At 40.3% G+C, this 127,478-nt stretch overlaps 1 protein-coding gene across 4 annotated transcripts; it reads left to right on the forward strand.

The window, feature by feature from the left end:
- Positions 1-23,747: 23,747 nt before the first annotated feature.
- esrrb (estrogen-related receptor beta) lies at positions 23,748-77,173 on the forward strand. Of its 4 annotated transcripts, XM_053632969.1 has the most exons (8): positions 23,748-24,053; positions 28,861-28,911; positions 40,347-40,768; positions 47,310-47,426; positions 58,896-59,006; positions 59,734-59,895; positions 73,014-73,283; positions 75,872-77,173. In XM_053632969.1, the coding sequence occupies exons 1-8, from the start codon at positions 24,004-24,006 to the stop codon at positions 76,114-76,116; spliced, it is 1,428 nt and encodes a 475-aa protein (XP_053488944.1). In that variant the 5' UTR covers positions 23,748-24,003; the 3' UTR covers positions 76,117-77,173. The 4 variants fall into 4 exon arrangements, with proteins under 4 accessions (XP_053488944.1, XP_053488946.1, XP_053488945.1 ...); XM_053632971.1 differs by lacking the exons at positions 23,748-24,053; positions 28,861-28,911 and having other exon boundaries at positions 39,963-40,768; positions 58,896-59,053; positions 59,742-59,895; XM_053632970.1 differs by lacking the exons at positions 23,748-24,053; positions 28,861-28,911 and having other exon boundaries at positions 39,963-40,768; positions 59,689-59,895.
- Positions 77,174-127,478: the final 50,305 nt, after the last annotated feature.

The following is a 127,478-nucleotide window of genomic DNA, read 5'->3' on the forward strand; positions in this document are numbered from 1 at the left end:
AAGAGATAATTGTGTGTGATGGAGGGCAGTGAAATTTCCACACTTCCAGCTGGGAGGCATGGATCTGTGAAGGCGTAGGTTGAATTTTAAATACATGGAACGATAATCAATCAGAATTCAACGAAGTTTTACAACGTAGTTGCATTTAGCACTGTTTTTACAAGAAGTTTAACCTCTTTTAGGAACAGAGATACATCTACTATACTGTCAGTTACAAAAGAGAAATGCTGTGCTGTTGTTGGAATAAACTCAGTGTGCTCTGGATTCTCCTCACAGAAGGAGTTCACCTTGTGTTTGTATTGAGTGTGTGTGTGAGTGTGAGTGTGTGTGTGCGTGTGTGTGTGTGTGTGTGTGTGTGTGTGTGTGTGTGAGAGAGAGAGAGAGAGCCTTCAGGGCACTGACTGATGCCTACTCCACTCTTCTATAGCCTCAGGGCATCATATGCTGCCCGCTATGGCTCTTGACCTGAATTGTGTATGAGTGTGTGCGAGTGTGTGTGTGTGTGTGTCGCAGCATGTTTATCTTCCTTTGCATCAAGTGCAACTCGTCTTCCTTATGACACAGATTTGTCAGTTCCCCAATGCACCTCCTGAGAGACAACTTACTGCAGGTTCTCTGAGTATACACTCACGCCAACACAATCATGCTGCACTAGTAAACGTTGTTTATGCTGTGCTTCCTGCTGGAGAATCACACACACGCGTAGTGTGAATACGGTTTGCTGGAGGGTCGAGGATGTTGTTGTGTTTCATGCAAGAATATGACCTAAAATTCCTGGAATTGTTTTGCGTCAACTCATACTCTGAATTGTTTGACAACTGGATGTTTTCTCTTGAATTAAATTAAAGACATGCCAATTGGCCGTCTCAGGCGATATATAGAAGACATATTTTTACATTTACGCAAAATACATCTGTATATAGGAGTTTATAGATGTAGACAAGCATGTTTTGTTTTGTCCATCATCCTCAGTCCTGACATATTCAGTAATGCCCTGATGTCAAAGTGTCAACACATGCACATAAACAGTAGCGCAACTAGTAAATAAAGAGTAGTTCCTAACTGATTAGTTACTAACTGACTACTGTAACTACTCACTAGATTTTACAACTAGTTGTAAAGTAATAAATTAAAAGAAAATTTTCCATAAATCATATCTTAATGCCAGGGGAGCACAGTGGCTTAGTGGTTGGCATATTTACCTCGCACCTCCAGGGTTGGGGGTTTGAATCCCACCTCTGCCCTGTGTGCACAGAGTTTGCATGTTCTCCCTGTGCTCCCCAGGGGTTTCCTCTGGGTACTCCGGTTTCCTCCCCCAGTCCAAAGACATGCATTGTAGGCTGATTGGCATCTCTAAATTGTCCATAGTGTGTGAATGTGTGCGATTGTGCCCTGCGAGGGGTTGGCACCCCGTCCAGGGTGACCCCACCTTGTGCCCAGAGTTCCCTGAGATAGGCTCCAGGCTCCCTGTGATCCTACAGAAAATGGATGGATGGATGGATCCTAATACCATGACTTTTAATCTGACACAGAAGTGTGTAGAATGTAGCAAAAATCAACACAAATGCAGTGATGCTGATTCATCCTCATGATCTACATCTGCTTGGACTTTACGTTTACGTTTACGTTTACATTTATGGCATTGATGCCCTTATCCAGAGCGACTTACAGAAGTGCTTTAAAGTCTCTATCAATAAATACATCCTGATACTGGTTCACTAGGTCACAGAGTAAGAGTATCAGTCTAAAAACGCTATTAGATAGGTAATATAGTATTTAAAAACACACACAGAGACAATGCAACAATTTGATTCATTTGTTTATTTATTTAATATTGTTCTAATTTAAGTACTCCATGAAGAACTTCTGCATTTGTGACTCACCTTGCTGTGCAAGGTATCATATGGACACCCTAAAGATTTGCACTTCCCCAAAACAGTTAATACTCATGACTCACGCTTTTTTCAGTGGATAATCTCATGTGGATACTATAAATTTGCATGTAAGAACTGCTTCTGTAGTCTTAAAGACTGTAATGTGCTCATTCCAGGACACTTACAGTATACACACTATGCTTATTCTGAACATCCTTTCAACACAATTAGAACGGCTTCTATAGTGTCTGTACAGTGTACCGTTGTAGAAGTGTGATGATTTATAATCCAGTGTCACCCACAAGAGGATGGGTTCTCTTTTGAGTCTGGTTCCTTGGGTCATCATGTGATTTCAGGGAGTTGTTCCTTGACACCGTCACCTCTGGTTTGCTCATTAGGGATCTAAAGCTGCATACGGATTTCTGTGAAGCTGCTTTGTGACAGTGTCTAGTGTTAAATGCGCTATGCAAGTAACATTGAAATGAAATGAAAACATTACATTTAAGACTAGGGTGTGTTTTTTGTTTTGTCTGTTTATTATTTTTTTGTTTGTTTAAGCCTTGAATACTTATTTGCTCGTGTAATAATCAATTTAGGCCAAACTTTTTTTTTTCTTCACATTCTGCTGCATTTTTGGGGAAACCATTTAAAACAGTGTAGCTCAGTGTTGTAAATACATGTAAGTACACGTTCTAGCTGGGACAAAATCTCATAAATAGGTTATTTACATAAAGTGAAGATACTCTTACAACAAAATATTAATCAAAAATATAAAATATATATTTAAAAAATTATATATATATATATATATATGTGTGTGTGTGTGTGTGTGTGTGTGTTGATAAGCTGCATCTGCTTTGACGTTAATGAGAGTTAAAAATGATTTTATGGCTCAATATCTTAAAATCACTGAATTGTCATAACCTTTGAATTCCAAAATTCAATGGTTATTTGTACATTTAGTACATTGTAAATACAATTCATGCATTCCTTGGTATATCTTTGAATGGTTTATAACACAAGGTGAAGTGTGACCAGAAAGATTGTAAAGCACATAATAACATGTCCTAATTATGTAACTACAGTATATGCTGGCTTATATATGTATATGTTGGCTTATATGTATCTTGGCTTATTGGTTCAAACTAAGCCATATGCTCTAAGCCAAATTGGAGGACATCCTTTAGACCAAAATGGCAAGATGAGTAGATTTTAGACCTCTTAGACCCCTGGTGACCTTTTGGCAAGACTGCTGGAGTTGGCCTGCATGGCACAGATGTGATTAGCTGACACGGCGTGTGGGTTTTGCAAGCTGTCCTATTCTGGGACAGGACAGACAGGCTGAAATGGGAATGAAGGTATTGATCCTTTGGCCTGGAGGAAAATGATGCACCACAAGCTATTTTGGTAGTAGAGGAGAATTCGTTGTCTTTGAGTGCATTATGCACTATGACGTAGGTAAGCTCTTGAATACAGCTTTATGATATTGGCACTGAAACAACATGGCTGCCTTTTCACATGACCTCTGTACATGCTGATCCAAAATAACTGTTCCCTTTGCCCTGGTGTTGTGAATGAGAGGTAGCTATATTCTTTATCTATTTATACAAACCTTAGCCAGCAAAGTAAGCAGTACCTGTAGACAGCCATTGCTATATATGGCATTTTCTTATATGCATGACATTAACTATGAGCTGTACTACATCTCATCAACCATCAGCCATAGTGAGTACGTATGCATTTTCTGAATTTGCATTATATTCTGCTTACTTGTTCCATGTCCTGTTGACTCAAAAATTGGCAATTTTAAAGTATTGATGTTAAATAAAGAGTAAAACATTACAGGACAATAAGCAATGACAGGGTAATGGTATGCCATTATCACCCCAAAGTCGATTTTTTTCCAATAACAGCACATCCTGAAGTAGTTTATTCTTCTTTCACCACAGCGGTTTGCCAACAATTACAAGCTTTAATTTATTAAAGAATGACATCTTACTTTTTTTTTAAATTTATTATTTTTTTTTACCATTTATAGTTATGTTTAATGTTATGATACTTCCTTGAGACAAGATAGTTCCTGTTATCACTTGTGTTATAGCAGTTATAACACGACATTCCCTCACCAACCTCTCTTTCTTCCCTCTCTTGAAGTTAATAAGACATAAACGCTGCTTGTCGTGTTACTGAGAAACCAGAAAATGCTAAGTGTTCTGCCCGAAGACTCTCTTGTGGTGGGAAACTTATTGACTGTTACGAAGCACTGACACCTAAGATTCCTTCCATAAACGTCTCCTAACAGAAACCTTCACGGTAGCAATGATGATATGTTTTTCTTTGTTATATTGCATGTTTTTCTCAATCTGTTTATAATTAAACTTAGATTACATTGCATGTCTGCCATACAAGTAAGTATGAGTATGTACGTATGAGCTGTTACTATTAGAACAAGCGCATTGATATAAACCTATCATTTAAATTACAACCTCAGAGCCATACTATTACAGAAAATTCATCAACACCTTCTGACCAATCAGATTTGAGAATTCAACAATGCTGTGGTATAAGGAGATAATAATTGATTGCTTTTTTTCTAAATATGGAAACAACCTTGTAGGCTTAAAACTACAAATCTCAATATATTTGTCCTCGCACTATGCCTGGTGGTTGACAATGATGAATATTTAGCCAAAAGTTTGTGCTCCATGTAATGATTTTCCTTAATGAAAATGGATTAAGGCAAGAGGGTGTGGTTAATGTGTGTGGAATTGTGGGTTGTCGGCTTGATAGGGTTTACAACACTCTAAAAAAGCCATGCATGGATCAGTGCACCATTCAGACAAAAAAAAAAAAACATCTATTTTCCCTATTTATAAATGGCGGTGTGTTACAACAGCTACTTTAGACAGTTAAAAGAATATTGCATTACATTTCACAATATCATACTGAAAAATCTGTACATTTTACCAGTGACCTAAGATTATGCACGTGATTAGTCGGTAGTGCGACAGTTCTAGCCAATAGCAGTCGTGTCAACAAGCCGCAGTAATAGCAGATGGCATCATGTGGATTTGAAAAACGATGGCCTCCAACGTGCCTCAGGCTATCCCAGAGGTCTGTGCACCAACCCCCACCCCACCCCCCCTCCACATGTGGCTGCCCACCACAGACATTATCTAGTTAATGGTGTACTAGCTTATTGATATCACACGTGGAGTTTTATGGAGCACATCCACTTTTTTTCACGTGAATGCCTGAACCTCCACATTCGCATTTAAGCCAATGTAAACACATTCATACACTTTTTAAGGCTTGACCAAACATTGAGTAATGAGTCATGAGAATAACCTGGGCCTGTATGAGCTCATTAGGAAAAAACTTTCCACATTAACACTAGTGTAGCATTTATTTCTCTGTTAAATATCATGTGTTCCCAGGTTATTTATTTAACTTTATACACTATTTCAACCCTTGGGCCTTCATCAAATATTCAGTTCATGAACAGCAGTGAGGTACTAACATTACTTCCTTAAACATATTTTAAATAGAATTATAGTAGTTATACCTTTATCATCGGGTTCATGAAGCCACAATGCCTTATACACTTTAGCTGTCACAGTCTCTACATACTTTTCCTTATTCATTTGTCTATTTGTGGTTTCCTCTAACTGAATTGCTGACTCCGCAAAGAGGGACTGTATTCAAATGAAGCAGAATGCTCATAAAAATAAAAAAAAAACCTGACCTTAAGCAGAAAAAGAAATACTGACAATCCCTTTAATAGTTATCTGCTAATGCGTTATAGTTATGATTAATACATCAAATATGGATTACACTGACAGCAGAATAAGTATTGTGAGCAACTTTTTTGTGTGTGTTAACTATGATAAAAAGAGAATGAATTCAGTATTGTTTCATTTTCATCAGGTTTTAAGTATATTTGTGTACTCATAACAACGATAATACAGTGGATATCCAGATGTTACTCAGTACTGGGTTAACCAGATGCTTTCTGCCTGTAATCTTTCATCATTTCATTTTATCTGAGACTCTTTAATCCCAGATTGAAGGCCCAGCACTGGCCATACCAGTCAGAGTGGAACTCAGATAGAGAGATAGAGCAGCTTTAATATCCAGCTTGCTCTGTCTCTAATACGCAAGCTGGCAGAATGCTGAATGATGACAGCAAGACCGCTGAGCCTACTGAGGAGAACATGACCCTGAGCCCTGGGCACGGCGCACTCCGCCTGTCTCGCTCCATTCACCATGCTGAACACTCACACAGCTCACTCATAACTACTGCATTCAAAAAAAATAAAATGCAATGAAGAGAAGCGACGTTCAGACTGAGGCCTGCTTTGTGTCAGTTATAACATTAAGATCTATGTGAAATTGCTTGTACAGTGAATATGCGTTAGCCATATAGTAGTTCTATACCAAAAGTTTTACTACAGTCAGGCTACTGTACATACCATAAATACTCATTTTATATAAATATAATGTGGCTTTTGCATAGATTAGACAATAATATCTGTTAGGTTCTTGCACTATGTTCAAAAAATATTGCAAATATTAATGTCCATTACCCATTTCGTTTGAGCATTTACGCACCTTACAATAGAAATAATGTATCTGCAGCTACACTGAAAGCCATTTAACCACTTTAGAGCTGGCTCTGTAATTGGATTTTAACTGCAGAACCTATGAAATGCCCACAGTGACCATCATCTCCACTACTGGATTCTTCCAATACTTTTATGCATCAGGTCCTCGTCTGTATTCCTCTCCCTGTTCAAATGACATGCTTTTTAATCAGGGGCTGTGTAAAATGTCCATATGAATTGCACTCATCAAACCTGGACACACACGCTGAGCAGTCCATTAGCAGGCCAGACAGAAGATTGTCTCTAAAATGAAGTCATTAGTTACGCAAAGCCCACGACCAAGTGCTTGTTTGGATAAATCGGATTGATCTGTCTCTCACGCTGGATGGATATTTTAGCCAAAATGAAATTTAAACGCATGGAGAGAAAAAAAAAAAACACGCCAGCAAAACAAACAACGGTGAGGACAAGCAGGGGTAATGTGGGTGGGTGGGCGTTTGGATTAGAAGGAGGACGGTGGGTGCAGGCAGGGAGGTGGAGGCGCATCGGTCCCCGTCTCAGAGCTGCAGGAGGAGGATTACTCCAGGTTGAGTCGGCAGGGCTGATGATGAGCCACTGACGGAGGCTGCGGTCTGAATGCTCCCAGTTAAAGGAGAAATTACGGGCCGCGGAGAGGGGCTAATAACTGTTATTAACCCCGCGCGGGCGTCGCCGTGGAGAGAGAGCACCACGGTAACGAGAGCCCGCTGTCAGGGCCGTGAGGCGCGTCGTCGAGCCGCTCGCCCCCTAGGAGACGCTAACTTATTAAAATAATGAATTAGCCCAGCAGATTACTGCAGCCTGCGGCAAAGGCAATTATCCCTCTCCAAATCCCTGGACGGGGCTCCCCGGCACAGCCATAAAACAAGCGCTTGCACAGAGCAGCAGTAGAAAGCCACACTCCAATGAAAAAGGCTGTTAATTAGGATCTCTCCCACTGCGGGCAGCCCTTTACTTCAGCCATAACACAGGCCCGCAACAGAACAGTGAAACAGAAGCATTGAGAGAAAGCAGAGGAGTGTGAGATACAACAGTAGGACAAGAGAAAGGGGGAGTTATTGCATGAAGCAGAGGGAGAACACTGTCCCTGGAGACTCTTACAAAGTGCTTCTTCAGCTTGTTCTCACAGAGGAACGGTTCTGGGGTGTCGAGTAGAACCTTGTCTCACCATGAGCTGACACTAAGCGAGTCCCTAAACACAATCCATGGCCTAAATGTTATGAATTTTGTCATATTATATTTTGATGAAACCCAGGAATGCCTTGTACATAAGCATTGATGAAAGATTGACATATCAAAACCTGCAACTGGAAGGAAATGAAAAAGGGATAGATGTGTGTGTGTGTGGCGGGGGGGAGGGGGGGGGGCATTGAATAATGTCACTCTCTTGACATAACCAGGGGAAAAAATGCTATAAGTGAACACACAGTATTTGTGGCTAAGTGCATGTTTGAGCATAAATGGCCGTATGAACACACCTATGTGTGTGTGAGTAGCCTACAGCCTCCATTCTCAAAATGTCACAAAGTGGTTAAATCTCCCTTGTGTATCGTATGTGCTTTATCATGGTAGTAACTTCTATGCTGTGACTGAAATAAGTCCTTAAGGACTCCACCGCAGTTCTCTGATGGGCTCAAGTCAATTCAATTCAACTCGATTGTATTTGTACAATGCTTCATGGAATGTCCTTCCAAAGGGTGGTTCATGAAATGCTGTGTTAAAGCTAGGCTTGCTGTCTGCACCTGAGCGAAGGCCTCAGTACTGAATGTTTTGTCTTCCTAGCCCTTGAAGGTGAGAGGGATATCGGTCTAAGAAAGTCAGGCAAGACTAAGTGACGAGTGAAGTAGGCCAGTAGCAACACTGATAAAAGGGTTATGCTGCACACTATGACATATATACACCTATTAATGGTTACAAATACAAAACGTATCACATGTTTGACAGTGAATGAACAAACCAGAGTTCTCATTCTCTATCGTCAACACAAGCAGAAGTTTTGAAGGCTGTGTTCACCTTGTCCTGTATGGAAGTGGAGAATCATGAAGTGTTGCATTACTTGGTGCTTTGTAAAGACAATGCAAACGAGATCCAACCAGTAATATATAGTAAATGTACCAGAATGTGCTATTGTATTTATGGGCATATACATTCATGCAGTTATCTAAGCAGCCAATCATGTGGCAGCAGCACAATGTAAAAGAATCCTGCAGATACAAGTGAAGAGCTTCAGTTAATATTCACATCAAATATCAGAATGGGGGAAAAGTGTGATCTCTGTGACTTTAATCATGGAATGGTTGTTGGTTCTAGAGAGGCTGGTTTGAGTATGTCATAAACTGCTGATCTCCTGGGATTTTCACACACAGCTAAGTCTCTAGAGTTAATCAGAATGGTGCAAAAAAAAAAACAAACATCAAATGAGCAACGGTTCTGTGATTAGAACCTTATTGATAAGAAAGGTCAGATGAAAACAGCCAGATTGGTTTGAGCTGCCAGGAAGGATATATAGTAGTAACTCAAATAATCACCTGTTATAACCACTGTGAGCAGAAAAGCATCTCAGCATGCACAAAACATCGGATTTTCATGCATGAGCTACAACAGCAGAAGACCACATTGGGTTCCACTCCTGTCAGCCAAGCCAAGAACAGGAATCTGAGGCTATCATGTGCACAGACTCAACTAAACTGGACAGTGGAAGATATTTGAAGATCACCAGGGTTTTTTTTCCAGTCTTCAACTGTCCAGTTTGGGTCAGTCGATGCCCATGATAGCCTCAAGTTCTGGTTTTTGGCTGACAGGAGTGTAAGTTGATGTTGTCTACTGTTGTTGTATTGTAGCTCATTCACCTCATTCAAGGTTTGATGTGATGTGCGTTCTGAGATGCTTTTCTGCTCACCATTGTTATACTCTAAAGAGTGCTTATTTGAGATACTACAGACTTCCTGTCAGCTCAGACCAGTCTGGTCATTCTCCTCTGATCTCTCTCATCAACAAGGTGTTTCAGCCTGCAGACTCTCCGTGCACAGGATGTTTTTTGTTTTTCCACACCATTGTGTGTAAACTTTAGAGTCTGTTGTGTGTGAAAATGCCAGGAGATCTGCAGTTTCTGAATTACTCTAACCAGCCCGTGTTGTAACATCAATCATTCCATCAACATCACTGAGTCACTTTAAAGTCACTTTTCCCCCATTCTGATATTTGACATGAACATTAACTGAAGCTCTTGAATTGTAACTGCATGATTTTTTTGCATTGTGCTATTGCCACATGATTGGCTGATTAGATAACTGCATAAATGTGCAGTTGTATTGGTGTTCCTAATAAAGTGGATGGCGAGTGTAAATAAGCATTCATTCATTCATCTTCATAACTGCTTTATCCTGGTCTGGGTCATGGTCTATCCAGAGTCTGTCCCAGGAACCCTGTGACACCAGTTCATCACAGTATACATAAAAACATGGTATTTTAAATTGAATTGAATGTCAGTAAGTGAATTGGAAGGAAGGAACAATATAAATGTGATTGGAATTACCGCACTGCTGTCAGTGTTATAGAAGATCAACTAACGCCTTCTGACCAGATTTGAGAATTCAACAGTACTGTGATATAATGAAATATACTCCACAATGCTGCTACATCAAATTTGCTGTCTGTCTGCTGGTATTGAAAAATAATCAACTTCGGGGTGGTGAAAGTAACTCTGCTTTGCGTTGGGCTGCATTACACAACCCTGTCATTGATTATTTTCCTAAAACACACACTGCTCAATGTGTTTTACTGAATGAGATTTCTTTATCTAAAGCAGACAGACAGAACAAATTTGATGTAAATGACAAGTTGCATTTTTTTGTCTTAAGATCAGGAAGTTTATCACAACAGAACATGCCACAGGGTTCTGGGTTACTGATCGGAAGGTTGGGAGTTCAAGCCCCAGTACTGCCAAGCTGCCACTGTTGGGCCCTTGAACAAGGCCCTTAATACTCTCTGCTCCAGGGGAGCTGTGTCATGACTGACCCTGCACTCTGACCCCAGCTTCCTGACATGCTGGGGTATGTGAAGAAAAAAATTTCACTGTGCTATAATGTATATGTGACAAATAAAGACTCATTATTGAAAAATAATCAACTTTCGATTGTTAAGAGTAACTCCACTTCACGCCAGGCTGCATCACATGACCTGTCCTTGATTATTTTCCTAAAACAACACACCCCATTGTGTTTTATTCCTTATAACACATACGATTTCCTCTATATGAGTCGCAAGATCATAAAAAAAGACCTCCTAATACTGTTCAAAGTTCAATCACTTGAAATTAATGATGAGACAAATTATTCAGTTCACTCAATGCTTTCACAGCTCAATTTCCATCCAACACTGTCAGCATTTACATATTATGAATGCAGGTCCGGATTTGCTTATGCATGAACGGCTTGTTTGCACGACCTACAGCTAGGTGAGATTTTGACATGGACATGGCATCAAGATGCATAGCGTAGTGCTTATATGAATCACTATGCTAGCGAACAGAAACAGTAGGCTCATTTCTAGAACTCCTGTAACATGACTGACATTTTCCTACATCTACAATGTACATGTCCATATACAATGACCCTATTAATGTTTCATCCACAATGCTCAAGCACTCAGAGAAAATCTGTGCGATTCCAGTCGCTCCATGCTCTGTGACACACAGACTGCCTGTGAAGAACAATCAAACAGCCCCCTACCCCCCGCTATTTATCACTTTAAGACATTAGCAAGACATGGGGGGGAATATTAACGAGTTCCTTTACCGCCAAGTCCCACACCAGAGGCTCTGCATGGTAACATCCATTTTTAATCAGCGGGGAGATTTAATTCCGTGTGTTTAACACTCCTTTGAGTCCACCGCTGATGCTTCTGAATACCTCAAAGACTAGTACGCTGATTGTGTGTGCATTCTCTTGAAGAATTTTGCATTGGAAGATCAGTCAAGCACAACCTGTGTAACTTCAAGAGGTTAGTCAGAGGTAGAATTGGTACTGTCATCTAGTATAGAGATGTCAAACTCCGTCCTAAAGGGCCACAGCACTCTAGAGTTTAGCAATCTACTTAATATAAAACACCACGAAAGCTTAATTAATCAGATTTGGTGTGTTAGAAGAAGGACGATTGTGGCCCTTCATGACCAGAATTTGACCAGTGGAATTTTCTTGTGGTCTATATTTCTCTATATAAACAAATTAAGTTGGACTCTTGCAAACAACAGAAGACAGAATGAAAACAAATTCAAAAGCTTGTTACTGAAGACATCCAAACATCAAGAAATTATGACGTGTATATTGTTGAGACCGGAAAGCTACAGGATCTCTGAATCGATCCTGAGATCGGGTTACTTTGTGTGTAGAGTTTTGCAAGTTCTTCCTATGCCATTGTGGATGCCATTGTCATTAGCTCTAGTTCTGAATGTGTGTATGGATAGTGCTCTGTGATGGACTGGCATCCCATGCAGAGTGTATTCCCGCCTTATGCTCAATATTCCAGGATAGGCCCTGGATCCACTGTGACCCTGACCAGGATACAGTGGTTACTTCAGATAAATGAATAAATGAAACAATGTTTGAGATACTAGCATCAGTGGAGAGACAAAATTGTTGGATTTTCATCATACCAACTGGCACTGATGAATAATAAATGTTTAAATGTGTCAATCACAGGAATCAGCTTCATTTTTGTTCATATTTACAGTGAGCTTGTCGAAGGACAATGTAGATTCAGTGCAAAATTCAGCTTTCACGTCAGATTAAGTCTAAAGGACCACATTGTTTGGAGGGGAAATGATGCAAATCGGTTAAATTAGGTAAATTCTAAAGGAAGGGATGCTTGAGAAGCTTCTGTAAGCACGTATCAATCTCAATCCATCTCAAAGCCACACAAATTAAAACTAAGAAAGGCATTTTGTGCCCAATGGAAGTTTTCCTTTGGAAACTTTGCATTCCATTAAGAAGCAAATTAAGTACTGGGCCACTGCTCCAACTTCTATTAACCCCCCTTCCAGGACCTCCTCTCATTCTCTCTCACACACACACATGATTAATTTGTGATTTATTAAGTTCCAGTAACAACAGGATTGGCATGATGGAAAGAGTGAGTGAGAGAGAGAGAGAGAGAGAGAGAGAGAGAGAGAGAGAGAGAGAGAGAGAGAGAGAGAGATCTCAAGTCCTTTGTGGGAACCAAATGTCCAAATGATATGAATACAGTTTTGACGTTGTGTTATTCACATATAGTAATATACAAGTCAATGGAAACACAAGACTTAATGTGTGTGTATGCAAACATTTGCAGAACTTAAGAGTTCAAATACGGAAAAAAAAAAAGAGCAGAGCCATCGTTCATGTTGATAGCTCAACGCTGCATGTGACATGTTCAGTGACCAGAAGCAGACAGCAAAGGTCAGAGACCAGCAGTCCCTCTGTCCATTCAGTTTTCTACCCTCATCTCTCTCTAACTATTAAGAGAGGACTATATATACAGTATTTCAACCTGAACTCTCACTCATTCGTATTGACATGGTTGGACTTTGCTTATACACGTCTACAAATTTAGTCGTGCAAACTGTTATGACCTGAAAGACCATGCTATAATATTTTCATTCCTAGCAGTGAAAATGCAAGTCTAGATTATATGAATACAGTTGGAATAATATGCTTAATTCACTGTAGTTTACCTAAGGAATAAAACATGACAGGGTGTATCGATATAGACAAATAATCAACAAAGGAGTGGCATCACACACACCATCTAGAAATGCTTAATTTCTCTTACACCACTGCAATTTGCTGAAAAGAATTATTTATTTATTTGTTAAAGAACTTCACGTCACATATTTAAAATCCATTTATATCTATGTTTATATATGTTTAATATAGTTTAATATAATATATGTTTATAGTATCTTTTTTTTTAAAGGTAAGACAAAAATGCAGCTTGTCATGTTACCAAGAACCTGCAGAGCTCTCTGTCCTGAAGACTGTCATGTGTCACGTGAAAACTTAAAGCAATAACTATACCTCCTGAATATTACAATGCACTGACACTAGAGACTCCTTCCGAAAATAAACATCCCCTCAGAGAAAACTTCACCATATAAACAATGACATGGTTTTTGACCTGACGTCTTGTCCCCTTGTGAATCGTTACTATAGAAAAATATCTTATTAGGACGAGCGCAATAATATAATAATATGAACCTTGCAGTTAACCTAGTGACAGAGAAGCTGTTATAGGATTAATCAACATTATTCATTCTGTCAATTAATCAAAACCATCTGACCAATCCGATTTGAGTTCAACAGGGCTATGGTAGAAATACTTTTAACAATTCATTCATTCTTTTTCAGTGAATGGTCTACATACTTCTCAGAAATCGTGTTACGTGAGTTATTCTGAGTTTAGCTGGCTCCTCTGCATGTGTGCATTTTCAGGCCTCTGAGCTGACACTGGAGCAGATGAAGGTGTGTTGCTTTGTTTTCATCCTCTCTCTCTCTCTGTGCCCTCAGGGCTGTCTTCTCTCTGCCTGCGTGAAACCTACTGAAACGTCCCCTAATTAGTTTTGCCACTGTTTCATCCCTGTGTTTGAGAGTTGATCTGAGGATTTCTCTCTCTGTTTTCCCCTTTTTTCTCCATCTCTCTACACACGGACCCATTCAAAGTGAAATTTACAACTTAATCAATACTATAAATGTGTTTTATAGAGGCATGGTTTTTAACTCCCACGATCTTACTGGCGATAAAGGAGCTATCAACTACCAATAGTAGGCAATAATTGCAAAATCACAGTCAAAAGGAGCTGGAAGAATTTGATTGACCATTGCTATTATGCTGAACTGAATCACCTGCATTTCTCTGGCACATTGGGAGTGGATAAAGGTCCCCTCGAGCTACAACGGCAAATGAACCCTTTGTTCAGGACTCTCTGCAGGAAGAAAAAAAAAAAGCAACTGATTGGAAAGCAGATAGCTCTGATCAATAAGAGGTGCACTTTCCCACTTTTCTCCCTGGCCCTCTTTCATATCTCCATGCTTTCTTCCGCCCATAAGGGGTCAGGTTGGGGGTATATGTGTCTGTTAGGGCACTGTTGAGTGGAGGGGAAGGGGGTAACTATGTGGTGGGTGTAGGCGGTCTCGAGCCCCTTTATCAATCAGGATTTTAATTATACACATCCCAGCCGACAGCTAGATTAGAAACCAATCGACACTATCGGCCACAAAATCTAATTACTGTTTATTGACAGATAAGGCCAGGCCCCCTTCACTTTCCCAAATAAGATAAACCTTCTATTTTGCCTCTCTTCCACGCTCAGAGGCCACCATGCTTACTGTCCATGAAAGACTTCATAATGAGTAGCTTGTTAGTGCTGAATAAATAGTTTTAACACCAGGCGCTACTTATAGATCAAACACAGCTTGGATACAGCATTAATGGCATCTTAAACAAACAGTCGGTAATTACTCAGTCAAGCTTTTTAGCACAACATTAAAGAAACCAACTTGGGATACATGCCAGTACATCACAGGGCATCATATGCACACACATATTCACACTTACAGTAGGGGCAATTTAAAGTCACCAATCCACCTACCAGCGTGTTTTTTGGGAGGTGGGAGGAAACCGGTGAACCCAGAGGAAACCAAGGCATTGAAAAACATGTAAAAGAGCAAAAGACAGCAAAAGCAATCAGACTTTTCCCTAATGATAGCTATACGATATCCTAAATGAGTCCCGTCCTACACATTAGCAGAACTATTTTCTCTTCTTTATTTTCTAAGTTGATTAGAGCATGTTACCTGTGACCACACATGCAAGCAAACACATTAATTGTGCCTAACACATGACATACTGATGTATACTGAGGGAGGCCCATGCACCACAGTGTGTCATTAATGTGTCATACATCAATGAGACTTGAGTGTATTGAAACTCTTATGAAGTTATGGGGATTTTAATCAGATTGTTTGAAAACTCCAGCCTCTGGTGAACATCAATGTCATTACGCCGTCATTACAATCATTCAAAAATAGAGTGTATAGCAGAATAATATTGCCCATATTGCCAGTTTAATTGCAGTTGAGTTGAAAACTCCTTTTTTTTGTTTGTTTGTTTTAGAGTATTTATGAACAGTTGGCCTGTGGATGCTTCATGGTGTCCTAACACTCGGTGTCTCCAAGTGCCAAGACTCTCTACAGACTTCTGTAATTAACTTACACTCTGTTTACTTCAGTGTATTACTTGACGCTTCACTGGTTTTTTTTTTTGTTTGTTTGTTTGTTTGTTTTGTTTTTTTTAAAGCTGCGAATGCTCCTCAGGTAAATCTGCCTTAAATAATTGGATTATTGTCCTTTCATTTGGCTGCATGGTAATGGCTCAATGATAAACATTGCAGTGTATGGATTTCCTGTCAGATCCCATGAAGTAGACGTCCTCATTTCGCCTTGGAACCCCACCTCTTGTGTGAAACAGCCTCATTTCAGAATAGAGACAGAGAATGATAGACAGTGAGGGAGAGAAAATGAAATAAGAAAAAGAGAGGATCAAGGATGTATAAAGGAGGAGGAGGTTATGTGCCATAGCTGCACTGCATATCTACTCCAAAGTCCATTCAAAGATTTCAAAAACCACTTAGAGTCTGCTGTCCATTTTTGTTAACCAAGTAACTCTACGGGATGAGGTGAAGTGAAGCTAGATACCACCATGAAGCAAGCCCGGTGAGCTTGAGCGTCTTCCAAATGAAATTTGGAGATGGGTTGAGAGGAGTGGACAGAGGAATGATTTTAGAGGAGAGCCTGGTTCTGATTCAGTTTGAGCACTGCAGAGAAAAATGCTTGGGTTTTGAATTATGCAATGTTCAAAGGGGCAAGTTTAGATGAATGCCTGAGTCCTTTTGATCTGAGAACATATTTTACCTGTCTATCCACTCCAAATGTGAGTGACTTTAACTCGGTTTGCCATGATGCCGTAATTCATTTAGGGAGCAGCTTACAACCGCAGAGGGAAAAAAAAATAGCTAGATACTCCTTTATAAATAAGTCCCATACAAAACCTCTCCAAATGTTGTGTGTGTAGTCTTCAGTCAAAAATGAGTCAGTGAGAATAATGTTATTATTAATGATGTTATTAATAATGTTATAAAAACAAGATGTCCTTAACTGAGAGAGCAAATTTTTGCTGTTATTAATATTACAATCCATCTAACAATTGCTTGTATTTTCTCATTTGTAAATCGCTTTGGATAACAGCATCTGCTAAATGAATAAATTACTAGGATCGCACTTCATAACCTATCAGTATTGATATACACCTAGTAATTATAAATAATTTTCTATAAAGATGTGTCGTTTAAGGGCAGCACAGTTTGATCCTGAGCTTGGGATTCTGTCTGTGTGGAGTTTCAGTGCATGTTCTCCTTCGTGTCTGTGTAGGTTTCCTCTGGGTTCTCCAGTTTCCTCCCCTGTCCGAAAACATATCAGAAGGTGGGTTGGTTATGCTAAAATTGTCCCTAGGTGTGAAGGAATGTGTGAATGTGTTTGTGCCCTGAAATGGACTGGTGTCATATTCAGGGTGTGTTCCCACTTCACATCCAGTGTTCCTGGGATAGGCTCTGGATCCATAGCAATCCTGACCAGGATAAAGCGGTTATTGAAGATGATGATGTGCAGTTTACATGGAGGCTAAATACACTCTGAGAACTAAAGGTAGGGGAGGGTCACTGGGGTCATTTGGGATCTTTGATACCTTCAGTATGTATATTATACCTGGGAATGTCAGTGAGAAGAAAAATTATATCTTATATCTGAGTGTGTACTACTACTACTACTACTACTAACAACAGTAATAACAATTATTATTATTAACATTATCATTTCAACATGAACATGAAAATCAAATAAAAATGTAAATGCCTGTTAAATCACTGCTTTATTTCTTAGTACAATCACAAATCCTCGCTTTATGTAAATCCAAACACTGGGTTTGGGGCGTTTTAATTAGAAAGCTACAAATATAAGAGATTGCATTCATAAATAAACAAACTCCTTCTTGATTCTTGTGAAATAGTGCTCCCTCTAGTGGAGCTAAACAAATGATTCACTTGGATTCTGGGACGCTTTTTAATCAGTTTATAATTTGTTTTATCCACATGGTGGCTTTTAATGAAATCATTTGTAATGATAATAATAATAACAATATTTCTTCTTTGGGTCAGTCTGCTAAGTGAGCTGAGTCTAATTCATACGACTGCACTTGGAGAAGAAGAAACAAGTGCATTCTAAAATAACGATAATAAATATATTAGGTAAAACAAACAAACAAACAAACAAAAAAACCAGCTCCTTGGGTAAATGTAAAAGTAGAATAAGAAACACACACACACACACACACACACAAAATATATATTATTATTATTTACTCCCGATGATATAAATACAGATCATTCAGGAGCTCGCGCACTGTGGAATTGAAACCTGTGCGCGCGCGCACTTTACCTCCGAAGTGTTTTCTGTCACCAACTGGTAACTTTCTACACGGAGAACTGAGCCTCCTGACATTTTAAACGAAATGAATTTTTATTCCACTTCGTAGTGAAGAAGTCCCTAAGTTTAGACCAATGATACACGACACCGTTGCCAAACTCTTAGCTCACCTGGCCTCAGACGCGACGCTAACAGTTATCTCGTAATTTATTCATCGACGGCGGTGTCAAAGCCCGCTCTCCCCCCCCCAGAACTACGACATGGTTTAAGATTGGCACAGCCTGTCATTCTGTCTACTCTAATTTCCTTTTCCTCTTGGTAAAACTACACGAAGGACGAACGAATCTATTAGTAAAAAAAAAAAAAAAGAAGGGAAACGGATTTTTGTACGAGAAAGTAGCGGCACGCGCTCGAACTTGAAGTAAATACTGAAGGTTAGTGTTTAGTTTCAACTACTGGAGCAATTAAGGTGTGAGAAAAGTGTGTGTGTGTGCGTGCGCGCGCTGGGATGCAGTGAGTCGGAGCTGGAGGAGGGGTACACGTACACACACACACACACACACACACTTGTACAGCACGAGGAGTCAGTTTGAAAAGGTAAGAGCAGCCTTGGACAGGACGAAGACATCTCTCTTTCACTCACACCTGAATGGGGAGCTCGAAAATGGCCTATATGTGGGAGAAGGTAGAGTAATTTCCCTCCACCTTTCTCTTCTTTTCTCTCGGTGTATTTTGTTAAGTCGTTTATCAAACTGGTTTATTAGTATTATTTTTTTAAGGTGCGTTTTTTTTTTGTTGTCGTTGTTTGAATTGAATTAGATTAGCCTGGCAGTTCGTGCGCGCGCGGTGACGCGCAGCGAAAAGTTTTGTAGTTGTGCAGATCTCAGAAAACACAACTTATTCTCTTTAGAGTGCACTGTAGAGGCTTCTGCACACGTTACACCTCTTCTTAAACTGTACTGGCTTAATGTCCAAACGAGTAAGTCTAGGAGGTGATGAGGAGTCATAATGCACTTAATACACCAATTATCACTCATAATGCAGTTCATTCACTCATAATGCAGTTCATACTCTCATAATGCAGTTAATATTCTCATAATGCAGTTAATACTCTCACAATGCACTGTACCGGGGTTTCCTAAGAGAATAGGAGGTAGGGTACAATTTCGGACACGAGGCTTGTAATTAAGTGTCTAATTTAATTCACAGAAACAGTCTTAATGCTTATTTATTTTTTAATTCAATAATTCTTGAAGGGTTTTTAAATATGCGCGTCACGTGCGTATGACGTAAAAATGTAAACGTGAAAGGAACGGAAATGACGCTATCTATATCTAAATATCTGTTTAGAAATAAAATAAGGCGCTTTAATGATCAGTGTCATGTCACATCAAGCAGGGCAATGATCTCTCTCTCTCCCACTCTCCCTCTCTCTCTCTCTCTCTCTCCCCCTCTCTCACTCACTCACTCACTCTCCCCCTCTCTTTCTCTCTCCCACTCTCTCTCTCTCTCTCTCTCACTCACTCACTCACTCTCCCCCTCTCTTTCTCTCTCCCACTCTCTCTCTCCCACACTCTCTCTCTCTCCCTCTCTCTCCCTCTCTCTCTCTCTCTCCCTCTCTCACTCACTCACTCTCCTCTCTCTCTCTCTCTCTCTCTCTCCGACTCTCTCCCTCTCTCTCTCTCCCCCTCTCTCACTCACTCACTCTCCCCCTCTCTCTCTCTCCCACTCTCTCTCTCTCTCTCTCTCTCACTCACTCACTCTCCTCTCTCTCTCTCCCCCTCTCTCTCTCTCCCACTCTCTCCCTCTCTCTCTCTCTCACTCACTCACTCTCCTCTCTCTCTCTCTCTCTCTCTCCCACTCTCTCTCCCTCTCTCTCTCCCCCTCTCTCACTCACTCACTCTCCCCCTCTCTCTCTCTCCCTCTCTCTCACTCACACTCTCTCTCCCACACTCTCTCCCACACTGTCTCCCTCTCTCCCTCTCCCACTCTCTCACTCTCTCTCTCTCTCTCTCTCTCCCACACTCTCACTCTCTCTCTCCCACTCTCTCTCACTCTCTCTCTCCCTCTCTCTCCTACTCTCTCACTCACTCTCTCTCCCACACACTCTCCCTCTCCCACACTCTCTCTCTCCCTCTCTCTCTCTCACTCTCTCTCCCACACTCTCTTCTCTCCCATACACTCTCTCTCCCTCTCTCTCCCTCTCCCCCCCTCTCTCTCCCACACTCTCTCTCTCTCCCTCTCTCTCGCACTCACTCACTCACTCTCTCTCCCTCTCTCACTCACTCTCTCTCTCCCACACACACTCTCTCTCTCTCCCTCTCTCACTCACTCTCTCCCACTCTCTCTCTCTCCCACACTCTCTCTCTCTCCCTCTCTCTCCCTCTCTCACTCACTCTCTCTCTCCCACACACACTCTCTCTCTCTCCCTCTCTCACTCACTCTCTCTCTCTCCCTCTCTCTCCCACTCTCTCACTCACTCTCTCTCTCCCTCCGTCTCTCTTTCTCTCTCTCTCTCACTCACTCACTAGTAGTAGTCTACATAAGTTACCTTACTTGCATGGGACCTCAGGTATAGTTGTGATGTAGCATTTGTCCATGATCATTTAAGAGCACAAAGGAAGAGGAATCGATTTGAGCCTGAATGTGACTGTACACTGACCCCTGTCTGCTCCCTCCTCCGCGTTCTGTCTCCTCACCTCACCAGGAAGCTCCAGTGCACTCCATGGCTAAATGTCTCTGTTTAGTGGCTTGGCCTGTGTAGCTTTACACAATTGACCTGATTTTATATTGTACAGACCAACACAGTAAACACTTTGCTGTGACATCTCTTACACCGAAACAGTTCGTCATCCAATTTCTAGAACTGGACATTCTTGATTTTCAGTTTATTGTTTTATATTCATTACATTACATAATGTTTTCTTAAAATTCAGGATTAAGTCTTGACTAAATTTGTATAGTGTTCCAACAAATAAGAACAGCTCAATCACAGTACAATGCAGCAAAAAGCTGATTAAATACACAAAGTTGCAGTTAGTTTAATCTTCTCTATGAAAATAAACTTTTCCTTTTTTTTTTTTTCTCGCCAATTCTGTAATTTTCCACACATTATACAGTATGCACTGGGCATGTCATGAAATTTTCCTGCATTTGGATTTCTGTCAGATTTCACCAAAATCATACATCTTCTCACTAAATCAGGGATCAGTCAATACAAAACGATCTGTAATGCTGTCGAAATGCAATTTATCTCTTTATTTAAGACTGACAAAATTAGTGAGTAGTCTCGAGGACATGTGTAAGGCAGACTGTATAAACAAAATGCATGAGACAGCGCCTTTTTTTTTTTTTTTGTTTTTTTTTTTTGTTCAGGATCCCAAACGCCTGCCACTTAATAAGCATTCCAGAGGGATTCTTCCCTCCCCTTTAACCAAATCAGGTGGATTAAAATCTCGGATGAATGACCTTTAATCCCATGTTTTGCAATTAAATGACAGAATTTCTGAAACATCAGTCACCTACTCCATATGACCCACAGTGTTGATGGATTTAAAAATAGCACAAATTTCAGGGGTTTTATTAGCAATTTGACATGCATGTTGGAACACACGCACACACACATAGAAAATAAGAAGACATGTGAGAGTACTGCACTGTAGATGTGTTAGTATTCTGTGCAGATTTGCGAATGTTTACAGGAAATGTCTGCTCCAATAATTTTCTCTGGTTACATGTAATCCTTTGAATTCGAATGTTTCATTTGGGTGCTGTTTCATATTCTCAGACGATGTTAAAGACTTTGAGTTACACTTTGTTCCTATTTTTGATTCCAAACTATCGTACGCTTCAAACTAGCTGTGATGTCCACCCAAATAAGTGGTGTTTTTTTTAATGCAAAGTACATTCGAAGGCCTGCAGTAGAGCATTAATGGGGCCTGTGATGATCAATAGGGATTGCATGATGCTTTAGTATTGATTATGGAAACGTGAGCAGTTGAATAGGAGTGGACTGGTTTCTCTTAAGGTTATGCTGAACCGTCTAATAACATGACAGCGACCCCCAACCCCTACCCCCCCTCTCCAGAGCTATCTGGTATATTCCAGTAGAAAGCGAGCAGAGAGAAATAGAAAGCATGTAGCACTTTAGTCGTTAGGACGATCGTGAAATAGACAGACGAACAGTTTCTGAACTTGTCTAGCATGCCTTGGTCACGACAAATGCTTTATAGGATTTATTCGGTTTGGTTTTGTGGGACGCAGACAGTTACATCTGTTCATATTACCCACTGGCTTTGCCAAAGCTCCTTTTTGGATGATACGGTGTGCCCGTTGCTTTTATAAAATGGGATACAGTAACATGGAGACGCTCATCAACTGTGAAATGGTATCTGCATTCCCTGCATAGTTCCAAGGCTTGATCAACAGTGAGACACTGGTGTTTTTGAAGCCGCGGGACACTGAAGACAGGCGAGGATTTTCTGCCGCCTTAGAAGCTGATGGGTGTCCAGTTTGAATTATTACTCGAAACATTTCTCACACTCGCTCTGAAACTTCCACAAGATAGTCACTGTATCATGGTGTGCATGAAAAACTTCACACACGCTCTGATTTATGGCCAGAGCGTGTGTGATTATCGATTTGGTAGTTGTTGTTTTTTTTTTTGTGTGTGTGTGTGTGTGTGTTCCACCAACCAGTGTGTGGATTTTTATTTTTATTTTTATTTTTACATGACCAGTTTTCTACTTTACTTATTTTGGTCAAATTCAGAAATGAATATTGAAATAAGTAGAAAGAAATGACGTTACAGGCAAATCCACACTACACTATAAATGACATTTAAACACCAGTAACAAAATATAACAGTCAGTACAAAAATAGATAGAATATACAGAGTTGCTTTTCAGTTATAAACTATAAATCTTTGGTTAAATGTGCGGCGAAATAAACAACAACAACAACAACAACGGCAATATTTATATTTAATATTTACTATGCAAGTAAACAGTACGTGTTTTTTCTTATTACAGGGAACAGCGGTGCTTTTGTTCAGTCTGGCCATTCGTGATCGTATTAAAACTAGCCTTAATTGTATTTCAACAAAAATGAACTTTATAGTGCTAAACAAAATATGTATAGAAATGTGAAAATTATTATTATTATTATTGGAATTTCAAAAGTTCAAAAAATGTGTGTATTTGACCGAGCTAACGCTTAAGAAATGTTATTTGTGTTTGGGGTTAAGTTTAGCATTCATTTGTAATCATACATTAGCTTATCATACATTAGCTTATGACTTGATGCAAGTGTGTAGCAGGCTATGTGATTGTCTGTGTGGGCATTTAAGACACCCCGTCCCCCCTCCCCTCCCCTCCCGGCTCTTCTCCCCACCCCCTCCCATGTGTTCCACCAGCACTCTCTGTCGCTTTAAGTCCTGCCCCCCCGGAGCCAGCCAACAGCAGCTGTTCCATATTCATCAAGCCCTTCAGTCTTAAAGAGCCCTATCCCGAGCATGGAAAGAGTCATTTCTCTCTCTCGCTCTCTCACAGCCACTCCATCTTACTGCTCTCTCCCACCTCTGCTGCTGCCTCTCTCACTCCCTCACTCACTCTCTCTCTCTCTCTCTCTCTCTCTCTCTCTCTCTCGCCCCCACCTTTAGCTCCCCCCCATCCCCCCCCTTCCACTCTCTCACATCCTCATCCACACACAGACACATACACACGTGCACACACACTACTAACTAACACACACACGTGCCCTCACCCACAGGCACACACACTTGTACCTGTGCAGACTGGGGGGTGCCGTGCTGCTGGGCGCTTCTTCTTCTTCTTCTTCTTCTTCTTCTTTTTTTTGCCTTTTTTTCTGAAGGTGTCCGTCTCTCCTGTTTTTTTTCGGGGGGGGGGAGGGAGAAGTAGGTGTCACTTGTTTCCTCTTTCCTCCTTTTCTGCTTCCTGGAATGCTAAAACTGGACTGATGGACGTTTCAGAACTTTGCATCCCTGATCCTCTCAGCTATCATAACCAGTAGGTGCATCTTTCCTCTCTTTCATTTCTGCTCTGTGTTAACCCACCTCACTCACTGCATTTCCTTTACCTCTCGTTTTATTTCTCAGCTTTTCGTCAACTTTGTAGAAGTATTTGTTTGGGAACAACTTTTTACTGTTCATGTAGAGGCTTTATACTTTTATCACACACACACAAACACACACGTATTCTCAGTCCTTCTGTTTTGGGGTAAATGAGGCTTGAAGACATTATTAACTACAGGAGAGCAGGTGCTCTGAGCTTGTTCTGTGTAGGACGCAAAGAAATCCGTCTCCTGAAAGCCGGGTTGTTAGCTGTGTGTGTGTGTGTGTGTGTGTGTGTGTGTGTGTGTGTGTGTGTGTGTGTGTGGGGCACTCTTTGCACATTGCATTAAGTGCGTAGCCAATCAATTAGAGGCTCCTTAATGTGATTTCCTTTTATTTGTGTGTAAGTGTGTGAATGTGTAAGTGTATGTGTATCAAAAAGAAAAAGGAAGAAAACAATTCTGAAGGTACTTGTTCATGCAGGACAAAAGGAGTGAGTAAAGAAGCCGGGAAGCGGCGCTTCGATTCGTGCCTGCTGTTAAAGACATGGGAATTAAAGGAAAGAGGCGAGGTTAAACAGATCCCATGGAGATAGGCTCGGCTGGGATTATTTGTTGGTGGAGAGGGAGAGAGGAAAGGATGATAGCGGGGAGATGGGCTCGCTGCGGTGCTGCTCAGGACACGCTCTCGCACTCACACACTCTCACACGCTCACGTCTGTCCCGCTACGCGCTCCTTAAACTTCTGCTTTTAAACCCCCAGTGCATTCTCAGTTCTCATTCCCATCCACTTTTAATATCATTTAAGCATTTAATAATTTGTTTGTAGTTTTTCTTCTGCACATGTTTGTTCATTTATTTATTTTAAGGGGGGAGGTCTTATTTTGAAAGTATTCGCTTGACCTTTTCTGTTAAAACACTCAATACCGAATCAATTTAATCAGACTTATATAAATACCTACATATAAATATTAACTAGCATTTTCTTACCTCCTCTCCTCGTGCGATATTTCTCGCCACTTACAGCCGTCAGAAGTGAATTTATTTCTTTATTTCTGTGCTCACCAAGTAATCTCTACATGTACAGATATATATCATGTTGAAAGAACAATCATAAGCCATATTGGAAGCGCACATAATTTAAGACGATAACTCTTTTCATGCTAAAAATCCAATCAGCCAAATGTGTGTGTTGTTGTGGCCGGATTATCATAAAATGATACACACCGTGGCAGCTTGAAAGATTGATATGATCGAAAAGAATAATGGCAAGTAGCGCAGCTGAATGAATCATTTTTTTTTTTGTTGCTTTCTGCGACGTGTAGGATTACAGAGACACGGACGGAATGGAATGAAACAGGGTTAAATTGACAGTGCTGTGCTGCAGGATGGTGTGTGTGTGTGTGTGTGTGCGTGTGTGTGTTTTTGGGGAAGTGTGTTTGCCTGGCCGCTGACCACGCTGTGCCCCGGCCGAGCTCGTTAACTCCTTAGCCACGCATATTTTAATCTGCTTTGTAGCACTAAGCAGGATTAGAAAGGTTCAATAGAGCTCTTTTCTAGGTACACACAGGACAGCCTCGACTCAAACCTACACATTCACACACTTCATAAAATGACTCATGAAACTGAGAGTGTTCTGCATGTTAAAATGATAGAAAATATGTCCGAATGTGCATGTAGGTATAGTTTGGTATTGTGTCCCCCCCCATATGCCAGTGGAATACAGCATTATTATTATTTTTCGTATATATATATATATATATATATATATATATATATATATATATATATATACATATTTATATTGCATTAGTAAATATGTTTATTTTAATACAAATTAATGTTAGTATTTAATGAATTTGTTATTTTAATATTTAATTCATATAATTTGGCATCTACGTTTTTCAGAAGTGATGAGAGGAAAATGGTTCATTTGTATTTTTTTTTGCGGAAAAGTTGCATTGATTTTGCAAAAAAAAAAAAAAAAATTAAATTAAATACACTGCATTTAAATGTAAATAAATATTTTTTCTTACTCCAGCATTCTATTTCTGCTATAATGTATATACAACCTATATACACTTTATACTCTTTTACAATCTTATGTTGTCTGTCAGCTTTTTAAAAATTATATTATATTGTTAATGTTAATTTGCTCCATGCATTTATTTTTAATGATGTCAATCATATTTTAATTGTATAACATGCTCACTAATACAGAGGGAAGAATTTATTTGAATTGTTAAATACACATTTGTAGCTGTCGTTTTTGCTACACGAAAGTGACTGGTAGAAGCTTCTTTCACATGCTGATCATACACACACACACACACACACACACACACACACACACACACACACGTACGTGTGTATACACTGAAACTGTTACAGATAAAGCCGAACCATGGTCCATAATTTCGCGTCCCATTTGATAAAAATCGTGGCGTCGTAATATCGGCTTAGACGCACTCCAGTAAAGCGTTTAGTAATGCAGGATCGAGGTAGTGTGTAATCATTGGCTCATATGGACATTATTAAAACATTCGTTATTAAAAAATCACATGCAAAAGTTAAGGGAAATAGTGAAGGGAATTTTTTGTACAAGAAGAGGAGAACATTTTAACTAATTATAAATATTACATTTAGGTTTCTGTTCTGTGCTAAATCAGTGAGGTAGCTCAACATCAAGCTTGTGTTTGGTGTGTGTGTGTGTGTGTGTGTGTGTGTGTGTGTGTGAAGCCTGTGAGTTCTTTTAGGGGTAAAATTAATTCATTTAAACACTTTTGTTTGGTAATAATATGCCTTTTGTGTGTAGATAAGGTTTTTAGATGCCCATGTCTGACATTGTTCCAAAGTACACCTCAAAGTGATTTATTTCTATATTCAGTGTTGTTCAATTTATATTATACACCTCAAAGTGATTTATTTCTATATTCAGTGTTGTTCAATTTATATTATACACCTCAAAGTGATTTATTCCTATATTCAGTGTTGTGATATTTATATTATACACCTCAAAGTGATTTATTCCTATATTCAGTGTTGTTATATTTATATTATACACCTCAAAACGGTTTATTTCTATATTCAGTGTTGTTATATTTATATTATACACCTCAAAACGATTTATTTCTATATTCAGTGTTGTTCAATTTATATTATACACCTCAAAGTGATTTATTCCTATATTCAGTGTTGTTATATTTATATTATACACCTCCAAACGGTTTATTTCTGTATTCAGTGTTGTTATATTTATATCATGTCCTACTGCTATAATAGAAAAAGTAAAAACTAGAAAAACTGAAAAATACTAACTAATTGTAAAATTGGGGGGAAAAAATGAATCATTTACTTTGTAGGAGATTACGATTAGGAATAATAGAGTAATTGTTTCAGTTTAGGTTTTGAAATATATAATCATCTTTAAATTGTCTAATAAATCGTGTTTAACTGCAGAGATTGATCTCCACTGAAACGCTGTTGTTCAGCGTGAGTGTGTTGAGTTGGCTATTAGTGTGATCCTGGTGAATTCAGTATAGATCTTATACTGTACAGTGAGCCAGCAGTTTATTCACATGGATAACGTAAATAATACATTCATTAGTATCAGATGTAGAGATATCACTGAGGATTACGCGTGACATTGTTTAGAGCGGCGACGCCAACGAGCGTGAAATGTTTGCGGATCTGGTTTTCTGCTGAACGTAACAGTTGTGTTTGGCCCATGTGGGAATGGTGTTTGTCTGTTACGCTTATTTTTATAGGCTCTTCTTTGTTAAGTTTGCATGCCCGAGTGCAGGCAGCAGCTGGAGGGGACATGTCTCTGTTTATTGCCCCTCTCGAGTTGTTGTGGCGCTTCTTTACCACTCCAAAATCTGGCAATATTGTGCCTTGTCACTTTGAGTTTTTCTTCGCTCTTAGCATTCACAATGAGCAAGAATGAAAAGAGACAAGACTTTTCTTGTGTGTTCCTCACTTACTGACAAGCCTATCCTGTTTTCTCACTCACACCAGTCCCCCCCCCCCCGCCCCACACACACACACACACATACACACACACACACACACACACACAGACCCGTGTTAGTCTATAGCCGAATGACAGTCCGATTATGTATTTCTGTGGCGAACCTCCATAAGCACTCAATGATGAATTACACTTAAATTTGTTTGACTTCATTCCCGAGTTGGCGCATTGAATGCTTAAAATGCAAGATCCCTTCCACTGCTTTTGCTCTCTATTTTTTTTTTTCCCACCCTTCGGCTCCTTTTTTATCGTATTAGCTGTAGAGAAAACAAGGCAACGGAATTGTATTAGTGTATCTTAAGTTAAAAGCTCCTTGCTCTTTGACCAAGTGTTTCACTGCTATTGAGTTAATCAGATTTTTGCTGTCTGCGTGGAGATGCTATCGTGGCTAAGCAGAGCAGCCCCCCACTCCGACACTATCCAGATGGGATCGGCTTACGGTAATTTGGTTTCAGAATACATTACCCACACAGGCCTGTGGCTGCGCTCGACCTACCTTTCCTCTAAACCGAGGGGCTTGACGGGTCCAGGCCGCGTGTGTACGAGCCCAAAGCCTTCTGACTGACCTATGGCACAAATCTCTTTCTCACACACTGTACACTTTACACCCTCAGTGGAGTGCTGCTATGAAAGGACATCACAGACAAAATGACAATTGTTTGTTTTTTTTGTTTTGTTTTTTTTAAAATGCATTGCTGTCACTCTGTTTCTAAACACATCTCCTTTACCAACAGGGCCTCCTTGTCCCATTCTCTGGCCACTCAGAAGGAGCCCTCTCGCTTCTGGTAAGCCGTGCACAGCACGCTCATTCCTTGCACTGTAAATGAATTGACTTAGTGGTTGTGCACCCGTGTGGCCCACACGAGAGCTTCGCCTCCCCCCGAGGTGATTTGGGATGCGCTCTGTTTTGACCGTTGCACGCTTGCATTTTGTGTTGCGCATGCGAGTTTTTGTCTCTTACTCTCTCTCTCTCTCTCTCTCTCTGTCACACACACACACACACACGCACACGAGCGTTTTTATAGTACTATGAAATTTATTTGTGAATTGATACAGCCAGTATTCATTTTCTCTCTTATCCATGGGCATCTCACGTCTGCGTGTATGCACGAAGGGTCAGTCGGTTATAACGTGACCTTGTTGAGCTTCTTCTGATCGAGAGCTCTGCAGTCTCACTCCCTCATTCAGCACTCTCACACCTTGCGGCAGCAACCAAAGAAGCCCTCGTCACCGTCCCCTCTCATTCTCTCGAAGGTTACCTTGGCATCCGAGCCTCGCTGTGACAGTGTGTTTAAAAATAAAGTGGGGTCCATTAGCGCGCTGAGGATAATGTCTGCCTGAGCTGGGGCCAGATCACAGCGCAGTCTGGGGGCCTCGCATCCGCCTGCCTCCACCCGCCCGCAAGCAACCGCTATCACTGACACCGTGCGTCAGCACATCTTCCTGTTGCTCCAACGCCAAGAGGGCAGTCACGATTCACACACACATACTCACACACAGGGGGGAAAAAAAAAACAACTGTGTGAATGAGTTTATAATAATGATGAGTTGAAAGGAGATTTAGAAATACTTTCTTTTCAAATGAATGGAATGGAAAATAAATTCCACGGCCTCCAAGATGAAATCTAATCAAATCTGACAACAGTCAGCGCCGCACGTACCGTATGTACCATTCAAAGTAAATACGAGTTTCACAGCAACAGTGCGGATCTGTGCAAACCCCTCTGCCTCTGTTTGCATAAGTGACACTGTCAATCCCACAGACATCATGAAAACGATCCTCACCCTGCTTTCTGATTCGCTCCCTAATTAAATGTTTATGGAGGGGAAAATGCTAAGTCCGCCAATTTACACTTTGTGAGGACGAGGGGGACGAACCACAACGTGCGTTGGGTGGCTATGCGAGCATTTATCAGAGAACGTTATTGGTATCGAACGCTCAGCCGTTTGAAGGTTATGTTTCTGAGCAGTAATTGAAATGCAAAATAACATTAGGATCGATGGTTAGCTCTGTTTATTTATGAAATCAATATTGAAACGGTCCGTCACAATACAGGCTCTGATTCTTCCTGACAGCCAAACTGAGCGCACATTGCACCCGGCTCCTGCGGCACAGCACGTTCAGCCCCAGCAACACGGCCTGTGAAGCCCACACTATCCTGTCTCTTCACACACACGCACGCATAGAGACAGAGCGACGACAACAGGAGGAAAACTTTGCAGTGAAAGTTCACAGTGGTGTCAGTAGTGTAGTTTGTGATAGCGTGTCGGAAATGACTGAGAATGAGTAGACTGAAATCTCTTTTTTTTTTGTGGTAGCTGTTACTTATCCATGAACTCCATTAATGTAATTACTACTGTACTGTACAAATGAATGCATACAGTGATGAATATGTATGCAACAGTGATGATGTACTGAGTCAGGATGTGTGGAAAGTTTTCTTTAGCCTTCATTTCATGATTGTAATTATTTTAGACATTTCTGCTTTGCTCCAAAGCCAGTTAAACCGGCTACTAGTCAAATGAATTGGGTTTTCATTGTCCATATTGTCAATTTCCGATAGACAGTTCCTCCATATATCTCGTATTGCGTTATTTCTCCAGGACTGGGGTGCACCATATAACATGGTAGCACGGTACACTGGACTACTGGATGTAAAGTGCGAGACATGTGCAGAAAAATACACAGGAAAATACTTACACAGAATAGTGCATGATAACTACGTTGCAGCAGGACAGGAATAATCATATGAAAAATTAAGGGCTTAAGGAGATTTCCCACTAAGAATCTCACTCTTCTAACTTTTCAGACGTCTAGAAAAGTTAACAAGTGTGTTTGCTTTAGTTCAATGTCAGCGTGTTATCTCAACCATGTAAATCTTAGTCCATTATGCAGGTGCTTTTGTTCTTCTGGTGCTGATCTGCGAATGGCAAACAGTAAAGCAGAGTGTATTATAATATAAATCTTATCCTACACCAGCTGTACTGCTCCTGTATCTGACGCACGTCAGAGAGTGGAGTCACGCTGGGCACAGCACTGGAAACGTTTTGGCAAAGGCACTTGGGTGAAACTGCCAGCCAGCCTGAGCAAGCGAGTGAAGGAGTGAGCGAGTGAGTGAAGGAGTGAGCGAGTGAGTGAAGGAGTGAGCGAGTGAGTAAGTGAAGGAGTGAGTGAGTGAGTGAAAGATTGAGTGAGTGAAGGAGTGAGTGAGTGAGAGTGAAGGTGTGAGTAAGCAAGTGAGTGAAGGAGTGAGCGAGTGAATGAGTGAGTGAAGTAGTGAGTGAGGGACTGAAGGAGTGAGCGAGTGAGTAAGTGAAGGGGTGGGTGAGTGAGTGAAGGAGTGAGTGAGCAAGGGAGTGAGCGAGAGAGTGAGTGAGTGAAGGATTGAGTGATCGGGTGAGTGAAGGCATGAGTGAGTGGAGGAGTGAGCGAGTGAGTGGAGGAGTGAGCGAGGGAGTGAGCGAGTGAGTGAGTGAAGGAGTGAGTGATTGAGGGAGTGAGTGAGTGAAGGAGTGAGTGAGCAAGCAAGGGTGTGAGTGAGTGAAATAGGGAGTGAGTGAGGGAGTGAGCGAGGGAGGATGTGAGCGAGTGAGGGAATAAGTGAGGAAGGGAGTGAGTGAAGGAGTGAGCGAGTGGGTGAGTGAGGGGGTGAGTGATGGAGGGAGTGAGCTATTGAGGGAGTGAGGGAGGGAGTTTTCGAGCGAGTGAGGGAGTGAGTGAGGAGGTGAGTGAGGGAGTGAGTGAGCGAGCGAGTGAGGGAGCGAATGAGTGAGCATGCGAGTGAGTGAGTGAGTGAGTGATCGTGTGAGTGAGGGTGTGAGTGAGTGAGTGAAGCATTGAGTGAGTGAGTGATCGTGTGAGTGAGTGAAGGAATGAGTGAGGGAGTGAGTGAGTGAGTGATTGTGTGAATGAGTGAAGGAGGGAGTGAGGGAGTTATCGTGTGAGTGAGTGAGGTAGTGAGTGAGGGAGTGAGTGAAGGAGTGAGTGAAGTAGTGAGTGAAGGAATGAGCGAGGGATTGAGAGAGTGAGTGAAGGAGTGAGCAAGTGAGTGCGGGAGTGAAGGAGAGAGTGAGCAAGCAAGGGAGTGAGTGAGGGAGTGAAGGAGTGAGTGACTGAGGGAGGGAGGGAGCGATCAAGTGAATGAGTGAGGGGGTGAGTGAAGGAGTGAGTGAGCGAGTGAGAGAGGGAGGGAGCGAGTGAGTGAGTGACGGAGTGAGTGAGTCAGGGAGTGAGTGAGCGAGTGAGGGGGGGAGTGAGTGAGGGAGCGAGTGAATGAGTGAGGGAGGGAGGGAGTGAGTGAGTGAATGAGTGAGTGAGTGAGAGAGGGAGGGAGCGAGTGAGTGAGTGACGGAGTGAGTGAGGGAGGGAGTGAGTGAGATAGTGAGTGAATGAGGGAGTGAGTGAGCGAGTGAGGGAGTGAGTGAGTGAGATAGTGAGTGAATGAGGGAGTGAGTGAGTGAGGGAGCGAGTGAGGACGTGAATGAGTGAGGGGGTGAGTGAGGGAGTGAATGAGCGAGTGAGGGAGTGAGTGAGGGAGGGAGTGAGTGAGATAGTGAGTGAATGAGGGAGTGACTGAGGGAGGGAGTGAGCGAGGGAGTGAGTGAGTGAGGGAGGGAGTGAGTGAGTGAGGGAGTGAGTGAGCGAGGGAGTGAGTGAGTGAGTGAGTGAGGGAGGGAGTGAGTGAGGGAGGGAGGGAGTGAGCGAGGGAGTGAGCGAGGGAGTGAGCGAGTGAGTGAGGGAGTGAGTGAGGGAGTGAGCGAGGGAGTGAGTGAGCGAGGGAGTGAGGGAGTGAGTGAGTGAGTGAGTGAGCGAGGGAGTGAGTGAGCGAGGTAGCGAGTGAGGGAGTGAGTGAGGGAGTGAGTGAGGGAGGGAGGGAGTGAGCGAGGGAGTGAGTGAGCGAGGGAGCGAGTGAGTGAGTGAGGGAGGGAGTGAGTGAGTGAGGGAGGGAGTGAGTGAGTGAGTGAGTGAGGGAGTGAGTGAGTGAGTGAGCGAGGGAGTGAGTGAGTGAGTGAGGGAATGAGCGAGGGAGTGAGTGAGTGAGGGAGTGAGCGAGCGACTGGACGAGAGCTCTGGTTTACAGCAGCCCCAGCTGTAGCGGTCGTGTGTATTTGAGGTTCAGTAGGTACATTTCTGTACCAGTGCTATAAGGAGATTTTTTGTTAAGGTTCAGATATCAGTGTGTCAGGACAGAGTGGAATTATGGGTATTGTCTGTCAACGAACTCTGTTGAGTTTATGTTTAAGTGTTTCGTTTGTTTAAGGCACAACTTTTATTGCAGTTAAAAGCATGAGAATTGAATATGTTGAGGACCGGGAGATATGAGAGTGTGATACGGAGATATAGTTGAGTATAATAGTTGTAGTTGTGGAGGTTGGTGTAAAATGTATATTTGTTGAGTAAATGTTGAGTAAAAATCCTCTTCTTATTTTCGAGCATATAGCTAAATGAAATCGATCAGACAGGTTGATACACTTCAGGTCTTGCATTATGATCTTTTTGCCATATTGTTCACTCCTACAGTGAGGTAAGAAGGTTCAGCGTGATGTTTTTCCTCGCTGCGTAAACTGACGGAGACGTACGCCTGACATTTCTCTTAAATCGCTTCAGTTAAAACTTAAAATAAAAAAGCTTCAGACTAATTAAGTTTGGCTGGAGTTTAGTTTTTGTGACAAGTATACAGTGTACACGTCAGTATTTATAGGGACGTAAACGTGTGGATTATGTAGAACAGTCGAGAGAATCTTCCAGAAGTGTTTATGCTGTGAGTAAGAAGCACTTCATTTAGGGGCTAAATGATGGTGCAGCATTGCTTAGGAAACAGACTGCTAAACACACAGTATCACGATACCTGAGTACACCTTTACACAATATCCATGTGATATCCATGTGTACCACCACAAACTCTCCTTCAATACGATCTAAAAACGATTTAATATAATTAAATGTTAGAAAATGCTGCTCTATTTACAGTTTCAGGATCTAATTGAAAGCTTTTTTTTTTTCTTTTTTTTTAAAAAATTGTCCAGAATCTGTGTAACTATTTGACATTAGTGTCAGCGTGTAACGAGCAGCTTCTTCTCATGCAGTCATTATTGTGTTTTCCTTCAGCTGTGTTTCTTCATGACTGAGCATGACTGAGGGAAGGTGCAAATATTCCTGCAGTTGATTGTTCAGTAATTGTCAGTCGCACTGGGGGCGAGTCATGCGGACGCGCTCGTCTCTCCCGCAGTATACGTATGTGTGTTGCATTTTCCATCGGGCATTCCCTGTGATGAAGAGAGTAATTGATGACTACGGAGCGATGGGCTCTTTGTTCATAGCAGGCAGAGTTCCCCTCTAAACAAGGACAGCCTACAAGAGGAAGATTAATGAACTAATTTCATGCATCGTTCCTTGCTTCTATCTTCGTCTATTTCCAGCTTATGCACTCAGATCTGTAATATACACATAATGGTGTGCCTTTATAATAATAATTCCATCTGTTGGGATCGGAAATGGATGGGCTCAGTGTTATGTACACATGCATTAACTCTCAAAGCGCCTCGTGTTCATTTAACGCGTGTTTAGTTTGATTAGGACATGAGGTTTCCTCGGTGTCCGATGTGACAGAATTGGTTTTTTTTTGTGTAGCTGGACGAGTTATTTTGGAATGTCCAGCGTGCTTTTGTGCTTCTGTATCATCAGTCTGACGACGTCTGTCACAGCGTTCAGGAGTCAGATCAGATCAGAAATCAGGTTGGCATATTTCCGAAGTCCGACATCGCCATCATGAACAGGGATACTGAGTCAAATGGAAATGAAGAACAACTTCATATCAGAGCCTCATGCACCACCTGAGATTCTGATGTCCGTATGGTGAGCGATGTCGAAGCTGTTCGTAATGATTTCTATCGAACAGACTTGTCTTTTTAATTTTATTATTATTATTATTATAATTTTTTTTTTTTCTTTAGTAAACTAAAGACACCCTGAACGATTTCTACAAAGGGACACCCACGTACTCATTTCACTCCATTTCAGAGGCCCGGAATATATTTGATGTCAGCTAATTATTTAGCAGGAAAAGCACCATTATACATAATTTATAGTATAAAACGAAGAAGAAAAAAAAAAAAGGGAGCGATTTAAAAAACCCTCCCTAGTGTGTGCCAGGCGAGGACTGAACTACTTTTTCCATATGATGAGCTGTTCAATTCAATAGGGAGCTTTACCACTGGGCTTGCACAGTTTCAGGTTAACCCATTCACTGCCACAGAACGAACAGAGCTGTATATCCCGCACACACACTTTAGAAGATGCAGGTGCTCTGCATTGCACGTATGCACCATTAACAGTCTAAGGGTAAACAATTTGAGTCCTAATTGAAATAAACCCTGTACGTAGAAAACTCACAGTCACAAACAGTGCAGTAAGAGTCACTTATTAGACCCGATTCGTTTATAGCTAATAACCCTGCGTATACTGTAAATAGTGAATAAAGCAAGGATTTGGCAACACGGACTGCTTAATAGAGCTTTATCTAGTGTTCTCATATTCTTGCTTTGGTTTGGTGTTACCTTTCTTTGCTTTAATAACTAGTGTTTCTCTAAATGTGCAGCAATAAATGATTTGTCCAATCATTGATCAGAACATTAGAGTTGTGCTCTCGGTCTCCGTAAAAGAGAGGTGTCCAGTATGTGTCCAGTACAAAGCACTATTTTATTTACAGTGTAAACACCAGAGTACTCGACAGAACTGGGTTGCTCATTAAAAGATCATTAAAAGCATCAAATTATATGTAAATGGGACATCAAATAGACTTCAACTTCATCTAAGTATTCAGACATACATTTGTTACATACCTCACTAAAAACGTATTAAGGAGAAACTGGAAAGAATCTATAAGGTGTAAAGAAAAATAAATTGGGTATCTTAAATAAAGCACTGTTAAGCTGTTAATGTTACCATGTTATATACACACTACTTATATACACACACTTATTAGATATAAACTAACGTCGAATAGGTGACACGGATACTAAAGTGTTAGCATTTCCCGCCATGTGTGCAATTGATGCAAGTCTCCCAGCTGATCAGCGACTTCAGCTATCTGTGGAATTGTCTACATGTCTCTCTTCTCATATGTGAAAAGGCTTACGTCAGTATACGGAGTGTTCCTGTGTGAAGACGACCCCCTCGCACCGACCCCCTCCGCTCATAACAGGAAGGAAGGAAAAGATCAATAAATGTGATCTGCGTCTGGGCCGGGGCTATCAGACCAGGCAGGGGCAGCGAGCACGGCTAGGGCTCATGTTGTTGTCGTGAGTGAGCTCATAGTTTTATAAAGACTGCAGTGGAGAAGCCGGGCAGAGGGGCTAAATTTAATCCTGAGCTGCAGACGTGCGAGTTTAATTGCCGGGCTGCTGGGCCGGGCCAGTCCCCCTTGTGGTAACCCAGCACCAGCCGCCACTGCGAGCAGCCCACACGGACTATTGATCCACTGCCCTATCTCTCGTTCTTTTTTCTCTCATTCTCTCATTTGGCCTGCTCTGCCCCTCTGCCCCATCATCCAGATTATTCTCCACTTCTGCGGTGCGGCGTCTGCTCTTCCTATTTCAGTTTCTCTTTCAGTGTGTTCACTACTCACTCTCTCTGTCTCACTTATTCACTCTTCCTTTTTTTTTTTTACATTTTATATATTTTATTGGCACCGTAAATCTTTGTCTGGCTGCTGTGTTTTAGGCTTTATAACAAAGAATTTTCTTTTCTCAATTTCTGTGTCTTGCTGTTTAGAAAATAATCATATGAACGAGCATTGATTTCATAGTGATGCTTTCAGTTTACACTTGCTTTTCTCTCACTCTCTCTCTCTCTCTCTCTCTCTCTCTCTCTCTGTCTCAAACACACACACACACACACAATTTTAAAAATTGCCCCCTAGGTCTGGGCCCCAATACTCCCTTGGTAGCTGTTAACCCAAAGCATTTATGTGACTAGGCAGAGGCATTCTCCATATTTCTTAGCGGTCCTCACTGGGCCAGTCTGGCTCGTACCTCAGCTTCCCCCCTCCTCCCCCCCCCCCCCCCCCCCCCCCTCCCCAAGAGAATGCATTTCATCTAAAAAAAGCCCCATTTCATTTGCATGGTCTTGTGCTGAAACCAAATATTGTCTACACGCGCAGACACAATGACTAAATCACAAAACACACTTTGTTGTATTTGTCAAATACATTTCACTGTGAAAACCGAGATTCAGTCTCTTTACACTGTTTAGTAAATTTGCCCCTGCTGTAAATGTTGCCTCGCGTCAGTGTGAGCTCTCTGCGCCACTCACCGCCTCCAGAGAAAAAAGGGCAACGTGGCAATGTGGCAGCTGCCCGCGAGGCTTGACTGTTGCCTGCGAGCCCAGAGGAGTGTGAGTGCCTGTCAGGAGTTAATTGAGTTCCTCCTCCAGTGGCTGCTCCCAGGCCAGACCCTTATCAGGCACATCGCCTGGGGTCCTCTGACTGATCCCCCTGCCTCCTCAGAGGGCCATCTGATAGCGCCCTGTCTGCAAAGGACTTCCCGCTCTAACTCTGTGTGTGTGTATGTGTGTGTGTGTGTGTGTGTGTGTGTGTGTGTGAGAGAGAGAGACAGAGAGAGAAAGGAAGACAGAAAGAGCTCGCACTCTGGACTGCATTCTGCTCAGTTGATTGTGAAGGAATTGTGTACAGAAAGCGCATAAAGAAATTCAGAATTCATTCGTGAATGTTTATATGCAGTGCATCAATTGTACCGAGGTGGATCTAGAGGCCATGCGTGGGCACTTTTTTCTGTAAGAGGTGTAAAGTTTGCCATGGCACAGTGAGGTTAGAGAAACAAGATGCCACTGAGGGTGAGAGACTCAGCATTCGTCCGTGGCCTACTGGAACACAGAGGGCACGGGATCATTAGAGCAGCTAATCTCCAGCGCCGCCGCCGTGGCACAATGACATTACAGCAGCTAAAATTCTGTTAGGACCGCCGCAAGGAATCAGATTAGCTTCAAACCGAACATTATGCTTTTGTGGCCACCACTCAGCATGAATTTTGATTGTGGGGGTACAGCGGATCAAAAGGGGGGGAGGTGGAGAAAAAAAGGTCTTCGATGTGGCACTCAGAGCATGGTACGGTAAAGCACAGGGAAGACTGAACTTTAAACATAAATGCTGGAATTCCTTTAAGGTGGATTTAATCTTTCGCGAAGCATTTTTGATTTTTTTTTTTTTTCTGCTTAAAACATGAATTAAGTTGAAAAGATTTGGCTTATTTAAGAAGGTGTGATATCAGTGGTGTGAGAATGGCACGTTGATCTAGAGCAATATTTTCTTTATGAACCCAGTGCTGGGAGTTAAAACATTTGCAATATCATGCAATTATGTTAAGTGTCACCTCCGCACTAACCCTTGACCTTTGAACCAAGCCCCCCTGAATTTGAGAAATAAAAACTAAATGGAAATGTCATGTATTCTGACATTTTTTAAAAAATATATAGCTTTTAATAGTGAACGTGTGAAAAGGTGCTCTCTCTCTCTCTCTCTCTCTCTCACACACACACACACACACACACAACTGTATTCAGAAACTGCTAAGTCAATGACGGATGAGATTTTTTGTATTATCGTTGAGAATTCTAAAAATGTGTGAAGCGTTTATATTTTTGAGTATATTTTTATATATATATTTTTGTCTTAAAAATTGCAGAATTAATTCTTTTTTTATTTCTTGTTTTAGTTTGAAACATTTTTTTGAATCTCACTATATGGAATCTCACTATATTGGCCCGAAAAACTCTTTTGAGTGCTCAGACAAAGGCCTTATTCTGCAAGGTCAACGGTTTTAACAGGAGGCAGTTTTTTTTTTTATTATTTATTTCAGCAGTTAACCTTTTTGCGAATTTCCAGAGGTGGCGGCAGCTGTGTCTGCGATGAATATACATGGTGGGCGAGAGAGAGAGAGAGAAAAGACTTGCAATGATTTAATTTGACACAATGACCCTGTATTCGCAGACACGGGAAGCCGGGATGAGAAAGTAAGGGTGACCCCGTGACCGCAGGCCTTGAACCCTACAGTCACCCACACTTACAATTAAATCAGCCAGGGAGCGAGAGACTGACAGCCAAGGGACAGAAAAGGGATATAGGTTTCTTTTCTATCCAACAGCACATTCATTTCCTTTTCTCTTTCATGTCTTCAAAGCGCTGTGGTTTCTTTGCGTTTTCTTTGTTTATATATTGCCTGAGAGAAACACTTTTTGTTTTGCTGATGCTGGGGAATCCTGACAGTGACATGTAAGCTCCTGTGTGTCAATATTTGCCATTAGTTAGCAGTATGCTAATTATGCTAATACACTAAAACAAAATGCTTGGGGTGTGGGCCTGCCACTCAAAAACTAACCCCAGCAACTTGATTTGCATAAAGCTAAGTGAAGCTCAATTTCGATAATGTGAGCAAACACTGACCTTTCACCCCGCTGTCTGCACCTAATACTATCCTACAAATAGCGTATGAGTAATCCAATGCAAATCTACCCGTTTCTTATTATGACAAGAATGAACATTTTTACCTCTGTGTGGCGTACATCTTTTTATTTTCATCAGTTAATCGGTAAACATGCAGCATTCGCTTGTGTTTAAACAACGCGCCACTTCTGTTAACCCAGGAAACACGTCGAATCTTTCACATCTCTGTGTTTCTGTTTTCTTCCTCCTCGGCTTGAATTGTCCATTCCTCAGCCCGTGTAGTTCTTTGGCATGCTTACACTAAGGGTGGATTTTTTTTTCCTCTTCTCTTCTATTTTTTTCTTTTCTTTAAAAAAAAAACCCAAAAAAACATTTAATCTATAAGCATGCTGTCATTTGTCCCAGAATCCGAGCTCGATGATTAGATTACCGTGACAGGAAGTCTCTTAGAAAGGGAAATGTCTGGACAAGCTTGCACACACAAACACTGATGTTCTTCATAATATTCATAATATATATGTCCATTTCAAAGCTGCATGAAAGCATCTCTTTCTGTTGCAATTTCACTGTAGTGCATTTCTTTTTAGGCTTGAGTAATATAAAATGAAATACGCCTCCTTATCACTTTCTAGCGATGCCTGTGACAGTAAAGTCTCGTGTACATTTTTATTAATATGTAGATCTGGACAATTCATTTGGAATATTGGAATTATGGATATTGAATTTTCTCTTTTAAAAAAAAAATGTTCTTCTTCTCTCAGGCTGTTGAACAGGATGGCCGCTGAGGAGCGGCACCTGCCCTCCAGCTGTGGCTCATACATAAAGACAGAGCCGTCTAGTCCGTCTTCACTGGTGGACACGGCCAGCCACCCGAGTCCCGGGGCGCACTCAGACGCCAGCGGCGGCTACGGCAGTGCCATCCACAGCCACTCCAACGGCCTCGACTCTCCGCCCATGTTCACGCCGGCAGGTCCCCTTGGCGCAGCGGGCAGCGGCTGCCGCAAGCGCTATGACGACTGCTCCAGCACGTTGCTCGACGACTCGGGCCCAATCAAATGCGAGTACATGCTCAACTCCATCCCCAAACGGCTGTGTCTGGTATGCGGAGACATCGCTTCTGGCTATCACTATGGTGTGGCCTCCTGCGAGGCCTGCAAAGCCTTCTTCAAAAGGACCATACAAGGTACTGATATATCTATCTATCTATCTATCTATATATATATATATATATATATAAAACATGCTATAGGCAGTACAGCCTTAAAATGAAATTGTTATTATTTAAAATAATAAGCAGATTTCAGATCTCTGAATGATGCGACTCCATTCAGTCAATGATACACACACACACACACACACACACACACACACACACACACACACACAGTGGATAGTGGATAGTGTCCCATTTGGCAACACTGGTGACATCATCAACATAATCAATTCAGCTGCTTGTCTGCAAGGCGTGTATTATTACACTGACACATGATCAGATGACCACACTGACCGGACATGAATAGAAATCAAAGACAGTACATTTTTCACTGGTTTATAGCCTTCGTTGCTTCAAATAGCATACAGTCTAAATGCTAAATATATAATGCACAATATATACACCACAGGTCAAAATTTTGGAGACACTTGACTGAAATGTCTCTCATGATTTTAAAAACCTTTTGATCTGAAGGTGTGTGATTAAATGTTTGAAATCGTTGTTGTAGACAAAAAATATAATCGTGACAACATTTTCATGTCCTTCATTAGAAAACTAACATTTTATTTACAAAACAATATTTTTTTAAACGGACGTCTTGGAGCGAAATATTCCGAAAAGCAACCAATGAGAGTTGGAAAAAAAAAGAGTCCAACTTTTTCTCACAAATTATAATACTGATATTACAGAAGACTGAAGTTTCCAAATAAGCACTCTAAAAAACACATTATTTTATATAAAAAAAAAAAAGTATTCAGATAAACTTTAATAAATTGTGTCATTTTATAGTGATTGAAAAAAAAAATTACACAGGGAACAGCAGTTTGTTTTTATGTATTGCAAAGCATATCAGAATCTCAAGGTGCAGCAATATGCTATTTTTAATCCTGTCCAATCCAGTTTAATCATTTTTGCAGATTTGATTATTCTGCATAAGTCAGAGTCACGTTTTCCACCTGTTTCGAAGCGCATTGTTTATCCGTGATACTTTTTTTGTAACTGAGGTTTAATTTGTGCGTGTGTTGTCCATCATTTGCACACGTTGAGCTATACGATCTGTGCGCTGCCTGATGCATACACTGTAGGTACTAGCAGCCAGCAGTGGGGTCACATTGGTTTGGCACAGGCAGTACAGTCAGTGTGTTGTGACCCAGATATTAATCAGATGACGTCCCAATGTAGTGTGAGAATGTAGTGTGTGTGTGTGTGTGTGTGTGTGTGTGTGTGTGCATAAGGAAAAGAGAGAGAGTAAGAATAAAGCACGACTGCCCATAATTACAGCCTGATCTCATTGCTATGCCATTGTAAACTTTTAACAGCATGGTAACACTAATGCATATCTCAAGGACTGAGTGGCCTTATTACACAGGCAGATATTGGCTGTGTTTTACTGTACTAAATATCACTGTTAGATAGTGGTCAGAGATTCAGTGTGCATTTACAAATGGGAAAAGTTGCAGTTTCTATTCAGGTGTTTGATTTCTGTTCTGTCCGCCATGTTGAAATTGGCCCAGCGATCCTATCAGCTTTAAACAGTCTATGTACCTTTTTTGCAGACAAACAGCTGCCTTCGTCCAAATCCTTCTATTTGCACTCACTTCCACAGCAATCTCCTCTATTGACAAAAGATGAGTATTTCCCCTCAAGTCACATATTTAGAAACAGGCTTTTTAGCCTGCTACAGTGAGGTACACAAAAGCTATTACACTGGAGAGACAAAAAAACCCTTGAAAGAACGAGCCATTTTAAGTGGAGTGATGGCCTAAACAATTAAGAAGAGGAGCGTTCCATGAAAGAAAAGAAAGAAAATGTCAAAGACCTTTCTGCTTATTCCTCTTCTCGATGTCAAGTTGAAATTTTCTTCTCTATCTCTCCCTCTCTTTTGCTCCTTTCTTCCTCTTGGAGGGCTGCCTGTAATGGACCTAATCTTGTGCCGTTTGTCCGAGCCACAGGAGTTTTGTCAATAACAATCAGCGTTCAGAAGGAGTAATTAAGGCCGAGGCTTTTCATTAGGCCAAAGGGAGGGGGCTGTCTCCGGGGACGACCGCCGCAATTAGAAACGCAGGCACGCGTCGCTGGGTAATTTCAGTGAAGGGGAAGGAAGAAGGGATGGAAAAAAGAGGAAAGGGGGGGAAAAAACCTGCGGACTTTCTTTAGATTGGAGAGGGACACTGCTGCTCTTTTGAAAGAGCGGGAGAGAGGCGGGCTAATGGCATAATAAGCAGACATGGTCCCAGACTGAACACAGGAGGATTTTTTGGGGAAAAGAAAGTAAAAAAGAAAAGAGCGGACAGAGGGCGGCTGAAAGGATGAGTGGGAAAGAGAATGGGCAGACAAAGAGCACTTAAAGGAAAAAAACAGTGTAAGTGATGTGAATTAGACGTGATTAATTAAGTAAATAATGAGGCTGACGAGGGTTGTAAGTGTGAGCCGGCGTCCCTTTAATGAGGACAAAGCAGGAGAGGTGGCGTTTAATTTGCCTTGTCATTTTAATCAATTTCATTCAGCCTTAACGCCACTGCAAAATGGCTTTTTTACTGCCAAACATGTAATACCTTCTTCACATTCACGAGTCTTATTGAAAAATGAGTTGTCACAGCTGCACATGCTGCTTTTGCCTCTTTATCACCAAGACGGTATTGTTAAAAGCGCGTGATCTAAAGCCTCAGAGTGAATAGCAGCTGAACTGCAGGCATTTAAACTCTCCAGAAGTCATACCTGAGCATATTCAATATACTATAGAATACGATGTGCGCTTTTATACCCAAACATCACTCTGCCTGCGAGTAAAGGCATGATACATGTTGTATATCCAAACCTAGAATAAACTTTTTATTGTTCCATATTTCATGTGCTTTATCTCGTTCTACACCTTCCTGAACTGAGCCACCACGTTTCTATAAACCAGTAAAGTTTAATACCGAGCTGAAAAAAAAGGTCAAAGGAAATATAATCTGGCAATAAGTCGCAGTGTTTTTGCCTAATTATTGATGTAGGATGGTGTCTCCTAGCATGTGTTATCGCATTAAGCGAAGAATACCTTGTCATGAAGTTCAACAGAAATTTCTTCTCATTCTTTATTTCCCCCGCTCTCCCTCTTTCCTAGCTTCATTTAGCTTTCTTTTTCGGTTCACTTCATCCCAACCCTCCACCTCCCTACAGACAAAGACTCCACTGGCCTTACCTTTTCAACACAAAGGTGGACGGCCAATCCATCTCCTGTCACCTATTCATCCACTGTAAAGCCCTTCTGAACCTGCATGTTGAGATAGTTACATCAGTCAAAGCAAAGCCCCAAATTAACGTCATCTCTGATCGCCATCCATCCACGACCTCCACCATCTTGATCACCCCCTCCCCATTGTCCCAAACACCTTGTACAGACCACCAATCAAACACCGTACGTCTTCTACTTCTAATTTCCTACTCACTTGAACACAAGTATAGGATGAAAACTAAACCATATCAACTGGCTCACTCTTTCTAGTCTGCAGTAATAGAGCTTGACAGTAAGCCTGTAAAAGTCAGTTTAGATTTTGATGAGAAATACCTGCCATTTTACTGTAATTTACTTACTCGACCCAAGTCTGCCCCACACCATGCCCTGGCACAGGTCCTGAAAAGCCATAAAAGAAATTGAGACAGATAAATATTGAGAAGATAAAACTCTTTGCTTTAAATCTTTTTTTTCACCCCAGTTATTTTTATGGTTAATAAAATAACACTTAATATGAAACCAGATCAACTGAAAATGCTGGAGATTAAAAAAAAAAGCTCCTGTGTATTTACCTTTTTTCCTCTTTTTTCTTTTTTTTTTTTGACTGGATATTAAACATGGCTTCAATGTTTCCTTCATTCTTATGTAGGTCCCCCTGTATCTCTAGCTATACACAAGTGTTTGGGAACAAAACAGCTTTACCCTGTAAAAAAAAAAACCTTTTAATATTGAGCTCAAATCTTGAGCTCTGTTGTTTTATTGAACATGCATCGAGTACACTTTGGGTGTTCATGCATAGCCAGTGGATTTGAAAGGATTCATGTATTTTAGCAGAGCTGCAGTTGGTGAGTCCACGGGTGTAACAGGTAAACTGGAGCAAGCTGGGCATCCTAAGGGACTCGCAGGACTTCCTGCTGTGCTGATAAATTGTGCCAGTCTGGCAGCCAGGACACAGGCTCCATTTACCAACAGTGAAACACAAGATGCATTCAACAATAAAGAGCAGATGCAAAACAATAGAAAATGCAATTTTTCATGCAACATTTCAGTCCGGTGTTGCAGAAAGAATCCTTGAAGGCCACAAAGATGTGAAGTGACTTTGAACGTTCCACTTCACTTAACTCATGTTACAATTAGATTTTTTTTACAGTTACATTTATATGGCACTTTTCTAGACACTCAAAGCTCTTTACATAGTAAGGGGGGAGGGAGGGAATCTCCTCAACCACCACTAGTGTGTAGCATCCACCTGGATGATGCGCCGGCACCCATAGCGCACCAGAACCCCCACCACACACCAGCTATTAGTAGAGAGGAGAGGGGAGAATGATGTAGCCAATTCAGAGCTGGGGATTATTGGGGAGCCATGATAGAGAAGGGCCAATGGGGGAATTTCGCCAGGACACCAGGGTTATACCCCTGTCATCCAGGTAGACAAATCCAAGGCAGTGCTGAAGACTATGCCATTTTTGTAGATATCTCACAGAATATTAGGTAGAGTACACTGGATTAAGCCAGTCTCTGAAAACTGGAAATGAACAAACTAATCTGGGCTCAGATGCGTTGAAAGCACCTACCAATCCTCGCAAGCGAAGAAGCACATCGGAAACATATTTGATTATAACCGTTTTGTTTTTCACATCAACGAAAGGGAAAACAGGAAGAGGAGCAGTCCGACTTCATCACACTAATATTCACACCTTTATTTACTCCAAACCCAAAGAGATCTGTGGAATTTGCATACTGATTTGTATAACCCAGATAAGAGGTGGAATTTCTAATTATTTAATATATCTAGGGACCTTCCACTTGATCTGCGCAATAATGTTAACATAATTGCCCGAGTTGGGAATGGGAAATGGAGGGAAGCAGAGGAAACGATGGTAGTGTATAGCGATGCTATTTCTACTTGGAGAAATAGAGCCAAAGCTGAAGGAATGAAATGTAAACGTGGTGCTATCAACTGAATAGGATCATCTTACACCTTAGGTTAAAAATTCTGGAATCCAAATAGTAAATTCAGTAAGTTTAGAGTATGATCATGTGTGAAACTTGTATTCATTTATATTTTAAGCTTCTTTCTTTTTTTTTTTTTTTTGCAGGTTTTGAATATAACATGCAGGCTTAACTGTGTAAAAACTCAAGATTTACATGGTGACCACATTCAGTTCATATACAGGTTTTTAGGAAGATATTCAAAGCACGCCCAGGCTAAACCGGTGTGGTATTGTAGGTGTGCTTTCGTATCATTCCCCCATTTATAGCGGACTGTTATTCTGCATTCAGAGTTCTCCCTCGCCATTACCCATACACATCCTAATTGAAATGCCTCCCTCTAGTTAAATGTACCTACATGGACACACGTAGAATGGGATCGTATATCAAGCACTCTAGCTATTGTTAGTCATACAATACAGCAGAAACAGCTCTTTTATTGTGTACCAATGAAACCCCTATTCATTTGTATCAAGCGCTGAAGTGCTTGACTTGAATAATGTATCAGTGCAGTAGACACACTATATGTAAATAGTGGGGGGGGGGGGGGTTGGGTTGCCACAATGGGAGCAGGTTGAGATTTGGTGGAACATAATGTAAAGTGCTTAAGGTGGTGCATGCAAGTCAGGGTCTGGTTACTGTTGGGTGGAGGGGTTTGGAGAGCGCAAAGGGATTTCAGGACACTTTTGCTACGTATTCTGCTCTCTTCTGCACACAAAGATATTTAAATGACATGAAAAACTTTCATCGTATTTTCTGATGTTAATGCAGTGTCTAGATCCTGTTCAGAGTGAATGTCTTTTTGAAGATGAAGTACAAACAATTCTCGTATTTGTACACAAGCTGTTAAACTTAAGATGTACGTTTAGCGGACAAATCAGAGCGGACCGGGATTAAACAAATGCAGATCAATGACAGTGTGCTTTTGATTCGTGTCAAATCATTCTTGTCCAGTAAAGGACATCTGTGGTAGGTCAGTGGATTTGTTCTAGTGTGTCGTTTGATTTGGCCTTTCTGCTTACCCCCATGTTCTTCTGCCATCTCTTATGACCGAATCAATTTAGTGAAGAAAATAAGAGATCATTCTACAGATTTATGTATGAATTATGAATGATGAACAATACCTGACTTGATGAATATATTGATGTAATGTCTGAATAGATACATCCCAGCGCCATAATACACACAATACATTTCCCCAGAACTGTTCTACATTAAGCTTGTATTTATGGGATCTTCAAGAAAGGCAGGTATAAAAGGAGACAGAACTGATATTTCTTTATGTCGTCTTCTGCTCAGGTAACATCGAGTACAGCTGCCCGGCCACCAACGAGTGTGAGATCACGAAGCGAAGACGCAAGTCCTGTCAAGCCTGCCGCTTCATGAAGTGTCTGAAAGTCGGCATGCTGAAGGAAGGTAATGAGCTTCTTAGACATTTCTACGTGGAAATCATGTTCTAGTTTTTTTTTTTTTTTTTTTAATTCTTTTTTTTACTGTCCATCTGACAGACTTTTTCCTGATTAACTCGTGTGCAGTCATCTTGAATCGAATGTTTTAGTCCAGCACAATTTCATATCAACATGATACAGTAAGTGTATTATATGACTGTGGTCCGAACATACTCTTAGAACATTTTGGAATCCCGAATCAGAGTAAACAATGATACCAGGGACGCTATTTTTGTTGTCCGTCTGACATTAAATGAAGCTTAAAGTTATCCCTTTCACAGCTTTACCAACTCTCTAGTAGCAAAGTCTTAGTATCTAATTTTCCCTTAATAATACAACATGCTGGCATTTAACACAGCTGTTGTGAGAGTTATTTTGCCGACACAGAACAAGACAGATCTGATTCTGGTGTAAAAAAAAAAAAAAAAAAAAAAGGTAGTTGGCTGATTTGCCAATGGGTTAATGCCAGGCCAGAACGGAGTTTAAGAGCCCTGTTGGCATGGCCCAGCTGTCCGCCCCCTATGTCCCTGCCACAGAGCAGTAAATAATGCGCCTGTTGGACACAGAGACAGAAATATGCTGAATAGGTCGATCCCTGCATCTGACTAATAGAAGTGTAACAGTATTCCGACTGGAAGGGCTTCGGCGCGGTCCCTGAGCACACACTCCAGCCGCTCTCAGCTCTCCCCGGCATATTGATCCGCTAAATGTTTTCCGAACATCTCAGCTCCCTTCCTGTGGATGCTTTTTTAAAGTCATGCCACTTGGGAATTCAGTGACAATTAAACATGCTGGTCATGGATTTTTTTTTTTTTTTTAAATCTTGGACAGTTTTCTCTCTTCCTCCAGTTCATCTCTCTGGAGGGCCTGTGTTAGCTAGTTCTGCCTGAACGGCAACGTGTATTTAAAAAAAAAAAGAAAAAGAAAAAAGTAGAATTTCTTTTGAATGGAAAACAGAAGTGAATATTAATGCAGATATTATACACAGGTTCAGGACTATATTTTGCATATTTATGTATTAAGTCTTGGCATTAATGGAATGCAAGAGGAATGTTATATAATGTGCTTTACAACACAGTCACATATATGTAGGCAATATTCCACGCATACAGTGAGAACAGGTGAATAGAAAATCCGTTGTGGTGGTGTAATACACCCAATCCATCCATTTAGTGTCTGTAAATGGCTCTTCCTCAAAGCAGCAGAGAGCAATCTATATGGACCTAAGTGAGGTAACGAAATCTCTCAACTGCATGTTGCGATAGAGGGAGGGAGAGCGAGAGAGAGAGCGAGAGAGAGCGAATGAGGGAGTAATCGCATTACTAGCTGATGAAAAATTAATGGAAATATATTATCTAGAGGAATAAGAGACTAGAAAATAGGGAGAGATGGTCATAAATGAATCACCAGTGTCAGTGCAAAAAATGAAGCTTAGCTTAAACAAGAGCCAGTCAACTACACGGCCATAGTCATGTACCACACATGACAGCAGGCGGCCGGTGGAAATGGAACGACGAGCAGACATTTCTCTCAGCGGACGCGCTGGCAGTGGATAATGCACTGAGAGAAAATCATAAAGAATTCACATAATTCTTAGACTATGAAATTACGATTGTAGAAGTGATTGAAATTGTATTCTTCCCCTTGCACATTTCATTCTCTCTTTCTCGTATATTTAACAGCTGTTATAATTTAGAATTGGTGGTGCTCCTTTGCATATGAATGAACAAGTGAACAAACATATGACATCAACCTGAATCATCTCTGTTGTTTAGACTATTTTTGCCACTGGGGTATTTCTCAATAAGAGTAGTCTATAAATGCACCCCAAACAGTACTCAGGACAGAGTTTACTGCTTGCAGGACCTAGATGTCTAAAAGTGTCAGACGTTACCACATGAGCTAATAGAAGCTTGTTTAGGTGGGTGATTTATACAGGATAGACGCTGTGCCAGAGAACAGTGCCGTATGGAGAACACAGCACACCTTCTCTAATTCACAGCACACCTTCTCTGATTCTCAAATCTTCCTCTAGTCCTCCATTATTTCGAAAAGGTCACATCTCCTGTCCTTATTCATTCTGCTTGCAGATACCTACATCCTTCTTCAATGTGACTCCAATACTGTCCTCAGCATACCCCTTATTACTTATGAACGAGTAACTTGTAGCACTTAACACGAAGCTCTTAAGCTCCATCCATGCCAGTGCCAAGTCAGCCGGCGCGTACCCACACTCTCACCTTCACCTATAATTTCCAAACACTATCAAAATAAGTAAATACAATTTGCAAATGAATATGAAGACGTGAAAGGCATCTTACTGTGCATTTGGTATCTCTCCTCGATGCAAGGTCGTGCGTCTGTCTTCCTGCCTACGCTACGTGAGCGCGAAATCAATCAGGCATTTCAAGGAGACAAGAACAAAACAGAGACCTGTGTCCATCTCTCTGAAACACTTCCTGTCGCTTGGTAACTGCTGAGGAGAAGGCTGCGTCCAGTCTGGGCTCTTTTAGTAGGTTAGAAGTGGAAAGGTCATGCAGTGAATGGATACCATCAAGCCTAATTATAACTATACAGCTTGTAGAAAGTGCAGCATAGACCATAAACTTCCAATGGTACTTAATTGTTCTTGCACTGTCTATAAGCTTCTGAGATTCCAGGGAGTGTCCTGTAAATTTATGAGAGATTTCAATTTACATGCACTGCTTGATCTTCTGTTTGCATTCAATCATTAAAGTTTTTTGTTTTTTTTTACGTTATCGTCATGTAATCGTATGATGTAACGATAATTGGTTGTGTGTCGGTGCGTGGTCAGACAGCGTAACGCCGTGCCTGTTCTTAGAGATATGCAACAGAAGTCGGCTTGAAACTCCTGTGAAATTGCTTCATTTCCTCCCGTCTGTATAAAAGAGGAAGTGATCAATAGATCTACTCAAATGTCAAGGACTACAGTTTTTTTCCCCCCCTTCTGATCAATGGAAGAGGATCAGAGCTGAGATGATAGGAAAAGATACTATTGAGAGATTACACTGATGTAATCCAATGGCTACAGTCCTTTAACTGACTAGCAGATCCATACATGTCTCTTATCCATACATGCAGTTTGATATTTGAAGTAGAAAATGCTGTAAATGCTTAAAAAAAAAAATAAAATAAGGCAAAAGGAATGTACATGTAGGTAGAATTTTAGTTAAACATGTGCAGGCAAATAAATCCTATAAATAAATCCAAACTAGTGATTTTTGGCCGAAACCAGAAATTCTGGATGCACTCAATTTCGAAAACCAATAATTGCCTAAAAGAAAAACAAACAAACAAAAACTTGTTTTAAAAGAGCTGCCTTTTTATATAGTTGTATAATTATTATGCTTTTTAATAATTTTCATGTATTTGAATGAATATCAATGAATATCAGTTGAAAAATAAAAAAAGTACGAGGCAATGAAATTACAAGCACTTTTATTAAAAGTCAAAATTAACAATAACAAAATGACAATAAAACAATTTAAATAAATGGTTTTATTGGTCTACGAAATCCAGTATTCTCCACAACAGAGAATGGCTGGTCATCTAAGGCGATTATTTTATTATTTTATTTTCCATTATCTTCTCAATTCTGCCATGTGCTTTGGCACTGTTTGCAAATTTCTTTGCCTTTTCATATACCGTGGCAGCAGATGGTGTCGGCATGCTAGTTTGGGTAATTTTAAGCTTTTTTTGCTCTTCTGTACTCTGCATATTGAATTGGATGTTGTGCTTTCAGGTGGTGTATCAGACCTGTCGTCGAAAAGTGCTTCGGCGATGTACCCCCTCTTGAAACCTCAGCTGAACAAAGACTACAAATTGCTATTGTGACGTCCTTAACTTGAAACTTTAAAATAGTTCCACATCGCTGACACGATCGCTCTTTGCTTGGTAGCGCAGTGATGACATTAGCTCACGCGTTGATTTAAGTGATTTGAGATGGGGCACGGGGCAACATGAAAACGTTTTATTTTCAGCTGAAAATGTTCGACGGACGAAATTTCTGCTCGGCAATAATCCAAACTGTTAACAAAAAGGATACATACACAGGATAACAGCTAATGCTAAGTGATGCACATACAGAGTTTAAGGAAACCAAGCACTTATGTGGGGATAGTCTTCCCCAGCCACATGGTGACCCATGGCTGAGAAATGGGCAGGTCTGTTTGATCTCAGAGATACACTGACACCAGAGCAGCATCCTGAATGTCTGTGGCTAGTGCTTAAGATGACTCCCCAATACCGCAAATCTCCCAGGACACAGATACTGGACTCAACAGCTATTCTAAGAGTTAAAGAAAATGTATGCTGGAGAATCCTCAGTGTCCAGCATACTTGGGAGATCTGCAAAGAGGGCTCGCCTCATCCAGTGGACCAGGACCTAAAAGGACTCATGAGAACTGCATAGTATATAGTAGCATTAATGCTCTAACCAGTCCTCCTGAGGATTAAGAAGAGCACTCGGTTCATCATAAACTCAATCTATGGTAAGGCAGGCATGGGTGGCTAATTTGCAGTTTCCGGTGGTGATTGGCCCGGACCTGCACATGGCAAACTGCCAGCAGATGTAATCACTCGTCCATCACGGGAGCACTGATCTGACAAGGGTCAGTAAGCACGGAAAATATAAGCATTTTGCTGGACTTAACTGACCTCCATTTTAGAGGTATCTGCTTTGGGGGCTGAAGGAAACCTTCTCTTGTGTGTGTTTGGCTGTGGCAGCAATTTAAGTACAGCGGAGCTTGCATACTATTCTGAGGGGTACAAACGGAAGCTTCCACCATACTGACGCCCATAATAAAGACTAGGAGGTGTTGTTCCTTTACCGACTTTTTTTAACATTGTGGGTGTTGTCCAGGACTGGACTGCCTTAACTTTCTGTTCATTCATAACTACCTCCTTGCGGCTGTGTTATAGTGTGAAGGTTATGGATAGGGACCTTGAGCCACGCTGAGTAGGCATTAGTAGTTGAAATAGGAATAGTAATTGTCTGATGTTTGGATGGATCTCCTATCATAGCCGAACGGCTGGTATCCATTTATAAGTTTACAAACTCATTCCTGAGTGAAAGTGAAAAAAATATCCCGCTCCCATGACATTTTTGTTGTGTCCTTCACGTCACATGCACACCTTCAGTCCCAACCTAATGCCTTGCGCACCTATTAGGCTTTCTTAATAATGCACCTCCTATTCATACCTGTATTTGCATTAGTTTAGAAAACATTACCTATTCGTTCCGAATAACGTATACGTATTCTGTTACATCCCTAGATCAGACAGAAATTGCATTTCCTAACTGCTTAAATTGTGCCAGTATGTAGTCTGAATGAAATGGGGCGATCTATTTGCAGAAGATTTCCAGTACCCTCAGTAGTTCCTTCCCCCCAGTGTAAAGAGGTGTAGGAGTCTGTCAACTGTCTGGCTGCCAGTTCCTCTGAAGTTGGCCTGTTCCTCAGCCTAACAGGTGAGAGGATTACAGCAGGCGATAACACATGTTTTCCAGCAGAGAGGGTTGGGAGGGAGCCGGCAGGGCGGCCCACTTCTTCATGAGGCCTTAAACATTGTATATCATCTCTACTGGAAGACAGACAAATGAATGACTGCCCAACCACATGTGAAAGCATCTCTGCATGATTCACATACGCTCGTCCATGCCCTGGAGAGATGAAATACAGGCACTCTTAACTTCAGTAGAGAATAATCAAGAAATACATGCAGGAATTCAGAGAGCAGCAAAATTGTGCTGTGTGGTGTGATAGCCACTGTTCCAAATGGTTCAGTTGTGGTTTTGTGGTTCTTATTTGCGCATGCCTGTGAGTGCTGCTAAGCCACAGGGTGTCAGTTTTCTCATTTCGGGATTCAAATGGGTGCTCAAGAGTGGCTAATAGTCTTCAATGGGTACTTCAGGTCACCGGTAGGCCATGACCTCATTCACCCAGCTGGTGGATGGTACATCATCTGTATTTGCCGGTGTGGCCTTTTTCCGTTTTAAAATGCTTGTTTCATTCCAAGCTAATGGAAAAAAAAGTAAAAATTTAAATTCCAGTCATCACATGCATTGGCATAAGCATTTGAATGAATTTGTGATGCATTTGTGCATCACAGTTTGTGATTCTGAAAGATTCCAGGCTGGCAGGTTGTTAACTTGTTAACCAGACCTGTTAGATGTAAATGTGATCAGTCATCCCAGATGGAAATGTTTTCAAACATCTGAAGCACTGGCAGAAGAACACACCTCCAGTATGGTGAAAAGCCACCCTAGTGCCACCTAACCAACTCGAGTATGGGGATCCTGCTGCATCTTACATCTTTCAGGATTCAGTGGTTATTCTTTCAGCCTGTCAGCCTGTCCGTTACCTCCAGTTCCTTCTCATCATCACTCATGAGAATGAATGCCACGACATGCTTGCAGGCATCAGGAGCTGCCAGTCAGGGGCCATGTGAAATAGTGCTGACGAGGGGGTTAGTGGCGGCAACCATGAAAGGCAGGGTTTGTTTGGCCCTGGGACACGGCCCTGTGCTTTTCCCAGCTAAAAACAAGTCCGCCTAAGCTCCTCTTGGCACTGCCAACCATCCCAGCCATGCTGACACTTTCCCCTCTCCCAAGGGACAGGCACCCAGAACAGGTGATAGACCCAAAAATAAGGTTCCCCACCAACCCTCACTGGCCTTCTCGGTCCGGCCCACACAAAGTGAGTGGGGACAGGCCCTTTTGTAGGGGCCGTACTTGGAGAGGGATTATTATTGTTTTTGTAAGAAAGAGGAGCCTGGGGTCAGCTGGCCCTTGTCCGGCCCCAAGCACGGGGATAATCCCCATGCAAATGCCAAACGCTTTGGCCCTGAGCCCTTCTTCTCTCCACTGGCACCCCGCTTGCTTTGAAGAACTGACACCCAAGAGCCAAGCACTATCTGCTCTGCACCAGCAGCAGCGGTCAGAGCTGTACAACACACACACACACACACACACACACACACACAGACACACACACGTATACACGCACGTGTTTGTTGATTAAGCTTACAGCTGCTGTGTCTGTAGTCTCATCTGAGCGAAGCAATGCTTGAAGAACAAGAAAAGAGTGTGACATGCTCAATTCCTCATTTGCATTTCAGCATGTCATCAATGACCTGGCTGTCTGCACTGTTTTTAGGTAGTGATAACTACTGGGAATTGGCTAAAGACACATTGTGGCATTGCAGTGGTAATCTTTGGTGTCAAGAGTGTTTACCTCATCACTTCCTCTATTGCATTACTCTTGAATGATGACTTTCCAAATTAGTTTTCTGCCACAGATTTTTTCCCCCACTACACTTATAGTGGACTTTATAAACTTTGTAAGATTCGGTCCTGAGATATAAGCAATTAAACCTGGTGTTCAGTATTAACCAGTTGTATTAATCGTATTAATTATAGTCACTTATTGATACACTATGAAGTTGTTAAGTTTTAGTCAGTTATATTTACAATACTGTGCAAAAGTTTTAGGGACCCTGTTTTATTTTTTTTAGTACAAACTTTGGTATACATTTTTATTTTATGACTTCTACATTCAAATCAAATGCAAAAAACATTTTAGATTCCCAAACATTAGTTGTCTAGCACAAAATTAAATGTTACAGAAAAATGTTTGTATGTCATTAAAGAAAGCAGCGTATTAAGTGATATGAGACACTTTTCAGATAAAAAACACAATGAAGGCTGCTGGATTTTTCTGCAGAAATAAGAAGCAAGTGCAACAGTCAAAGTCTCCAGAAGAACCGTGGCTGGTTCTGCAAGATGCTCGATAAAACTTACAGCTCATTTCCTTATAAAACTGCACTAATTCTACCTGAGACTACTATTTTTATTTTTATTTTAATTTTTTTGTCCCACCAAATATTAATTTTTATTTCATTTTTTTTACTCTTTTTATGGTATATATATTTTTTAAATGTATAAACATTTAATTTCATTATTTTGAAGGCATCTTTGCTCTACAGCATTTATTTGCATGTGTCTAAAACTTTTGCACAGTACTGTATACATTTTTCTGTTTTTTATTTTTTTATTTTGCCAAACTCAAAATGGAGTATTGATAGTCAAGTGCCCAGTTGCCTTTACCTTCTATCACATCAAAGAAGTATCAGTGAGATCATGATAGTCCTATGATAAGCCACTAATTTTCCATTATAGAACTCTCTCTCTCTCTCTCTCTCTCTCTCTCTATCTCTCTCTCTCTGTGCGTGTATTGCTCTCTTTCACTCACTCTCTCACCCTGACCCTCTCTGAGTGTAAGAGAGACTGGCTAGTGCCAAGCTTTAATTCCTGTCAGCATCTGTTAATTATGGCAGGCACTGTTCTAATTAAAACAGGCACCCATGTACCTCGGAATCTTCACACCAGCTTCGACATGGCCGACACTAACATGTGACATAGAGATGAACGTGGAATGTTTCAGAGTGCTGGACTCACATTGGGCCACATGCTCAACAAGACGTTCCAGGGAACATGAAGATAAAGCGCAAAAAAGATGTTACTTCAGTGCTTTGACAGATGCATCGTGTATGTAGGTTAGGTATAAAAAGCTTACAAATCGGATTTACTCTAGCACGAGCGCAGTGTGTTAGATGGTGATGTCATGAATAGTGTAATCATCTACTTTGTAAATTGTCATTTACTCTCTGCTGCATTGCTCATCTTCACGATTATTATAGTGAAATTAAAGTTTGAGTTAGGAGAAATGAGATTTTTTTTTTTTTTTTTTTTTTTTTTTTTTAACTGCGATTTAGCAACCGTCAAATGATTTCCCAGTGTTTGCTATGAAGGGAGGGACCATAGGGACCAGTGGGTAATTAGGTTAGTGGGTTGTCAGTGTCAGGAAATTGAAAGACAATCCTAATCAGATTTCTGTTTCTAGGGAATCAAATCATTTATATAAGTAGCAGAAATCAGCTCGTTCCTGTGGTAAAACAATAATACAGTTTGTTTCAGCTGTCCTTTGTTGTGTATGTGATTATTTTAAGTGAAATTGGCCCTCAAAGGGAAATTAAACGATTGCTGAATATCAGGCCACATTGGAAAACGTCTAGGATGCAATTTTACAGCGACTCTAGAGGTTAACTGTACATTTGCTGTGGATTTCACTGGTAGTGTAATAGAGTCAAACATTTTATCTTCTCTCTCTCTCTCTCTCTCTCTCGCTCTCTCTGTCTCTCTCTCTCTCTCCTCCAGCTCTATTTCTCCCACCCGTCCTCATCCGAGGTCGTTCTCTGAAATGTTCCTGCTTATTGTGTTGATTTTTTTTTTTTTCAAGGCAATAGCGGGATGACATTAGCATAATTTTCAGTAGTAACACTCCAGTCTCATTTCCCATAGCTCTGCGATTCTAATACGATGAAATCATTTAGCAAGTGCTCCCCCCCTTCGACACCTCAAGTAGTTGGACATGCTTCAAACCAGTGAGCTTGCTTTAATCGGGCTTTAAACTCATTTAAACATTACTGCTTTTATTTCCATTCGAAGCATTTGTAATTTTTGACTTTCGGATTATTAATTCATCTGAAATAAATAGAGCTGATTTTTTTATATATACATACATATATATATATATATATATATATATATATGTGTGTGTGTGTATATATATATATATATATATATATATATATATATATATATATATATATATAAATATATAACATTATGCATTTACACAAACGACAGAGATATGGTTTTGCATGGTGTGAAATATAAAACTGTATTAACATTCTTATCAAATAATTGACTAATAAATAACAGATGTTGTGATGAGCATTGTGGCATTTACTGCACTACATTAGCTCTGAAGTGACTCCAGTAGGGAAGCAGGGGAAATGCACTGATAAGCTTCTACACTCATCCTGCTAGAGTTAGTTAAATAAAAACCAGGCTGATTTATTAGACCGTTTGTGTGTGTGTGTGTGTGTGTGTGTGTGTGTGTGTGTGTATCCAGCACAGCATAGTAATGTGTGCTCGGGTGTATAGGTGCTAGCCGAGCTGTATGTATATGAAATGAGTAAGTGTCTCAGCTCCGTGGTTAGCATGCTCAGCGGCTCTGCAGAAAAGCTAAATAATTAGAAGGCCGGTCTGTGAGATCATTGACCTTCGTTTAAATATTCATGTGTTTGTTGTGCAGTGGACAGTGGAGCAGAAGCAGCAGACTGCTCTCACATATGGAGCACTGCCACTCCTGTGACACAATCTACCAAAACAAGCACCAGCCTGCCTCTGCACACTGCCTCTGCCTTTCTCCGTCTCTCCCTCTCTCTCTCTCTCTCTCACCCTGTCACACACACACGGGTCAGGGTTGTTTGCGTGTGTTTCTTGTACTTCTGCTTTCTCTGTCTTTCTTTGGTTTTAAATGACCGTTAAGGAGATGAAATGATTTATTTACACTCTGATCGTGTTACCTAAGAGCATTTTAAGTGTGTGTGTGCGCAGAGAGCATTCTGGATTCACAAACTGTTGCATCACGTAAATTGTCTCTAGATTTCTTGCAAAAAGGTTAAAAAAAGTTATTTTCAATTAAATTGTCAGTCTTTTATTCATACATTTATTCATGAATTTAGACTGGTAATGTAACATTTTATTGTTGCAATCATCATGCATACAGTTTTGTGCTTTGTAGACGTTCTGAGTGAATTCGTTTGTGGGTAGGAAAGACGGAGTGTGTCGTGTGTGTGTGTGTGTGTGTGCACCGATCAGCCATAATATTGTGCGAGTCCAAAACCGTTCTGACTCATCGAGGCACGGACTCCACAAGACCTCTGAAGGTGTGCTGTGGTATCTGGTACCAAGACAGCAGCAGATCCTTTAAGTCCTGTAGGTTGCGAGGTGGGGCCTGCATGGATCCCACATCCCAGAGATGCTCGATCACTTTGAAGTCTGGGGATTTTAAGAGGCCGCTGCCATTATGGGCAGTAGCCCTTTGCCATGAAGGGGTGTACTTGGTCTGTAACAATGTTTAGATAGGTGGTACATGCCAAAGTAACACCCACATGAATGCTAGGACCCAAGCTTTCGCTTCGGACTCACATCAATGAGCCTTGGGTTCACCGGTTGTCCTTCCTTGGTCCACTTTTAGAAGGCATTAACCACTGCATACTGGGAATACCCCACAAGACCTGCTGTTTTGGAGATGCTCTAACCCAGTCGTCTAGTCGTCTAGCCGTCACAATTTGACCCCTGTCAAAGTCGCTCAGATCTTTACACTGCCCATTTTTTCTGCTTCCAACACATCAACTTTGAGAACTGACTGTTCACTTGCTGCCTAAAATATCCTACCCCTTGACAGGTGCCATTGTACTGAGATAATCAATGTTATTCACTTCACCTGTCAGTGGTTTTAATGTTATGGCAGATCGGTGTATAACCCGCTGTTCTGTGATTATCCAGGTGTTCGTCTTGATCGTGTCCGAGGAGGCAGGCAAAAGTATAAGAGGAGGATTGACACAGAGAACAGCGCCTACCTGGGCCTCACCCTACCACCTCCAGCAAAGAAACCATGTAGGATTTCTCTCTCACACACACACACATGTTTTGGTCCTTATAAAGTGCTAAATATGTGTACACACACACACACACACACACACCAGATTTTCACCTGAATAAAGAATAAATGTAAATGTCTCATATATACACACAGTTCACACTCCATTACACAGACCTGGTAATACTGAAAAATGCACTTTTTTTTTCTTCACAAAAGCACAACGCAGCCATGGAAGTAGGTGTTATTTTTCTGTTTGACTGCCTCTTTTCTCATCAGGGAAAGCTCACAAGCTCAAACATTGTTCCATATTTACAAGTCTCCTGAATCAATACTCAGTTGTTGTTGCTGGGGTTTTTTTTTTTTTTTTTTTTGTGCTTGTTTTTTTTTTTTCATTCTCTTTGTGCTGCCTGGATTGGATTTAAACTAATGACCTGTTGAGACTTCTGCAGCGCAATATAGAAATCTTCACACTAATATACTATTAAAGCAATATTTTCATTTTAAATCAATAACTTCATTTCCATTTATTGACCTGACATGAATATTTACAATTCAGCTTGTGGCATAATTACCACGAACACACACGATGGCAGTATAGTTCATAAAATGTCCAGGTACATGGTCATGTGTTGAAGTGCTCTTTCACATGAGGTGATTATGTATCCTGACTTTTTTAAGGATTAGTTGGATCAATAGCTAATCAGAATATCCATCTGTGCCTTTGCTACTCTTCTTCCTCAGTGACAAAGATTGTGTCCCACCTGCTGGTAGCAGAGCCAGAGAAGATCTATGCCATGCCAGATCCCACCATGCCCGAGAGTGACATCAAGGCACTGACCACGCTGTGTGATCTCGCCGACCGCGAGCTGGTCGTCATCATCGGCTGGGCCAAGCATATCCCAGGTGAGTTCACATTAGCTGTGTTCACACGCTGACAAATAAGTCTGCTAAGAGTTTGACTGATAGTTGAATCAGAATTTTAAAACCGTAGTCAGAGGTCAATTCAAATAAACTGTCTGTTCAATTAAAAGAGACGGATCAGCAGTTTAAATAGAAGAACTATCGCCATGTAACCTTCTACTTCTTCACCTTTGTATATAATCTGTATATAATTCTAGAGCATTCATCACGTTCATGTTACGGATGTGGCTGCGTATGCAGCTGATATTTTGATGCACAGTGCAGCACGATACTTACACTCCTCCTCAGCATCTCTTCAGTTAGACGTGTGATTTGACATGTGTTTTTGCTGACATTATTAAAAACCTTTAAACTTCAAAATCCAAGCAACTTGACGTTATCTCTGGCAATCAAGCTTCTTGTTGTTACATTGGTTCAGAAGATTACTGTGTTTCGATTTTAGAGAGTTTAGTTCAGAGACTTTTCATTGGCATTCTAGTCATATACAAGTATACAGTAGAACAAAATAGCATTCTCCATGGCCTCAGTACGACGTTACAGAGGGCACCGACAGCAGTGTGCACAATCGACAATATATAGTGCAAAACTTGAGGAAAGCAAAGTAGCAGTACAATAGACAAAACGATAAATACAATAAATACAAACAGAGCAATAAATACAAACAGTGGGACAATACAATAAATACAACACGGGACATTAAACACACAACAAAATGGGCGGTGTGTATGTGTGGTGGCACAATCATCACTAGCAGCATAGAAGTCCCTGAGTTATAGTAATAAGTTGACAGTGCTGTAAATTGTAATACCAATTCCTAATAAGGAACTAATTTGTTTGGATTACATGTAAACAGTTGGTGTGTGTCTATTGCATGCAGTTCAACTGCAAGAAGAACTTTTGTTTCATTGCTTGTTTTAGTTAGTAACATAGATGTATATGAATAGCATTTAGACCTTATGCATTTTAAAATAACCTATGAAAATGATTCCTTATGGCTGACTACTAAAGAATTTCAAGAGGCTTTTATTTTTTAGTCAAGAATGACAGAAGAAAAGACTGTTCGGATGCATAAATGCAGCTATGTGTGAAGATGGTGCCATTTTGGGATCTGGAGAGGGAAAAAAACGAAAAACATTTCAAAACAAACTTTTTAGCACTGAGGACAGCAATAAATGCCGCTTTCCATAGTGAAAAATGTCAGCTTTTTTTCTAATGTTAGCTAGCTTTGACTGGGGATCAACTTTTACCCTTGGCTAGTTGTTCCATCTAATATTAGGTGTTGTGACATAATTTTATATTTCGTTATGTCACTATCATGTGAACCACGTGAACAAATTTGCTGCCAACACCGGCAGCTAAGAATGATTAGGTATTAGTGTGTTAGCTAGCAAGGCATGTACCACCAAGCATGATTTTTGGTCTAGCAATCTCCCATTCATTCTAGCTACGTATTATGGAATCAAATTCAATTTAAGCACTGTGTCATCCAGACCGAATCAGTTTTTTCTTTTCTTTCTGAAAGTCAGAGATTAGCAGTGTAGCTTGTAATGGTGACATAATGACGATAGAATGAATTACATTGAATTTGTGTGAAGTTACTATGCTCCAATATTTCTTATACCACGTTTTATGTTTCAGCACCTGTCCACATTGCCCAAGACCATTTCAATATGGAGGGCATATCTCCTGGAATACAGGCTCTGTTACCATTTATATATGCTGGCTATGTGTATAGTTCATATCAGAAACCATGATAATTCTGTGTGTGAGGTTTTAACATTTCGGTCATAAAAATAAAAAATGTGAAACTGACCAACAAAAAGACCTAATATACAGCTCGGTTACGTTTTTTGGGGGAAGATGGTAATCAGAAGCTCAGTGAAATGTTATCTAGTAAGAAGATTAAGAAGACTTTGATCCCCATTCCGTCATGCTCACACACACACACACACACACACACACACACACACACACACACGCAAAGTACAGTGCTGTGTCAGCGCAGAAAGAATTTAGCAAGAAGCTTAGCCACAGCTAGATCACTAATGACCCAATAACACAGTCCCCTCCTCCTGCTATACACATCATTCCACATATTCTCGCTTTCATACACACCATCCTGTCTCAGGGTAAGCAGTTGAGGGCAAACTGCAAATGATACACTCATCACGAGTTATCTATTCTGTCAAAATGGAAATTCTTTAAACATTTGCTTATACATGCAGACAAATTACTCCTCACCAGTAATTTTATCTTAACTCTATATATATATATATATATATATATACACACACACACACACACACACACAGTGCCCTCCACTAATATTGGCACCCTTGGTAAATATGAGCGAAGAGGGCTGTGAAAAATTGTCAATTTAATTGGAAAAAATCACAAAAATTCTCAATATATAATATATTCCCTAAGTATCAAACAATTGCAAACACAACACAGGTTTATCCAAAAAAAAATATCTTTGTTAAATATAGGTGTGGAACAATTATTGGCACCCCTATGAATTAATATTAGAAAAATATATTTGAAGTATATTCCCATTGATTTTTTAAAAAAAATTTGTACACCTGGGTGACTAGGAACAGGAAATTGTTCAACCATGACTTCCTGTTTCACAGGGGTATAAATATGAGGTAACACATAGGCTGAATTCCCTTAGTCATTCATAACAGTGGGTAAGTTGAAGGAATATAGCTGTGATATGCAGTTGTTGAGGTTCACAAAATGGGAAGTGGCTATAAGAAAATAGCACAAGCATTGAAAATGCTCATTTCCACCATCAGGGCAATAATTAAGACGTTCCAGTCAACTGGAAATGTTATGAAGCAACCTGGATTTGGACATGTCTATACTGTCTCAGTGCACTGTGAACAGGATGGTTCGAGTGGCCATAAAATCTCCAAGGATCACAGCTGGAGAATTGCAGATGTTAGTTGTGTCTTGGGGTCAGAAAGTCTCCAAAACTACAATCTGAAGTCACCTACATCACCACAAGTTGTTTGGAAGGGTTTCAAGAAAAAAAGCCTCTACTCTCATCCAGAAACAAACTCAAGCATCTTCAGTTTGCCAGACACTACTGGAACTTCAAATGGGATCGGAGTCTATGGTCAGATTAAGCCAAAATAGAGCTTTTTGCAATAAACGCCAGAGGTGGTTTTGGCGCACACAGAGAGGTAGCCATATGGAAAAGTACCCCATGCCCACGGTTAATATTGTGTTGGCTCTTTAATGTTTCGGTTCTGTTTTTCTGCCAGGGAACCTGGACAGTTTGTTAGGATACATGGCATCATGGACTCTATCAAATATCAACAGATATTAAATGAAAACCTGACTGCCTCTGCCAGAAAGCTTAAAATGGGAATAGAAAACCTGTGGGGTGAACTGAAGAGGAGAGTCCACCAGCGTGGACCTTGAAATTTGAAGGATCTGGAGAGATTCTGTATGGAGTAATGGTCTCAGATCCCTTGCCATGTATTCTGCAACCTCCTCAGGCATTATAGGTGAAGGCTCAGAGCTGTTATCTTGGCAAAGGGAGGTAGCACAAAGTATTGACTAAAATGGTGCCAATAATTGTTGCACACTCATATTTCACAAAGAGACTTTTTATTGGATAAACCTGTGCTGTGTTTGTGAATTTTTTTATATTAGTGGAGGGTGTGTGTGTGTGTGTGTGTGTGTGTGTATACGACAAACACACACACACCCTAACCTTAACTCAAGCATCTTAGTGTAAGCCTCAGTTTTCGTTATAAAACTGGGAGACGGTGCTTGGCTTCACACACTCGTGCATGATTCACAGAAAAGGAACCTCACACTGATACTCAGGTTTTGGTATTGATACCTAGCTCACTGGATTTTCTTGTTCAAATTTCCTATATCTATATCTCCAATAACTACTTATTTTTACATTGACTTCAGTATTCAGTATGTGAGTGGAAAATGAGCCATATGCAGTTTCTGCTAACCTTAAACCGTTGTACTGTAATATGGTTGCAGTAGTTGGCCAAAATGAAAAGATAGTTAGAGTTAGATTTACATTGTGTTTTCAGTCTTCTCCCCAGTGACATTGTGCTGCACATGGAAACTGATTGAGTTTGCATATCGCTGTTGTATCGCTATGATTCAACCCCAACAGCCCCAACAGCGAGCAGGCAGGTGATAGCTCCTCCCCACTGCGAGGCTACTGATTACATTCTGATAGATTTTCAGCCCTTTGGCAATGGAATTAAAAAAGATTAACAGTTCATTATTAAGTGGGGAACATTGATTAGGATGTTGACAGATGGCCAATGACCAACGTCCAAAGGTAACAATTTATATGTCAAGAAAATTGGCACTTAACTTCCTAGATGGATTTTTCATTGTCCGTTTTGTGAGGATAACATTTGAGAAAGCGGGTGATGAAAAAGTGGCAAATTGCTCTAGTCCTATCCAGCACTAATCTCAGAGTGATTGAGAGATACGCTTGGACAACAGCAGTGTGTAATCATCTTCACATATACTGGCTCTGAGAGTTGGTGATCTGCAATATTGCTAATATGACCATTCACTATAACAGTAAACTTATATTGTATAGCTTCACAAATACAAATAACACAAGCTTTAAAGGTGCGGCCAGTGCAGAGACATAGTTTTATAGCGGCATTATTAATATGGAAAACCACTTGAAAGAAAATCATCTGATTTTCCATTTCACTACTGTTTGGCATCCACCCAAAATACATGAGTGCATTACAGTTAATTGAACAGATCATGCTGTGATTTTATTTAGTATATTTCCCCGTCCCCTTTCTGAAATTACTGGCTACACCACTGGTCAATGGTATCCGAAACAATTGAAGGTTTTTTTTTGTTTTGTTTTTTTTGCCTAATTCCAGCTAAATTTCTGAGAATTCCTGCTGAAGTGTTTGTCATGCCTTAGGGTCTGTAAGCAGGAAGAAAAAAAAAAGTGTGGCACACTACCAACATCCAACCAGTTAGGACAAGGAGGTATCTTCTGAACTCGCCTGTCATTCAGGAGTTCTGGCATAGGGAGTGTGTATGCTGTGTTTTTGGGGTGTGGCTTTGTAGAAAAGCTGAACTGAAGGTGTGTGTTAGTTTGAATTTAAAATTAGTAGCTTTATCTAAAATGACTGCCTACAAGTTTACATACGTTTATACTCTTTCTCTCTTTCTTGACTCTTATATGCTGCACTTCATTATTATATGATTGGTCCAATCATTTCTAGATATCATACATAGCTTATGTACAGTGCTCTATGTTTGTCACATTTGCTGTATAAATAGGTTTCAAGTTCACAGTTCTGTCTGTCGGATCATCTAACCATCCTGGATGGCCGCTACGTATCGTCAATTCTTACCCAATCTGCTGTAAATTGAATTGATAATTAATCCCCGAGTTGAACAGCTCAGCACCAGTTGACCTGGCAGTGTGAGAGTGCACTCTGTAAATAGTTTGAGTGACGTCTGGCATGGCTGTGCTTATTAAGGTCGATGTGTGGGAAATGTTGACAGATGGCTTTTTTACTCCCGAGGTGCTAAAGACCTTTGACATACATATGGTCGTTGCTTGTTCTTCTCCATCTCAAATTTCACAGTGTCCAACTGACAGAAGCATTACTGTAGTTACAGCCTGACACGCTATAAAATGCAGTCTGGTTACCGATTTGGAGAAAGTACAAAGCCAACAGCTGAAAAAAAAGAAAAGAAAACCACTCTAAGGTACCAGTACGTGGCTCTGCTATGGTGGACATCGTAAGCATGGAAAATGGAAAGTAGTGTCCAATGCTGTTATTGCAAGAACTTATCGCAGTGCCAGTAGTCAGATTTTTGTGGCCAGAGTGCTACACTGACTGTTAATGTCATATGCCATGGTTTGGAATAAGGCTTTACACTCCATCTTGTGCAACCCAGTTGCTTCATCACATTAGACAGCTGTTAGTCACCTGCCTCCAAGCCCCAGATTCATAGGGCAGGATTTTTCCACTAGGGAATTCTGGGCTGAGAGAGTCTGCAGAATTGTTTCCCACATGATCTTGCCGCAGCCACATAGTAGCTATTCTTGTCCTGTGATGCCTCTCATTTTATGAGCGGCATAAGAGTTTTATATGAGCGTACACACTTTTGAACCTTTTTGGTTTTTTCGAACGCTTCATACTTTGTAAATAATTGGAAATTTGGTTAAAATGCATATGAAGCGTTCTAGAGAAGGTAGGTTATTTCTAGTAAACTCAGCTAACCATAGTCCTAATATACGAAAGTATTAAAAACGATCACCTCTCAGAGCTTACAGCTATCATATCTCAGCACACACCTCATGGCAGAAGATTACTCCTATCTTACCCCCCCCACCCCGTTCTCCCCACCCACCCAAAGCTCGCTGTTTTCTCTTTGCCATTAAATTGTGAAATCTCCTTACTGTGTTGCCGAGGCTGATCCCTCTCAAGCTGTGTAATCTCCTTGTAATGGAGTGTGAATACTGCCGGCCGATAAATCAGCACCTCATCAGCGGCCTTTATTAAATATAGACACCAACAGACAGGCCTTAGTATATTCAATTTACCCACTGACGGAGGCTTTAGCAGCCCAGATCAAGATGGATGGAGCAATCAGGTGTAGGCCCAGGCCTGACGCCCCATGCTTGAGATGCAGCATGCAGGGATGGAGATTTGAAGCGGGGGCGTCCGGGACCATGCAAGGGACATCTGCTGCTCTGGGCGGGGTTACACTCAGAGAAAGGGCAAGATCTATTTTTGTTGTGTTAGTGCTGTCAAAGCAGACTTTGTTTATGTTCATTGGGGGTGGGGGGTGGGGGGTGGGGGGGGGGGGGCGGTGGTCTGTGAATGTATGTACACATTCCTCCTGCAGAAACCTTCACAAAATAAAAAACACTTCACTCTCATTCATCAGTCGTTTAAATCTACTCGTTTGACTAAAGTTTTTATGCAAAGCAACTTACAACCGAGACAGGATAAAACTGAGCAGTTGAGGGTTAAGAGTCTTGCTCAAGGACCCAATGATGGCAGCTAGACAATGCTGGGATTTGAACTCACCATAGTTTAATACACTAACCATCCTAATCTGGGTGCGAGGTGGGAATACACTTTGGATGGGACTCCAGTTCATCACAGGGTACCATGCACAAATACATTCACACACTCATTCGCACCCTGGGGCAATTTAGAGTCACCGGTCCAACTTTTAGAGGTGGGAGGAACCTGGTGAACCCACAGGAAACCCATATGTATAAAGAACATGCAAAACTCCTCTCAGTAATCCAAGTCCAGGCTCGAACCCTGGACCCTAGGACTTAGTAAAATAAGCTTAAGTTGAATTCATATTCAATTTAATTCCATTTTTATTTTTTTATTTTTTAGTCAGAACTAAACATCAACACATTGCATTGGGTCTTTTTTTGGCCAGACCTTTTACGCAGTAGTCAATAGGACATGGCTACTCATTAACAAGTGAATCTGCTCGGCAGCAGAAATAAATGAAGTGTAATTACATGACTGATTAAGGCTCGTCTCTTCCCTGTCACAGAGCTAAACAGCGATATATAATGTCCAGTGAAGGCAGTGGCTCTCTGGGGAGGACTAAGTAGCAGTGGAGTCAGGTCAGAAGGTCAGAAACAGCAGATTAAGACAAGGGGATTACTGTATTTAACATTACGAAACTTCATATCGTTCACACTCCACTGGCCAAATGACCCATCATCCTGGCATGCGCTCGTGTCTAATGGGCTTCTTATCATTTAAAGCACTGATACTGTAGATCTCAGCTGGAAGAGGCTTTCTGTTTTAATTTATTCTGTTCCAACAGATCTGTATGCCAAAGCTAAATATGAAATTTGCACAATGCCTTGTTTAGTTTTATTACCGAGCTCGGTGAAAGCCAAGAGTTTTGAACATAACGTCTTTCCTTTACACATTATGAATTTTAGTGATCAGGTTGAAAATCATTTTGAAGCTCTTCTTATAGTACTTTAAAATCTTAGCCTCAAGTTTAATGTGTAGCATTTAATATGGGTCGAAAAGCAATTTGACCAAATCTAGTGTATGTCTAGCTCTGAACAGTGTCATGCCAAATTATTTCTCTCAAGCTCCATTAATGATATGGTCATGCAAATTCCTAAAGAATTGTGAACAGTAATAAGTGCATCTCTCTTTTTTTCCCCTCTCGTTAACGCATTACTCTTACCCAGCCCGATGCCATAGACGTGCAGTGCTCCTATATTATATGCATTTATATAGAATGTGACCTTAACTCGAGGTTAGTGGAAATGACAGAGGCTCGTTTAAGTGAAAAAGATTCCGAGCATAAACAAGTCGCTCGACGCAGCAGTGACAAGCGGGCGACGCCAGGGAAGCTCAGCAGACAGCAGGCTACTTTTGGAAACACAACAGTGGAGAAGAGCCCTCGGCTGGTTATGCCTTTGATAGCTGTTGGCTAAGAGTGTGCAAGGCTTGTGTCTCTGATTAGGAGCCGTGATAGAGCAGTTCTATGTCTAAAGTGCAGGAAGTGAAGCGTTTTCTCTTCTTTATGGCTCCTTTTCTGTCACTCTACCTTTCTATAATTTATCTGTTTGCTTTGTTTTTCTTTTGCTTTTCTCTTTTTTTTCAGTGAAGCTCATGAAATGTGTTGTGCATTTCCCTCTCTCTCTCTCTCTCTCTCTCTCTCTCTCTCTCTCTGTCTCGCTCACACACTCACTTTCTCATCAGATTGAGGGTGAAATATGAGGGGGTGCAGCTGGAGGGGGCCACTATACCTCGTAATTACATCTCTTTTTATGAGCACTGCTAATGGCCCTCAGGGATAAGGAAACAATAATAAATTAATATGAATATGAAGTTTCGCTCAACACGAATGTGCAGTACTTAATTTCAGCCCCTCTCCTGGTGGACAAAATGACAAAACGCATCCTGCTGATTGATCACAGGACCAGAGATATGTGCAAATGCCACATCATAGCTCCTATATCTTTGGAAGCGTTTACATCTGATACGAGGAGTTTGAATGATGAGATCTGGATTCACCTAAGCATTTATTCTTTGTATCCCACACGGTAATACAGCACATTGTGTTTACGTTAATGGCCATGGAGGGCTGTCGTACTAAACAGTAGTTAGTCAGTCTATCACCCTGAGAAGAAATAAACATCAGCAGTACTGGATTCCACATAAACTCAGGAGGGCACGAGGTCAAGGAGGAAATACCATTTCATATATAAGCTTGTAAACGTGTTAGGATTAAAACTTGCTGTTTTGCTGTTATTTTATTTATAAAGGACTTTGGGGGCTATAAAAGTCCTTCTTCTTTTGCCGAGCTGAGGCTTTTCCCCCTTTTCAGAAACGTTGACTTTGAGTCAGCGGGCATGAAATATGTCACTGAGAGCCAGCCAAGCCTGTCTTTGTTATAGCGGCTGTTTCGAGCGATGAGCTTTATTGAGCTGCATAAAAACAAGCTAAAAACTGATTACTTTTTATACTAGTGTTGAAGACAGACCACACAGGGGATTTGTTCACAGACTTGATAAATTGAGTTTTCAAAAACATTTCAGCCTGGATATGAAAATGTGCTGGTAAGTGTATGGGCAGCTTCACCTGTCTCACTTGAACACAGAGATTTACTGTTAGAAAAAAAAAAATGCCTTTCAGGGTTTTTTTGGATAGTGGCAACTAATACATTTTTTTAAAAATATACTAAATACCATAATAATATATATTTTTAAAAAAATCTTTCTAGCAGTTCAATATAATACTAATAAAGAATGCTTAACTAGGCATACTAATAGGTCAAGTCAGACGCCCAAACTACCATAAGGTCACGGTATATATTTTACTGGTTCCGTGCTCTTTTTGCAGCTACATGTGAGTGTAACCAATGGATCACTAGGATTAGTCGCTGGAAGAGGGCATTACCTGCATTTCAAGCCATGATTTGTTTAATTCTGATCAGTCAGCTTCAAAATAAAGGCTAATATTGACTGGCTGCTTTGCAAACCTGAAAGACTCGGATAAATTCATCTTGCTTGCTGTGTTTGCTTGAGGTGAATCATTTTCATTCTGTGGAATCAACTCCAAAGCTTTAAGGTTGGCTCTTAGTTTTCAATGCCTGGAATCAGAAAATCGACTATCGATTAATTCCAAGTACCTTTTATGTGAACGGAAAGCAGGGTATATAATGAATTAAGTGTGAACATTTTTGGAAGACATTTTGCTAAAAAGTGTTAATTTTCCCTATGTATGGAGACTTTTGGGACACCCTGTGTTATTACCCTCATTGGCGGCTACAAAACATTTGTTTTCTTGAAGGATGTTTACAATGTTTGTTGCTAAATGAAATTGCTAGACGTTGAGCATCACATCGGCGTCCAGTCTATAAGGCTAATGCCCATCGACACTAAGCACTCTGTTTGTGAATGTGCCAAAGACGTAGACGCAGCAGCCAGGCCCTCCAGACTGGTCAATATTGTGTCATGTTTTGTCAAAGCACGCAGGGGCAGTTGGTTGGAAATTAAGATGTAAATATTGATATTTCATTAGCGCAAGAATCGCCAGCTACTCGTTCACTTCAGCAAGGCTCTGCGGAAGTGCCAAGGCCCGAACACTACTTGACCTAGAGAGTCGGAAAGTCACTTCATTACTTGATTAAATTGAGTGGAAAAAGGCGAGAGGAAAAACACAAGATCCCATTTGGAGTGATAATTCAGTACTGTGGAAGGAAAGAGAGCAGGGGAGAGCGAGACAGATAGAGATGGGTATATATATATATAGAGAGAGAGAGAGAGAGAGAGAGAGAGAGAGAGAGAGAGAAAGAGAGGCTGGGTGGGCAACATGCACCGTTCCGCATTTCACCATCTCACAACAAACCGTAACAGACGATTAAACGCCAGGCCTTTCAGTGTGTGTAATTGCTGGCAGCTGAGTCTGATGGGTGTGTAGAGTTAGAGGAGGTGTGGTGCTCGGGGGACGTTTTGTTGTGTTTTTGTGCATGTCGAACATTGCACACCCTTGCTTATCCTGTCAGGTCCAAGGAGAGAAGCATGGCTCGTTGATAAGCCGTCTTTGTGAACGTCGTGCAAAGTTCATGTGCTGATAAATCTGTGTTGCGTATGCGTTAGAGGAGAGGTGTAACGCAGTACCACTGTCTGTATCTCTATTTGTTTAGTGCTCCAGATATTTGGATTTGGATTTAAACCCAAAGTGGGTGTGGCCTAAACCGGTAGTTTTGTTTGTTTGTTTTGTGGGAATTATTTTTATATGAAGCCTACCACTATGTTCCGTTACATTATTTTTGTTTCTGTCAATAGTGCGCTTCCTATTCTTATCTGTGTTTCATCATTATCTGTTCAGTTCGAATAATGTATTCATATTCATGTACATGAATACGCGTAAACAGATGTTTTATATCACAGCCGAGCAGACGATAAACAATGCTCAGCAACCGTTTAGACGTATTAAGCGTTTAATCGTTACTCTTCAGTTAGTCGGGCGGATTCACGCGTTAAGTTTGTTGTCAGGCTTCCTCTCTGTCTTTTCTCTTTTCTCTTTGCCACCTCCACTCTGGCCCTATTGATTCCCTTTCACATTGTGAGGGTCCCTGCAGCACTGATCGCAATCTGTTAATTAATGTATCCCCCAGCACGCGCAGCCAGTGTTCGCCCCTCTGATAAGGGAAATTAAACACTCAGGTACCCCCTTTTTTTTTGCCTCTTGCCTCTTCTTCTCTCCTCCATTCTCTCTCTCACTCACCCACTCACCCTGCAACCACTCTAAAGTGTCACACGCCGAGCAGATAAACATCACCCTCTTCAACTCTTCCTCAATCAAATCATTTATATGAAAGAGGGGAAAACATTGGAGGCGGATATGCCGTGTGACCCAGTCAATACTGTAATCTATCACCTTCCTAATCACGTGGGGGCAGACAGGACTGCACCCGTAAACTTGTAAAAGCAATCATTTTAATCATCAGATGCTGCAACCAGCGCTAATATACTGTCAAGATGGAGATGCCTGGCAGGCACTGAGTGAGGGGAAGAAAAGAAGGGAGGGGGTTTCGATGCTGGCGGAGGGCTGAGAGTTTATCGACATTTGAGGGCAGAGGAAAAAGGGATGAGATGGTTATCAGTGCATCCCCATGACACACTGTGTCTTTAGCCACTTTGAAATCAGTTAGCTTGCCAGGGCTTAGTGATTTGCCTCACTCCGGCATTGTTTTCATTTTTTTAACTGCACAATTCATTGTAGTTCTCAGACTCTGTTGCTTTTCAAAAATGATTTTTCAAAATGATTGCCAATTTTGGCTCTTGCAAATCTTCTGGAACGATTCAATATTTGATGATACCACTGAGTCTATTTTAAAAGAATCACCTTGCTGTCCTGCTCAAATGACTTACACATCAGTTGACAAATATGGATTTTTATTTTTTTCTTACACGCCAGTTGTTTGTCCTTTTTCAATAATAATCGAATTATAAGCAATTATATTAAAGAATCAGTTTATGACCGTTGCATCGATTCATTTCAATTGTTTCCAAATTGTTAGATCATTAAATTGATCCTTTTCTGCCTCTTACACCAGACATGATGTTTTTGGAGAAATGAACTGATGATTCCAGCATTGAATGTGCCAAGATTTAATAATAATAATAATAATAATAATAATAATAATAATAATGGAAAAAATGTATGACAGAGCAGCAGAGGTGCTTTAGGATTCACAGTTTTTGACTCATTACTACAGTGATAAGGGAGACATGTGAAAACTATGCTTTTATGCTCTCTCAGCTAACGCAGGAGTCAGACCAAACACGAATAAAGTTCAATTAGAGAAGGGGAAATGACGAGGGATGAGTAAAGACATGTTTGCATCTAGTCATGACTAAATATCAGTTCACACAATACATTTGATCATTTATGCTGTTAGTACGAGGCCGCCTCATCCACCCATATATACTAGGGATTTTTGTGGTAAAATTTTGGATGTTTTTTTTTTCCCTCTGTGCTGACTAAGCTTTCTTGTTAGTATTTTCTTTGGCGCATGCATGACAGAATGAGCATCCTATCTCTTCTCTGCCTCAGGTTTTTCCAGCTTGTCTCTGGGAGATCAGATGAGTCTACTGCAGAGCGCTTGGATGGAGATTCTGATCCTGAGCATCGTCTTCCGCTCGCTGCCCTACGAGGACGAGCTGGTTTACGCCGAGGACTACGTGATGGACGAAGAGCACTCCCGGCTCACGGGCCTGCTGGACCTCTTTGTCTCCATCCTTCAGCTCGTCCGCAAGTACAAGAAGCTGAAGGTGGAGAAGGAGGAGTTTGTCACACTCAAGGCCATCGCTCTCGCCAACTCAGGTACAAATGAGGCCACGCTAATGACAACGAATACTGTTGTATTATATAAGAAAGCGTTAATATTGCAGAGAAATCCAGAAAATATGGGGACATTTTACAGTTTCAGATTGATGCAGTCAATCGATATTGGCTATAACAGTACTGCTAATATGAATTCATGAATTTTGTTCATTGTTCATGGTTCTCTGTGAGATAATAGTGGTTGAATGGTTGTTTAAACTCTAAAACTACCCTGAGAGATCCACCAAATTGACCAAAATAACCCAAGAATAGACTCCATCCTGAATGCTCTCTAATCTGCTCCATCTTGATGTGGCCTTCTAAATTGATACAGCTGAGATAAACATGAAGGACACACAGAAAGAGAAAGCGGGCGAGGGAGGGAGGGAGCGCTGAGCTTTTAATTGAACGCCTTCCGTGTTGTGGCATTCCTCCATTCGTTCTCTCTCTATCTCCATAACAGTAGCCACGGGGCCCTGCAGCCACAGGAGATAAATTTAGCATTTCATTAGGAGCACAGGGGCTGTCAATAAAATGTGTTAAGTCGAATGGAATGAGTATCAGGGAGTGATGGGCCTCGTTTGTTCCGGGGGAGAAGACGAGGCGCCCGTATCGACAGCATGCTTTTCAGAAGGCACGGTCTGTCCCTCTCTGATCAATGTCTGGACAGAGCCCGCAAGCAAGCATTCTCTATCCCTCTATCTCCCTCCATCCCTCCCCTCTCTCTTTCTCTCTCACTCTGCCTCTCTTTTTGTTTGCCGGAAAAATGAAAAATGCTGAGGGTGGGCTTTGCTTTACTTTTGGATGACAGACCTTTTGCAGAGAGGTGGGGCCGGGAGTATCAGAGTGGGGGGAAGAGCAGAGCGTGCCGAGAGCTCGAACAAGGCTCTGTGCAAAGGCTCTCATGGGAGTGCCTCTGTCTGACAGCTGTGAAAATTCATAGCGATTGATTTTGTAATTAGCAGTTTATCAATCGGATCGACGCGGCCTCTCTGATGGATTGCAAGGAAATTGTTTCTTCAAAGTTGTTTTTTTAATGCTCCCCATACAACACTCTATCTCTTGGGCACAAATATACAAATGTTCCATCTTTTATTTCTATCTGTCCTGCTCTGACAAAACACACACACACACACGCACACACTCACACAAAGCACATGTGGGAATTCATGTGAGAATAAACCCTAAGACAGGGGTGTCCAATCTTATCCAGAAAGGGCCGGTGTGGGTGCAGGTTTTCATTCCAACCAAGCAGAAGCCACACCTGAGTCTATTGAAAGCCAAGCTCAACTGATTAAGCAGGTGGAATCAGGTGTGGCTCATGCTTGGTTGGAATGAAAACCTGCACCCACACCGGCCCTTTGCGGATAAGATTGGACACCCCTGGTCTAAGACTTTATCTGGTTTTTATATCAAGGCACAATTGCACACGCTCAGTATTATATGAGACAGTATAAAATCATTTTCTCAGAACAGTTTTTCAGCAGTGTTTCATTTGCGTAATGCATAGATTTTCACACACAGTATTTCCTCCCGCTGACTGTCATCACCTCATTCTCTTGTTTCAGAAACAGTCTGTCGTTCACCATTAAGTGTCTCGAACGGTCAGAGTGAGAAACATCTCAAGGTCTTGGGAATGCAGCTGTTCCACTCAATGAATTTTAGAATTCTGAAATCTGTTTTCCTTTTTATTGTCCCACATGGTGAAATATTCACCAAGGTGAGATCAGCCAGGCAGCCAGTCACATCCCTCATCTGAGGTGTCAGACACCCCTTAACAACTGCTGCCTCAGTGTACCTCTGTGTGTGTCTCTCTACAAGAGTGTGTGTGTGTGTGTGAGAGAGAGAGAGAGATAGAGAGAGAGAGATACAGAGAGGGGTTTAGCCCCTTATACAATAATGCATCATTTTACAGAACAACAGAGAAGATTGGATAATATATTAGTCAGAGCTCAATTCCCTGAAAGAATCATCTAAAAAAAAAAAATCGTAATTGGTAGAGATAGTGTTTCATGTGATGCTCGCTCTATCATTTGTTGATGATCTTTGTGCTGTGATACTTGGAAACACAGATCAGGTCTATTATATATATATATATATATATATATATATATATATATATATATATATATATATATATATATTTTTTTTTCTAGATGCATTATATTGTATGTTAATTGTAATTAATTTCCAGTGCAACAGCATTTTTCTTCCTAAATTATATATATATATATTTATAGGATTACAATATTTGAGACTATATGTTTATATAGAACACTACAGGAAATATAAATGGAAATTGTTCATAAAGTGTAAATTATTGATCTTTTTATGAACAGAATGACTTAAATACTCTAAACTATTGTAGCAACTAATAACTGTAGTCACATGTGACATAAAAATAGCATGGTTTAGTTAATGAGTAGAATTTTGAGATGTTTCGTGTGTAAATGTTACTTATTTTCTTTTATTCATTAAATTTGTCTTTTCATGTTTGTGATATTGAGGAAATTCATTACTGCTGCGTATGGAATGCAGCATTAATGAACATGTGTGTGTGTGTGTGTGTGTGTGTTTTCCGTCGTTAGACTCCATGCACATAGAGGACGTGGAGGCGGTTCAGAAGCTGCAGGACGCTCTCCATGAAGCGCTGCAGGACTATGAGAACAGCCAACACACAGAGGACCCGCGGAGGGCCGGAAAGCTGCTCATGACCCTGCCCCTGCTGCGGCAGACCGCCACTAAGGCCGTTCAACACTTCTACAGCATCAAGGTGCAGGGCAAAGTGCCCATGCACAAACTCTTCCTGGAAATGCTGGAGGCCAAGGTGTGAACAGGCCGAGCTACGACGTCCAGGCATTAAGAGACACGCTAATTGAGGAGAGACAAGAGGAGAGACACACGGTTGAGTGACAAGCAGGTTACAGACTCGCCTCTCTTCCTCTCTGTCTTTTCAAATCTCTGTCTCCCTCTGTCTCTCTCACGGACATGAGATGTTTTTAAAAGAACAACCTTAAAACAAAAAAAATAAGCAAAATGAGAAACTCAGTATAAATATAAATGATGAAGAGTTTAAAAAATATATAAACAAATCCTATGTACTTGTACAGTAATGATTTTTTTTGTTGTTTATGGTCTGTGATTATGTACGAAGAAAGAAATCTCTCTAAGTCAGAGTGTTCTCAATGAGGTGGTCAGGCTTTTTTTTTTTCTTCAGTTTTTGAAAATCTAACTCTATACATGTCATGATTAAATCAGAAGCAGTAGGTAACCTGCGGAGCATCTCATGTCAAACACGTGTGATTGTTAAGCCCCAAGGACTCGTCCAGGACTTGTAAATATTCATCACAGGGCGATTAAATAATGACTGGCAAACGTCGGGGAAAATGGCAGCCATTTTGTCTTGCTCTGCGCAAACGGATGAGAAGACGCGTAAATCATAAAATGTGAGCTTTTTTTTTTTCCTTCACTTTAAATGTTCTTGAATATACCTCTTTAGAACAGTGAATCGGCAGCAAGGATTTATCATACCATGTACAGGAAGTGACACAACTGGTAAACATGTTTAAACAAACTAGTTGAGCCAGGTAGTCAGTCGTCTTACTGTGTAGTAAATCAGCAATAAAGGGAGCTGATGGTACAGAGCTAATCGAACTGCTTCGCAATGCTGCTGCCATTAGAACACATTTCATATTACACGTCATACATTATGTGTACAAGTGAGTGCATTTCAGCAATAAATCGCACCACTTGCCTGTTGCACTGTGCGCATTTGCTGATGGTCGTTAGCATTGCTGATGTTTCCTCCAACCCAAATTTGGTCAGCGGTGGAAGCTGGTGCTAAATGTTAGCTGGCAGGCTGACAAACAGACCTGATTTGGGCAGAGTGAAAGATGAGTGAGGGTTCAGTAGGGGGGGATTGGGGGGGGGGGGGGTGTAGGCTGTGGAGAGGGGAATGAGGTTCAGAGGAGGAGGTATTAAATGGTTTATGCCAGGTGGCATAAGTCCAGGAGATTCCATGTTCAAACAATCAGAGGCCCATACGTCAAAGGAACTATTCTGGGTGTGTTAAGCCGCGGGTAAAGCCGCCCCGCACAGAGGAAGAAAGGTGCCCAGCATCTGCTCAGCCCGTTTTAGAAGTGACCAGGACTTTTTATAGTCGTGCCACTTTTATAGCAATGTATCCAAATGAAGGTGAACAGCAGGTGCAGGTTTTTCACACCAGCGATATTTTTAGGCCTGCGAAGGTGGCAGAAGCCTGAAGAATAGTGTGTGCACACATTGAGGGCTCCTGACCCCATGTTGACACAACAGCACTGACGCATTGATTACTAAAAAGGGCTTTGGAGCATAAACAGCTAATTATCCTCCTAAACCTCCCCCACCGAAGGTTTCCAACTATGCGAGTGGCCATGAAGGATGACCAGAAACCACCGGCATCACTCTACTCCTGCCTGAGAGCAACATCGGAGCAACCGTGTGAATTGTGCTCGAAAGAGAGCCGCCATGTTGTTTTGTTTGACCTTTGTGGTGCATGATTGGAAATGTAGTCCAGTACTGTAGATTTCTGTCACCCCCTTTTTCCTCCATTTGAGAGTCTAGTCGGAAAGGGATGGCTTATACTACTGATGTCATTTTATGTGATGTTGTAAATTGTGGCGCTGTCACAATTTGATACTGTGATCAAAGGAACTGACATAGTGAAGGGTGACGGTGGCCAGCTCACTCACTATATCATTGGCCAAGGAGAATTCTGCTGTATACTCTTTGGCTACTTAATGGAGAATAGACATGCACCTGTTCAATAAAACTGTTTAAACTTGAAGTGGCCACAGTCCTGTGTATGGAAGAGGCTCAGCCAAGCAAATAAGGACAATGTAATACAGGGCATTTTTCATTTTACTGTGCAGACAATGTGGGTGACAACAAGGACCAATTCTGACTACAATCATGCTGTTACTAGTCCTAAATTATTCACTACTGTAGTTTTGTTTTGGGGTTTTTTTTGTATGTTTTTTCCATACTACAGGTCATAAATTGTGCATTTTTGACTCCAGCATGCAATTTGACTTTTCTCTGTGTTTAAATCTTCCAGTTTTGGCAACACAGTTATTCCAATAAATACTTTTTGTGGTCTATCTGTATGTGCCCTACTTACTTGAATTACATGTACCATCCAGTTAACCACCTCACCATTCAAGTCTCTTTGAATAGTCATGTTATCAGCACATGTATTTTGAAATACCCAGTGTGTGCTTCATATACACTGTACCTTCACTATAACCTTCAGTTATTCCTTCACATTAGACAGTTATTTGTATATGAACAACTCTGATGTAAAAAAAAAAAATTAAATAAATAATAATAGATGTTCCCACTCTTCTAAGCCCTTTAAGCATGCTCCAGTCAGAATTGGTCCACTGTTAAAAATGTCAAAAATGAAAAAGGGATTTTATTTTCTCCTAAAATATATTTATTGTGTGTATTATATCACTTTGGTCACACTTGTACAATAATATCTCTGATTGTTCATTTAAGAATTCATGTGTCACATTTCCTTTTTTGTTTTGATGTCAAAAAATGAGAAAAAGGAACAAAGAAAAGATATACTCCCCGAGTACTGTGGCTGTTTCTCTCTGTGTTGTTTTCAGCACACACCAGACACTGTACAGAGCGCAACACAAGCTCAGTGATATGGAAAGGCCCGGGAATGTCCTCAAAGCATCAGTGGGCTCTCCAGGGATGACAGAGTATGTCAGTGCAGTTACCATTGTCTGAAGGAGCTCGCTCCAGCCTGGCTGTAGATTCTGGTCCAGAGATTCCTACTTTTCTTACTGTAATATAGCCTAGCATTCATGAAAATTCACATTTCATGCATGTACTGAGAGATCAACGAGAGCCTGACGGTTATAAAGGATGGTCATGGCTTTTAGCCTATCTGTTCAATTTAGAGGCTCAGAGAGCGAGCACGGCTTGCAGGGCAGATGCTGTTTAGGTGGAGGAAGATCTGAGAGCATAAGTTTCCACAGATCCTGTGTACGCAAGCCTGCACTACTGTAGCTCTCTGATCAACAAATATTAGAAATGAAAAACTGTTACTTATGTATACCACTTAATACCTGCGTCTTCCGACACCATTGCAGTTTGGCAGGAAATCATTGTTTGTATATTTTATTATTATTACTTTCCTTTACCTTATATTTGCGTGTATTTGTCACACTCAGTACAATTCGTCACCAGAAAAGTTTGATGTAATGGGGAAGGATGTTAAATAATAGTAGGATATATATATATATATACATAGATAGATAGATAGATGGATAGATATTGAAACAGATTTTAGCATGACTACACACATATAATGCTTATACAGTAATCTTGTGCAAAATGCGTCAGGAAATTATAGAGGAAAAATATTCAACATAATATAGAGAAAAATTCAGCAATCCCCTTGTGTGTGTCTGCTGGAGTCTACCTAAGGCCTGTATAAAGAGTTTCCTGGAATTAGTTCATTCCTAAGACGATATAATTATTTTTTCTTTTTCTTTAACATAAAAACGTATTAGTTAGTGGTCTGCTTATTTGAAATTCTATTGTCTGATAAAAAACATTTATATTTAAGAGTCCATTTGCAGCTAGTTTTCAGTCTTGCAAGTTTAAAACTAGACTTTAAACTTACATCTTCAACTGTCTACTAATATAGCTCTACTAAATGGTATCTCTTTAATATTGGTATTCACTTTCATCAACACGCTTAACAAAAACAAATGCAAAACAATTTATTTGTATAGTGCTTTTAATAAAAGACATTGTCACAAAGCAGCTTTAAAGATGGAGATTTAGATCCATGTTAAGCAAACCAGACGTCACAGTGGCAAGGAAAAACTCCCTGAGATGGCATAAGGAAGAAATATTGAGCGAATTCCTCCTGTTTTGGGTGACACTGGATGGTTGCGTTATAAATCATTACTCTTCTACAACTGTACACAGTAAAGTCAAACAGTATGAGTGTATTGAATGCATATTGCGAATAAGACCCCTGGAATGAGCAAAGAACAGGCTTTATGATTACAGCAGCAGTTCTAATAATAAACACAGTTGTGTGCTTATCCATCAGGTTCATTTGTGGGATTTGGATATAACTAATAAACATATGGTTTAAAAGAAAAAAACAACAACAACAAACCAAATGCAAGATATCGAATGACCAAGCAGGACCATATTTCACTAGTAATATACTGTGTGTGTGTATGTGTGTGTCTGTTAGGGCTTTCCTCCGTTAGACTCGTAGATTACCATTCATCAGGATGCAGTCCCCATCAGTATGTGTTCAAGGCCTTTATACTTCCTAACTGAGCTCCATTATTCTCAGTGTTGATGATGGCCAGAGAAAGAATTGCATGTCAGTGTGAGTGATTGGGTTTGAACTGAGCTGCAGTATACACTTTGCATAAAGCAATGGCTCAAATTACACTTAGGATTGAAAACGGAGCGTGAGAACGTCCCCTGAGAGCTTGTGGCACAGAAATAAAATATAAGCCTCACTCCCTCATCCGTCTCCTGCGTTTCTCCTCGTCGTCTCTGCATCCCTGCCACAGTTCTATTCTTTTGAATGTTTTTTTTTTTTAACCATTCTCTGCTATATTCATGCGTTGTGTTTTGCAAAGTGATCTATATATGTCTTTATTAGGTGAAGAATGTCTTTTTATCTAGTCTGCTGAAAAGAATAAGGGTATTCACCAGGAAAATTGTACTATTTCAGAAGCAGTGGTGTAAAATGATGCTTTTACACCACTGCACATGGATACTGTTCACATAATTCTGTGCTAAAGACAACAGGTCCGTGTGTATACGTGCGCGTGGGAAGACAGATGCAGCAGAGTTCTTTCTGTAAGTTTGAACAGTGCTGCAATTGCTGCTAAAATTGAGCTCAATTAGCTCCTGAATACAAGTATGTGACAGCGCATTGAATATATCACTTAATTAATAGTTATATATACTGTATATACAGGGTGTCCTAAAAGTCTCCATACAGTGTCCTCCACTAATATTGGCACCCTTGGTAAATATGAGCAAAGAAGGCTGTGAAAAGTTGTCTTCATTGTTTAACCTTTCATCTTTTGTTAAAAAATAAAATTGACAAAAATACTCTGCTCTCATGGATGCCATAACAATTTCGACAATTTCGAACAAAACACAGGTTTATCAAAAAATAGATCTTTTTTGGGTGGGGGCACTGTGTATAGAGGAATATGTATATCAGCACCATGTCGGTTGTGCCTTCGTCAGTGGAGGTTCGTGGACGTCCGCTTCTCAGTTGGTCCGCAACACTTCCAGTCTTTTTGAATTTGTTAATAAGTTTGGTAATAGTGTCATGTGTGATGTGCTCACCATGTTCCCTGTTAAAGTCCTTGCGACAGCTTCCCGATCCAGCCATGAGAATGATTTCAGTACTTTCTTCTTTTGTCAAAGGCGTTCTTAAAGGCTACCTGAAAAAATACATACATACATACATACATACATCCACTGCAAGGACGATCAGCTGTCCTTCCTGTCTCCCTGTAGCACTGTCTTAGGCATCTTACATTACAGACATTGCAGTTTATTGCTTTGGCCACATCTGCAGTCCTCATGTCTCCTTGTAGCAGGCCTATGGCATGTTCACGCAGGTGAGCAGGAACCCTAGACATCTTTCTTCTGGTGTTTTTCAGGTCAGTCAGTAGAAAGCTCTCTTTAGTGTCCTAAGTTATTGTAACTGGGACCTTAATTGCCTACCGCCTTAAGGACTGTCCCACAGGTGCATGTACAATAATTGTTTATGGTAAGCATGAAAACCATTGTTTAAATGCTTTCCAATAAAGATCTGTAAAGCTTATTTGGATTTTTACAAAATTATCTTTAAAATACAGTCTCCTGAAAAAGGGACGTTTCTTTTTTACAAAGTATATATATATATATACACACCTCACACCCAGTGTTCCAAGGATAGGCCCCAGATCCAGGAGGAAGCACTTACTGAAAATGAATGAATAAAAGAATAAATGTGATATTTATATCAATATAAAGCAATATTTGCCACACTGTCATAGGAAAGAACAAAGGTGACCTTACATCCACATGTATGACATCCATCCATGTTCTGTCCTACACAGGGAGTCTGGAGCCTATCCCAGGAAAATCGGGGCAGGGATAAAAAAAAAAATTTAAAAAAAAGTATGAATATATATATATATATATATATATATATATATATATATATATATATATATATATATATATATATATATTCTAGAACAATTCCATGGAAATCCAGATTAAATAATATTCCTATATTAGGAATTACTCATTAAAATGCATTAGAGGGGAGTTTTATTCTATAGTAAACGATATAGTAAACTGATGGGATAAAAATGCTTACAACACATTTTATATAACACAATTAAAAATGGCATACCATATATTCAACAAAATGCAATACATCAATTAAAAAAACACTCACACAGCCGAAATCATGTATACACCGACATGTAATACACCACATTCACAGTCCACACCTCCAAATGTTTTCATGATGCACACTGCTTTATATGACTCATGTTAAACATTATGGTAAAAAGCATGTAAGAAAGTATTTTTTAAATGAACATATACTATTTTCCCTACAAGTGAAAATATTAATACAAGTATGTTCTGCTGTTTAATGTATTAAGCAGATTGAACATGTGCCCAGATGAAGGGGAGCAGAAGCAGAGGGAAGCACAAACACACTGGTGGAGCAGAAATGGTGAGGACCGCTCAGGGCTTGATGCTCGGGATGGACCTGACCTTTTCTGCCTGTCAGCCAAAGGTTAGAAATCTCCACTGGCCGTAAAGGAAATCCACATGTTTGCCGTTACGCTGGAAATCCTCCTAACTGCAGCAAGCAGGAATCTAGGGATGATCCCATGAGAGGCTGCATGACATTCTTTTGTGCATACAAACCCTCCTTCTTGCTCTGTCTCGTTCTAGCACTTTCACTCAATGAAACTGACATTTCTGAATAATATGCAAGACCTACATCTAGATGTGTTTCAGTATGATCAACAACTAAATAATGCAAGTATTACTGCATAGATGACAAAAGCACATCTTAGGCACTCTATTATTTTTTGTACAAACTTTGGTATAGATTTTTATTTTATGACTTCTACATTATCGAGTCAGTACAAAAACATTTAGATTCCCAAACATTAGTTTTCCAGCACAAAATGAAATGTTACAGAATAATGTTTGTATATCAGTAAAGAAAGCAACATATTACATAAGAGACACTTTTCAGACAAAAAAAACATAATGAAGGCTGCTGGGTTTTTCTATAGAAATAAGAAGCAAGTGCGACAGTCAAAGTCTCCAGAAGAACCGTGGCTGGTTCTGCAAGATGCTCGATAAAACTTACAGCTCATTTCCTTATAAAACTGCACTACGTCTACCTGAAACTACTATCTTTTTTTTTTAAAGTAAATATTGACTTTGTTTCATTTATTACTGTTTATTGCTCTTTACAGTATTTTTTTAAAATGTAGAAACGTTTAATTTAATTACTTTGAAGGCATCATTGCTCTACAGCATTTCTTTGCTAAGATTTTGCACAGTACTGGACATGTACACAGAAGGGTGACAAATTAAAGAGGGAAAAAAAGAGCATTTTAGTAAGGTGATGAGCCACTACACTCTCCCAGAACAGCTTCAATGCACATTGGAATGGATTCTACAAGTCTCTGGAACTATACTGGAGAAATGAACACCATTTTCCCAAAAGATATTCCTTCAAATCATGTTTTGATGATATTGGTAGAGAGAGCTGTCTAACATCTCGCTCCAAATGATCTCGTAGGTGTTCATAGGTGTGCTGCGATCTGGTGACTGTCAAGGCTGAGATATGATTTGCATCGTTTTCATCCTTGACAAACCGTTCCCTCATGCCCTGTGGTTGGAGTCGGGGTCATCCTGGAAGAGGTCACTCCTGTTATTTCAGAAATTTCATCATAAAATAAAGGTGATCAGTCAGAATAACTCTGTGTACATATGTAGGCATTAAGTTGCCAGCTTATTAGCTATACCGATCTAGTGACTAACAGTGTATCTACCACTGGAGCACGCATTTTATGAATACACAATCTGTTCCATGCTGCTTTTTAACCATCAAAAGGTGAACATGCACAGAGCCAGGCGCATATTGTCATTGTAAATCTGACCTTATTTAACAGTAGAAAGCTAAAATCACCAAGGTGCACTTTGTCTTTTACAGAGGAGATCAAAAACTGTAAATACTGGCATGCTTACTTGTCTTGAGCTCATGGACATAGTTTATGCCGTATAATGCAGATGACCAGCCATAATTCACGCATTTATATTCATAAATGTGATTTTGTATTTAAAATACGACCTATAAAGCTTGATATATGGAAATTGACAGATCATATGTGATTCCTGGATTAAATGTCTTATAGATCACATGGTTTATGTCATTTCCCCCCCTCTCTCGCTCGCCTTGCCTGAGAACGAAACCTTGACCATGCAGGTAATTTACAGTGTTATGGGATGAGTGCAAAACATGCTGTAAATAAATAAGAGTCAAATCCATTTTATTTTAGGACGTGGGGAGGAGGTTAGACACCCCACACACTCCCACCCAACACACCACCACCACTTCCTCACACTGATGTCCTGCAAATGGTGATGTTCCGTCACAGTTCATGTCAGCATATCATTGAGAAAGGGAAGGGCCCACAAATGGGCCAGAGAGCTGAAGTGTGCGGTCCATTTGCTAATTTCAATATGATCGCCGTCTGCACGGGAATGGCCTTGGGCGCACTGCTTCTGTCTCCTCGATGTCCGCGACGACCTTGTTTCTGAGAGTGAGACTTTCATAAATAGGCTGCACTATGCTGTGCGCATATCCACTACACCCAAATCCCATTCTCTGTCTATAAAGCATGGAGCAATGCATTCTGGGTCAGTCTGAGGTCATTCCCAGAGTCTATAATGAATACTATAAGGAAAGATGTTATAAGGAAAGGTGCATAAACATACACTCATGAATGCATTATTTAAAAAAAAAAAAAAAAAAAAAGGACATTATCCCGCAAATATAAGCATACACATATTCCAATTCTATTACGTTATTCCATTCTTGTAGCCCAAACAAGATTCAGAACGTAAGCGGGTTGGTCAACCCACAACTGTGGTATCACGGTAAAACTTACATTGACATCTGAAGGCTCTTTGTGCTTTATAAAGGGAGAATGCAGTCGAAAGTGTCTTTTACAATGTCAGTCTGCCACAGCACAATACAGAGATACAGAGAATACCTCTGTCTGTCCCTCACACTGATCAATACCAGGCTCCTGCAGCTGCTGTGTCTGCCTAATGGCTTTGTGTAGTTAAAGCTCACATATCGGCAGGCATTTTGGGGCTCTTTTATGGGGAATTAGCATTGTCACTTCTCAGCTAATTGAGAATGGTCGGAGCATAGATTATTCCAGAAAATATCAATTAGACAAACAAAGAGAATGCAAAGGTGATTTTTCTTTTCTCAAAGTCACTGCAGTTTTATGTCTGAGTGTCACTTTACTATTCATGTGTCTGAAACTATACCATTGCATTCATTTGCCTGTTAGATTATTTCTATGTTTATATACTGATGTGTGTGTGTATATATATATATATACAGTACTGTACAAAAGTCTTACACACCCTCATTTTTTTTATATACAAATTTTGTCGTAAATGTTTACTTTATGAATTCTGCATTATTGAGTCAATAAAAAATAGATTCCAAACATTACTTTTTCCAATAAATGTCACAGGGAAATGATTGTACGGCAGTAAAAAAATAAATAAAAAAAATAAATGAAAAGCAGCATATTATATTATACACCACTTTTCATACAAAAGTAAGTACAAATCTTTCATTTCATTATTTTTGAATGCATCTTTGCTTCATACATACATATATATATAGTATAAATATAGTATAAATAGTATGTATATACTGTATAGTATCAATCTTTGTAATATTTTGCAATATAATATGTTGCAAAAATGACTAATTATATTTCATTAATGTATTCTGTTTATGTTCAACCTGAAGATGATTACCAGGACACAGTACCATTGGGCTATCCAAACAGTGAGTCACTGGCAAAGACTGAAGCATTACTATGCTGTGCTGTGCTGTACACACACACACCCACACAATCGTTGACTTATACAGTTTTGACTGCTGTACTAACTTGCCGCTATACTAACAGGTTTTTTTTTTTTATTTTATCTTAATGGTATTACAAATTTTTTTTCAATGGGCACTACAAATCACTTCTATAGTCATTTTGGTCATTTTGGATAACGACATCTGCTAAATGCCTTAAATGTACTCAATGCAAAATCTAATACTAACGCAGTAGTTATTGTGAAAAATACACATCACAGCATAGTATTGATCACAGAGCATGTTTCACACAACCGAGGGCCCATATTGTCCCATCTGTTTCTGTAACTTTACAAGCCTGAGAATTCTGATTAAAACCCCTCCAATTAAAGCCTTTACTGTCACATGCTGCCTTGGTGTGTATTAACTCCCCTTTTGACATCCAAATGTGAAGTAGACATCTGTCCACAAGGAAAAATATATAGAGAAGAAAAGGAATATGAAGGAGCACTGAACAGTCCAGTCCACACAGTGTATTTTTATAATTAGATTTCCCTTGATCATTAAATTAAGTCATTCTGCTGCAGGGGATCATGGGCAATTGTAGTTCTCTCACTTGTGACAGTCTGGTGTGTTAAGTAACGAATAAGAAGACTACTGTTTGGGGTGGAATGGGTGTATATGGCTTGCATTTCATCTCCCACTTTGCTGGAGGACAGGTAAACTGAAGCTGGATTATATGCAGGACAGATGGGTATAATGTATTCTAATGAGAAGAGCTCCATCTATGGACCACCTGTTGAACTGCACCAGTGTGCAGTACAGTACATCCCTACTGAAAACAAATGAATGATCTGTATAATGTTTCAGTTATATTTTAATATCTTTGTGTGTGTGTGTGTGTGTGTGTGTGTGTGTGTGTGTGTGTGTGTTAGAATGTAACCACATATCATATTAAAGTGTTGAATTATGGGTTTTCAGGCCACATGACACACAATTCCTTTTATTTGTAATCTTATTTGTAAGTTTCAGCCATAATGTGAATATGTTTTGGAGGAATTGCGTGTCACGCGCGGAGACAAAGGGAGATTCAGCACTTTTGATGATATGTGGTTACATTACGGCTTTCAAGGCTGGTCACGGAGTTAAAATGTCCCAGTAACATTTCCTTTTATTTATATCTGTAGACCTTGGTTGGGGTAAATGAGTTGAGACAAAGAGTGTGGGGGGTTTCTTGTGATGTGGAGGAAATGCACCAGTCCACTTCCTCAGTGCCGGAGGACGCGTGACAGCAGTTTCCGGGAAAATGCCGTCTTTTTCTTCTTGTTCTTTTTAAATTCCGGTTACTCAGTGTTAAAAGTTGGCGTGCTATTATCTTAAGTCTTAACTGTCCCACTATGGCGGAGTGAGCCAAAGCCGTGTCTGTCAGTGTTCTGGATGGAGAAAGGGTTTATTCAGTGTGTGTATTGTAAGAGGACATCTTCCCCTCAGAGCAGGAACATTAGCAGCTTTAGCAGGCCGAGCCGTGGCCTGTCACTTCTGCAGTCTCATTTCCTCCCTCCTGCTTTAAATTTACTGCCTCCTTTAATACTCTGTCATACTTAAAGTTTTATTGCTCCATTTTTACGACCGCATCCTTATGTCCCAATGAACTTTTCTATGCAAATCTCTCACTCTCATCCTTTCCTGCCTCCAGAGAAGTTGTATCGCAAGCGTTTGTCTTCTGTTTTGTTTATGAGGAAGATGAAGAAACGCCATGTTCAATCAGAGTTTCAGTGTTCCTGCTCTGAGGCCATACAAGACATGTAGCTTGTATGGCACGCGACTGTGTGTGTGTGTGTGTGTGTGTGTGTGTGTGTGTGTGTGTGTATGTGTGTGCAGTAAATCACATTACCTCAAACAGTGAATTAATTGGTTTTACTTGATGGTCATGTCTGGAGCTTGTCCTAAAGTTCAGTCTGATTCAGACAGACAGCAGGTTTATTCTTAGGTCTTAGGAGAAAAACAGACCTGGAAGGTTTTGTGTGGTGTTGCATCCCATTATAAACATTTAGACCGATTATTTTGGCAGGCCAAATACTTCAGTAACACGGTATCCCACTTGCAAATGTATAACTTTAAATTTATATGACACTTATATAAATGTAAAGTTTGTGGTGATGGTAACATTAAGATTCCCTCAACTGACATTATTATTATTATTATTATTATTATTATATTTATTTATATATTTTACAGCAGCATAAATGAATCTGAAGTAATGTTAAGAAAGTAACAAGGTAAGTTAACATGTTCACCTCATTGATGTTTGTTGAAATTGTAACGCTATCCTCCTGCACTGAATGTTTATTCAAACTTGCTCCTAAATGTTGGTGACTTCCTGAACTCTGGTGAACTCTGGTTCAGGTAAATATTGAAATTGTGGTAGTTACCACAAACATGTCCATTAAGATTCATATTGATCACTTAATTTTACTCACTCATGTTTATTTTATTATTATTATTTTTTAATCATAAATCAATGTAAGTGTTAGTTGCTTTGTTACATTTGGTGTATTATTGCTGAAGTTCCTGGTTTTTCATGTTAACTAACATGGGCTGTTTGTTCCTTTTCTTACTATTTTATTTGTATATCTAGAAGCAGTTCCCATTTTTGTTTTCTATATGCTGGATGTCACTGAGTAGAAAATCTTACTTGAAATGACTTGAGATTTGAAACGTCACTTTATGAACTCCTTAAATATTCAATTGTATCAAAATTGAGTTCTCATTTGTTGCCTACCATCCGTGCTAAATTGAGATTAGAATTAGTGAGTTGAAATGACTGAGTATCTCAACGGATAGTGTGTTGAAATGTGATAGTGTGTTGAAATGAGTATCTCAAAGGATAGATAGTTTGTGTTAGACTGTTTCTGGTAGATTTTCAAAGAGTGAATCCGTGGACATAAATCTTTCAACTAAATTTTCAACTTATATTGCCCACAACTCGAGGAAGGAGGAGTTTTGTTTCGTTTTTTTAGAGGATGCATTTTAGAGAGGTGTAAATGAAATGTGGGGAAATAAATCAAGCGAATGGTAAATTAAATTATATAGAGTAACTTAGGTGAGGGATAATGAATGAAGAAATGCTGAAATGCAACGAGGAGTTGTTTACGGTGACAGCGTGCGTAACTAGGCAACAACGTTCTCGTCACGTTGCATGATGTGTTTGTATGTCCCAGTACTTGCTTATTCTTTTGTTACACACTCAAATGTATGTACTTTTTCTTCACAAAAAGAGTATATACTTTTAGTGCATAGTATAAGTAGTTGAATCGAGATGCAGCAAATGTTTGCGATTTGAGACTACAAGCATTCTTAGTTTGTTATAAAGTTGTAACAAATTTATAGTCTAGTTACCCGAAAGTGAAAAAATGGAGAAAATTACATTTAAAGATTCCATTCCCACTGAAAGACACATATACACTGATTGTCTGAAAGCAATGGTTATATATTGACCTAATTTGCATATATATATATATATATATATATATATATATATATATATATATATATATATATATATATATTGGTTCTGCAAGATCCTCGATAAAACTTACAGCACATTTCCTTATAAAACTACAGTAATTGTACCAGAGACTACTTAAATAATAATAATAATAATAATAAAAAATTTACAACATAGGGTCATCACACCAAATATTGCCTTTGTTTCATTTATGCTCTTTAAAGTATTTTTTTTTAATGGAGAACATTTAATTTCATTATTTTTGAAGGCATCTTTGCTCTACATTTCTACTCTTTTGAAGCATTTCTTTGCATGTGCAGTACTGTATATGAATATGAAAACTGTCTACAGTTATACCAGCCTATATTATAGCCCAGATTATTATTCAGAAGTACCACCCATCATCTCATGCTCATTCAATTTTTCTCATGTGCAAGTTATTTTGAAGAGCGTTTTATGTTCTATATGTGATGTATAACCCCTGCAGTCTAAAACCGTGTTTGAAGCCGCACTGAAAAATCTAGGGGTATTATATTTAAATTGATGATAGCTGCAGACCCTGTGTATAGTCTCTTCAGAAAATCAAGTTCCAGTAATTACAGTGGGCCCTGTGTTTTTTTTTCCTCCTCCTTTCTCTGGCGTTGGACTGTCTCACCCCTCTGAGTGGAGAGTGCCCTGGCACATTAAGTTCTGAGAAAGCTAATTGCAGCCAGCAGGCTCGCACCGCTTTTCTCCACCTCATTTGTCAAACTAAGTCTCTGTTTTAACTTTGTCGATTTCTTCCTAACCCCTTCCAATTAAAGCCCACTAAAGCTCGCCATGGGAGATAGAGAGAGGAGAGGACAGCTGTCCCGCGTTACAAATGACGGTGGCTTACTATCTACCTCAGTCACCAGGAATCCATGACATCAGCACTACAGTGCCCTCATTGTATGTTCAGTGGAGGTTAGGGTCTTTGGCTTAGACTGCACGAAACAATACAAGACGGATGATTTCCAAAATGTCTGGCAGCTCTGTTTTCATGCATACAAGTGCTTCTGTTATTGTGTTATGAACAGGATGGATAGCATCAGTCATGGCACTGTTGAACCAGTCTAAGTCATGTCAAATATTTTTTTTTGTAAACTGTTCTTTTTGTTAAATTGTAACTTGATTATGTAGAATTATTGTGTGTGACGATCAGGACAGATGGTAAAGTGTGATGACTGTGTTTCTGTGTGCAGCGTGAGGTAACCCCCCCCCTCCCCCCGCTGCTCCATGCCGACGCTCACAAGGGGACTGCTTGTTCTTGGCTCAACACTTGTAATCACCTCACCTCTGCGTGTTGTCTCTCTATGTCTCTGTCTTTCCCAGTCCTCTTCCTCTGTTTTCTTTTCTAGTCTTTACTTTACACAGGAAGAGCTCAGCTGGTTTGACAAGCTTGTGGCAAAAGGCTGGGGGTGGGGGTGCGTGAGGGAGAGATTTATGAGTGTGGATGTACCTCTGCGGAATTGAGTTTAGGTATATGTTTCATTTTTTACTTCACTGTCTGCCTAGCATTATTGTCTGAGAGGACAGAATGGGCAGAGTGTATTATCTGTGGCTCAGCCAGACTGAGCAAAGCTATTTGAGCTGTCATATGGTTTTATGCACATGCTTACAGCCTTATAAGCTGCCTCTAGCTCCTGAACTATGATATGGCTGATTTTTCTATTTTTATTTATTTATTTTTTAAATATGCGGCTGATTAAAGTAGTTGTAGAAAATGTTCAGTCCTCTTTCAGTCACTGATAAATCGTTAATATTTTGTGAAATTGATTGTACATATTCAAGATCGAAGAACTTGGTGATATTCACAAGGTTCCTTGTACAGTGAAGGTCTTAGTCTGTGCATTCTCAGAAAATAAAATAATAGAATAGAAATAATACAAAATGAAAGTTAAATAATAACAAATAAAATAGTGTTGAAAAGCAAACAAAAACGACATTAGGATGCTGGGCATATTTTACATAATTATAAGAGCAGACTGTGTGCTTTTCCGAGGTGTGTGTGCCATCATGTGCAACAATGGAACAAAATAACAATATGGCATAAAATTAGGAAATTGTGGTTCAGAAATAAGTCACAGTGGTGTAAAAACAATGGTCATATTTGATCATATTTATATGAGGTGAAGCGAAATTAACTTTAGATGCGAACCTTGGTTTAGTCAGGTAAGATTATATATGGATTATATATGGAGTATGGATGTGTGTGTTAATGTGGGTTCTCTGCTTTAGATTTAGCCTACCTTATCATCTTACCCTTACTCAACCCACTCTATATTTGCATCCGCACTTCATGCTGCACCTGACACCAGCACAGTTCAGGTTTGACACCGTGTTCTTGTCATTAAGTAGCTGAAGGTGGAACGGGGGACAATCCTGGCTAGGGCAGGATGCCGTCCTGATATGCAGGGTGCCTCTAAGTGTCTGCAAATGGTCCTAACGAGGGTGGCAAATGGAGACATAAAGAGAAAATGGGTACACTTTTCATTTGAGCCTGACATACTGTTGCTGCCCCCCTGAGCCCTTGAGAAGGGCCGAGGACGGTGGGCGGCCATGCTTAAAATTCCCCTCCTCCTCCTTGGGCTAATTGTTGAATATATTGACCTTGGGTAGGGGAGAGTGGGAGATCGAGGGGGGTGGGGGGGGAGTAGAGTGCTGGTTGGTTGTAGCGCTAGCTCTGATGAAAAGACTCAGGCTTGGGTTGACCTAGAGATAGCACAGTCAAAAAAAACAGGACATACAACATACTGTAAGATGCATCATGGAAACTTGATCTGAAGCATGTATTGACCTAGACAGACGTGCACATCAGCACTGATACAGGGATCAAAAATATCCTCCATCACTCACCCTAGCATCCTCCTGAAATGCTGTTAAATGTCAGCAATGCACAAAAATGTACAATCTGTCGCCCTTTTTTTTTTGTCCACCCAGAGACATTGATTAGCAATGGCTATGTACCAATATATAGGATCTTCCCTGGCACTAGCACACACAGACACACACACACACTGGTCCCCTTATGTCCTGACCCCAATCCTTGTACAACAAGTTCACCATCGCGTTCTCACACAGACCAGTCGATGAGTGTCAATATGGTGGATTGGATGGGCGAGAAGAGAGTCGATTAGGGGCTGATAAGCGAGCGAATGCTTTGTTTTAGTAATGACAGCTTAAACGAATACCTCTCACCATCAAGGCAACACTTCAAACATGATTTTTCATCAATAGACGTGTGGAAACAAAGCCAGCTGCCTCTGTGTGCGGGAGAGCACACATGAGTATAGACGCAGGGATACAGGCTATATCGCATACTCATTGACTTTATGAATGATGATGAGTTTGGCTCTTCAGATTCCCTTCAGATCACTGTATAACAGTAGTTTGAAATTAATAACTTGACTGAAAATTGGTGAGGTAAAGATAGGGGTGGTTATAGCAGGCTGTTCGTACCTTTTCTTACAATATCAGGGGCTTCCAAACTAGGAGTCGTGACCCCATGTGGGTTCACTTGATTTGTAAATGGGCTTGTTAGAGAAACCATTCATAAATTTAAAATTTTTGTTTTATTCATTTATTGATCAAATGATCATCACAAATATTGTTCTGTTTAGTTTGCTACTGTTTTGAAATGTTATGAGAGTCACATTCAAACAAGCAACATTTTAAATGAAGAGTGCATGTTCTGTGTTTTCGCTATCCTGACATACATTCGCATAGAAGCAATAAAAACGGACACATTTCTCTGTCCATCTATCTCGTTGATCATCTAGCTAGTTGATCAACAACACTGAGTGACTCTGAGTCAGTGGAATGACAGAAGCCAAGAAAATGTTCACGAAATTATGCTGAAACATTTATTGAATATGGATTTACAAAAGTGATGGGAAATAACAAGAAGAAGCCACATGCGAAGGCTTGGGGTCGCAGAAAGTCGTCATCATTTTCAGTTGGGGTTGTTTGCCCAAAAAGCTTGGAAACCTCCTAGTTTATATGAAATTGATTGAAATCCAAAAGGTAATCTGTATGCTGCATGCAGGTTCCTTAACAAGTCTTACTTTGTCTGAAATGGCATTTTAATTCATTTATTTAATATCTAGAAAACATAAACAATTAATTTGGGACAGTTCATCTGTTCATTTGTATTATATATATATATATATATATATATATATATATATATATATATATATATATATATATATATAATAAAACAAATATGAGAGCATCATTACTGCACTATTGTAGGGACACAAACTAAATGTTACAGGTAATGTAGCTTCTGTATATTATTTAAATATATTTTTTTATTTAACTCTTAATTTTCTCTGTGTTAAAACTGATAGAAATATGAAAATTCTGCCGTCAAGAATCTGAGTTTCTGTATTCTAGCATTTGGGATATTTCTAGACAAGTTGCTCACTTATTTTCAGATGATTAATTGCTTCTTTAATGGTATTTTGCAATATAATTTGAACAATTTAATGTGTTGGTCTTGCACATAATAATTCAAAGATCATTAGATATAAATCAAATCTTACTGCTCACAATGCAACCATTAAATTTTGCTCTAATTATCGTGATCTCCTTTGCCTTGACGTTTTATGGCAGAAATATCTCAATTATGCACATACGTCATAACAGACATGGAAGTAGTGCTTTCTGCAAGCACTATGCTTATGATCCACAAATACAAATCCCTCCAAATTTTGCAAACAAATGTGACTTGACAATATTATATCCAACGTGTGTTTCGAAAAACTACTGTGGTGAAATGAAATGTCCAGTTGTTTGTTTGATGTAAATATGCCTGACACTGAACTAAAGGAACCGATCTGCATACAGAAAGCAGTGAAACAGCTGTGTTTTCAGTCTGTTATTTTGTAGGAGGTCACGTGTGTGATCCGGTGAGAGATTTTTACTTTGAACACCTTGTAATTGCTGCCAAACAACAGGCCGGCACGTGCCAATGCTGCTCCTCTTCAATAATCAGGCTCTTTATGGAGTGACAGTTGCACTATACCTCCACAATTACTTTTCAATTAGTGCGATGAACATTTTCAACACTGCAGCGTGATCATTTTATAGCCCAGTGTCTTAGCCAATTAATGGCGCTAGCAACAGCGGCGAAGTGATAAACCATCTGGCCTGGCTCCCAAAGAGATAGAGCACACTTAATGGAGTGAAAAAGTAAAAGCAATTAATGTCACATTAATATAACGATAATAATACCTTCCCTTGCAGCGTTGGCGAGCTGAAGCAGGAACTGGGTCTGAACTGGGGAAACTGGGTACTCTTTCCCAGGGGAGGAAAATACCTGAGAAGGCACTCTCTGGGTGAGTTTATGAGAGCACGCAGAGCTTACAGACATGAGGTGAAGACTGAAAAGAGGTGAGTGGACATTTTTCTCTCCCAGAAATATGCTGTGTATAAACCAACACTGGAAATCTTCATACCTAAGAGAGCATCAAATGTGTGTTCATAGAAATACACAGTTGTTTAAGTGTGTGAGTATGTGTGTGTGTGTTTGCCAGTGAGAAAGAGAGATCCTGTCTCCTCCGACACTCCCCTGTCCCTTTCTATCTCCTGACCCCGCTATGTTCCTGCCTCCCCTCTCTGTTTGTGTTAATTCCTCTACATCCGCAGGGTGGCTTATATTAGAATATCTTAACCAGCCGCCCACATTAGCATAGCGTGATGGATGCTGCTGAATCTCTGTGCCAGATAATGTCCACATTTTGCATTTTAAACTAAGCTACGCCACGGACGTGCTATCCATTCTCACGGGAGACAATTAGGCTCCATTGGCGAAGCAGGGATTTCTCTTCCTCCTGGTTTGGACTGGCCTGTGGAAATCATGCTAAAGGATTAGGAAGCTTTGAGTGGTGGTTGTTGGTGGAATAAGATAGGGTTCATCAACAAGAGACATATCATCATCATCATCATCATCATCATCATCATCCTTTTGGTTTTTTAATAGGATCCTTTTGTGATATTTGAAATCTATTTGCACTACATATTGAATTGTAGTGAGAGATTCTGTGTGAACACTGATGCGCAGTGACATTGAAGTTCAGCATCGGAGGCTCCATTCAAAACTCTGTTTGTATCTGTTAAAGAGGCATCTGTACGTCGCCAGTGTAAAGGGTGTTGATGCTGTCTACAAAGCTGTCAGACCCTCCGGCAGCTAATCAATGGCCATAAATCATGGCTGCTCTTTATGTGGCTAGAGAGAGTTGTACATTTATAAGCTCCTTTATGAGATAACATCTTGACACTTGAGCTCACGTCATACACACTTGCACTGGCTTGCTCAGCTGTGATCTAGCATGCCTAAACACAAGATCATACGCTGGATATTTTATTGATGATGTAGTCATGTTTAATAGCAGTGGATTAGACTTTAGTGATTTGTAGCCAAACGGCTCCTTCCCATAGTTTGATTAAATGCACGGGTGTGTGTAAGATTATTAGATGAAGTGTATGATTATTAGATGCTTGGAGAAAAAAAAAAGTGATATGTTAATGAAATGTAATGCATTTAATCTAAAATTGAACAGAAAACGAATGCTATTTTGTAGATATTGAAGGTTACAGAAGGAACGAATTGTGGAGAGTTACGTACGCTATCCAACTGAGAAAATTATTGATTTGATCTATTTTTAGATCAGGAGAAAATGCTACTTAATGTTATATCATCATATAACATTATAATAAACCAAAGCAAATCTTAACTAGAACTTCATTGAATCTGATTCCTTTTCCCACAGACATGTAAATAGATTTTTTTTAATTACTTTTGTTCTTTACACATATTATTTAATAAACATATTATATAAATATATTAATATGAAGTATGTTGACACCTGACCATAACACCCATATGAGGTTCCTCCACCAAGCTGTTCATATTAATGCCAATGTTTTTGGAATGGGATGTTCAATGGTAAGGTGTCCACATATTTTTGTCCAAAATAGTGTATATGTACTAATGAAATCGGATCACAGTGTATGAATTAGCACTATGTTTTGTTACAGTGTGAGCAGCTATGTTACACTGAAGTCTTAATCATTTACAACTCACCAGCTGAGCGTCAAAACCATGTGACTTTACAGTGACAAACATGCTCTTGTATACCTGCTGATTCAATTTGTTGATATGAGAGGTCAGAGGAGAATTTCAAGACTAGTTCAAGCTGACACGAAGGCTATGTTAACAAAAAAAAAAACCCATAGAAACACTCTATAACCGTGCTGAGCAGAAAAGCATCTCTGAACACACCACAAGCCAAACACTGAGGCAGAGGAGCTACAAGAGCAGAAGACCACATCAGGTTCCACTCCTGTCAGCCAAGAACAACAATCTGTGGCTACAATGGACACAGGTTCACCAAAACTAGACGGTTGAAGATTGCCTTGTCCTTTTCCAATCTTCCACCACACTTATGACTCACCGTCAGCGCCTGTGGATGGTCCCATATGGATACCCTTAAGATTTGCACTTTCCAAAAACAGTTTATGCCCAAGACCAAGCCATGGTTTAGTGAATAAACTGTAGATTTGTATCTAAGAACAAATGACATACTGAACATCCTTGTGTTTACTCTTCTGCACCTGTATACTGTAATGATGCATAATCTCGCTATCCAGTGTCACCCAGAAGAGGATGTGTTCCCTTTTGAGTTTGGTTCCTCTCAAGGTTCCTAGTGCCGTTTCAAGGAGTTTTTCTTTGCCTCTGGTTTGCTCATTAGGGATCTAAATCTACATCCAGATTTCTGTAAAAATGCTTTGTGACAGTATCTTCTGTTAAAAGTGTTTTAGTAATAAAATCTTACACAGGAAATTCTCTTGCATACTGATGTTTCTTGAAAGAATATGTTTAATGCTCTATTATTATTGGCTGAACTACAGTATGCCGTTTTTTGTTTTTTTGTTTTTTTTAGCGTTTGACATATTTGATTATACTTTCCATCAAATCTCCAGGTTAATGATAAAGGATTCAATTAATCCTGCATGGGGAGAATAGCCACGCATGATGCCTTCACCATTGTGCATATACATGCACACTGACATGACATCAGATGACCGCCAATTCCTAGAAGAGGAATGATCTGAAAATTCTTCTCTGTAGCAGCAGTGAGTCAGAGAGAAGAGCTGTACCTATCCTGCATTCTGCATTCTCACATGGCCTGTAAAAAGCAAGCCAGAGGAATGGTGTTTGGGCTATGTGCTGAACGTGGGGACTAATTTAAACATCTATGTGTAGATGAGCTCGTGGAATCAAAGGTGTGTGTGTGTGAAAGAGAGAAGAGAGAGAGAGTGAGTATGCAAGTGTGTGTGCAGAGAAGGAGGTATGCAGCAATGCGTCCCGGCTTTCCGTGGATGATGGATAGCAACAGTAGGCGGAACAAAACCAAGCATTTCTCATGCTGTCACCGCAATGAAACAGGGACAGAGCAAGATTTGGTCACAATGTGAACGCCAGGACTTCGGAGAGATGCCATGCCATCATGCCACTTCTATTGGAAGTCAAAGACTCCATCCATCACTACGTTAGTTCCCTTTAGCATTTGACTGAGAGCGGTATTCGGTGCTACCTCACTGTCTTGTGAGGGACTTCCTGGAGTCACTTAAGAGTGCTAGCTTTGATAAATGTATTTTTTGCCACCATTGTTTTCTATTCCACTGCGGTACAGAAACAGGTGTATGTGTGTGAGTGTGTGTGAGTGTGTGTGGTGGACATGCTTTTATATCTTGGTACGGACCATATGATGAGGATATCTCTCAGTTTTGATCTTGCAGGGATATTTGGTTAATCACCATGATGAAAAGGTTTTGTGTGTGTGTGTGTGTGTGTGTGTGTGTGTGTGTGTTTTCAACAAAAGCTGCAGCTTTATTTACAAAAGAATTAGAATAAAAATAAATCCAAACGGTTTCCTTTAGCTTACTGAGGGGAAGGTTAGGGTTAGATTTAGGTCTAGCATAGAATTAATTCGCTACATTAATAATTACATTGATGGGAGGTCCTCACAAGTGTGTGTGTATGCGCGTGTGGTCATGTTTGTAATACCTTTTTACACACTTAGACATTAAGTCCCCATAATGATAGGAATATGTGACTGGAAAAAACAGCAGCTTTTTTATAAACAAACAAACAAACATAAAAAGAACTAAAAGTGTTTTAGGTTAGCGATGTCAAGGGTGGGGTTAAGGCATAGCATTGTAGGCATAGCATTAAATAACAGTAACACACAAGACAATGGAAATACCCCACAAAGAAAGAATTGCAAGTGTGTGTGCGTGTGTGTTTTGCAAAGCTGAGCTGGCACGAACATCTAATAATAACTTTTTGGGTAGATTTTTTGGTGACGTTTAGCAGCACCTGTAAACCTCATTGACACATTTCCGTAACCGCATACATGCACATAAATTAAATGATATATTTACCTAGGCAGGTTTAAAATCTCATATACATATCTCATACTGTACTCATGCTAAGCTTATAAGACTGATGAGTATTAATAGGCAGATGGCCTTCGTAACAGGTCATTATGTAAACACAAATTGAGCTATGTTTGTCCCATGCATGCTCTGACTTTTTCACAATGAACGCTAATGTGGAAAATCGTCTTTAAAGGAGTGACTTTCACACACATTAATTCTAATTCAAAAGTATTCAAACAAGATTTAGAATTAAAGGCTTTAACTTAATTTTGGTGCTATTGTTCTATCCGAATTCAAGCTTAGGATTCCCTGTGTAGCGCTGCTTTAAACAGCAGCCTCTATTGCCTGCTACTGTAGATGGCAATGACCCCTTAGTCCCTAATGGCAAGAGATCAACTCTATCTGTACCACATGCTGAATCGCCCTCAAAGCACAAAGCCACCCTGGAATTCTGCTGAGAGAAAGCTAGTAAACACTCCTGTGCCACAATCAAGAGAAGAATTACTGCTGGTTGATGGTGATCAAAATTGCTTTATGCTCCTATGTGAATTGTGTGTTTGCGAGGGGAAGCAAATGAAAGGTTTGTATTGGGGGCGGTGGCCGTGGGGCACTCGGGGCATTCTTAAAATTAAAAGTTGTAGCCTATTAGTCTGTGTTTGGTAGCTGAGCACGCACCCATGCCTAGCATAGGAGCTAATGGGAAAAGATGTGTGGAAGTGTATGATTTATGGTTGCACGCAAGCAGGGGTGGAATAATTTGGTGCAGAATGGGTACTTACTGAACGGCAACAACTCGCCTACTTATCCGTACTTTCTGGTGATAAATTAGCTCTTGTTTAAAGTAGCCGGGAACCCATTTTTCATTTTGATTACTACACTTGATATCTCTTTCTTTCTTACTCTTTCTTTGTCAGCAATGGTCCTTTGCATTTTTGTGTACCAAGTCTGTGTGTCTGAGTATTCCCCCGCTCCCGCCGCTCTGTCCCTCTCAGTCCGATCCCCCCCAACCCCCCCCACACGCACACCTTTTTTTTCAGGGTCTTTCTCACTGTATTGCTGTTTATATAAATTACACTTCACCCATACACCATTCTCCTCTTACTTTGGTGTATCCGAAGCTCAGTGGCCTTCCTCATTGACCGTTGGCTGTCAGTCATCTGATGAGTCCAGCTTGGACTTTCCTCCTGCCAAGATGACATTCCCATTGATCCTCCACTGACTGGAGTGACAGGACTCAGGGAAATAAGCAGATGAAATATTACGTTATAGAGGCAGGTCCTAATCAATAAACAACCCCCATGACTGCAGTGGCCACCGAGGTTATGTCCCTCGATAGTGGACCCTGGTAATGTGTTTGACGTGGATCTGGACCAAAGCTTTATGGACTCAACCCAGCCTTGATCAGCCCACATCGTAGCTTTTGCCCTGCAGCCAATTTCTTAGCTGGCATTTGCTGCTCTTTTCCTCCATTCCCTGGCACAGCCGCCAGTGCCTGTGCCTGGGGTAGTGTTGGCAGAACTAGACACACTACAGAGTGCATAAATAAAACATATGACCACTGTAATGAGGAAATATGGACAGGGCCAGCAGCAAGCACTGGTCATTGAGGCGAAGGACAGGCTTGGGCCTGCTAGTGGCCAGTCACCTGAAGCTCTGCCTTCATCCCGTAGCAGTGGGATACAGGATTTGACATTGAGCAGGGTACATAGCATGAACTCTAAAGTAATTAAATAATTAAAGTGAAAAATAAAAAATGAGCACCTGCCCTGAACACATGGTGGTCAAAGGTTTCTGTCATGCTAGAAGTATTACAGGTTTGTAACAGGACTGACTGACAAATTTCCATCCCAGAATGAATCGTATTGACTTGTATGTCTCTAAATAGCTTTCTTTAAATATTCAAAAACCTCTGTTTCTTGTTTATTTCTGCTTCCATAGACTAGTCCACTGTGTCCTCTCTGTGACCAGTTCCAGTTGTATGATGCAGAAAAGCACATAGCTCGAAGTCATTAGTCATTTCCTTGGCTTGTGGGACAGGGGTCAGGACAACAATGGCCAGGCAGACCCTGGATGTCACTGACATTTCTGCCCCCATTTAGACCCAGTAGAGCAATTGAGTGAGCAACTGGGGTTGCTCTGTGTATTGCCCCGTCAGGTCTACCCCCACAGTTTTTTCACCTCACGCTTTTGAAACGTGCACCAGCTGACTGACGGCTATCTCCTGCATCCAATCCCATCACACTCAAACACCCCCCCCCCCCCCAACTGCCACGCCGCTGATAAAATGTTAATGTAATTAACAGATAATGACTGTTGTTTTTAGCTGTCAATACACAGACTGCGAGAGGGATAAAGGATTCGAGGCCCGCAAAGTCACTTTCAGATATCTGCCAGCCATTGTAGAATTCAATTATTTGCCAAACACTCCCCCTCCACCTGTCTTGATCAGCCATCCCTCCCACTAGCCCATACCTGCCTTTCTTCGTCCTCCCTTAGCTTGACAGACATGCTGTGCTGCTGACAGAACTGGAGTCTGGGACCAAGCCTGGTTATGGTACACTCCAATCTCGACCCCATGATCCTGATGGTCTTTTTTGGAGAAACTTGTGTGTTCATAAATCATTAGCCTGAACCAGGCAGCTAGACACTCTTCTCACCTCAGACATGGACGGGGACGCCTGGCACCAACAAGACAAATGTATTTATTTTGAACAGCTAGCACCACTTAGGCCTATCAGGACATGGAGAATAGCAGCCAGTGGCATGAGTTCTTTCCTACCCCTACATTTTTAATAAGCATCATGCCCAAACAAGATTAGGTGCTTCCAGTTTACAAAATGTCAAATAAGGCAGCACTATCACTCATAATAAATGGGCTTATGCAAACAGTAGGGTTTGTGCCATGCATAAGTGTGTGTTCGGATTGTGAAGCAGTGATGCTGTGTGCTGATATGCAATTATTCTAAAGAGTATCAAAGTTGAGGCACAGACTGTTCGTTTGTCTTCCCAGGCTTTGGCTTCCACTACAAAAGAGCTCATGAATAAAAAAGAGAAATGGCAACAACTAACGATAAGTACAAACTCACACAATACACGCACGGATTTTCAGCCAAAATGTCTTGTTTGTAATCGTCATACATCTGTACCCAATTACTGCCTTGGTTTTTAACCATTACAAGCTGATTGCAGGCTGTGAGATTACAGCAGGCTTTTAAGATTATTACTGGATTATTAACTTCTCGGCCAAATTCCATAACGCTGTGTGATTACGTGTTTAAGATGTCAGATTGTATGATGAAGATCCTGTAACGATAAACCTGTGATTATAGGAAATGACCACGTCCGGCTTACGTCATCAATCAGCATGAATGTGCAGAAAATGGGGTCACAAAACAGAAAGATTCTTCAAAGTACGCTTGAGGCGATAAGGATATTTTTCCTGTCCGCTAGCATGTTCCGTGTATGTCTTGCCTTTGCCTTTTCTGTATTTGTCGCTGTCTTGTGAGTTTTCCGTAATAATACAGGGTTCTCCTATTAGTGGCTTTTAGATAAGTGTTCTAGCAGCATGCCACTAAAGAATTTACTGGATAGCATCCTTTACGATTGAAATCTTTGACTTTAAAAGGTGAACATTCACTGTCGACTGAAAGAGATTAACAGGAAAACGAAATATCCGAGTTGAAAAATAGATGCCATAATAATATCATATCCTGAAATTACATTGAATTAACTCATCAATTTCAGCAACTTTCCATTACAAAGGCAGCACATCTTTTATATTTTGCATTATATTGTATTACAAGTCAGCTAGATTAAAAATGAGAAATGGATAAATAATCAAAGAATAATTTTCTCGCCTCCGCCCTGTGTGCGCGGAGTTTGCATGTTCTCCCTGTACTTTGGGGGTTTCCTCTGGGTACTCCAGTTTCCTCCCCCAGTCCAAAGACATGCGTTGTAGACTGATTAAAAATTCGAAATTGTCCATAGTGTGTGAATGGGTGTGTGAATGTGTGTGCGATTGTGCCCTGCGATGAGTTGGCACCACGTCCCGAGTGTTCCCCTGGGATAGGCTCCAGGCTCCCCGTGACCCTGTGTAGGATAAGCACTACAGAAAATACATGGATGGATTAAAAATAATAACAATAATAATAAATATAATTAGCACTTTTTTTTTAATTCCATCCATTCAGACACCATCATCTACAGCTCATTTTGTATATATCAATTTTCTATATAAGCCCAGGTTTCTGTTTCTCCTAGTTTCAGAAAACACATCTGCATAATTAACGCAAAGTGTGTGTTTCCTTGAAATAAGAGAAAAATGTACATATAGCAATACAGCTGATATTTTTGCACAGCTCATAATAATGATAGCAGTCATGAACTTTGTCTAAAGTGTTTGTGTTGCTGCAATTAACCCAGTTTGTGCGTGTGTGTTAATGACACCTAATTATCACTTCTGTAATAACATTACCCTGTGCATCATAATGAGAAACTACCGAATGTTTGCCCTCTTCCGATGGGTTCCACCCTTTATTAGCAGAGTTTTGTATGCAATTACTGCTAATTGAAGTGGTAATTAAATCAGGTGTAGCATGTTTGTAAACAGAAAAGGAGGCCGTATAATGTGCGGTTTGTCTGTGTGTGCTTTAAGAAGCACATTGATTTATGGAGATGTCTGATAATCTAGCTTCCAATTCCCTCATGATAGCATGTGAGAAAAAGATACATGTACCAGAGTAGATGCTGGCATTTTCCTCTGCTGCTAACATCAAGCCTGGTCCTCTCTTGGGTCTTGCCTAATTGCCATGCAGTAGAGGAAAGAGGGGCAGCTACACTTGACCTTGTCTGACAACACGATGTTGTATATTTGCATTGCGAAGTAATAAGGGTATCAAATAATCAGCTATTTCAGTGGTCACTGACGAACAGAATTTTAAGGTGGGAGGAAGTGATGCGCAGTAGAATTCAAAATAGCAATTAACCATGGAAAAAAAAAAAGAAGCTGTATTATTTTGACTGGCTTTCACAAGCATCACAAAAGTACCGAGTCAGCGGAATCACGATGACAGTTCATTTCAAGTGACGTGAACTGAGCTTTGTGTTGATGTAGGCTGTTTTGATGTCTAAATCTTGTGGGAGAAGGCTTCATAAAGGTTCATGCACTGATATGTACACCTACATCCACACACATTACCAGTAAAACCCTACTCTGTCCCTGAAGTTACACTATTTACATTAGTCTGTGAGTGCACTAGAGAAGCCATTAAGAATTATTTAGTCAGTATGCCTACTTAGTGTGTTATGGATTTTGCTTTAATATTCTGCCCATTTGACATTTATTATTCTACATGAAATTGGGAGACAAATTAAAGTTTTAAACAAAAAAACAAAAAAAACCCAGCGGCTCTGTTAAACTGTGTGAGACATTTTGCTGGAATGCTTTGATTCCACTTTCCTGGTTTCCTTGGAGGGATGTGTCACTCCAAATCAATTCAAAATGCTCACCTTAATCCTATACGAACATTTCTATCCTGATGGCCGTGGTCTCTTCCAGGATGACCCCACCCCTACAGGGCATGAGGGCTCAGTGAATGGTTTGATGAGTAGGAAAATTCTGTAATTCATATGCTATAGCCTTCACCATTGCTGGGTCTCTCCACAACCATTATCAAACCAACAGTTGAAGAAATATCTTTTAAAAGAACGGTGTTCGACCGTAGAGTACAGACTCATAGACTAGTAGAATCGATTCCAAGATCGAATGAAGCTGTTCTGGTGACTCCTGATGACTTAACACCTTACTTTGTTTGTCTTTCCTGTAATTTATCACCATCAGTGTTTATATATGAAGCATTCAGTACAGTTGATCTGGTATAGAAAGAAAATTGGAGGATGTAGGATAGCTGTGATTAATCACACTATCAGATCATTATTTTCACTGACAGTGAACATCCACTGCACTAAGTTACTGAATCAGTGCTTCTCACGTCTTCTATTATGTGAGACCTGTACCGAATGAAACTTAGAACAATACCTAAAAGTTCATAATTCAAGTTTAAATTGATTTTTTTGCCCTACAAATCCAGTGTATTTTCTAGAGTTAATAGCACACTCACTTGAATCCCAGACTTGACCTTTCCACTTCTTCTTTTGGCTGATTTCACCTCTAAGTGTGTGTTTTGTTTTTTTTTTTCCTATGGCCTTTTCAGCTCAGCGGGTGGCCTTTTGTGTACAGGACCAGCAAACATCAGACAACTTTCTGCACTACTCTTTAAAAGGCACATTATCAGATCTATCCTATAAGGGGCACTCACAAACATGAATGTTAGGGGGCTTTCACACTGGCAGTTTAGTCCAAAACAGAACACAGTTTGCATGAAAAATCAGTCATGTGAAAGCTGTCATGCGGACCGAGAAGCGCACCACGGTACCGAACCTGAGACTTCCTGTAGGAGGTCTGAATTCAGATGCACTAGAACTGTGCCGCGATTCCTGTGAACGTGAACACAACTCGTACTCGGGTCCGCACCATTTCAGGAAGTAAAGTAACCTGCGCATTTGTTTTAGCTGATGACGACGTCATTCGTTTCCACAACACACGTGTACCATCAGTGGCAGGGGAACGTTCCCCATTCTGAAGTTTGATGTGAACATTAACTAAAGCTCTTGACCGGTATCTGCAAGACTTTGCACTGCTGCCACATGATTGACCGATTGGATAAGTGCACAAATGCCCAGATGCCCAGGTACACGTGCTCCTATTAAAGTGGTTGGTGAGTGTACTGCACGTGTATGAGAACACTATATGGTTTGAAAAGACAAACTAATAGCATGTAATACTTTACATATACAGCAGAAATTGATTTTATTAAACTTATGATTTTGTATTCAAGGTTAGATTTGGGATGTGAGTTGTTATTCTGAATGAAACTTTGGCACTATATTTCACAATATGTATATTTTGCACTGCTTAATAAGAAAACAGAGAGGAGTTGAACAACATCAGGTGCTATTTATTCATGTTAATAATTTTCTAACATGTACAGATCTCTTTTTTCACCCTTATATAATGCAGTTGTATTGAAAAACTAAAGAATTTGTCGTGCAAGATACAGTATTCATAATTTCATTGTCTCAGTATTCATTTTCCTGTAGTCCAGTGTTGTTGTTTTTTTTTTTTTTTGGATGACAGGTCGGCTCGAGACCCAGTTCTCATTTCCTGGGCATCTGCTCAGGTTTGGTGCTGTCACCTGGCTTGGCCCGGCTGCTCCTCTCTGCCCTGGTCCAGCCTCGTGTCTGTCACGCTCAGGCTCCTACTGAGCTAATTGAGAATGGGAGAGCTGTGGAATCTTTTCCATTAGCCACCCCTCTAATGACAGGCAGGGAGACAGCTACACATGTTCAGCCTCTCCCACTAGAGGCTTGTGGAGATAGCGGCCTGTCAAGCACAGCAGCTTGTCACCGCACCGTAGCTCCGAGGAGCCCCAATGGCCCTGAGAAGCAGCTTGCTGAACACTGTACTGTAGCGCTGCCAAAAGTAATGGAGATTATTATTTACACCTCTCAAATGACAGTAACTCGCAACGACGACGGTGAACTGTTTACTTATCCCTTGGCTCTGCTACAGGACTGATGTAGGGGTTGTGCCAGCTAATGTTAAGTGCCCGTTTCTCTTATTCTCCTTTCAGTGTGTAACTGAAATGTTTTCAGCTTGTTGATGTGCATTCATTTTGAATATGGCGTTTTCAGTGTGAATAAGAATGTCTTGAGCGTTTCTAAGCAGTTTCTTTTACTTAAGCTGGTATTTTACGGCCATGCATTTGTGTTGGAAACGTAACACTTCCATCATGCCACTCGTCTGAATTACACCTAAAGGCATGTGCAACTCCATATGCATAGGTTTGTCTATATGTGATGAATTTCACTTTGAGGTATGAATACAGACATGTTGAGCACATGCGCTAATATCTTTTCATAGAAACCCCAATGAGCCATTACAGCCATCCACTCTCTGTTCATTTCCCCCATCTGCCACAAGTTCATCAGGAGATGCTTAGCTACCTCCTTCAGCACAGATGGAGCTGGAGAGCTTTGATTGGATCCAATAAGCAGAGAGGAAATGGAGGAGAAAAGAAGCCTGCTGTTGTACAGGAGGACAGGAGAGGAGAAGCCCCTCAAGCTCTAACCCGAGTAATATGATTCTCAAAGCCCAGCAAAATGTGAAATACAGCCGCTCTCTGATGAACCAGTATGTTGATTGCAGGGATTTGCTTTGACTGCTCATAGAAGCATGCTGGTTTAACACAGTCATACAAATACAAACGTACCTAATAAACACAGCACCCGCAGATGAAGCAGAGAGAGAGAGAGAAACCGTGAAAGAAAATTTAACAGCTGAGTTTTTTGTGTGTGTGTGTGTGTGTGTGTGTGTTAGTTGTAGCTGCATAATAGTAAAAGACAACCTAAAAGAAGTACTATAGAAAGGGGGAGGAAAAAGTACAGCCTCACTGCTGCTACTGCCTCAGGGGGAGGAAGACATATAACATTAATGGTATCCTTTAACATCTCCTTAACCCCGTTCCCCCCGGTGTGTGTGCTCTCCCCTCTCCTCCCTTGGGTCCTGTTTGTTTCGCCTGCCAGGGGGGCCGCAGGCGGCGGGCCACTGATGAGCTGCTCAGGCCACCGTGAAATGCACCGTAACCTGCCAGCCAAAGGGGCCCTAGCGAGATTGCCATATTTACTTTTTAATCTGGCCGCCTTAATACACGCGATAAAAACTTTGTCATATTAGATGGTGACAGATGGGCCCTGAGATCTTATTGCTGGTCCGGGGGGCCGAGGAGGGGGAGCGCCGAGTATGAATGAGGATGGGGCGAGAAAACTGAGAGAGAGGGAGGGAGGAGCGGGTATGCTACCCCAATCACGATAATTTTTCATCACCCCAATTACATTGTTGAGCGCATCGCATTCACTCACTCTCTCTCTCTCACACACACAGCGCCTGCACCCTTGGTTCTGCTGGGGAGGACATAAATAAAGATAATATGAGGTGCCCTGGGTATTCCATCCACACACACTATTTCTCAGGCGTCATGGCACACCATGCTGATGCAGCCATGGGTTTAAACAAGAGCTAAATCTTATTTAGATAAAGGAATACAACAGCACCAGTGTCTGCCTCTAGAGGGTTACCACAAGGAGGCCGGAGGGGAAAACCTGTTTTCATTTTTCGTTATGCTTCCATATGTTAGTATTTTAGTACTAAAAATGTAAGTACTCCATGATAGTATTGTGATCTAATATTATATGTACTACCAGTTTTTGAACGTTCTATATTATCGTTTTCGAGTAAACCTACACACTCTAGAAAAGTTAAAGATCTTGATCAGTATAATTCAGCACTTGTAGTAGGGTATGAACTCTTCGGGCTGCTTAATGAAAAGTCACATAAACTTCACACGTGTGGTTTTTATACACTTTGACGAGTAATTTTTTTCACATGTAGGGCATTTGGTTTCATTTTCAGATGTGATTTTTCTCCCATGATTAATTCATTTTCACATGATCACATATTACTCCCATAATCACATCTGAAAAACGTATGACCACGTGAAAATGTATGCATTTTTACATAAGGGATTGTTTGTATGATGTCTTATAACCTGGTATTGATACAAGTTGTGTGAAAAGTTCATTCATAAGAAACTGAATAAAATCTAACAATGTTGAACTCATTATTATTTATTTATTTATTAATTATTATTTTTAAATTGCAACTAATATCAGGTTTTACAATGTACTGGTACTAATAGTACTAGCACTGTTTTGACTGTTTTATTTATTGGCTGAACCAATTTATCCTCAATAATAATAATAATAATAATAATAATAATAATAATAATAATAGGGGGCACGGTGGCTTGGTGGTTAGCACGTTTGGTTGATAGTTTGATTCCTGCCTCTGCCCTGTGTGCGTGGAGCTTGCATGTTCTCCCCGTGCTTCAGGGGTTTCCTCCAGGTACTCTGGTTTCCTCCCCCAGTCCAAAGCCATGCGTTGTAGGCTGATTGGCATTTCCAAATTGTTTGTTGTGTGTGTATGATTGTGCCTTCTGAGGTGCCCCCCACCTTGTGCCCCGAGTTCCCTGGAATAGGCTCCAGGCTCCCCCATGTCCCTATGTAGGATAAAGTGGTACAGAAAATGGATGGATGATGATGATTTTGACGATGATGATGATGATGATGATGATGATGATTATTATTGTGCCTTTCTCACTGTACAGTTATATGTCCTTAAATATAATTAATTAGGTTATAAACACAATATATATATATATATATATATATTCGTATTTATTTTCAATTGTGTCAAATCTTTGGCCTTATCAGTAGCACTAGTAGTGGTTACACTGTAATGAATTATAATAAAGTTGACATTTTTATGACATTTTTTTTTCCCCTCGTACTGATCGTAAAAAAATCTACTGCCACTGAAATCGTCACTTCCACTGAAATCTGGATAGATAAATAAATAAATAAATTGCACCGCCCTAATCATGATATTCCTCCTGGAACATGACGTTTTTCCTCACAGGGATATACAGCTGGCATCATAATTATGGAACGTTTATGTTTATTAATTTTTTTTTCCATCTCAATCCGCTCCACCTCTTTCTCATGCTCTCTCTCTCTCACACACACACACATACGTGCACGCACGCACACACACACTTTCTCTCTCTCGCTTCTATTTCCCTCCCTGCCTTGAGCGCCTCAAGTTTACCAACTTTGTTTTCCTCTCTCTAATTGTTGTCTAAATGTAATGAGTGGGTTTGTTTGTGACATGAATGTGGGTGGTAATCAGGAGAGCTGTTAACAGCTGTTGAGGCTGTGGCACAGTGAAGCATTAGGAGGCTGCCTCTCTCTCCTGAGTGCCGCGCTGTCGAACGCTGCTAATGAAAAGAATGTAGTCACAGATCTCATTTTTCAGGCAATTCTTGTGTAAACTGGAGATTTTCCAGTCTCTGCACTGTGGAAGCGAGGGGGGAGTCCCATTAATCAGGCGGGCCAACTGCTTAGGCTGTGATGGAGCATCGGTGCAGCATCTCCAAGTAAACACACACACACACACACGTCTCTCAGGTACATGCAAAACCAACACAGGCTAATACCATAACTACAGGTCACATAACTATCTTGGGTAGCACAATTATAAGCATTTTATTTCTGGGTAACAAAATAGGACCTTCAGGTCACTGTTATAATAATTCATTTTAATGGAGGCTTAAAAATCTCAAGTAAAAATGGAACTTGTATTCAGAATGGCAATGTAATAAAGTAAGAAAGTAAAATAGCTTACCCCTAAATCTCACCTCATTCTTCATCATCATCTCCTCTTCCAGATTCTCCTCCCCATTCAACACACACACACACACACACACACATACACACTACACCCCCAGGCAAGCTAGTCAGCCAGTGAAGCTGTGCAAGCCACTGAAATGGGTCATTTTTTAATTAAATACAATATTAATTACTGCGAGCATCATTAACGATATGTGAGATTTGACTAATTAGTGTAATAGTTTTGGAGTCACGCTCATTAAATATGAAAATTACGGTGGTCGGAAGAATCAGTTCCATGATCAATCTTGTATGGACAGAGGGGAAATGATTTAGAGAATAGCTTTTATTGTACAATTATCTCCATTACAAACCTGCCAGACATGAAGAAAGAGAGAGAGAGAGAGAGAGAGAGAGAGACAGAGACAGGCTTTGGGGAGGTGTTCATGAGCTGCTGAAGGGAAACAGCTCTGGAGCCGTGGCCTCGCTCTGCTGTCTTCTGCCTTTCAGTCACAATCGTGTGCATTTAACCAGATGAGACAGTCGCCACAGCAGCTGAGCCTCTCCGGAGTAGTGTGTGTGTGTGCGGATGTGTGTGTGTGTGTGTGTGTGTGTGCTGGGTGATGGAGGCAGTCCAGACAGTTGCTCGACTGCAGACTTGTTGATTGGTTGAAATGACATGGTAGGCAGCGTGTGTGGCTCCATCAGGGCCCTTTGGTTCCGTGTGTAATATGACAGCACACTCTTCTGATCGGCCGAGGAACAGGTGGCTTTGAAAGAGAGAGACGAGGCCACCGGATACTTGACCTGGTTACTCGTGGCGAGAATAGTTCTGCAAATACATATTATGTGTTATATTTATCTAGCAAGTTTTTAAAGGTTAAACAGAAATGACGGACGTATCTGTAGCTTACACCGCTGCGTTGTTGAATTCTTCATTCTCATTGGTCAGATGGTGTTGATTCATCAGCAGCAGCAGCACTGACATTAGTTCCAGCTGCAAGGCAAATCTATTTTGCAGATTTATATTAATGTGCACAGTCTAATATTTTCTGTAGTGACCATTTGCATGCTGGCGTGTATGCTGGATATTCCACATAAATGGATTTAAAATCCATCCATGAGATCAATGGTGATATGGTTTCTGTGAGAAGATGTTAATTTAGCTCCTTTTTGGAAGGAGTCTCCAGTGTCAGAAATTTGTAACAGTCAGAAGTAAGGCTCTACTTTGGGGGGTCGGGGGGGGGGGGGGTGTTGCAGTGTCTCAACTTCAAGACAGAAAAAAGACAGGAGGGAACTGTTTAGAGCTGTTCTATCATGATAATGTAACTCTAAACAGATTAAAAGTATGATATCTTTCTAAAATAAATTAATGGTGTAATCATTTGTAAAACGCTGTGGTATCAGAGGATAACACTTTGGGATGTCGTGTTATTAGACAAAAAGAAACACCACTCTGCTGTTGACTATCTTCCTATAACAGCACACCATGTCTTGTATTATTCCTTACAGAAGTTCTTTTTTAGGTTGTTTTATTGATGTGAACTTTCGGAGTCGGTACGGACTAAAGCACTGAAACTTCCGTGGATTTCGTTCCATGTTGTACCTCAAGGCTATAAAAAATAAACACCCACCCACACACACACATACACTCGCTCCTGCTGTTGTAAACAGGCAGGTCAGGCCAGTGGCCAGCTTTATGGTGGTGTATTTGTGGGATGTTTAGACTGCATAAAGTTGGACTGGAGGGGGATTTGGCCGAAGTAACTGCAGTGCGTGTCCAAGCTGTGAAAATACAAAATGTTTACTGTGCATGCCGCACTCTCCAGGTGTGCTATCATATTTGGACCAGAAGCCACTGTGTCAGTATGGGAGTAGCGTTATATTGATGCAGTATTGTTTGTTCATGTCTCACGACTGCATCCGGATGGGGAACTGTAACATACCATGCTTAAACAATTCATTAATCGAACTCGCAGGTCCATCGCATTTACGAAGAGTAATAATCATTTGTAATAATCGATTTACTAAAACCTTATGGTAACATCATAACCGCACAATAAGCTCCATAAATCCTTAAAAAGCATTTAGTATTTTTTATAACCGCTCAGTTCAGTTCCAATTTGATCTGTATAGCACTTTTAACAATAGATATTCTGACAAAACAGCTTTGCAGAAATGTTACCAGATGCTACTTTTAGACCCCTAATGAGCTAAGAGGTAACAGTGGCAAGGAAAAACTCCCTGAGACAACATGAGGAAGAAATGACAAGAGGGAACTAGATTCAAAAGGTTCCCATTTGAAACCTATCGTCTTCTGACACTAGATATTGCGATTATAATTAATTATTCTTCTACAGCTGTATACTATATCATCAAACAGTAGAAAGTTAACATTTTGCTTTTGGAGCATTAGTTATCGCTACGTATTTGCTTTATTCTTTGTCCTCATCTGAAATATTCTACACTGAAAGTTTCTGAAGAGGACCAGCTCCTCTGTGCTTCTCTGTGTTTATTGCTTTTCCCATAACGTCAGCCGGAGTGGCACTCTGCACTTTTTTGTGACCTTGTATCCTTCAGCCACCTTTTGTGTACCTGCACTTTTCACACATAAACATCTCCGCACTTTAAATATATGCAATAATGCTATCTCGCCGCTCTTGAATACTAGCTCTCCGTATTATTTTAATGCTCTCCACCGGACCGCGCGCCAGATAGCCAACACTTTATCACATTTTACTTTTTTATTTTATAGACCCTCTGTCTTTTTAAAATGATTGCACCTGTTTTTGATCTGATTAATTTTGTGTGAGCGCAAACAATTACTTTTCATCTTTATCAGTTAAAGGGATCACCCTCCTTTTATGGGTATCATTTATAACAAGTGGACAGCTACCTGTTTATTAGAATTTCAAGCAGCATATCGGTGCACTGATCTCCCACGGTCCATATTTACATTTCAACTTCGGCTAAACAAGCATGACAAACACACATAGCGCGGGGCCGGCAGGGCGCCAGGCCTCATTTTCATACTCCCCCCTACACACACACAAACTCATACACACACACACACACACCATCTCCTGTAGACAGCAGGGTCTTTATGCCAGGACTGGGACCTGACAGAGGGATGAGGATGGGAGGCATGCTGGGGTGGAGCCTGGACTACTTTCTGCTCAGAATATGTCAGTGTTGTATATTGTAAGAGCTTGTCTATCATTCTCTCTCTCTGTGTATGTGTGTGTGTGTGTGTGTGTGTGTGTTTGTGTGTGTGTCTTTACTGAGAGCAAGAGAGAGAGAGAGAGAGAGAGAGAGAGAAAGAGACAGGGATCATGGCCTATAAAATCCAGCCATGGCACCAAGGTCCAGTGTAAGAATACAAGCACATTTGCATGTGCCATGGCCAGGGCCACTTTTGACAACTCAACAGCTGTTAATTATGAATTGGCCTGTGGAGAAGTAGACAGTGTTGTGAATATGCAAAACAGAGAAGTGCGGCCAGGGCCCATCCAACACGAGTGTCAAACTCCCACCCTCCCTGCGCACAGTGCCCGTTGCGACATGGGCTGCCGGAAGTGTCAATCATCCGTACGCAGCCTAACACCCAAGTAAGATCGCATGCAGGTGTAGTTTAACTAGGTAGTCTTTGTCCACATAAAGGTATTAGTCAATAAATTCCCTTTACAACAACTTACAGGATTGGATCTGAAGCTTTGATTAGACATTGAACAGTCCGTATAGGATTTCGCAGAGGTTTTTTTTTTGTGATTGTTGCAGCCAAAAATGCTTGATTTTGCTGCATGTTTTTTTTTCAAAATTTGTGATGCAATTTGCTGAGATTTTTGTGCTTTTTTTGCGGAAAACTACTTGAATTAGCGAAATTGCTATTGCATGAAATTGTCTTCCGCAGTGATGTTTACTGATAAATGAGACGTTTTAACTGTACTCATGTTCGACACATGAATTGAAGACGGCTTTGGCTGAATGGGTGTTGTGATGATGTCACATGATGCATCTTGGCCAAAATTTCAAGCTCCTCCGAATATTGCAGATTTAGCGATCGCAAAATCTCTAAATCCTGGAGGGACTGTCTAAATTGCTAAATCCTGGAGGGACTGTCTGAAGGTCTGCCAGGAGTCATTTTGTTAAAGAGAGTGATCTTGACAATTAATTGTTTTGTTTTTTATTATATATTTTTTTTCCTTTAACATAATGCATTAATGCTAGGTTTCTAGCCTTGTGATTAAACTCTTACACTGTGGGTCAGTAAGACCGGTGTTTTTTCTTTGAGAGTGTAGTCAGGGCTCCCCACGTCTAGAGATCTTCCCTAGAACCTAGAAAACAAAAATAAAATCTTCCTCATGTGATTGGTGTACATTTCAACCAATCACACTCCTCTGTCATTAATCTATGAAGCTTCTAAAGCCCATCTTAGAAAGCACTTAGAGGCCTATATTTTTGCTTTACAGCTTGGGCATGCTATGCCAAACTCTAAGACCAGGGGTTGAGGAGGCTGTGTGCCTTTAATGTGAAGAGTATCTTCAGGAATTTTAATTAATTTCCCTCTTACACCAGCTGAATCTGCTTTAATTTTCCCCCCAAGGACTTTTATAAATTTCATCATTAATAAAATCAGACATTCAATTAGTCCAAAAATCTAGATTGCCAACTGTTTCATAACAGTCTTGCTATGGTTTCCCTCCCTTTTGTGCTATAAGGTAAGGAGAGAGAAGCGATGGTGTGGGGGGGGATAAAGTTAAAACTAATTTCATTAATCTAATTGTCATCACTTCAAACCATCTCTTAATTAGTACAAATTAATATGATTAATCACAATAATGACAAAAACTCATTCAATTACAGCTTTTTGAATGGAGAGGGGATGTGTCGGGCTGATATGGGGGGCATAAAAAATGGGGGTGGTGGGTAAGCTCAGCTGAGCCAGCCGGGATTCGTCCTGATTATTCCAATAACTGACAGGTTATCAATCACACTCTACTTTTAATACAAAAGAGCAGAAAGTTAAACGGGAGGCAGGGCTTCTATGTCACTTGCCTTTTTTTGTTGTCTAGCTCTCACAGAGGCACAAATAGTACATTTATAGTATTAAATATGTTCAGTTTTCAGAAGAATCAGGTATATCTAGTGACCAAAGGGTATTTAGACTATAATGAGTCACCTTATTGTCCAAACCTCTAAGACAAACCTACAAAATTAAACAAATTATTCTGTTAACCATCACACAGGTTTGAGGATAAGATAAGCAAACATGACTAAACCTAAGGTCTATAAGCAGTGTCTAATATCTCCCTCACCTCACCTGTCTGTCTTTTTCAGTCTCTGTTATGTTACGATTACCATCATGACCCAAAATTTAACAAGCAGGAGAGCAGAAGGATGTCACCATTTGTCTCATGTCATCCAGACACAATATGAACAGCAGGTCCATCTCCTGAGGCAGCGCTGGTTCCACAGAGCTCATAGGGTACTGACACCCAGCTCTCGAGTCAGGGCATGCCATCTCTCCACAGTCTGGATACAGGAATGGAGACAGAGAGAGAGGGAGAAATGTGGGTACCTCTACACCCAGAGGGGAGAAGAATCTCAGCAGGTATGTCCAGGAGCAACCATATTCCTTTGGGAAAACTTGGGATGAGGAACCGTTTGAAAGAGCAAAAGGAACCTTAAGAACTTTAAAGAAGTCTTATGTCAGAAATATCTCATGTTACATACTGCAATTTAGAAATCAAGGCATAAATTCCATAGTAAATGAACTATACTGTGTATTAGTTATAAAAAAAAAATCAATATTATTTTTTGTCTGGCATTTAAAATAATTTTAACATTGGTCCAAAGGGAGAATTACAATTACATTCTTAAAAATATATGATGCACTTTCTTGGACTAAACAATTTTATACATGATTTAATTTTTTTCTTCTTCTCATTTTATCCTTATTGACATATTGAGTAAAATACCATATCCTATCACTCAACATTTTTATTTTTATTTTTCAAAAATCATCTATGATGATTTTTGAAAGCTAAAAGCTAGTAGATCAATATACAAAAATGCATGCACAATGAACTATGAATAATAAGGTTAAGGACATTCAGAATAATCAAAGCATCCCAGATCAAATCCACAGCAATGGCCTGCACTTTAATTTATGGCTTTTTGTACAGCAGTCATATCAAATCCGACTATGTTGTCCTTTTCATTATGAGTGAAGCTAGTGGAGGGTTATTTAGACAGCCACAGGACAAACAGGGCATTTCTCAAGGTCTAAACACTGCCACACTGTAGGCTTTGCCATGTACATACCCATATACCCAGCCTCACACACACACCAACACACACCTGTGAAATCCCAGCATGCATCATATGCAAAAAGATGGAGTAAAGCCAGTCATTGTGCTTGTGCTGCCTATGTGAACCCAATTTCCACGCTTTCCAGTTTAAGTGCAGCAGCCTCCAGTAACGGCACACTAATCTCACTTTGACTCCATCTTTTTTTTCCTCCACATTATTGTTGAAATAAATAACCTTTCACCACAATCAGTTTGGGGGATCTTCCCTTAAATTATTACGCCACAGATAGCTCACTCATGATCTGCCTCTATATCCATTAACGATGGAGGAAAGTGATTTATTGGTGAGGTGCAAGGAGAGGAAAAAAATTAGAAGACAGAAGAGGTGAGATGAGTTTCAGTGAGGCAATTGTGCCCTCTACTGGTGTTTTGCTTTAGCCACAGGTCTTCAAGGAGCTGCTGAACAAAACCGGACATAACTGATTTTAATTTGCTTATATACTCACCGGCCAATATATTAGGAACACATGTACACCTACAGTTATTCAATTCTTCAGGCAGCCAATCATGTGGCAGCAGTGCAGCATGTCAAATCATGCGATACAGTGTCAAGAGCTTCAGTTATGTTTGATGTTCCCATCAAATTTCATAATGTGATCTCTGTGACTGCAGCATAGTTGTTGGTGCCAGATGGTTTGAATCGAGTATTTAAGAAACTGCTGATCTCTTGGGATTTTCACACACAAAAGACTTTAGAATTTAAACAAAATTGTTCCAAAAAGCAAAAAAAAAAAAAAAACATCCAGTGAGCGGCAGGTCTGCAGGTGGAAACACCTTGTTGATGAGAGATGTCGGAGGAGAATGGGCAAACTGGTTCGAGCTGAGAGGAAGGCTACAGTAACTCAAATAACCACTCTTTATAACCATGGTGAGCAGAAAAGCATCTCAGAATGTACAATAAAAAGTTGAGCCTTGAGGCAGATAGTATACAACAGCAGAAGACCACATCGGGTTCCTCTCCTGTCAGCCAAGAACAAGAATCTGAGGCTACAGTGGACACAGGCACAACACTGGACAGCTGAAGATTGGAAAAAGACTAGACAATCTTTTTCAGTCACATGATTGAAGGATTGGATGATTGCATGAATGACCACAGCTAATCTTATCCAAACTGCCTAGTTCCGTAATGACTACAAATCATATCATGCTGATCTCCTGAAACAGTATAACCCATTCTCTTTTCCTGTCTCTCTTTCTTCCTCCACAATCACTACACACATGAACATTGTCAGTGTCTTGTTTGAATTAAATCCACTTTAAGTAAAAAAAAATTAATTAATTAATTTTAGTTCAGTCTCACTATTGTCACCTAATTAGTTAGATACTTAGCAGCAACACTCATTTCCGCATACTTCACAATAGTAACAAAAGTAAGGACAGACCATTTAGAGTATTCAACATCTCAAATACACAGACTAAATCATGTGCTTGATACACCATATAATGTAAAACAAAAATAATAATAATAATTTTTTCATCCCAAAACTCTACATCTGAGTCTGATATGATGTGCCCATCAAGGATCAAGGGTGATTGAACCCTTTCTACCATGATGTATAAGGCCACAGACTATGTCTCATCAAACCCTCTCCTCTCCTCTCCCCCTTGCACTCCAGTGAGGTGTCGTTACACGCTCGGCTAACTCCTCTTCCATGACAGACTGTTACCTCTTGAAGCGGAAACACATTTGATTGTTAACATCTGGGCTATTACAATTGCAAACTAGGGCTCTGTACATCAATCAGAAAGTGATTTCAAAACAAAGAGACCATCTTCCAATCAATCTATTGGGAAGCAGGGGCATTACATGCTCCTGTAATCCCGGCTAATTAGCAGGATAATAGGAACGAGATTTATGAATCCAGCGGAGAGGAATGGAGGCGCGAGAGGGATAGGCGCAAATTAGCAGGGAGGCATGCCAGAGCCTCAATAAAGCCGATGAGCTCTTCTTCCACTGTGTTGTTTTTAATCAACTTCTCTCCCTTATTCCATCACCGCAATTCTCTCCCTCGACTCATCTCTCTTCCTCTCTTCTCGTTCCCTGTGAACGTGAAGGATGTCAGTGACTTGTTCGGATTAAATCGGCTTTAAGCCTGATTAAGGCCCTTTAAACTGAGAGATTACAGACAGATCTTTCCTTTTTATTCAGCCCCACCATTGTTGCTTAATTGGTCACTGTTTACTTGTTTTGATCAGAAGCTTTGATTATCTGTTCCTCCTGCTGATCTTTCTGCTGCAGGCAATCATCAGGATGAATGGCTGTGAAGGCTATTAGCAGTGAACTGGATATGTGGTTCTGCTGTGGATGATTGGGGGTGAAGTGAACAACCATATGGAGCTTTCTCAGCTGACTGAGCAGATGGAGATAGAGAGAGGTTCCTCCTCTTTGATTCTGGGGCTTGTTGGGGTTACCCTTCATTACTAACTGGATAGTAGGGAGGGGACATGAAAAATAAGAGATTGGTTATATTAGAGCACGCTGGCTAATTATTACTGGTATGACTCGTTCATGTATGTGAGCATTTCAATCATTCAATAATTCATAAGACAGACAGGTTCTGGTCTGGTTTAGATCTTGCTAAAAAGACTTGTTTAATAATGGAGATTATTCACAGCCTAAAACGTGTAATATGGTGTCCGACAAGGTTCTGCCGTAGCTCCTGTATTATTCTTTCTCTATGGCACATAGTAGAGACAATATTGGTTTTCATTGTACACTGATGTGGCACAGTTATGCATATCAGATTAGCCAGACTGAACATAGAACCCATGTCAGAAAGACTTGGTTTTATTCCATCTACCTTGGCTATCTAGTTCTGTAATGACTACAAAGCATATATTGCTGATCTCTTGAAACAGTATAACCCAGTGCTTTGCTCAGCAGAGGCAGATCTGCTGTTAATCCCAATGGTTCACTTGCATCTCAGTTGGTGGATGATGTTTTTATGATATTCGCCCCAAAATTCTGGACCAATGTTCCAGGGTACATTAGGAACTCCTGCTCTCTGTGTGTTTTCAGTTCCAGATATAGGATTTCATATATTCATTGGCATATTCATAGTTAGTTTATTATGATGTTAAATCTACTTTGCATTTTATGTAGTAATTTAGCATTAATGATTAGATTGGCTTGCTGTGCCTTGTTGTAAACATTTGAACCTTTTTAATATTTTATACAGACTGGTGACAAAACCTTGAATAATTCAGTGGAGAAACATACGAGTGCAGATGCTTCCAGACAGGTGTACTGCATGCTACAATTAAGCAATTAAGAAACGATATAAATCATGTGCTGTGGACACCAGAGTCGCTTGATCTCAACCTAACTGAACACCGTTGGCAGATTTTGGAATGACGTGTTAGACCATGCTCTCCACCACCACCATCATCAAATGAATAAATAAATAATGAAGGAATATCTTTTGAAATAATGGTGTCCATGCCTCCATTCAGTACAGTTCCAGAGACTTGTAGAATCTATGCCAAGATGCATTGAAGCTGTTCGGGCAGCTTGTGGTGGTCCAACATCTTATTAAAACATGTTGTTAGTTTTTCCTTGCATTTGTCACCAGTTTTGTAAATGTATCACATCAAGATCTCAAACTGAAAAATGCATATCAACACAATTGTAGCTGGCCTTTTGGTTTCGAAGCAAAGTGTTTTTCTGGCCTATGAATATGTGCAGACATGTGATATGGTACAAAAGTATAACTCGTAATCTAGGTCATGCAAATCATAATGCTCTACTTAAGCTGATTTATGACTACTTCCCATAAAATCACTCTTCCTCCCTAGTCCCTTGGTCCTGGTGTGTTTGACAGGGCTTGTCAGAAGTTCTGCAGCTCATTTGGCACATATTCCTTATATACTGTACCTGGGCTCTGACACAATGCAGATCAGCTGCATGGCTCCCTGCAGTGCCCGGTCAGCTGTGGAGCGTTCAGACAGACAGCAGCGCTAAAAGGTTACCCAGGTCTCCCTCTGTCCTGCTCATCCAGAACTCAGCAGTGCTACGGTGCATTACAAAACCCCTCTCAACATTTCATGTAGCACTGGAGCCATGATTAGACATTCAGCGCCTTCGCAGACTTGAAGCTTTGGTATACTGTCTCTTATGGCATACTGTCAGTTTTTTTTGTTTGCTTGTTTGTTTATTTGTTTGTTTCTTTGCTTTAAAATTAAGAAAAGTTTTCATGCAGGTTTTTTTTTTTTGCCTTCAAAAGTAAACCTTTGTCGCATTCTGCTTGAAATCCAAAAAGGAAAGCCAAGATCCACCATGACAGTTGAATTTTAAAGTCACAGAGTGTGAGCTGAGCGGGAAGGGGGTGTTAGGAACAGTCTCAAGAGCGCACAGCCAACTGCCACCCAAGCAGCCTGGTCCTCTTCCCTTGCGGCCCTCGCAGTCCCTGACCTTGCCTCGTGGTGGGAGGACATCTCCCATTAAACCGTTGCATTCTGATAAGGCCATTTCTTTTCTTTCAGCATCCCTTTAATGTCAGGCCTGAAATATGAAGTCATTAGGCGATATTAAAACAGTGCTGACAAACTAATTAACAGAAGACATTATACGGGATGGGCTCAATTAATCCGCTTTAATTGCTCTTTTAAATGGGGGGCTCAAATTAAAATTAATAAAGATTTACCGGTGATCACACAAAACTACGCCAAGGAGTGGCTGTCTGAAGGGCAGGCAAAAGTCAGCCTCTTCTGTGCTGAAGTTCCAGGCTGCCTGATCCATGTGCCCTCCTCGCCCCAGCTCCCAATCAAATGTTAACACGCACATAAGCTCAAACCATGAAACACCCAAACCCACAAACCACTAAAATCCTCTGACAATCAAAAGTTAGATACTCAGACACTGAAAAAAGCAAATACTTCCAGCTACACTCAAGCAAACACAGCACCAAATCTTTAAAACTTCCAAATAAAGCCCCCGAACACTCTTGCACACCTGAACTGTCACTGGTTCCTTTCTGTTCAGATCCTTTCATGTAATATTTTTATCTATCTATCTATCTATCTATCTATTTATCTATCTATCTATCTAGGGATAGATATATATTATATATAATAGATTCTTTATTTCATCTTTCATTTTCAGTTATTTTAACAATGTAAAAAATATTACCTTTTTTTTTATAACTTTGTTTTCATGATCTCTCAGGTGTAAATCTAGAATTTTTGATTGCCTTTTTGGTTTGTTGTGACTTTTTAAAAGAATCATTTTCTAATATGCCACAGAGTAGAGAGGTACTGGGGCAGGGAAATTTTTGTCATTCACAACATGATTTAAAAGGTTTAACAAAAAATGTACAATTTCCTTTTTACAATTATGGTGAATTCCAGGTCCTTACCAGGATCCTGAAATGGAAGGGCGGGGGGGGGGGGGGGGGGGGGGGTAAACAGTCAAGAGAAACAGAAATTAAGTGCCCATGTGTCAAAACGACTCAAAATAATGAAAAGATGGCGTGGCATTTTTTTGGTGAAAATCTTTCAACTTCAACTGTAAACAGAATATGTGAAATATATATTGCATTTTAAGCTACTGTCCTTAAGGCATTATGAAATAAAACTAATAAACTAAAAACTAATATCATATTTGGAATAATGTACTGTTGGGTTATTATTTGCAAAACAGTTCAGACTTGTAAAATAAATATACTAAAATGTAACTGTTGTAATGGCAATGACAAATTCATTCTAAAAATTTACTAATATAAAAAGATACTAACCTGATATATAGTGTTTCCGCAGTCAGTGATTTAAAACACTTTGCTTGAATTTCTCTACAGTGGCAGAGTTGAAGAAAACACTGTTTACCATATACAATAATGCAGCTATTGATTATTTTGTAAATGTTCAATTCAATTCAATTTTATTTGTATAGCGCTTTTTACAATGGACATTGTCTCAAAGCAGTTTTACAGAAACATATAAACACAGCATACCGATTTTAAGTGTGGGAATTTATCTCTAATGAGCAAGCCAGTGGTGACGGTGGTGAGGAGAAACTCCCTAAGATGATATGAAGAAGAAACCTTGAGAGGAACCAGATTCAGAAGGGAACCCATCCTCATCTGCGTAACAGCGGATCGTGTAAAAGTAAAGGAAGGTTCATTATGGTTTTTACATGAAGTCTTTGTTGTACTAGTCCACTGTTCACTAAAGGAGATCTGAGTGCAAAACTGCATGTGGTAATTGCAGTCCTAAGGCCATAGCAGCAACCATACTCCCAGCAACCACAGCGAGAATGTCCATGTGGAACTGAGGTCCAAAACCATTTCATGGTACTTTAAGCGGTACCATCCTAATCAATCTCCAGGCTGTAGCCTCCAAATGTGCATTTTAAGAGGTTGTAGCTGAAGAACAAGGCACTGTTTGATGTAGTTTGTATTTTATGTGTGATAGTGTTTCCCTCTTCTGGTCAAAATTATAAATGGCAGAAAGCATACAAATGTCTGTCTCTGTCTACTTAATTGTCCCTATTGCCAATGATATCAATGAAAAAATTACAAGAACAGCTCAAATGTTACTGACCAAGCCCTTTGGATGGCATAATATACTGTACACCCATATTTTAGAGTATAAATGAACATTAACTTCAGATTTAAAGGCTTTATTATAAATGTTTTATTATTATAGCGAAATGCAATAGGCCTATAATGTAAATGATGCATGGCAATGGCAATCTTTGCTATTTGGACAAGGAGAATTAATAGGTGATAAAATATTTGACAGGCATCTTTAATCTCGCACTTGGTTGTGAGGCCACTAGGTGGCATTATTTTCCTTCCAACAGAATAAAAGAGCTTTCTGGGCCTAATAACATACTGTACAACCCCTGGCAAAAATGATGGAATCACCACACTTAGAGGATGCTCACCCGGCTTTTTCACTTCGTAGCAAATAAACACATCACAGATATGATATAAAATAATTTTAGCTGAACATTCTGGCTTTGTGAAACATACCTCAAACAAATTAAATGAAATTATGTTAATTAATGGCATATTTCTTTTCCAGGTCAAGTAGAGGAAACAATTATGGAATCAACTTCTAATTTGCATTTATAAAACAAATACCAGCACAAATCTAAAAATGCAAATTAGTCTGCAGTTAAAAGAGAGTGGTTACAGACCTCAACCTTGGACTTGAATCACGGCCCTAACAACAGAGTTAACAATGGAAACAATGGAAAGGATTATAAAACTCCTTCAAGAAGGAAATCTGACATGGAGTGTGGCAAAAGATATCGATTGTTCCCAGTCAGCTGTGTCTAAAATGTGGTACAAGTATAAATAATATGGGAAGGTTATAAAAGAAAAAAACATATGGGTTGACCAGGAAGACATCAAAGTGTCAGGATAGAAAACGCAAAGCAATATGCCTAGAAAACAAGAAATGCACAACAAAACAAATAAAAAGCAAAATGGGAGGAAACTGGAGTCAGTGTTTGTGAGAGAACTGTAAGAAATCAGCTGAATGAAATGGGATGTACGTACAAAATATCCAAACGAAACCAGCACTAATACCTAGACAGAAGAAAACAAGGTCACAGCGGCTAAAAAGAAGCAATCATGGAGTGTGTATGATTGGATGAAAGTGATATTCAGTGATGAATCACGATTCTGCATTGGCCAAGGAAATGATGCTGGAAATTTTGTCTAGTGCCGTTCCGATGCAAAATATAAAGATGACTGTCTGAAGAAAACAATCAAATTTCCCCACTCAGTTATGATATGGGCTTGCATGTCAGATAAAGGACCAGGCGAGACCTCAACAGTCAATGCACAGGTGTACACTGACAATTTGGACACTTTTCTCATTCCATCGATAGAAAATAGGTTAGGTGATGATGAAGTCATTTTTCAGGCTTATAATGCATCTTACCACAGAGCAAAGAGTGTTTTGCAAAGGTTTTGCAAACAATCCGGATTTATGGTGGAAATTTAAAATAAATTGGTCCATGACAGGACTCCATCCTGCAAAGCTGATCTGTCAATGGATATTCTAGAAAGTTGGAAACAGTTTGATGGAGAATATTGTTTTTCATTAGTGAAGCCCATGCCTCAAAGAATCCAGGCCGTTATAAAAGCCTGAGGACGAGCAACAGAGTACTAATTGTGATTTTTTGTTGTTGTTGTTGTTGATTACATAATTTTTTTCCTCAACAGTGAGTGATTCCATATTTTTTTCCTCTACTTGATCTGGAATAAAATATGCCATTAATTAAAACAATCTCAATTTAACTTGCTTGAGATATGCTTCATGAAGCCAGAATGTTCAGCTATTAAATAAAATGTTTATTTGCTACGAAGTAAAGAAACCGGATGAGCGTCCTCTAAGTGTAATTTTTTACCATTTCATGTTCTGTGTAATAATTGTACTTTTATTTAATTTGTCTTATTATTTCATGTGTCTGACTCTCTGCTGTGTTTTATTCAAGTCTCTCAAAATTATGTTTTAATTATTTTTTATCTGATTCCGAGCAAAAATTAAAATGGCTCTTTAGCCAAAGTTGAAAACAACAAAAAGCACTTACCACCTCATTCTCATTAAGACAGCAAACAAGAACCATAAGCAGAACACTTCATCACAATTATGTATGTTTTAATTGAAAAGGTAAGCCAATTTATTTTGGGGGAGATTGATCTAATTAAAAGCAGATTTCTCAGAATTAATTGCCACAGTTTATTATTATTATTCTATAGATTATTTATATTTTTTCTCCTCCTCACAATGCCAATTAAACCTGTGTTTTAATTTCTCCAGTATTGTAATTTCGGATGTAATTGTTGCTTGGTTGCCTTGCAGGGTTTTCTATTTAATGTGTTTTCATCATGGCCTACAGTGGCTCTGATTAAAACATTAATACAAACAAGTTACTGCAGATCAATTAAAGCAGTCTTCAGCATGGCCAGTTATCTCATATGTAACATGTTCATTTGGTTTTGTGTGAATAAATGAGGATTGAGAGCTTATGTTAAATCTGATTTAATGGAAACAGGACAGTGTAAGGTTCAAAAAACGTTGCCTGGTCTTTTTCCAGTCTACAACTGTTTACGTTTGGTGAATCTGTGGCCACTGTAGCCTTAGAATTCTGTTCTTGGCTGACAGGAGTGGAACCTGATGGGTTTTTCTGATTTTGTCTCTCATCCACCTGAAGGTTTGATGTGAAAGAGCAGCACTTTACTCTTGCTTATCATCAAGGGTTTCCCCGTTCATTACTAGATGTTTTTTTGTTTTCCCCACCATTCTGTGTATACAATTTTGCATGAAAAACCCAGCAGATCAGCAGTTTCTGAAATACTCATACCAGCCTATCTGTCTCAAGAAACCCCACTGTCAAAGTCACTGAGATCATATTTCCCCCCATTCTGATTTAAGCATTAATCAGTCCATACAGGATTTTGCCAAGTTTTTTTTTTGTGATTGTTGTTGCCCAGATGCTTGATTTTGCTGCATCTTTTTCTAAACTTGTAATGCAACTTGCGGAGTTTTTTGTGCTTTTTTTGAGGAAAACTACTTGAATTGGCAAAATTGTTTTGAACGGTCTTTCACAGTGATGTTTGTTGCTAAATGAGACCTTTTAGTTGTACTCATGATTGTCACATGTGAATCGTAGAGGGCTTTGGCTGAATGCGCATTGTGATGACATCACATGGCACGTCTTGGCCCAAATCTGCGGTAATTTAGAAACATTACAAGGTCCTCCGAATATTGCGGAATTTGCTAGATTTTGGATTCATTTCTGAGATTGCAAAGTAGCAAAATCCTAGAGGGACTGAATACCTGTAGCTCTAGACCTGTATCTGCATGATTTACTGCATAGTGCTACTGCCATTTGATTGGCCGATTGGCTAATTTCATGAATGTGCAAGTGTACTGCATATGTATATTTTCCTAATAAAGTGGATGGTGAGTGTATACTCTAATGATTTAAGTCCACTATCCTGTGTCATCCAGAAGAAGATGGGTTCCCTTTTGAGTTTGGTTCCTGACAAACTTTCCTCATAATGTCGTTTCAGGGATTTTTTTTCATGCCACTGGTTTACTCATTAGAATTCTAAATATAAATCTACATCTAGATTTCTGTAAAGCTGCTATTGTTAAAAGGGCTGTCCAAATATAAATGAAATGAATTGAAGTATTTCAAATGTGTTTAGGAAGTAAACAGCGAGCAGTGAGGAGTGATGAGTCGGCGATACACGGGTGCTTGGAGGAAACAGTGGATGTTTGAGTGGAATTCTGCCTGGGTGGCAGATCTCTGTGATGTGCTCATGCGCATTAGTCATGACCAGAGAATGCATTGT

The sequence above is a fragment of the Ictalurus furcatus genome, chromosome 9, assembly GCF_023375685.1.
Source record: "Ictalurus furcatus strain D&B chromosome 9, Billie_1.0, whole genome shotgun sequence".
Taxonomy (NCBI): domain Eukaryota; kingdom Metazoa; phylum Chordata; class Actinopteri; order Siluriformes; family Ictaluridae; genus Ictalurus; species Ictalurus furcatus.

Bases quoted from the DNA above. Each gene is read 5' to 3' on its own strand.
- esrrb (XM_053632970.1), top strand. From the start codon at position 40,189: ATGAAATACGCCTCCTTATCACTTTCTAGCGATGCCTGTGACAGTAAA. The intron at 40,769-47,309 runs GTACTGATATAT...TCTTCTGCTCAG, and splicing joins CTTCAAAAGGACCATACAAG to GTAACATCGAGTACAGCTGC. The intron at 59,896-73,013 runs GTGAGTTCACAT...TCTCTGCCTCAG, and splicing joins CTGGGCCAAGCATATCCCAG to GTTTTTCCAGCTTGTCTCTG.